General features: G+C 56.1%; 9 protein-coding genes across 16 annotated transcripts; 5 read left to right on the top strand and 4 right to left on the bottom strand.

Moving 5' to 3' along the window:
* Positions 1–25,362: 25,362 nt before the first annotated feature.
* Positions 25,363–29,196, bottom strand: RING1 (ring finger protein 1). Its single transcript, XM_081094931.1, has 7 exons — positions 29,077–29,196; positions 28,858–28,978; positions 27,864–28,024; positions 27,548–27,763; positions 26,458–26,847; positions 26,012–26,285; positions 25,363–25,751 (listed from the first exon to the last, which is right to left on the bottom strand). The coding sequence occupies exons 2-7, from the start codon at positions 28,933–28,935 to the stop codon at positions 25,650–25,652; spliced, it is 1,221 nt and encodes a 406-aa protein (XP_080951057.1). The 5' UTR covers positions 28,936–28,978; positions 29,077–29,196; the 3' UTR covers positions 25,363–25,649.
* Positions 29,197–30,771: 1,575 nt separating this feature from the next.
* HSD17B8 (hydroxysteroid 17-beta dehydrogenase 8) lies at positions 30,772–32,870 on the bottom strand. 4 transcript variants are annotated; one of them, XM_081094073.1, is made up of 9 exons: positions 32,806–32,870; positions 32,446–32,663; positions 32,238–32,354; positions 32,026–32,097; positions 31,849–31,934; positions 31,652–31,736; positions 31,397–31,439; positions 31,133–31,207; positions 30,772–30,961 (listed from the first exon to the last, which is right to left on the bottom strand). In XM_081094073.1, the coding sequence occupies exons 1-9, from the start codon at positions 32,849–32,851 to the stop codon at positions 30,945–30,947; spliced, it is 759 nt and encodes a 252-aa protein (XP_080950199.1). In that variant the 5' UTR covers positions 32,852–32,870; the 3' UTR covers positions 30,772–30,944. The 4 variants fall into 4 exon arrangements, 3 of the variants coding, with proteins under 3 accessions (XP_080950199.1, XP_080950198.1, XP_080950200.1); XM_081094072.1 differs by having other exon boundaries at positions 32,026–32,118; positions 32,806–32,859; XM_081094074.1 differs by lacking the exon at positions 32,026–32,097 and having other exon boundaries at positions 32,806–32,859.
* A 201-nt stretch (positions 32,871–33,071) lies between these two features.
* On the bottom strand, positions 33,072–37,754 carry SLC39A7 (solute carrier family 39 member 7). Its single transcript, XM_081094071.1, has 8 exons — positions 37,273–37,754; positions 36,578–36,980; positions 36,321–36,489; positions 35,751–35,804; positions 35,470–35,622; positions 35,212–35,352; positions 34,806–35,002; positions 33,072–33,957 (listed from the first exon to the last, which is right to left on the bottom strand). The coding sequence occupies exons 1-8, from the start codon at positions 37,419–37,421 to the stop codon at positions 33,685–33,687; spliced, it is 1,539 nt and encodes a 512-aa protein (XP_080950197.1). The 5' UTR covers positions 37,422–37,754; the 3' UTR covers positions 33,072–33,684.
* Positions 37,524–44,221, top strand: RXRB (retinoid X receptor beta). Of its 5 annotated transcripts, none has more exons than XM_081094067.1 (10): positions 37,524–37,947; positions 38,586–38,833; positions 39,326–39,482; positions 39,793–39,972; positions 41,307–41,479; positions 41,851–41,980; positions 42,175–42,307; positions 42,423–42,514; positions 42,845–42,950; positions 43,081–44,221. In XM_081094067.1, exons 1-10 carry the CDS (start codon positions 37,722–37,724, stop codon positions 43,226–43,228), a joined length of 1,593 nt encoding a protein of 530 aa, XP_080950193.1. In that variant the 5' UTR covers positions 37,524–37,721; the 3' UTR covers positions 43,229–44,221. The 5 variants fall into 5 exon arrangements, with proteins under 5 accessions (XP_080950193.1, XP_080950192.1, XP_080950195.1 ...); XM_081094066.1 differs by having other exon boundaries at positions 42,411–42,514; XM_081094069.1 differs by lacking the exons at positions 41,307–41,479; positions 41,851–41,980.
* Positions 44,222–45,300: 1,079 nt separating this feature from the next.
* On the top strand, positions 45,301–51,104 carry LOC308521157 (collagen alpha-2(XI) chain-like). Its single transcript, XM_081094008.1, has 5 exons — positions 45,301–45,599; positions 48,177–48,326; positions 48,458–48,668; positions 49,159–49,321; positions 50,677–51,104. The coding sequence occupies exons 1-5, from the start codon at positions 45,518–45,520 to the stop codon at positions 50,941–50,943; spliced, it is 873 nt and encodes a 290-aa protein (XP_080950134.1). The 5' UTR covers positions 45,301–45,517; the 3' UTR covers positions 50,944–51,104.
* A 6,996-nt stretch (positions 51,105–58,100) lies between these two features.
* On the top strand, positions 58,101–61,495 carry LOC308521158 (uncharacterized protein). Its single transcript, XM_081094009.1, has 15 exons — positions 58,101–58,148; positions 58,244–58,297; positions 58,479–58,532; positions 58,679–58,732; positions 58,811–58,855; positions 59,006–59,059; positions 59,457–59,501; positions 59,680–59,733; positions 59,926–59,970; positions 60,104–60,157; positions 60,397–60,441; positions 60,644–60,697; positions 60,820–60,864; positions 61,071–61,124; positions 61,437–61,495. The coding sequence occupies exons 3-13, from the start codon at positions 58,495–58,497 to the stop codon at positions 60,842–60,844; spliced, it is 513 nt and encodes a 170-aa protein (XP_080950135.1). The 5' UTR covers positions 58,101–58,148; positions 58,244–58,297; positions 58,479–58,494; the 3' UTR covers positions 60,845–60,864; positions 61,071–61,124; positions 61,437–61,495.
* Positions 61,496–64,489: 2,994 nt separating this feature from the next.
* LOC308521156 (uncharacterized protein) lies at positions 64,490–74,383 on the top strand. The gene is given in 29 exon segments (XM_081094007.1): positions 64,490–64,522; positions 64,884–64,973; positions 65,150–65,203; positions 65,461–65,568; positions 65,646–65,753; positions 65,965–66,018; positions 66,115–66,168; positions 66,326–66,411; positions 66,414–66,433; positions 66,596–66,649; positions 66,858–66,911; positions 67,133–67,186; positions 67,317–67,370; positions 67,686–67,793; positions 68,098–68,151; positions 68,307–68,360; positions 68,488–68,541; positions 69,479–69,532; positions 69,781–69,888; positions 69,972–70,025; positions 70,191–70,244; positions 70,459–70,566; positions 70,673–70,726; positions 70,980–71,015; positions 71,176–71,229; positions 71,322–71,589; positions 72,301–72,413; positions 72,781–72,987; positions 73,332–74,383. Coding segments are annotated over 27 exon segments (2,199 nt in total). The 5' UTR covers positions 64,490–64,522; positions 64,884–64,973; positions 65,150–65,171; the 3' UTR covers positions 73,473–74,383.
* Positions 74,384–79,984: 5,601 nt separating this feature from the next.
* LOC308521659 (HLA class II histocompatibility antigen, DP beta 1 chain-like) lies at positions 79,985–86,772 on the bottom strand (the record flags this gene model as incomplete). The annotated part of the gene is made up of 5 exons (XM_081094729.1): positions 79,985–80,353; positions 81,093–81,203; positions 81,716–81,997; positions 82,693–82,956; positions 86,673–86,772. 5 exons carry the CDS (start codon positions 86,770–86,772, stop codon positions 80,340–80,342), a joined length of 771 nt encoding a protein of 256 aa, XP_080950855.1. The 3' UTR covers positions 79,985–80,339.
* A 2,966-nt stretch (positions 86,773–89,738) lies between these two features.
* On the top strand, positions 89,739–105,108 carry LOC308521529 (RLA class II histocompatibility antigen, DP alpha-1 chain-like; the record flags this gene model as incomplete). Its single annotated transcript, XM_081094605.1, is given in 7 exon segments — positions 89,739–89,835; positions 97,900–98,145; positions 98,452–98,700; positions 98,703–98,732; positions 99,192–99,324; positions 100,849–100,981; positions 104,983–105,108. Coding segments are annotated over 7 exon segments (1,014 nt in total).
* Positions 105,109–122,197: the final 17,089 nt, after the last annotated feature.

Below are 122,197 nucleotides of genomic sequence, written 5' to 3'. Positions count from 1 at the left end.
CAGGCACCGTCCCAAGGGCCACCAGGGTCGCCTTGAGCCGGTCGTGGGTTGCCAGCCCTGTCAGCTCACTCGCTGCTGGCCGCGGCCTCACGGCCCCTTGCGGAGGCTGCAGCACCCACACTGGGGACGGGGAAGCCAGGTTTGCAGGGTGTCCTCGGCCGTTTCTGGGTTTGACTTGGAGTCTCCTGCTGCCTCCGCCTAGACACCTCATCTGAACTTAGACTCTGGACTGGAGAGACGGGAGGCGCCTTTAAGCCCTAGGGGGAAGGTGCGGGCACCGGGAAAATGGTGATTTAGCCGTTTCCTTCATTCCTCTGCCCCTAAGGCCCAGTCGTTCCCTCCCAGGGCCCGGCGAGTGGCGGCTGCTACTCCCCGCTCACGCCCCCGGGCTGCGGGCCCAGCTTGCGGGGGGCGGGAGAGGCGGGCGGGGGTGAGGAGCCGTTCTCCGGACGCCGCGCGGTCAGAGCGCCGGGTGCGAGAGTTCGGCGCGGGCAGCGGAGGGAAGGCTGGCGCGTTCCGAGGCGGGGCTCGAGCGGTCGCGGCTGGCGGGCTTCCGATTGGCTACCGCGGCTGGCGGGCTCTCCTGATTGGCTGCCGCGGGGAGGGGCGTGGCGGGGAGCCGCCCTCCGCTCCCGCCGTTTCTGGGCTCCGCCCCACTCCGAGAGCCGCGCTCGGTCCGCGTGGAAACCGGGTCTCCGAGCGTCGGCCCGGCCGCTGGGAGCGTCTGAGCGGCGCCCGGGCTGAGGGCGGGGAGGGCGGGCGATGTCGGCCCAGGGCGGCTCCGGGTTGGCCGAGACGCCTCGGGGCGGCACCGGGGCAGCGTCCTTAACTGACCCCTCCGGGCGCCACCCCACCTTCCCTCTCGGCTCCGCCCAGGCCCGGCCCCGGCTCGGCGGGGTGTGCTGGGCTAGTGCTGCCGGCGGCCCCGCAGTCTCGGTCCCCCCACCTCGCCCTTCTCGTTCCTCGCCCCCCAACACGCCCCCACCTCGACGTTTCCCCTCGGGGGGTCCGGGTGGCCTCACATTTGCCCTGACTCCAGTCCCAGCGCCAGGAGCACAGAGGGCCCAGGGTCGGGCTCTGGCCAGGAGCGGGGTCCCAGCGGAAGGGCCACCGGAGCCCTGCGGGGGGACGGCGGCCTCGCCGGAAGTCAACGAGGAGGCCAGGCCGGTGCGGGCGGCACCTGGGCTTCCGCAGTTCCCGCCTCCCCGGACCCAAATGCCCGGCTTGACTGACAGGCCAGGTGTTCTGTAGCTCCCCGAGGGGCAGAGCTGGAGAGTGAGGGGCTGTGGCTCTGCAGCCAGGGGGCGTTCACGTTACGCTGCAGAGTTTGGGGGACACCGCAGTCCCCGGGGTCCGGGCGAACCCCGTCCGGAAACTCCCTCTGGTGAAGGGAGCCGCGACACCTGCCGACGCCCAGGGGGCAGCACCGACCAGGGCGCGGCGCTCCCGGCTCGCCGTTCTCGGCAAGGCTGCGAGGCTCCTCCCGAGGCCCCTTCCCGCAGCACCGGGGACTCTTCCCGCAGCACCGAGCCCCCTTCCCGCAGCACCGAGGCCCTCCCCGCACCACCGGGGACTCTTCCCGCAGCACCGAGGCCCCCTTCCCGCAGCACCGGGGACTCTTCCCGCAGCACCGAGGACTCTTCCCGCAGCACCGAGGCCCTTCCCGCAGCACCGGGGACTCTTCCCGCAGCACCGAGCCCCCTTCCCGCAGCACCGAGCCCCCTTCCCGCAGCACCGAGGCCCCTTCCCGCAGCACCGGGGACTCTTCCCGCAGCACCGAGGCCCCTTCCCGCAGCACCGGGGACTCTTCCCGCAGCACCGAGGCCCCATTCCCGCAGCACCGAGCCCCCTTCCCGCAGCGGAAAACCCCAGTCCGGGGCGGAGACGGGACCCTGGGGTCCCCAGGCTGAAGCTGGTGACTTCTGGCGAACATGGCTGCCCCTCGCTTTCTCGTCCACGCCTTTCCTGTTGCTCAGACAGACCACTGGCCTCAGACCAGTACCGCCCGGGACGCTCCCTCGGACAGGGCAGCGTCAGGGTCCTTCCCGCGCTGAACTCGGAGCGGTGTCTGCTGCAAGGTCCCCGCTCCCGCCTAGTGGCCTAGAGGAAGGACTTGGGGTGTCCTGATGGGTTGTAACAGCAACCCCACTGCCAGGGATCTCGGTCCTTTGACCAAGACTGCGCCCTGAGTTATTTTAACTGGGCTTCTGGGGAACGCTTGCTCGGGGTTCGACAGCTCCGTTTCTGCCCAATAGGAGGGTGCCCAGCTCAGCCTCGATTCCGTGGCTACTGAGTGTGGATGTGCGCTCCAGGGACACCCTTCTCCCGGCCTGTCCTCAGGGACCCACCCGCCCTCCACTCACAGGGTGTCTTTTCTGATTCCAGGAAAGTAGGCAATAGGAGAAGCAGGCAAATTGGCCGGATTGCAACACAGATTTAAGACAAAGAGTGGAGGAAAGAAGGAGAAAGCAAGACCAAGACAAAACTTGGAGGGGAAGAAGAGATCAGCTCTCATCTGGGAATGATGGATGCAGGATTCATGTTGCATTTGAGAGCTTACAGAGCGTTCTCAGACACAGTATTCATTAAACCGAGACATTTATTGACCCCCTCCTCTGAGTTCTGTGGCCTCTGACCTCCAGAGCAGGTATTCCATCTGAGCAGATTCACACACTTGCCCGGTAAGGGCCGTTCTTCCGTTTCCTAGGGAGCAGTGAGCCCCACACCCACAGCCACTCAGTGGCTGGACCTTCTGTGCCACACTCACCCATCTGCACGACTCCAGACGGAAGGAGAAGCTGACGGGCAAGCTTTGGAAAAGGACAGAAGCCAGGACACTTCCAAGATGTAGACAACAGGGACGAAGGGCCAGAGGCTCATGGGCAGGAAGCAACGTTCTCCACCTGGCTCCCCAGGACCCAAAGGATCTGGCATGCGGGTGGGGAAGGTACATTTTCTTTTCACTAACCTCAAGCCAAAATTCAGCATTTCCTCCCGTGATACACGTAGGCAACAAAGCACAGTAGTATTAGCAGTACCTGTGACTCGCCAATAGCAATCATAGACTTTGTCACCTGTCACTTGCAGAAAAGAGGCCATATGTGCTCATCATTGCTTTGTAGTGATGGTTATGGTTGGAACCACCACTAGATCTTGTCATCACACGCTGGTGTTTTATTTGGATAACTGCATTCAATATAATTGTTTTCCTTTGTAACCCTGTGTATTTTATTTCATGCAGTTGAAAACTTATTCTGAGTCTCACCAGACTGCCAAAGGGGTCCAGCGTGTAAAAGGTAAGAGCCCCTAGATCTCTGATGAAATGGTAGTTTCCTGTTTGTTGTTTTTAATCCTCACCCAAGGATATTTTTTTCCATTGATCTTAGGGAGAGAGTGGAAGGGGGGAGGAAGGGGAGAGATAGAGAGAAACATTGATGTGAGAGAGACACATTGGTTGCCTCCTGAAGCATGCGACCTGACCTGTGACCCTTTGATCTACTGGTGGATGCTCTAACCACTTAGCAAATCGGCCAGGGCAGTCATTTCCTGTTTTGCATTTTTTTTACAACCATGGTAATTGGGAAGGTTTTCTTAATGTTTGAACTAAATGCCTGCTTATGTAATTTCTGCCTGTATTTTCTTGCCTCCATTATTACTCAGTTATTCATTCGTTCATCACATATTCAGGAAACACCTTTCTTGTACAGAACATTGCTGCACAAAACTGCTACCAGGGTCAAAACAATCCTCAGTTGCCATGGGCTCCCCTGGGGCTCCCAGCTGGGAGAGGAGTGGGGTTGTGCTCTTATGGCCCTGCTCGAGGCTGCAGCTTGGGGCGGGGGGGAGGAGGAATGTAGGGGAGGGGGTAGGGAGGGGGCCCTGAGACAGGCAACAAGAGAGTGTGTTGTCTGTAGGGAATTTTATATTAATACTAAACCCGACTTTTTATTGTTGCCATGTACCAGCAATTCTACAATAATGTTAAACACAGTATTCCTCCCCCACCCCACCCAGCTTGTTATGCCACTGCACACGGGAGTTAGCCATGTCCAGTTCACACATGACACACAGGAAGCCTAGAGACTTCCCTTCCCTTCCCCTACTCCCCCAGGCCAGTCAGCTCTGGGCCCTCAGGGCGGGGCCTGCTCCGGGTGAGTGAGGCCCTCTGTGAGCCCTGTGCCACCTGCTGGAGTGACAGCAATGTAACCGCCAGTATGGGCTGCTTTCCCCATTCCGGGAACTGCCTTTTGTCACTTAGCTGAATTTCTTCGCCGAACATTTCTTTTTCTATTTTATTGGTGTCACCTCTTTTTTTTCTCTCTCCTATTCTCTGTATATGAGTTTCATGTGCTAACTTTTTTCTAGTGTCTCAAGATGACTCTCAAATCACTGGGTTTTAGCCCTGTTTTCTTTTCTAACATAAGGATTTCATTATATAAATTTCCCTCTGAACACTGGTTAGTTATATCTAACAAGTTTTTATATGTTTTATCTCTATCATTACTGTATTCAGTTCAAAGAATTTTCTAATGTCTACTGTATTTTCCTTTATCCAAGGAATATTTAGAAATATATTATTTGATACCTAAGCAGTTTAATACTTTCTTATAGTTTTATTATTGATTTATACCAGTGATGGCGAACCTGTGACACGCGAACTCATTTTTTTGGTTGATTTTTCTTTGTTAAATGGCATTTAAATATATAAAATAAATATCAAAAATATAAATCTTTGTTTTACTATGGTTGCAAATATCAAAAAATTTCTATATGTGACACGGCACCAGAGTTAAGTTAAAGTTTTCAAAATGCTGGCACGCTGAGCTCAAAAGGTTTGCCATCACTGATTTATACCTTTCCAAGGACATATACTGAATGGCTTGAAGCCTTTGAGGTGTTCTGAAGCTTGCTCTGTGACATGGCATGGGTGATCTGGGTAAATAAAGTTTGATATACAGAACGCGTGGCTTCTTGTGCTGTTGGGGGAAGGGCTCTGCCTTTGCTGCAGGCCGCGCTGTAGCCGTTCCTCAGGTGCTCTGTGGCCTTAGTGGTCTTTCCTTGTGTGTGTGTGTGTTTTCTATCGGTTGTTGAAAAGGGTGTGTAAAAATCTCCCACTATGAGTGTGGATTGTTAAATTATTTTCATTGAATTTTGTCAAATTGCTTTGTGTATTTTAACGTATGTTCCTGGCTGTATATTACCTTGGGTTTGGGGAAGGGAAGGGGTCACGATGGGACTGCGATATCCTGTTGTCTCCCAAGTGGAGCTGGGATCAGCGTTCACCGTACCTTTAAGTTCAAGATCTGGATCAGAGTCAGAGGAGGTCAGCACCCCTCGGGGGAGGGGGGGAGGGGCTCTGGTGGGAGAAGCCCAGGACACAGCTATGGAGATGACGGAGCGCTCAGGGCCCAGGGCTCCTCCCGCCTTCCTGCGGATCCTCAGTGTAGACACATGTAGGAGAGGAGGGCAGCAGGTCCTTGATGGGAACAGGGAGGGGCCAGGCCTAGAGCTAATGGGAGGTGCGGTCGCCCAGTCTGCACAGGGAAGCCTGAAAGACAGTCTCCTCCCACTTACATCCCAGGATCCCGGGTGGGGCTTCCCTGTAAGGACAGGCCCGGGCTTGCTCCTTGACCTCTGGTTGGCCTCATTCCTCGTCCTGAGAAGTCCCACCAACAGCCTCTGCGGGCATGGCCGCCAGCTCTTCCTCACGCCTGGGGCGTGGGCCCTGGGCATCGGCTTTGCTTTTGACAGCTGTGCTTCCAGTTCCTCATCTCCAGCTGTACCCCCTTCTTCAAGAAAACGCTGAGTTTCTGGGTCTCTCCGTGATTAATTAGCTGGCCTCAAGTTTCCCCTGGTCCCGCTGCTGCTGCTTTATCCTCTGCTTTCTGGAGACTTCCAATCGTTTTCCCTGGAAGTGTCGCTGTCTCCATTTTTATTCCTGGGTGTGGTCTGCAGCCACCAGGCCCAACCCAGGGCCTGCAGGGAGCTGACCGCTGGCTGAGCTGCAGGACTGAGGTGAGTCAGGCAGCCCCAGCGTGTGGAGCTATGCTTTCTCACTTCCAGCCACTATTGAAAGCTTGGATGGGATCGCGTCGGACCCACCCACAAAGCTTCCCTTTTGATTGACTCAAGATAAACTGATTTGAGGCTTCAGTTGCATCTGCGACATCCCTTCCTGGCAGCACCCAGACTAACATTTGACTGAATAACTGGAGAGGATATGTAGTGACCAACTAGGGCAGTGACTGCAAGGGCCCCACGTTCCCAGCGACAGGATGTGAGGCTGTTAGTGTCTACAAACGAGCCCTTCCCAACCCACACTCCCCTTCCCTGCCTGAGTTAGTGCAAATGAATCCGGCGATGTCTTCTGGACTCGGCCTGGAGGAGTGTCTGTGACTTGGGGAGAGTGGTCTGAAGGAGGGCTGGGAAGACGCCGGCTTTCAGCTGCTCCAGGTGGAAGGGCAGTGAGGTCTGCTCTTTCGGAGGCACAGGAGGGTTTCGGTGCCAGAAGCCGCTTACCCTCCCAGGGTAAGCCGCTTTCCTGCTCACCCCTACCCCCAGCGCTCCCCAACCTGATGGCCGTAATCCCATCCCTGCTTGGCCAGTGATTTGATGGCCACCCAACCACCTTAGTGGAGGATTTGAATACAAAACTCAGCTCCCTCTGCACTCCTCAAGGACAGAGCCACACCAGCTGCGAGCTCTCAGAGAAGGAGCTGCCGGTGTGTCAAACGCGGGACATTCCGCCCAGAGGGCCCCCCCCACCCCCTGCCGGCTCAGCACCAGTGGCTCCGCCAACGCACCCACAGGACAGGACGGAGCCCAGTTTTGCTGGTGACCCCTCACTCGGGTGCGTCGGTGGCCCAGCTCCCCTCTCGGGCCTCCGGGCCTACTGCTTTTGGTGCAGACAACTTCTTGCAGTGTTTGCACTTTTTTTTTTTATAGCGAAGGTGGGAATTTATTGAAGAACAAGTACAGACTCCCACGCGGGGAAGGGGAAGACTCTCACAGCACAGACTCCCACGCAGGGCGGGGGAAAGAGTCCCGCACGTCCTTTTGGAGGCATGTATTTCTCCTTCCGTGCAAACTTTGCCGCCTTGACATGTAATTTGTAGTTTCTAACTTCATTTTAATCCAAAAACGTTAGTGCATATAAATAAGCAAATAAATAATAAAGACGCTAGTGCAATACAAAATTAATAAAGAAAAATAAAAAATAAATAATAAATAAAAACGTTAGTGCAAGATCCACAGACTCCCTCTTCAAATAACAACAAAGCCCACCTCCTTTCAGATTTCTTTTTTTTTTTTTTTTTTTAAATATATTTTATTGACTTTTTACAGAGAGGAAGGGAGAGGGATAGAGAGTTAGAAACATGATGAGAGAGAAACATCCATCAGCTGCCTCCTGCACATCTCCCACTGGGGATGTGCCCGCAACCAAGGTACATGCCCTTGACCGGAATCGAACCTGGGACCCTTCAGTCCGCAGGCCGACGCTCTATCCACTGAGCCAAACCAGCCAGGGCTCCTTTCAGATTTCTTTGTAAAGCTTGGCTTAAATTCTTCTGAGGATCTCTCAAGATAATGCAAAATTGGAATAAAAGGTGTATAAATTGTCCACTGAAATGTCTGGAGGCGAATCAGAAGTATGACACATTTGCATTCCTATCTTCCCCAACATGAAACCATCTCGATTCCTCCTTTATTTTATCTCCCCCCCTTTCGGGGTGGTGGGTTTGGGTTGTTCTCTGCATGCCCAGCATTGACGTGTACGTTGCTGGAGAGCTAGACATGCCAGCATTAGCGAAGCCATACGTGGTCTCATGTGTAGCAACGAAACCGTCCATGTTGGGGGACCACACCTTCTCCAGATCCCACATATAGGGGTGTCAGCTGCCTGCTGCCTGAAAGTACCCATTTTCCACCGGGATCTTCTTTGCTATCCTTGGTGTTTCCATGTAATTCTTGCATTTGCAACTCCTCATCAAACTCGTCTTTGCCATTCAAGTGGTTGCCACTTTGTCTCCTACCTGGCACAGGGCCAGGGGCCAGGCAAGCAAAGAGGCTGCTCCTGGGGCCTGGGAGCCACCACCGAGCGAGCATATCTGAGTGACTGCCAGATTCTGTTTTAAACATTAACACACGGAGTCACTGAATCATCAGAGCAACGCTGTGAGGTAGGCACTATTATTATCTCTCTTACAGAGGAGAACAGTGAGACCCACAGGCCTTGCCCAAGGTCACAGGCGGCTGGCAGGCGGCAGGGCTTGGATATGAAGGCAGGCAGGACTGCTCTGGAGGCCACATGGTAACCACCACTTTTTACAGCTTCCAGGAGACGACTGCAGCACTCGGTGGTGGAAAGGCAGCGCAGTCCCCACTCCTGGCCTGTCTCCACTCCGAGCTCTCTGGCCTGGCCGTGACCAGCCCTCCGCGGGCCCCTCCCAAGCAACCCCCATGCCCTCTAGTAAAAGGCAAATCTCCCCACATCCTGAAGCCTCCTCGGAGCCTCCCTCCACTTCCCGCCTCAACTGAAATTTAAGTCTCCCTCGAGGGCACGACCTCCTCTGCAGGCCTCTGAAGTGAGAGCCGTTTATTTTCTTAGAGGTGAGGGTGCGTCCCTGGCTCCAGATGGCTGCCTCCAGACTGCCCTCCTCAGCCCCACTGTCTGGTTTAAATAACCCTCTGCTCCGAGGCCCAGCCACAGGGCTCAGTTGCCCTGGTCCTTCCCCTTTGGAACTGTCTGCCACCTGCCCCAGCTCTCCGCCTCCCTCAGGGGGACACAGCGGGCGACTGTCTGCTCTTCCCATCTCATGTCCACTGGAGGGCCCACCCCACCTGGCCCTCAACAACTTGGTGACGGCATCCCCTGGACCTTTTCCACTCCAAACCAGCCCCCCAACCCCGTTCTCTCCGCCAGCGTGTCATCTGAGGCAGCCCTCCGCGAGGCTCTCATTCAAGCAGCCTGCGCAGCCCCTCTCCTAACCTTCCCTCCGTCCGTCTGTCTGTCCACTCCTCTCGCAAACATTTCAGTCTCCTGTGGCTTCCAGATCAAAGCTATCTCCCTTCGTCCAACCCGGCGGCAGCCCCTTCTTATCCAGCTTCAACTGTGCGGCCCTTCATCTCAACAACTCTCCTGACAATATGCAACTCCCGCCCCCGCCCCCCCCCCCCCCCCCCCCCCGTGCACCTGTCCGCCTAACCCTCAGCCCTGGGGTCCAGGGGCTTGTTTTCTTCAGGATTTCACTCTGAGAGCCGACAAGTGTTGGAGGAAGTCACACAAGCAGGACCACTCTTCATTCAGGGTCATCAACCCGCATTGCTTCGCGACCCAACCACATCACGTGGTCATTGGCTACTCTAAACCCCCTGACCCTGGGACCTGTGCGGTCCTGGCTGTCTCTCACCTCACCCTCAGGTGATGGTCTCCCCCTTACGTCACAGAGAAACTGAGGCCCTCAGCGGTGAGCTCCCTCCGCCACCTGTTACCAGACCCACCTGTGCCCCCGTCCTTGCCCTCAGGGCAGGGTGGAGCGATTGTTCTCCAACTCTGTGTGCCTCAGAGCCGCCTGGAGGGCGTGTAAAACGCGCTTGTGAGCCCTGGCCGGTTTGGCTCAGTGGATAGAGCATCGGCCTGCAGACTGAAGGGTCCCAGGTTCCATTCAGGTCAAGGGCACATGCCTGGGCTGTGGGCTGGATCCCCAGTAGGGGGCTTGCAGGAGGCAGCCGATCAATGATTCTCTCTCATTGATGTTTCTGTCTTTCCCTTTCTCTTCCTGTCTGACATCAACAAACAAACACCCATTCTTGTGATTCAGTAGGCTGAGGTGGGGAGAGGTGAGATGCTGCTGGCCTGGGGTCCCACTTGGAGAACCCCTGGAATAGAGGAGGTGCCCTCCTCCTGCCCAAGGCTGGTTCCTCTAGCTGTGTTCTGCACCCATTTCCTCAGTTACTCATTTTCCCTCCAGAATCTGTAACTGCTCCCTTTTAAAACAAAACCAAACCTCCCTTCCTCCGCCTCATTTCTCCCTCTGACTGCTCCTGTACCTGTCAGACGCCTCATCCAGCCTCTCTCTCACATACACATACATGAACCTGGGTTAGGGTCCTTAGAAAAGACATATAACACATTTGGGGGCCAATAGGGGAGAATCAGAGTATGTTCTGCATGTGGATAATATTCGGGACTAGTTATTTTCCTGCGGTCACGTAGGAGGAAGCCCTTACTTTTAGGAGATGTATGTTGAAACATTAAAATGTGAAGCAGCACGATTTCCAAATTTCCACCTAGTTCAAGAACTCTAGCCCTGGCCCATGTGGCATCCTCCCACGCACTGAGAGGTCGCTGGTTAGATTCCCAGTCAGGGCACCCCCTCACCCCCCAGTGGCTGGCTCAATCCCCAGTAGGGGACGTGCAGGAAATAGATCAATGTTTCTCTCTCCTTCTCCCTCCCTCTCTCTCTCAAATCAATTAAAAATATTTTTTTTAAAAAAGAGCTCTGCATAAATATGTAACTTTTTGTTTCATATATAATAAAAGCCTAAGATGCTAAGTGCCCGGTCGTCCAGTCAGCCATTCAACCAATCAAAGTGTAATATGCTAATGATATGCTAAGGCCACTCAACCACTCGCTATGATGTGCACTGACCACCAGGGGGCAGACGATCCAACCGGTAGGTTAGCTTGCTGCTGGAGTCTGGCCCAGGACTGAGTGAGATGGGCTTGACACACCCTGGAGCCCTCCCTCTGTCCCTCCCCCACTGGCCAACTTCCCGAGTCCCTCCCCGGCCTCGATTGTGCACTGGTGGGGTCCCTCGGCCTGGCCTGTGCCCTCTGGCAATATGGGACCTCTTGGGGGATGTCAGAGAGACGGTTTCAGCCTGATCCGCAGGCCAGGCAGAGCACGAATTTGTGCACTGGGCCTCTAGTGTATATATAAATAATCATTGTTAAATCTAAGCAAAGTGGTGGATATACAAATGATAATTGGACTATAGTTTCAACTTTTCTGTACCTTTGAAACTTTTTATAATAAAAAGTTGGGAAGATTGGATACAGGGAGATGGAGAATTGAGCTCAGACCAGGGGAAGCTGTCCTAGGAGGCCCAGGAGAAGAGTTGGAACCTGCTTTAGCGTGAGCGCCGCTGGGGATCCAACGCTGCTGGAAGAGTATGCTTCCTGCCCGTGAAGGGCTTTGGCCAGTGAGATCCGAGTGGAAGAGATGTGTCATTTTGGAACAGAATCTTTGAGAGCCATTGTGTGTTTCCACCAACTCCCCATTTCTCCACTGCCATGCAGCCAGTGTGCCTCAGCTCACCCTCCGTGGACAGGAAAACAGCCGCCGGAGGCTGCCCCAGCCCCAACCATTGCCCAGGGCATTGCTGAGCGGCTCGGGTGCAGTCACAGGCCAATAATCTTGTAGAAGGGCAGTGAGAACTCTCCATGTAGGATTGGATTTCAGGCATCTCTCCAGTCCTTTAAACACTGGTGCCTTAATGTCCAAGATAGAATCCTGTCAACAGAAGACATTTTGGGGGGGGGGAGGGGGAAGCTAAATCAATAGAAAAAGAAAAAAAGTTGGGGAAAAATTCTCTATTCCCTTACTTCCACTCACTCCTCAACTCCTTCTCCTCAACTCCTTTAGGCTGGTGTCAGCCTCCTACCTCGTGTGTGTGTGTGTGTGTGTGTGTGTGTGTGTGTGTGTTTAATATATATTTTTATTGATTTCAGAGAGGAAGGGAGCGGGAGGGAGAGATAGAAACATCAAAGATGAGAGAGAATCATTGATTGGCTGCCTCCTGCATGTCCCCTACGGGGTTCGAGCCCGAAACCCGGGCATGTGCCCTGACCGGGAATCCCACCTCGACTCTGGTTCAGCCACTGAGCCACGCCGGCCGGGCTCCATGCTTTTGCAACGACCTTCCTGTCGTTAAATCCATCTTCTTTAGGTTTCCCCTCCTTGAACTCCCACCAGTTTTTCACGTTGTTGACCAACTCTTTTCCTCGCCTCCAGGACTGAGCACTTCCTGGTTTTCTTCCGCTGGCTCCCTCCCCCTCCAGCTGCTCCTTGCTCCTCTGCTGGCTCCTCCTGCCCTGCCCAGCCGAACAGGGAATTCCTCTCCTCCTTCTCCTGCCTCCCTGTCCCTGGGGGATTGCACCTCACCCACGGCTTCAGGGCTACCAGCTGGTCTCTGAAATGTCTGTCTTTCCTCTGATCCCTCAGCCTGTGTATCTGACTGCCCAGCTGGCATCCCTACTTGAATGTCTCAAATGTACCACAAACTAGGCCTATTGGAAACTGAATCATGATCTTCCCCCACAAACAGTGTCATCCTCAGGCCTGGCCCACAGGGCCCTGCCCTGCCACAGCCTGGAGGGGGCCTCACCTAGCACAGGCCACCTTTCTTAAAGGACACCTGGGCACCCTGTCACCTGGGACCCGCTGCACAACACAGCCTGAAACCCAAGCATCTGCTCTGGCATTACCACTGCTCCCGCCCCTGAGAAATTCTTCTGCAACCTCTTGCGGTATCCTGGAAACAGGAAGGCTGCAGCCAGGTCCTGGGAAAGCGGGGCCCTGTGTCTGCAGGTTCTGAGGCACACGCTGCTTTGGAGAGTGTGGTGGTTTAAGCAGTGAAGCACTTAGGTAAGAGGAAATGCAACGTAACTAATGCCTTTTGTCTCAGGTAGCATGAGAAAGCCCCGTTTCCCATAGTGCTGCGGGTCCATTTTTCTTGTTTTTCTTTGTGCTCTAGGGGTATCAGTTTATGTTGTGCTACAGCCACAGAGTTGCACATGACAGCTATTTTGTAATATGAAATCATTCTAACTACTGTTCAATTTGTATGCATGTAGGTCTAGACATCAATTTTGTGAAGTATGATGTTGATTGTTCTATATTGGTGAGTGGATGGACATTGAATGTTAGATTATGAATAGCTTTATTTCCATAAAGCTATTTTGTAAAACTTCTTTTAAGGTTAACAAAATACCCAGCTTTATTAACTTCATTTGATTTTAAACATAAATATTTATCTATTATAATTTGTATTTTGCATTTTTCAACAGATAGCTTTGAATATTTTAGAGAAAAATAACCTTAGTCAACATATTTAAATAATTTTGTGTTTTTACATTTACATGTACATATTTTGGTGGAAATACGTTTAAATTTTATAAACTTTGAATATTCTATTGAGATCCTCTTCTAAACTCCCAGCCTTTAAAACCCCTCAAAACAAAACAAAACAAAACAAAATAAATTTTATAAACTTTGGCTACAATTATATTTTATTTTTTAATCCTTGATTGTTGAGAATGCGTAACATGGAGATCAGGATAGAAACAGAACCTATGGCCCTAGCCAGTTCCGCTCAGTGGGTAGGGCATCGGCCTGCAGACTGAAGGGTCTTGGGGTTGATTCCGGTCAAGGGCACATGCCCAGGCTGCAGGCTCGATCCCCAGAAGGAGGCAGCTGATCAATGGTTCTCTCTCATCACTGATGTTTCTATCTCTCCCTCCCTCTTCCTCTCTGAAATCAATAAAAATATATTTTTAAAAAAGAAACAGAAACGATGAATGTGGAATTCAAAGAAATGAAGCTGAAAAAGAGAAATAGAATATCTCCAAGGAAGAAACTTACTTAAAGTTTACAAAACTTGGAAAAGAGTACAGATGGGAGCCACATTGTCTGATCAGCAATTGAGTCTGTTAAAGAATATGAATTGTATGGATTTTATGTGACCTGTTCAAGTTGTAGAAAATGATAAGTTTCCGTCTTGTTTTAGCAAATCTACAACCCGAGCAGGCAGAGCAAATCCCTGTCACTTCGTAATCTTTCTCTGTGCTCGTGTCTGGGCCCCTCCAATGGCAGGGCTCTGTCTTCCGCTCCAGAGGCTGGCCCGCCAGGACCCAGGTGGCAGCCACAGCCTCAGCCAGTGCCCAGCTCCCGTCACCGAGTCACGTCCAGCTCAGATCCCAACACTGTGGAGCGGAGACAAGAGGTCCCAGCGGTGCCCCCCAAACACTAACACAGCGGTGCCCCCCAAACACTAACACAGCGGTGCCCCCCAAACACTATCACAGTGGTGCCCCCAAACACTGACACAGCGGTGCCCCCCAAACACTAACACAGCGGTGCCCCCAAACACTAACATAGCGGTGCCCCCCAAACACTGACACAGCGGTGCCCCCCAAACACTAACACAGCGGTGCCCCCCAAACACTAACACAGCGGTGCCCCCCGAACACTATCACAGCGGTGCCCCCCAAACACTAACACAGCGGTGCCCCCCAAACACTAACACAGTGGTGCCCCCCAAACACTAACACAGTGGTGCCCCCCAAACACTAACACAGCGGTGCCCCCAAACACTAACACAGCGGTGCCCCCCAAACACTGACACAGCGGAGCCCCCCAAACACTAACACAGCGGTGCCCCCAAACACTAACACAGCGGTGCCCCCAAACACTAACACAGCGGAGCCCCCCAAACACTAACACAGTGGTGCCCCCCAAACACTAACATAGCGGTGCCCCCCAAACACTAACATAGCGGTGCCCCCAAACACTAACACAGTGGTGCCCCCGAAACACTAACATAGCGGTGCCCCCAAACACTAACACAGTGGAGCCCCCCAAACACTAACACAGTGGTGCCCCCCAAACACTAACATAGCGGTGCCCCCCCAAACACTAACACAGCGGTGCCCCCCAAACACTAACACAGCGGTGCCCCCCACACACTATCACAGCGGTGCCCCCCAAACACTAACATAGCGGTGCCCCCCAAACACTAACACAGCGGTGCCCCCCCAAACACTAACACAGCGGTGCCCCCCACACACTAACACAGCGGTGCCCCCCACACACTAACACAGCGGTGCCCCCCAAACACTAACACAGCGGTGCCCCCCAAACACTGACACAGCGGAGCCCCCCAAACACTAACACAGCGGTGCCCCCCAAACACTGACACAGCGGAGCCCCCCACACACTAACACAGCGGTGCCCCCCACACACTAACACAGCGGTGCCCCCCAAACACTATCACAGCGGTGCCCCCCAAACACTATCACAGCGGTGCCCCCCAAACACTGACACAGCGGTGCCCCCCACACACTGACACAGTGGTGCCCCCCACACACTATCACAGCGGTGCCCCCCAAACACTAACACAGTGGAGCCCCCCACACACTGACACAGCGGTGCCCCCCACACACTAACACAGCGGTGCCCCCCAAACACTATCACAGCGGTGCCCCCCAAACACTAACACAGTGGAGCCCCCCACACACTGACACAGCGGTGCCCCCCACACACTAACACAGCGGAGCCCCCCAAACACTATCACAGCGGTGCCCCCCAAACACTAACACAGCGGTGCCCCCCACACACTAACACAGCGGTGCCCCCCAAACACTATCACAGCGGTGCCCCCCAAACACTAACACAGCGGTGCCCCCCGAACACTATCACAGCGGTGCCCCCCAAACACTAACACAGCGGAGCCCCCCAAACACTATCACAGCGGTGCCCCCCAAACACTAACACAGCGGTGCCCCCCGAACACTATCACAGCGGTGCCCCCCAAACACTAACACAGTGGAGCCCCCCAAACACTAACACAGCGGTGCCCCCCACACACTAACACAGCGGTGCCCCCCAAACACTATCACAGCGGTGCCCCCCACACACTAACACAGCGGAGCCCCCCAAACACTATCACAGCGGTGCCCCCCAAACACTGACACAGCGGTGCCCCCCAAACACTAACACAGCGGTGCCCCCAAACACTAACACAGCGGTGCCCCCCAAACACTATCACAGCGGTGCCCCCCACACACTGACACAGCGGTGCCCCCCAAACACTAACACAGCGGTGCCCCCCACACACTAACACAGCGGAGCCCCCCAAACACTATCACAGCGGAGCCCCCCACACACTGACACAGCGGTGCCCCCCACACACTAACACAGCGGAGCCCCCCAAACACTATCACAGCGGTGCCCCCCAAACACTAACACAGCGGTGCCCCCCAAACACTAACACAGCGGTGCCCCCCAAACACTGACACAGCGGTGCCCCCCACACTAGCCCGTGGGAGCTGTGCGTGCCCATTGCTGCCTGAGCCTGAGGTGAGGGGTGTGCCACACGGCGGGTACGGAACGCACCGCTCAGCTCACGCCTGTCAGCGGCATCTGCCCTCACCAGGCGGCCTCAGCGACCGTCTCATAACCAAATCCACGGCTTTTCCATCTCCCTTCCGCTTTCTTCCGGGGGCATTCCACCCTACTGACGGCCGTTGGCGTTCTTTGCTGATTTTTGCGAAAACACTCTCTGTTTTCCTCTCGTTCCTCCTCCTGCCTCCCTGGCTGATCTTTCTCAGGCTACTTTCCGAGACTTCGCTGGCCGCGGGCAGTTTAATTCTCTCCTCATCTGCACACTTGCCCTGGCTGCTCTCGTCCCCTGCTGTGCTGGTGACGCCTGAAGGTCTGTTTCTAGCCCGGGTTTCCTGCTGGTCCTCCATGGCCCCCAGTGTCTCCCGTCTCAACGCTCACAGGGGCTTAAAAGGTCAATGTTCAATCTAAGCGTACCAAGCAAGCATCGGATGTTCCCAGATTTGAATTCATCTGTTCTCCCAAACCTGCTCCTTTCCCATTGTTCTTGGTTTCAGTAGAGTCACCAGCCACCCAGTTGCCCAAGCCTGGAAGGGACCCCAGGCCCCACCCTTGCTCTCCCCCAGGGCCTATGACCAGTGTTGCCATTCTACTTGCCAGCTCAGGCCGCCCCTGGCCTTTCCCCAGCGCCTGGCACCGCCTGCCGCCTGCCTCACAGATGAATCACAGCGCGCCCCGGAGTTCCAGCCCTTGCTCGGGACCTCCCCTGCTTCTTGGCCTACTCCCCCCATCTGGCCTCTTTCCAGCTCCTACCTCTCGGCCCTGTGACCCCAACCTCAGTCTCATCTCTGGACCTTCGGACTTAGGATTCGAACCCAGTGCCAGGTGGGGACACAGCTTCCAGTGCTCATTTGCCTCAGAAAGGACCTTTATGTTGGTTCTGCTCTGAAGCTGACTCCCAGTCTCAGCCCCGTGGCCGGCCACAGGTGGCCCGGGCCGGTCCCCGTGAAGGGGGAGTGCAGCGTGGCTCAGGCCCCCCACCCAGACCTTCGCAAACGTCTCCTTACTTGTCTTCAGCTTCTAGTTCTGGCAACTGCCGGAGAGACGCTTCCAAGTGAAAACGAACATCTCACTCCCCTGCTCTCAATTCCTTGGTGGCTGCCTCTCCCCTCAGGTCCAATGCCTGTCCCCCCCGCACACAGCCCTTCCGGACCTGACTCAGTAGAGCAGCTTCACATCTCAGCTCTGCCAGTTGTTGGCTGTGTGATCCTTGGCAGGTACCCGATCTCTCTGGACCACACCTTTCTCGTGTGCTATGAGAGCCATGTTGTGAGGACTGAGAATTTATGACTCTGTGAAGCATCTATCACAGTGCCTGGCACACAGTGCGTGCTCAAGACAGCTTAGAAATTACTATCTCCCATCCTTCCATTTGGTGCTTTCAGCCCCAACTGGCAAAACTGATGTACTTGGGGATCCGGGACCGCACGCTTTGCATTATCCATGCTGTGTGCGTGCTTCCCCTCCATTTGGAAAGTTAACTACTCACCTCCACTCCCTCCTCCATAAAACATTTAAAGCCAATATATGCCTTTGCCCTGGCCGGTGTGGCTCAGTTGGTTGGGCGTGGGCCCCTGCACTGAAGGTTTGACTCCTGGTTAGGGCACAGGCCCCGGTTGTGGCTGGATCCCTGGAAGGGGGCGTGCAGGAGGCAGCCGATCCATGTCACGCTCTCACATTAATATTTCTCTCTCCCTCTCTGCATCTCCCTTCCTCTCTCTGTAAAAAAATCAATAAAAAAACCCCACACAGCCAATATATGCCTTTTAAAAGAATTAGTTGAAATCTCAGCCGAAACCGGTTTGGCTCAGTGGATAGAGCGTCGGCCTGCGGACTGAAGGGTCCCAGGTTTGATTCCGGTCAAGGGCACATCTCCAGTGGAGGATGTGCAGGAGGCAGCTGATCAATGTTTCTAACTTTGTATCTCTCTCCCTTCCTCTCTAAAAAATCAATAAAATATATTTAAAAAAAGAAATCTCAAATCTTCTAGGTAGAGTAAGGCCTCTTTTTTTCTCATGCTGCTTGTTCTGATTATCTATTGCTGCTCAATAAGCCACCCTAGTATCTGGTATCTTAAAACAGAAGTTATTGCTCAATGGTTGGGTGTTGACCTATGAACTGGGACAACGGTTCTCAACCTGTGGGTCGTGACCCCTTTGGGGGTCGAATGACCCTTTCACAGGGGTCGCCTAAGACCATTGGAAAACGCATATATAATTACACATTGTTTTTGTGATTAATCACTATGCTTTAATTATGTTCAATTTGTAGCAATGAAAATACATCCTGCATATCAGATATTTACATTACGATTCATAACAGTAGCAAAATTACAGTTATGAAGTAGCAACTAAAATAATTTTATGGTTGGGGGTCACCACAACATGAGGAACTGTATTGAAGGGTCGTGGCACTAGGAAGGTTGAGAACCACTGAACTAGGAGGTCATGGTTTGATTCCAGGTCAGGGCACACGACCAGGGTGTGGGCTTGATCCCCAGGAGGCAGCTGATCCATGATTCTCTCTCATCATTGATGTTTCTACCTCTCTCCCTCTCCCTTCCTCTCTGAAATCAATAAAAAATATATATAAAAAAACACACAGAAGTGATTGTTCCTTACAGTTCTGCAGGTTGACCCGGCAGGTCTTCACTTACTGTTGGCTGGGGCTCTGCGGGGGTTGGGTATTCCCAGATGGCCTCACTCACTTGACAAGCAGTTGATATCGGCTGCCAGCTGGAGCCAGGCACTGCTGTCTTCCATGGGCCTCAGTTCTGCTTCGTGTAGGTCTCTCCCTGTAGCTGCTTGAGCTTCCTCACAGCATGGCCGCTGGTGTTCAAAGAGGCATGTTCCAAGTGGCAAATGTGGAAGCTGCAGTCTCATACGACCCAACCTCAGCAGTTACACAATCACGCATGCCAAATTCTGTTCCAAACAGGTCAGGGCCAGCCCAGAACAAGGGGAGGGGAGACCGTGTGCATCTTGGTGGGAGAAGTGGCAGAGAACTGGCTGTCATCTTCGATCCTCCACACCCCCTGCTGTTACTCACCCTGTTATAGCTCTAATGACGTCCCTTGTCAAGATCTGCTCTTGCATCCGCCTCTGGGCCAGCCTCCATCTTAGGGCTCGACAGCTGGCACCCACTCAAGTTGTATTTCATTTGGTTCACAATGTGCTTTCATTATTCTTTTTAATTAATTGCAACACTTAAAAACGGAAAGATTTTACAGAAAATTGGGATTTATAGTTTCTGCCTGACCAGGAGCTGTGCCCTCCAGTTAGGGAGGTGCCCTGCCTGTTACCACCTTCTGTGAAACCCCTGACTCAGGTCTTTGAAGGCGGTCAGGTCTTCTCAGGTCCCGGGCACTTTGGATTGAGATTGGAGAGAAGGTACACGCAGCTGGAAGTGATACCTGGCGACCATAACAATAGCACCATCACCGTCAACAGCAGCAGTCCCCCAGGGTAGCTGCTCCATGCAGGACTGCTCTGAGCGCCTTCACTTATTTAGCTCTCACAGCGGCGATGCTGTGAGGTAAGGCACTTCTCAGGTGAGGATATGTTTTCCATTGATTTTTTTAGAGAGAGCGGAGGAGAGGGAGGAGGCAGGAGAGAGAGAGAAACATCAATGTGGGAGAGACACTTCGATTGGTTGCCTCCCTGACTAGGGCTGGGATTGGCCCTCGACCAGGAATTGAACCTACGACCCTTCGGTCCCAGATGCTGATGCTCTAACCACTGAGGAAACTGGCCAGGGCCAGGCACGTTTAATATACTGTAAGCATTTTACCGGTGAGGAAAGTGAGGTGAATGGGTCCTCACAGGAGAGTGCGGTTTCAGAGAGAGGAGACAGTAGTAGGGACGTCAGATCTCTCCACCCAAGAAGCCGCCATCACTGCGCTCTTCTAAGAGATTAACAAGAACCTCCGCTGAGCGCCTCTGCGTTTACTGGCTCCTTAGTCATCACAGCCACCCAGCTGGGCAAGCCCTCACTTTTTTTTTTAAATACATTTTATTGATTTTTTTACAGAGAGAAAGGGAGAGAGATAGAGAGAGTTAGAAACATCGATGAGAGAGAAACATCGATCAGCTGCCTCCTGCACACCCCCCACCGGGGATGTGCCCGCAACCCAGGTACATGCCCTTGACCGGAATCGAACCCGGGACCCCTCAGTCCACAGGCCGACGCTCTATCCACTGAGCCAAACCAGTTTCGGCTTTTTTTTTTTTTTTTTAAATACATTTTATTGACAGCCCTCACTTTTGTGTCACCTCCTTTGCTTTGTATCTTTTTCTTTAAAATAAAACAAAGCAGTACGTGCGTGGCTAAAGCCCAGCCACCGCTCCTTCCTGGTGGCAGCTATCACTCTGAAGTGTTGGGGATTGTCCTGCGCAAATTTTGTACTTTTAACAAATGTTCGTTTTCCTAAACAGGTATCAGTGTTTTGTGCATTTTAAAACATAAATGATGCCTGGCCAGTATGGGTAGTGATTAGAGCGTTGGCCCATGCACCAAAGGGTTGTGGGTTCAGTTCCTGGTCAGGACACATACATTGGTTGCAGGTTTGGTTTGGGAGGCAACCAATCCATGTGTCTCTCTCCCACAGCCCCCATTTCCCTTCCCCTTCCACTCTCTATAAAATCAATAGAAAAATATCCTCGGGTGAGGATTAACCGCCCTCCCCCCCAAAAAACTTACATAAATTATATCATTCAACATCCATTTTTGCAAACTCTTTTTACTCATGATACTGATAAATACGGCTATAATCCGTTTAACTACGGTGCAGCAGGCCATTGTAAGAAAGAAGACACCATACTTTACCCATTCCTCCATCTAAAGACAGATTAGCTCGTATCCACTCTCCTTGCCAATCTCCGGTCCTGCGCTGCCCTCGTGCACATGTGGGACGCTCTCTGAGGAACACCGTAGAAGCCAGGTCTCTGGGTGTTAGGGTTGGGCATCTTCACCACTGAGCGTTGCTAAACGACTCTGATTTGTTAGCGCTGTTCATATCTCCACACAAACTGTAAGTTCCTATTGGTGTTATCAGAGTGATTTTATTTTGCTGATTCAATTTGTATAAAGCAATATATCATAGTTTTTATATGCATTTCTACATTCCCAGTGACGCTGAGAATCTTTCAATGTTTATTGGCCATTTGGTGGCTAGAAATAGTAAAAACTCATAACCTTGTATTGACGTCAGAAGCTATTTACTATTCCTAGCCATCTTTGGTGTCTTGCCTGGCATAGCTTTTGCTAATTTTATCCTGCTTTATCTTTTTTTTTCTTTCTTTCTTTCTTTCTTTCTTTCATTTTGTAAAATTGATTTCAGAGAGGAAGGGAGAGGGAGAGAGAGAGAGAAACATCAACGATGAGAGAGAATCATTGATAGGCTGCCTCCTGCAGGCCCCCCACTGGGGATTGAGCCTGAACCCGGGCATGTGCCCTGACAGGGAATCCAACTGTGACCTCCTGGTTTACAGGTCTACACTCAACCACTGAGCCACAGCCAGTGGGCTCATTAATGGAGTTTTTAAAGTAGCCTGTCCTTGCATTTCTGGAATAAACCCTTTTTTGTCGCACATACACATATATACACATACACATATAGACACGGTTTGTAATGTTTTATTTAGGATTATTAGTCTTATAAGCGTGATTGGCCCTCTTTTTCCAGGGTCTGGGACAGTTTATATAAATAATCATTTTCTTGAAGAGTTGGCAGAACACATCTATAAAACCATCTAGGCACTGTGTGTGCGCACTTTTTGGCTCCTAGTTCACTTTATTAGAATTCACAGATTTGTTTAGGTTTTCTATTTCTTCTTGAGTCCCCTTAGACTACCTTCCATCTAATTTCCCCGCCTCCTCGCCTGCCCTCAGGCGGCTAAAACTCAGGCCCCTAGTAACAGCACCGATCGCCTCCACCCCCTTCTGGTAACCAGAGCCGTCAGCTCGTCCTCTGCCTTCAGTTTCCTCTTTGTTCCTAGCGCCTGTGATTTTACTTTCCCTTTGAGAACTCAGCCACATGTTTAATTTTCCTTATATTTTACCCATATTTCTAAGTGTTGGTGCTTTTTCTAATTCTTCTATCTGGCTTGATTCTGAGGGTGATCCCATTTTATAGGTGAGAAAGCGAGGGTCAGAGTGGTCTCACAGCCTGCGGAAAGTCACACCTCGTCCTTTCCACCTCGTCGTTGATCCCAGATCTCCCAGTCCGCAATCCTGTGCCGTTGCCACATTATACCACGCTGTCTTCTAAGGCCTGAAAAACCTAGCGCCCTGCCCAGATCCTGGCGCACGGCGTCCATTCAACCAATATTTCAACTCACTATTTATGGTGCGTTCAGTTCTAGGCCCAGGGAATGCAAGTGAGCACGTGCGGCCATGGCCCTGCCCTGGGCAGCTGACCCGTGGCTCACCAGGAAACGCACGCTCACAGCTGTGCCATATGCGCAGTAGGTGTGCCCTGAGCTGACCGGGGCTACAGATACTGGGAACGGTACACTTTGGTGTGGGAGCTCAGAAAAGGGGAATTTGACCCTGAAAGGAAGGTTAGGGTACCTCCGGGGGAGGGGGGGGGGTAAGGAGCTGAGATCTGAAGAATGAAGAGGCGCTAACAGAGGAGTGGAAGAGCCTTTCGGCGGGGGTCCAGCTGGCACAAAGGCTCTGCCAGGGAGCAGTGTGGACAGGAAGCGAAGTGGCGGGCTGGGGGGAGGGGGAGGGGGGGAGGAGTCTGGAGAGGCTGGCGGACCACACCTCGGAGGGCCTGAGCGGCGGGGGCAGGGACTCGGGGGACTTTAACCTAAGATCACTGGGACACCGTGGAAGGAGTTTCAATAGGTGCCCGGAACAATCCGATTTGCATTTCAAAAGGTCTCTCTTCCTCCACAGTGCAGCCATTCCCAGCCTCTCCCGCTCTCGCAAAGGTTCAGAGAGCCCGATGGTCCAGGGGGAGGAGTGGACAGAGAGATATTACAGGGGATGCACCGGATCGATTCTGGATTCAGTATTGGGGTGCTCACTGTGAACACGTCTAGATCCAGCCCTTGGGAGGCAGGGGCCGCGTCACATGTCTGTGTGACATCCAGGCCCCAGAGCAGCCCGCGCATCGGGCTCCAGCATTTTCTGAAAGCGTGGAACTGCCCCGCGGCCTCCGGGCGATTCCTTCCGCGGGCGGTTCTTCCTTCCCGCGGGCCAGGTCTGCCGCATCAGTACCAGCGCCCGCCCCGCGCTGCCCCTTTGCATTACTTCTCCCACCCGCTTCCAGCGCCGCGTCAACATCGTCAGGTTCTCTGTATACTTTGTGTCTCCCTTTGCCTGACCAGGACGCGCCTAACCGAGAGGCTGAAGGACTTGGGGGCCTGACCCCGGGAAGCCGAGTGGAAGGGAGTCTGTGCGCCCCCCCCCCTTCCTGTGCCAGCACCGGGCACAGGTGGTGGGTAGAGGAGACTCACCTAGGTCAGCACCTCTGTGCGCCCCCCCCCCTTCCTGTGCCAGCACCGGGCACAGGTGGTGGGTAGAGGAGACTCACCTAGGTCAGCACCTCTGTGCGCCCCCCCGCCCCCCCCAGGTGTCACCTGAAAGCACAGGCGCTGTCCTGGGCCCAGGCGGGGAGAGGACACGGTGGCCGACAGGGGCTGGAGGAGGCACGGAGGGTTGAGAGGAGACGGGTGGGCAAAGGCATCCACTGGGCACTAAGGCGGGAGGGGGCTGTGAGAGGGCAAGACGGGGGCCGCTGGGCCGCAGGCTGCGCCCGCGGGAAGCGGAGGCCGGGAGGGAGACCGAAGACGCCCCTGGAACCAGAAATGGAGGCCAGTGCATTTCGTATTCGTGGGCGTCCTCTCCGGACCGCGGCAAGTTTCTCTTTGAAATTCCCGGAGCGACGCCTACCTCCTCCAGCCCCAACCTTCTGGGAGCGCCACCCTGGAAACTGGGGTGGGGGTCGGGTCTGGTTCCAGGGGGCGGTGCACCGAGGGCTCCTTAGAGGGCGGGGTGCGTGTCTATCTGCAGGGCAGGCGGGCGCAGAGGCTGGAGGACACCCCGTGTCCTGGGACTGAGGGGACAAACCGGGGATCCCGAGCGTGCTGGGGGCCCTGGGCCGGTCGCCCCGGGCTGGCTCCTCCGCCAGCGCCAGCGGGGCAGAGAGCGGGCACGCAGCAGGAATTTGGGGCGCACCGGGTGGGGGCGTGAAGGGCGCGACGGAAGCAGGAAGTGAGGGGCAGGACCGGTGAAGCCGGGGAGGGGCTCCGCCAGCCCCTCGCGGCCAGGCGATGGCTGCGCCCACCCACCGCCGGCCGGGACCCGCCGGCAGCCCCGCCCTGCTCGCCCTCCCGCGGAGGGAGGCTTCACTTCCACGCCCCCCGCTCCCCCAGCCGCAGCCCCGGCACCGAGGGACCTCAGCGGCGGCCCTCTCGCACTCGGCCAAGGCTGGGGAGGTGGGGCAGATGGGTTCTCGCAGCCCTCCCCCTCCCCCTCCGTCCCAGCTATAGAACCAGCTTCAGTTTCCCCTGCAAACCCTCTACAAACAAGCCTTACCCTAGAGCAGTGGTTCTCAACCTTCCTAATGCCGCGACCCTTTAATACAGTTCCTCATATTGTGTTGACCCCCAACCATAAAATTATTTTCGTTGCTACTTCATAACTGTAATTTTGCTACTGTTATAAACCGTAATGTAAATATCTGATATGCAGAATGTATTTTCATTGTTACAAATTGAACATAATTAAAGCATAGTGATTAATCACAAAAACAATATGTAATTATATATGTTTCCGATGGTCTTAGGCGACCCCTGTGAAAGGGTCTTTCGATCCCCAAAGGGGTCGCGACCCACAGGTTGAGAACCGCTGCTCTAGAGCCACTTCCTTTTGGAATTGAAACTGATTTCAGCCTGGGCTTCTTAGGATTTAGGGGGCAAATTCAGGACCTGACCTCACAGGGCCCTGAGCTCTTCATCCTGTCTCTATCAGCTTCAGGGATGGTCCCTTCCCATTTTTGTACTTATTTGCTATTTGGAGTTTCAGAATAAGGGAAGGACAGGCCCTTAATAACCTTTGACGTTTTCCCATCACCAAGGCTGATTCTACATGATGTCCCGGCTTCCCATCTCACACCCCCCCCCCCCCCCCCCGCTTCTAGTGCACCCCCATAGAGACACAGAACTCTAGGTTTCAAAGAGGAAAAAAGCACGTTTGTTGTTGCTGGTAGGAGGGTTCTTCACCTGACCCAACACCTGGTGTAGATGGGAAGTTTGGGGCAATAGAAAAGGCAGTAGATGTGGGTGCGTCTGTACAATATAGAAGAATCTGATATACTTTGTATAAAAGCCACATGTCCTCATTTGTGTCCTCTTGCTGGCTGGCTGGGCTGGGGGCACTGGGGGACAGAAGCTGGGGTGGGGGGCCAGGACACAGGGATGCCCGTGGTCCCCATCTGCTGGCTGTCCCCTTGTGGGGTCACTTTGGATCCTTGGTGGGGGCATAGCAGAGCTCCAGTGGTCGGGACACTTTCCAGAATTTCTCATTCACCAGCTCCAGGGTCAGAGAGCCATTTAGTGTCTGCAGAGGGGGTGGAGGAAGAGGCAGGGAAGAGAAAATGAAGACAGTAAAGGAAATGAATGAGAGGTGACCACGGGAGGCGGCAAGGAAAGGAGTGATAAAGAGATGGGGCAAAGCAGGGGCACGTGGAGTAACGGAGAAGGGAGAGGGAGAGGAGGAGGGGGAGCGAGAGGTGGTCAGTCAGAAATCGGGATCCTGGTTGTGGGGCCCCAGGCCGCCCTCCCTGCTCCCCCCACACCAGGGCCCTCAAAGGCTCTCACCGTGAAAGCTCCACCCCCAGGGGCGATGTAGATGGTGTACTGCTTTTCGCTGACACCCTCCAGGCTGGGCAAGGCAGGCTCTTCAGGGCTGTCACCTCCGCCAGCGCCCCCACCCTCCCCACCACCCCCATCAGGTCCCCCAGCATCAGAGGCACCCCCTCCAGGTCCCCCTGGCTCCCCCGCCTCTTGCTGCTGCCTCCGCTCGAGGGCTATGCGCAGGGCCAAGTACTTGGAGAGATGGTCCACGGTGGCGTTCCCCGTTGTCTTCACATACCTGGGTGGGAAAGGGGCACATTTAGGGCAGAGGACGCCTCGAATGCAGAGGGAAGTAGGGACTTCCAAAAGGGCCTCTGGGTGAGTTTTTCTGGGTTGGGCAAAGCCCACTCCGAGGGAAGGCTGTATGATCTTTGGGTTCTCAGTGGGCTGGGGGAAGACAGGGCTCTCACCTCGTCTGGCAGTATTCTCCCTTCTCCACGAGCAGTGGGTGGGGCCGGAACACGAGCTCAATTTCTCCACCTGGCTCGGGGGGACTAGGGGCCCCAGGAGGGCTTGGGGGGCCCAGGGTGCCCCCTCCCAGAGTCCCTCCCCGGTCACCAGAGTCTTCAGAACCAGCGCCCCCACCCACCCCACCAGTGCCTCCTACCCCTGTCCCTATACTGCTCCCCCCTGCTCCCCCTCCACGGGGTCGCTTGGGGGCAGGGCCTGGGGCAGAGTCAGGAGCAGAGTCTGAGCTCACATCCTCCCCATCGCCCTCTCCCTCCCCCGGTTCTCCTTCCCCTCCACTCATCGTGGTGGTCTGATCTGACCCAGGCATCGGCCGCCTCACACGCTGGGCCCTGTAGAAGCAAGCGGTTGAGGTTAGAAAGCATCAAGGATAAGAAGATTTAGATTTTAAACTTCAGAGATTGAAAAGATCAGGGAAATCTTAACGATGACACCTAATATTTGTTAAATACTAACTACCCGCCAAGCACACTGCTAACTATTTTGCATTGATCATCTCCCGTAATACAAGTCTTACGAGGCAGGTAATCACATTATCTCTATTTTTTGGCTGAGGAAACTGAGGCTTAGAGAGGTTAAATAACTTGTTTGAAATCATATAGTCCCGTCCTTTCAAAGTGTGCTCCAAGAACCTGTAGCATAGGCTTGTAGAAATGCAGAACTTCAGGCCAACTCCAGGCCGACTGAATCAAGTTTTGCATTTCTAAGGAGACTCTTAGGTAACCTGGATACACATTAAAGGCCGAGCAGTGCTGGCCTGGGGCGGGGGGAGGGTGTTAATTCCCAGAATGTGAGCCCAGAGCTTACACTCCAGGTCACTCTCCTATTCTGCCGTATAGAAAGTTAGAAGGTGAGCTATTTTCCTTTTAAGATAGTACTGCCCGTTGCTAAGAAGCTGCAATTTACATCCACGACTTCCAGGCCTGACAATCGGGCCACAGTTAGCTCTCAGGGCGCTACGTTTAGAAGATGGCGGGCAGCAAGTGGATCTGTCCCACCAGCCCTGCGGCGGCTTCGCTCCTGGCCCCGCACCTGTGCATGGCCTGCATGCGCAGCCCCTCCTCGATGCTGGAGCTCAGCGCCTGCTGGTTGTGCAGGCGGCTGAGGCGGATGAGCACCCGGTCTTGGTGGGCCTCGTATTCCTCCCGGCTGGGGTAGATCTTCGAGATCAGGGCATCAAAATTGGGGTCTGGTCGCAAAGACCGCTTGGATACCAGCTTCTTGCGGCAGGTAGGGCACTCCTTGTTCCTGGGGCGGGAGAGAGGAGGCCCTGAGCGGTGAGTCGCCAGGGCACTGAGGCCTCAGCTCTGCGCCTGGAACCCCATCTCCAATGCGTCCCTCCCATTACCCGCTCCGCAGGGCCGTGACAATGCAGTCGGAGCAGAACCGGTGGAGGCACTCCTTGGTGGTCATCGTGTTCTTCAGCATGTCCAGGCAGATGGGGCACATGAGTTCCGAATGCAGCGACCGAGGGGACACTGCGATCTCCGTACCGTCCATGATGGCTTCCTGGAGGCACCAGTGAGGGGAAAGGTGGCGGTGGGTTGGGGGTAAAGAGCTTTAGAAGCAAGTGGTCTGCCCTGGCCGGGTAGCTCAGTTGGTCAGAGCATTGTCCTGATACACCAAGGTTGCAGGTTCAATCCCCGGTCAGGGCACAGACAAGAATTAACCAATGGATATATAAATAAGTGGAACAAATTGTTTTTTCCCCTCTCTCCTCTCTCTCTAAAACAAATAAACAGACAGACAGACAAGTGGTCCATGAAATGGGAGTTTTGAGAAATACATTGAGATGGCAGAATCTGGATACCCCATTATGGCCACTTGAGAAAGATGGGAATTCTGAGAGAGAAGGAGCTACTGACTTGGAGGGAATGGAGAACAGAATTAATGTCCCTTAATTAAGTGTAGGAGCTTTGAGGAGGATCTGAGGATGGAGAGACACCTGAGGGTGAGGGTGGCACAGATCTGTGGTTTGCGGAAGCCTGAGTCAACAGCATTTCTTAAAGTGTGGCCGTGGTGCTGCCTATATCAGGGTCTGGGCTCCATCCCATCCTGCATCAGAAGCTCCATTTTCAATAAACTCCCAAGGAGAGGCTCACAGCGCCGCTCTACCACGCAGAACTGTTTACACCTTTCAGAAGAAGGCAGTGATATTTGCTCTACCTCTCTGGCTGCTTTGAGAATTAAATAAAATAAATGTGGAAGTGGTTTGAAAAGGTTAAGGTGAGTCAAAGGTAGGACCAGGGTCATTAGAAGGGGGCGGAAAACGGGGAAGAGGCTGGGCGCGGGGGTCCGGGGTGGCGGGGCTTGGGCACGGGCGTGCTGAGGGACCCTGTCACCTGCGGGGTGCGGTGCAGCTCGTACAGACTCAGTTCCCACGTCTTGCTGGCGTTCTGGGCATTCGCGGGCGTCGTCATGGTGACGGAGCGCGGACCCCCGCCGCGGCGGAGGCGAGGTGGGCTGGGAGAGGGGGAGGGGAGGGAAGGGACCGGGTTAGGGGCCTCGCGCAGACCCCGCCCCTCCGGGGCCTCGCCGCTCCGGCCCCCGCCGGCCCTCACCCGGCTCCGCCGTCCGCGCAGCCGCCGCAGCGCCGCGCCCGGGTCCGACTCCCGGGCCGAGTTTGCTGGGTCCGCAGCCGCTGCTCCGACAGCAGCTCCCGCCGCCGCCGCCGCCGCCAAGGCCCGGGCACTGGGGCCCGACGTCACTTCCGCCGGCCCCTCCGCTCCGCTCCCCCCGCGGCGGAGACGTCACCGCACTCGCGGCCCGGGTGGGACGCGACGTGGGCGCCCTGGCCCCCGCCCTCAGGAGGCGCCGCTCCCCGCCGGCGGCCCGCGTCCCCGGAGTCTCACCACGTGGGGCCGCGCCCCCGCCCCCGGCCCGCCCCGCCGCGCGCCAGCTCGGCCGCCGGTCCCTGCCCGCCGCCCCGCGGGCCTCCGCGCCGGAGGGCGGGGCCTGGGCTCGCCTAGACCCCGGGAGGGACGGAGGGGGTGGCAGAAGGGCCGCCTCCCCCACGCCGCGGCCCCGGCGGCTCTCGGCCCGGCCCCATCCCGCACAACTTCCCGGAGCCCCGCCCGGTTCCGGGAACAAAGCTGCGAGGACGCCTCCGCTCGGCCCTCCGGTCCCGGGAAGGCACTAGGTCCCGAAGGGCCCGGGACCCCCGCCACCGGGGCCTCGCTCCGCCCTCCGCGGGGGCTCCCCCAGGCCCTCCGACCTGCTCGCCCCTCGAGGTTTGGGGGCGGCGGCTCGGGACGTCCAGACTCAACTCTCGGCCGAGCCGGAGACTCGAGAATTGCGTTTGGACAATCAGGAGCCGCGGCCCGTGCGGGGAGGAGGCGCACGGGAGCGCCACGCGGAAGCGGGACACACCGGCGGGGCCCTGTCGGGGCGGGGTGCGCGCGTGTGCGGGGGCCCGAGTGTCTGGAGTGGGACGCGGGCAGGGGCCCCCGCCAGGACTTGGCAGTAAAGGAAGGGGCCCGGGAGGAAAGCGGAGAGGAAGGGGCCGAGCGATCCCCGCTGAGGGCAGGGGGTGAGGGACACAGGGGAAAAGAGTCCGTGATGGGCGTCCCGTCCCCTCCGGCCTGAGCTCCCGGGCTTGGGCTGCAGCTGCCAGGGGCGGCCTGTTCCTGGGACAAGGCAGCGGTGGGTCCCCTCGCCCCTTCCCCCAGTTACCCTACTTCCCTGTCCTCTCTCCTCCAGTCCGTGGCCAGTCCTCATGTGGCTCCAGAGCCGATCAGCGCAGACCCCCTCCCTTTCCTCCTCCTCCTCCCGCCCCCTCCCTTCTACTCTCCTCCAGCTCCTTTCATCGCTGGTCCATTCCCCTAATCCTGGCCCCCTCCTGTAATCCCCCCCATCCGACCCCAGGCCGGCTGCAGCTATTGTAAGGTGGAGAGAAAGGAGAGGGGGGACTCGAGAAAGGAGGGGGTGGGGGAGGGCCACCTGTTCCAAGACCCCCTCCTAAGGCCAGACTGGACACTGGGATGGGGCCACGAACAAATCGCCGCTGGGGACCACAACGACCAGGGTATTGGGGGGAGGAAACTGGGGCTGCAGGACTGGTGCTGGGGGGTGGGGCAAAGACCCTCTCCCTCCAAAAAGACCCAGAGAGTCACGAATACACAGTGACACACACTCTCTCCGCACACCCGGCGGCAGGGGTTGCCCTGGGAGACCAGGCAGTGAAAGGGAACAATCCTTTGGGGAAAGGGGGAGGTGGGGAAGGGTCTGAGGGCTTGGACACAAGAAGAACCGGAGGTGGCAGGGAAGAGGATTTGGAATTTATTAAGGTCACAAGCACCCCTGCCTCCCATATTCAGCATTCCTGAGCCAGACACTGCCACCTCTTTTGTAGCCTGGGAACTCAGAGTCCTTGTCAGCAGGAGGCCGCAGAGTGGTGGGGGGCGCGCAGAGTCCAGGGTCCTTGAGGCAGTTACATGAAGAGTCCTCCTGGGAGGGGCAGGAACATTTGGGCAGATGCACAGGTGGAGACAGGTGGGTGGGGGCGCCCACCCTGCTCTGTCCCTGGCCATCGGGAACTTCTGCCCTTCCTCCAGTGGCTCCAGGCTCCCCTCACTGGCTCTCAGATCAGCCCTCTCCCTCCCCAGGGCGGCCTCATACCAGTGACTTCCACTGAGGCCCCGGTGATGTATCCACTGTCGTCAGATGCCAAGAATGCGACCACATCTGCCACATCTACGGGAACAGTGAGGAGAGGGCAGCTCCTACGTACTCCCGTGGACCCAAAGGAGCCATCACCTCTCACCAGAAACCCTCCCCCGGAAACAACCAACCATCAACCCTGTGCGACCCTCTCTGATACCACAGGCTGTGGGGCCTGTTCACTCAGGGCCTCCCAGAGCCTCCCCTTCACTCAGCGCTCACCCTCAGGGCTCCCCAGATGTCCCATCGGGATCATTCCAGTCACCTGTAAGGAAACACTCATGTGTGGCTCAAAGTTTCTTTTATGGATTTTTTTTGGAGATTGAGTCTGCGACCCTTTTTTCTTCTGTCTTCATTCCTGTCACATACTGATGTCCTACTTCTAGCCAGGTACTGTGTCCAGCATTCCCTCGCTCTCTCAAACCCAGAGAGGCTAGGCTCTGCACGGCTCTGCTCTCTGCCCTCCCCCATGCCTACCTTGTCCAGCACTTTCTGTGGCACTTTCTGTGTCATGGGTGTTGCAATGAACCCTGGAAGGACAGAGTTACAGCGGATCCCATGTCTGTGGAAGGGAGAGCAGCCGCTGACTGTGGAGAGGACTGGACAATGACCCTTCCCCCGGAGCTCCCACCTGCCTCAGCACAGTCCTCTGTACCCCCAGGTGTCTGACCGACCTTCCAAGTTCCCGGGCCACAGTGTGGGTCAGCCCAATGACGCCAGCCTTGGATGCTGAGTAGTTTGTCTGTCCCAGGTTCCCCACCTACAGGTGAGCCAGAGATGTGGGATGAATCAGGAGGCCCAAGGAGCAGCTCTCCTCTCTATGCCCTGACCTCATCCCAACTCAACCTGACCTTCCCTACGATGCTACTGATGTTGATGATGGAGCCATGACAACCACTGGACACCAGGGCTTGGGCTGCAGCCTGAGTGACGAGAAAGATACCCTAGTTGGGGGGAGGGGGAGGGGAAGAGGAACAAGGTAGAAGGATCAGCTGGGGCGAGAGTCCTCCTCCAACTCCCTTCCCAAGATAAAGGGGCCAGAAATCAGATTCAGAGTCACCACCTTGAGGTTGACAGCTATGACTTTGTCCCAGTCATCCTCAGACATGTGGAGCAGAAACTCATCCCTAGTAATGCCCGCGCAGGACACGACGACAGACGGCGGGCGAGAAAAGCAGGCCTATGGAAGAGGGAGGTCACACACCAAAACCCATGGCGAGCCGGGGCGGCGGGGGCAGGGAGCGCTGTGAGGGGAGGTCGCCCGCGTTCACCTGCACTTGCTCCAGCAGGCGCCTGGCGGCCCCGGCCTCCGACACGTCAGCCTGGAAGGCAGCGTGGGCCCCACGGGGCGCCCCCTTCTCGCTCCCCGGCCCGCCCAGCAGCCGCACAGTCTCCCGTGCCGCTGCCCCGTCCAGGTCGCAAGCGGCCACGGCGGCCCCCTCTCGGGCCAGGCGCACACTGACGGCTCGGCCAATGCCGCTTCCCGCACCTGCGGGTGGGAGAACACGCGGGCGTGGGTGCGGGAGGCACGGGCAGGGGTCAGAGGTTAGCAGGGCGGTTAGTAAAATTCGGGCCAGCGGCTGCAGAGGCCGCGGGCACCCCAACCCGCCCTGAAAGAGCACCCCCTCAACCTGTGACCAGGGCCAGCGCCGAGCCGAGCCGGAGCGGAGCCGCCATGGCTGGCCGTGGGCGGGGACAGCCCGGAGCCAACCGGGCGCAGCGGGGGCGTGGCGAGGCCAAAGCCTGGCCAATCGCAGCCGCGGCAGCTTCAGGCCGCCGGCGGCCACCGACCGGAGCCGACCTCCCACCGCGGGGGCGTGGCCAGGCACTGCCACTTGGGGCCAAGAGGAGTGGGAAGACGAGGGGCCCCCATTTCCCCCCAAAAGACAAAGAATGCATTTGGGGCGGAAGATCCGAGGACTTTATTTCCGGTCACCACCCCACCCCCTCGATTCAAACAGCGATATAAAAAATATTAGAAACAAAAATCAGGCAATGAGATTAGCAACTAAAGGCCCTCCCCTCCAAATCAAGACACACGATTGAAGTTTAGTAGATGTTTATCGCGACGCCTGCTGCTCCCACTCCCAGGGCTCTAGCCCTCCCTGCAGCCCCCACCCACAGGTGGGAGGGAGGGAGGAGGAGGGCCTTGGGGAAATCTGAGTGGCAGCTTGGTTCTCTGAGAACAGGTGGGGCAGGAGACTCCGTAGGCCGCCATCAGTGGTCTCTTCCAGCCTTCTCCATGGCCCCATTGAGTGTCCCACACCCAACAACATGGTCAGCACATGCCCAACACTATGGTCCCTCTGGCCTCTCACACTCATCCCTACAGCTCCTATAAGACTGTCAAATCTTGCTGCTTTCATGCCAAAATCAGTTACTTCCCTAGGAAACAACTCCTTCCTTTGGCAGATGAGTCTGGCCAGGCCCCCAACCTCCACAGACCCCAGACCCAGAGGACTGAGCGGCTAAAGGCTTGGGGCTGGGGTGGGGGCAGTTTATCCCACCTCTCACTCGAGGTGGGCAATCAGCACCATCATGACAACTCCCCCCAGCAGCCCCAGCACCTCCAGAAGTGACTGCAATGGTGAAGCCTCCTTCAACAGCTCAGGCAACACAGACACCGTCGCTACGTAGATAAAGCCACCTGCAGTGAATGGCAGAATCCAGCCAGGGCCTGTACCACCTGCAACTTCACTGCCCACTGCCCCTCCTTCAGTTAGGAGGGCACAGGCTGTGCCTGCCAGCGCCCCTATTGCCGTCAGTAGTTGCAGACACATTGCCTGGTGGGCAGAAAAGAGAGAGAGGCACTCAGCATCACCTAAAGATTATCGGTAGGTTAGACTTGGCTGGTGGGATATAGGTATATATGGGTAGGGTGTATATCTTTGGAAACAAAAGAGTATGATAAAGTCCTAGCTGGTTTGGCTCAGTGGTGCAGTGCTGCACTGCAGACTGAAGGGTTCTGGGTTCCAGTCAAGGGCATGTGCCCAGTAGGGGGAATGCAGGAGGCAGCCAATCAATGACTCTCATCACTGATGTCTCTATCTCTCTCTCTCCCTTCCTCTGAAATAAATAAAAATGTATTTTAAAAAAAAGAGTATGATAAGAAGAGGGGATCTAGAATAAACATTTTCTGAAAAATCTTAGATATCAAAAAGGTCCTTTTCACAGACCTTTTGATTCAGTAATCCAGGGTGGGGAGTGTGGTCTGAAAGACCCCAATAAACCATTCAGATGGTTTATGGACCACAGTTCAATAAATATTAAGCGCCCTGGCTTACGTGGCTCAGTTGGTTGGAGTGCTGTCCTATGCATGGAAAGGTTCTGGGTTCTATTCCTGGTCAGGACACATACCTAAGGTGCAGGTTTGGTCCCGGTTGGGACACGTGCAAAAGGCAACCAATCAGTGTTTCTCTCTCTTTCCCTTTCTCTCTCTAAAAACAAAGAACGTGTGCTCAGGTTAGGGTTTAAAAAAAATACTAAGCTATAGAAAAAAGAAACCGAACTTCCCCTCATCTCTAGACTTACTGTCAGTAACAGTATGACTTGTTTGAAAGTAAGGAGAGGCAGACTTGGGTTTGGGGTGGATGAGCAGGGAGTAGAGGGTAGGAGGCACATCATCACCCACCTGCTTTTTGCTGCAGCCAGACTGGACCAAGATGGCAAAGTCCCCAACTTCGTGGGGCACTTCATGTAGCAGGACAGTCGTTGTGGTCAGGACCCCCAATCCCAAACCCCCTCGAAATGAAGCACCAATGGCCAGACCATCTGTGAAGTTGTGTGCCAGGTCAGCAGCCAGATTGAGGTACCCTGATACTCGGAGATCTTATACAGGAGAAAAGGAAGACAAAACAATTAGATGCTCCATCACCCCATCCCAGTCCTGGTCAGTCATTATCACATATTCCCCCAGAGAGCACTTCACAACCAGCCCCTCCGTGTTTTCCAGACATCTACCATTACCCACTGCACATGTTCCACGTGATTCATGATGATGTCCCTTGCCCAGGCTTATTACCAACCCTGGACCTCACCTGAACCTGCTTTTTCCTCTTCAGAATTCTGAGGTCTCACTGACCCATCTTTGGGCCCTGTGCCCCCTCCTCTCCGCTTCCTCAACCCCTCTGCTTTCTTTTCTTCTTCCTCTGAGTTCTGTTTCTCCTTTGCAGAACGCTCTGAGAGAAGGAAGGAGTTGATAAGAGTGGGGAACTCCCCTCCCACCTAAGGGCCATAAGATGAAGGGATTCTGAGGCAAGCGAGGTGGCTTGGAGTAAAGGTGTTCCTGGGCTTACCCTGTGTTCCATGTCCATGACTTCCGTGTGTGTGACCATGTCCATGAGTGTGTCCGTGTCCTCCTTTCACGTGTCTCACAAATTTCTCCACCACAAGAAAGGCGACAATTCCACTGAGGACCCACAGTCCCACTGACAAAATAGGGCCCTGGCCTGGGGATGGATGCATTGAGACATTAAGGGAGATGTGGGTTCCAGACTCCTCCTCAAGTATAGAAAAATTGGGAGGGATAGACCTTCCCCAGCTCCCCAATCCCTGTCTCCATCTTCCCCTTCCTCACCACTGTGGGAGTGTCCATGTCCCGGCTGCTCCTGAAGGTGGTGAGAATGAGGTTCTGAAAGAAGGGAGAAAAGGGCAGATGAGAAAATACCTGCCCCAAGCGGGGTATATTTGCAGAAATATTGGAAGGCCAGAGATCACAAAGGGGAAAGGACCCTTGCCCAAAGAACAAAATATATTAAGACTAGAGGCCCGGCACACAAAATTCGCACGGGGGGGGGGGGGGGGGGGAGGGGGGGGAGGGGAGAAGGTCTCTCAGCCCAGCCTGCATCCTATCGCAGTCGGTGAGCCCTTGGGGATGTCCAACTGACGGCTTAGGCTGTGGGGAGCAGGCCTAAGCTAGCAGTTGGACATTCACCGCTGCTGCTGCGCTAGCCAGCCGTGAGCCGGGTACCTGACTGAGTGGTGCGCCCCCTATGGGAGCGCAGACCATCAGGGGGCAGCTCCTGCATTGAGTGTCTCCCCTGGTGGCCAGTGCACGTCATAGAGACTGGTCGTTCTGCTGTTCGGTTGATTTGCATATTAGCCTTTTATTATGTAGGATTTGAGGTAGTGACTTGAAGTTACTTACCCAGGGCATGAGGGATGAGGTGCAGGAAAGCATCTCCCAGGAGCCCACCAGAAGCAAAACTGAGCAAGATCTGGAGCAGAGAGCGGTGCCGGGGGGAGTTTGACTCCACAGGGATAAGGAAGAGGACGAAAAATGGAGCTGCAGAGATCAGCACTGTGGCCCCCAGTGCCTGGTGAGGGAGAGTCAGGGGTCAAGTGTGCAGGATTTCCCAACAATCCAGAACCAGTCCCTCTCTCCCCCATCCCCTAGGGACTTACATAGGCCCAGAGAGTGACAGTATCCAGGTCCCGCTTGCTGCCTGGAACCTCCCCATAGCCTCCATGGCTGTGCTCATGGTCATGTCCATGTCCTCTGTGGTAGAGGCTCTCATGGGAGTGGCCATTGCTATGGTCACGATGCAAATCCTCAGGCAAATGTTCGTGGTCGTGACCATGGGTATGCCCATGCCAGATGCTCTCGTGAGTGTGGCCATGGCCGTGGGCGTGGCTGTGTCCATGATGGAAATCCTCATGTGAGTGGCTGTGGCCATGGAAGTCTTCGTGCCGGTCCTCGTGCAGGTCGCCATGACCCCCGTGTCCGGCCACTAGCAGCCCCAGGGCCGCCCAGGTCAGCAGTCCCACGGCCACCCAGAGGGGGGCCCCCAGGCTTCTGGCCATCACGCTGACCAGAGGGACAGAAACAGTGACTGCGCTTGATCACCTCTATACCTGCGCGGGGTCCGCTTACTCCGCTCGCGCCCTCCGCGCCCGTCTACCAGCCGCTCCCCCATTCCATGTTGCCCCCAACCGCGCGCTTCCCAACTCGTTCTTTTCCTTCCGAACCTCCTCCCGACTAGGGCCCGGGACACCGCTCTAAGCTCCGCGCCTCCACTTCACAGACTCTCTGGGCCCTCGTCTCTATGATGAGGTGGGGAATCCTGGAAAGGACGTGGGGAAAAGCGGGGAATGCTCACCAGCTCCGGGATCCGCTCCGCGCCAGGTCTACTCGGACGTGGCAGTCCCGCCTCCAGCTCCCGCGGGAACAGGAAGTCTCGTCTCTCGGTTCCAGTCCCTTTACCAAGATGGCGGCGCCCGGCGGCGGCGGCCCTGCCCCGGCGCGCATGCGCGGGTGAGGAGGTTATTTGAGGGGAGGGTGGGCGAGGCCGGCTCCAGGGCCGGAGACCGCCTCCTCCGTTTTCAACGAGGCGAGGGGGCGGGAACTAGCACGGCGACTTCCCTTCTGTACCAAGATGGCTGCCACATCGGTGCTGTCATTTTGGTGCAGAGCAGCGCGAAGCGCTTAATTCGACCCGGTTCAGACCAGAGTCTTTTTCTCTAGGGCTGCTTCGTGCTCAGCCGGCCCCTCAATCAACCCTTGGGGACCTCGGGTGCCTCTTCGGCATCCGACACTCAGCCCGGAGTCATGTCTTGGGCCGCTCGCCCGCCCTTCCTCCCCCAGCGGCATGCCGCAGGGCAGTGTGGGCCGGTGGGGGTGCGAAAAGAAATGCATTGTGGGGTCGCGTCCCGGTGGCGGCGGCGACGGCCCTGGCTGGATCCTGCGGCGGCGGCGGCGGCGGCCGGAGAACAGCAAACCCCGGAGCCGGAGCCGGGGGAGACTGGACGGGACGGGATGGGCGACAGCGGGCGGGGTGAGTGTCCAGCGAGCGGACCTGCGAACCGGGGACCGCGCGCTCTGCACCCCTCCCCCTCCCTGGGTGCTCTTCCCCCGGCGCTCCCGCCCCCTTGTTTGTAAACACGCGTCCCCTCCCTCCCCAGGGCCTCAGCGCCCTCCCTCCGGGGCGGGGCGGGGAGGGGGCAGCTTCCGCCCTCCGGCCCCTGCGGTCCGAGGCCCCGCACACCGCCCTCCCCGGCAGGGGCCAGGCGTCCTCGTTTGAGGATCCTGACTTGGGAGGGCGGGTCCTGCGTCCCGGGAGGGGTCTCTCCCGCTCAGGCCACGAGCTGGGAGTGGAGGGCTTAGCCCACGTGTTGCCCCACCCACCGGAGACCGGCTGGGGCGCCTGGCCTTGGGTGACCGAATACATTGCTTGGAGTTTTCCTCGCCTGAATCACCCTTCTCTCCTTTGTGAATCCCCTCCTGTCGCCACAGTTAGGAGTTGAGCTGTTGTGTGATAACCGGGTGTCTCTGGGCTTGGGAACGGGGTAGGTGTGTGGGGGGCAGGGAGCAGTGGGGGACTTGCAAGTCTTCAGTTGAGTGATCGAAGACTCATTTTCTCTTTTTGTCTCTCCTGTCTGTGTGTCTTTGTGCCTCTGTGTACCCCTCCCTCAGACTCCCGAAGCCCAGACAGTTCCTCCCCAAATCCTCTTTCCCAGGGGGCCCCTCCCCATTCTCCTCCTGGGCCACCTCTACCCCCTTCAGCAGCCCCTTCCCTTGGAGGCTCTGGGGCCCCACCCCCACCCCCGATGCCACCCCCTCCCCTGGGCTCCCCCTTCCCTGTCATCAGCTCTTCCATGGGCTCCCCTGGCCTGCCCCCTCCAGCTCCCCCAGGATTCTCCGGGCCTGTCAGCAGTCCCCAGGTGAGAGGTTGTGACCCACATTCTGCCTCTCCACTTGCATTTCCTTGTTTTCCTTGTGACCCTAGAAGATCCTTGTGTGAACTTCCCCATGACCCACTGACCTCCAGACCTCTGATTCTGGCAGGCCTCTTGTCCCTGTGAGACCCCCTGAGGTGACTGATCTTGCAGTGCATGTGTCCACCCCAACCCCAAAAGGAACCCCAATATTCCTGATGTCCCTTTCACCCGTCAGTGACTTTCTGCCCTTTTGGTCCCACCTGCCCTTCTGAGATAATACCTTTCAGGGCCACTGTGTTGCACTATCTCAAGGGACGCTGTGTGCCAGTCTCTGGGTTGTGCTCCAGGCTGGCCCTCCCCGCAGACCGCAGTGTAACAGTGCTCTCCGGGATGTGCAATGCAGGGCCCTGCCAGGTGTTAGGGCATGATTTCCATTGCCTCTGATTCTCTTTCCCAGTGAGTCTCCCCATGACCTCCCTATTTCCCCTATCCCAGATTAACTCAACAGTGTCGCTCCCTGGGGGTGGGTCTGGCACCCCTGAAGATGTGAAGCCACCAGTCTTAGGGGTCCGGGGCCTGCACTGTCCACCCCCTCCAGGTGGCCCTGGGGCTGGCAAACGGCTATGTGCAATCTGCGGGGACCGAAGCTCAGGTATGGGGTTCAGAGGACCAGCAGACAGGAAGAGAGAGAGAGATATTATGTCTGCCACTGACCATCCCCTGTGGGATTCCCAGGGCCTCATGGGGTTTCTTTGGAGCAAGTAGCTGGGGGAGGCCCAGTGAGAGCTAAAGAACCTGAAGCTCAGACGGGATGGGGGGTGGTAGAGGGAAGGGTGGACTGGACCACCTCACGTCCTCGTTTCCCAGCTCTGTGTGTGGCAGACACAGAGCAGACTTGGCAAGAGACTTAATGGTGAGCGGTCTGCGTGCAGCCTTGCTATTGCCGTCCCCTCCCCCTGTAGGCAAACACTATGGCGTTTACAGCTGCGAGGGCTGCAAAGGCTTCTTCAAGCGCACCATTCGCAAGGACCTGACCTACTCGTGCCGGGACAACAAGGACTGCACAGTGGACAAGCGCCAGCGGAACCGCTGTCAGTACTGCCGCTATCAGAAGTGCTTGGCCACTGGCATGAAGAGGGAAGGTAAGGGCCTGCCCACCCAGGCTTCCCAGTCTACCCTCTGGGAGAGGAGGGAGGAGGGAGGGGGAAGAGGGAAGGTTTAGGGAAGATGGGACTGTTTTCTCTCTCCTCCAGAGGGCGATATTTGATCTCTCTCTCCCTCATCAGCTCTTCTCCCCGAAACCCTCATCTGATCCCTTGAGTTTCCTTCCTAATGGTTCTGCCTCTGGCCTGTCCCTGTGACCCCTGCCTAGTCTGGTGTGAGGGCAGGCTCACTCTCCTTACCCGTGACGGGCTCTCTGTGTCCCTCTCTAACCTGAATAGCCCTTCCTCTCTTTGACCCAGCGCTCCCTCTCTGGTCTCCTCCGAACTCTGGGATTCCACTCTCTTAAGCTACAGAGTTTACTGAAGACCTCAGGGCACCTTCCCTTTTTCAATCTTACCTTCTTCAGTCTGACTCTGGAATTCCGAGAGACACCCTGTAGAGAGTATCTTGATCAAATCTCATTTTCGAGAAGAGCCTGAGGCCTGTCTTCTCCAAGGCCATGCAGTAAGTGAGTGGTAGAGCTGTGACCAGAACGCACGTCTCTGAAGACCGAAGCCGGTGCTCCTCATACTGCCTCTGTTTGAGTTAGAAGAGCACAGAATTTGCAGGCAGGCACTCTTGGATTCAGTTGTATGACTTACCATGTACTGTGTGAACTTGGGCATGCTGTTTAACTTCTCTAGGCCAAAATTCTTCATCTTTAAAAATGGAGACAAGAGCCCTGGCCAGTGTTTCTCGGTGGTTAGAACATTGGCCTGCACTCCGAAGGGTCCACTGGTTCCATTCCCGGTCAAGGGCATGTACCTGTGTTGCAGGTTGGATCCCCACCCTAGATGGGGCGGGGCACCTGTGATCTAAGGAGTTAGGGAGGCAACTGATCAGTGTTTCTCCCTTCTCTCCCTCCCCCTCTCTCCCTCCCTCTCTCAAAATCAATGGAAAAAATACCCTTGGGTGAAGATTAACAAAACAAAAAAAAAAAAAAAAGGAAAAAGAGAAAAGGGAAAAAAATGGAGACAAAAACTCACAGGGTTGTTATAATAGAGTGAATGTTAAAATGTGCTTGGCCCTCATTTAAATGTTAGCCTTCTCCCTAATTCCTTTATCCTCTCCTTCCCTTCTCCTTCTTGGCTTCTGTGCCCTTTTACAATCCCTGCTTCCAGGCTGTCCCTAGTCTGTTATTTGTAATGACTTCCCCAGTTCCTATAAATATCTTCTAAGGGCCATCAGATGCTGATAAGGCCCTACGGACATTTCAGAACCTCCTCATGGCAGGCTGCTGACTTTCCACTTTTTGTCCTCCCTCCCCCACCAGCGGTACAGGAGGAGCGTCAACGGGGGAAGGACAAGGACGGGGATGGGGAGGGGGCTGGGGGAGCCCCCGAGGAGATGCCTGTGGACAGGATCCTGGAGGCAGAGCTTGCTGTGGAGCAGAAGAGTGACCAGGGCGTTGAGGGTCCCGGGGGAACCGGGGGTAGCGGCAGCAGCGTGAGTGATGGGGTCAATCCATTCTCCCTGATGGGGGTTGGGGAAGTGGGAGCCTAGGTCCGTCCTGCCTCCACCTCCCCTCCGTTCCCCTCACAACCCTCCTAACACTGTCTGGGACTGGAAGTGCTGCCGAACAAGGTCTCTTAAATATCTGAGGTGGGTGTGATAGTGTCCTCTGTCCCACCCCCAGAACAACCCACTGGTTGGCAGAACCACAGCAAGTCCCAAAAGCCTGACTTACAGGGGTCAGTTCAGATGGGGCTTGAAGAGGTATACCACGTTGTAGGAGGGGGTATCAAAGTCTCTTCTTACAAGGGGGCTCCCAGTGTACTTCTAAACCTCCCATAACTCTTACCCCACACCCCCTGCAGCCAAACGACCCTGTGACTAACATCTGTCAGGCAGCTGACAAACAGCTATTCACGCTTGTTGAGTGGGCGAAGAGGATCCCACACTTTTCCTCCTTGCCTCTGGATGACCAGGTCATATTGCTACGGGCAGGTCAGTGACCTTGGATCCCTTTGACCTCTTGACATTTGACCCCTTTTGACATGACCTTTAGTGACCCCAGTGCACACTTGCATACTCAGGGAGCCAAGCTCATTGACCTCGCCACCTTTCCTTCTCTTCCCCTGGTGTGCTTTGAATCCCATGGCCTGATCTCTGGCTCTTGGCCCTTGTTGCTCTCCGCCCAGGCTGGAATGAGCTGCTCATTGCCTCCTTCTCCCATCGATCCATTGATGTCCGAGATGGCATCCTCCTCGCCACAGGTCTTCACGTGCACCGCAACTCAGCCCATTCTGCAGGCGTGGGAGCCATCTTTGATCGGTCAGTGGCCCTCCGCTGGGCTGGCCTATAGGTGGAGGGGGTGGGGCTATAGGCTGGTCCGTGTCCAAGGCTGGCTGAGCTGTGACCTTTGAGTGACCTGCAGGTCCCTCTCCAGGGTGCTGACAGAGCTAGTGTCCAAAATGCGTGACATGAGGATGGACAAGACAGAGCTTGGCTGCCTGAGGGCAATCATTCTGTTCAATCCAGGTAAGAGGAGGTCATCCCATCTCTCAAGACCAAAGCAACCTTGGAGCCTCCTCTTCTCCGGAGACTCCTAAGTTACCCAGCTATCCCCTCAGTAAGACCCTCTGCCCGGAAATCTCCCAGATAGCTAAGAACATCCCATACCCATGATGCATTCCCCTTCTGACCCCCTCCCACAAACCCAGTGTGCCCTGCTCCCTGACCAGGCATCTGGAGAAGGGCAAGTAGATGGGGCCCGGAAGGGGACAGCTATTCACGTGGGCCACATCTCCCCGTTTGTGCTGATGTGACTGGCCTGCCTCCTCCTCCCTCCTCTCTTCCCTGCTGTTCCAGACGCCAAGGGCCTCTCCAACCCCAGTGAGGTGGAGGTCCTGCGGGAGAAAGTGTACGCATCACTGGAGACCTATTGCAAACAGAAGTACCCTGAGCAGCAGGGACGGTGAGGAGGAGTTGTGGGGGCGAGGGATTGTGGGGACTGAGGATCCCATGGGGTGGAGGTGGGGGGGCCACGGGTGTGTTCAGGGCCCATGCGATTGCAGCTCTCACTCCCTTTCTCTCGCCCCCCTCAGGTTTGCCAAGCTGCTGCTACGTCTTCCTGCTCTCAGATCCATTGGCCTTAAGTGTCTAGAGCACCTGTTTTTCTTCAAGCTCATTGGCGACACCCCCATCGACACCTTCCTCATGGAGATGCTCGAGGCGCCCCACCAGCTGGCCTGAGCCCAGACACAGACGTGGTGCTTCCTGCACTTGAGGAGTGCACACCTGAGGGGGACGCAAGCCTTGGGGCAGGGTGGGAGGGCCGTGTGCCTGGAGTCTTGGTGGGGTGAGGACTAGGGAGCAGGACTGAGACCTCCAGGGGATCCATCAACCCTCCAAGGGGTTTGCTTGATACCCCAAGTCAGAGGGGACCCCAGGCCCTATGAGAGCTGGACCTCTTCCTTCAGTGGCCTCGAGCCTCTGAGTTGGTCTGGGTCTGCCATGACTTGGGGTGAGTTCCCGCCCCGCCTGGAATGATCTTCCCCAGCAGAAAGCACTGGCCTTCTCCCAGGGCCTGGCTCCCTCTCATCTTGCCTCACGTAGCTCCCTGTCTGGAGAGTGGATATGGGAACTCTCCCAGAGATGGATATTGGGGGGCAGGCCCCCCAAAGTGATGGACATGGGAGTAGGGCTCTGACAGGCCTTCCTCTAGCCAAGCCTGGCGGGTCGGGGCCACTCTGTCCCTGCCTCCTGTCCGGAGTCACCTCTCGCACGCCACCTCCTGCAGTCAGACTGAGAAATGAGGTGGTGGTGAAGGGGTGGGTAGAGATGTAGGAACCCATCTGCTATTTTTAATTTCCTCTGAGGATAGAGATTTACAGTTAGACTCAAAGAAGTACTGTACTTCCCCAGGCTGACTGAGATGCCAGTGGTGGAGGTGGACTGTGGGAAAGGCAGGGCCCCAAGGCGGTGGCCCTGAGGCTCTTGAAGCCCTGGCCTTCTCACCCCTCGCCCGCCTCTCCCTGCCTGACTGACGGGACGGTCCTGGGCTGCGATGGCCGGGCTTCCCCAGCCCTGGGCCAGGCCTGCGTGAGGGGAGGTGGCGGCCGTAGAGATAGGGTGACGGCCGGTAGAGATGGGGTGCCGGGGCTGCATGACTTTTGCCCTGCATTTCTTCTCTCTGGGGTTTCTTTCCCTCTTTCACTCACGTATAAAATCGCTTTCAAATTAAAATCGCTGTTTTCTGGACTGAGGTGACTGTTGGCGTGGACAGCGCTGCATCTCGCTGGGTGTGGGGGATCCGGTCGGTTGGGACCTCCAGACACGCTCCCTTGACACTAACGGTGCTGAGGTTCCCTGGGGCCGGAGAGGCGGCGCAAGGGGGGGGACACAAGGCGCCCTTTGTCGGGGAGGGGGGAAGAGGGTGTGCCAGGCGGGGGGCGGAGCGGCCGAGGAGGAAGGGGGGCGGCGGTTCTCAAAGGCGCCTTGTTCGCCTGCGCCCTCCCAGCGCCAGCGGGCGGCGGCGCCTCGCCTCGCTCCCGTCTCACCGCTGCCGCGGGCTCCGGGCAGACCCGGCGCCGTGCCCGTCCGAGGGCCTCGCCGGGCGCCGCGGCCCGTGGCCTCCGGGAGGCGGCCTCCTGTCCCCGAGTGACCCTGTTTCCCAGGCTTCCCGCTCGGCAGACTGTGCCCTCGCCCTCCACGGGGTCCCTTTCCACCTGGGCTCCGGGCCTCCCCCCCCCCCCCCCCCGCTTCATCTCCTGGGACCTGGTTAGCCCGTTTGTGCAGTCTGCCCCCCGGGGCTCCCAACACCACCCCCCCCCCATGTGGCCGTGGAGCTGCAGGTCGCCAGCCGCTATCTATAGCCGCGTCTATAAATACCAGCCCCCGCCGCTCTGTAATTACGGGGCGCGCCCGGGAGTAATTACGGAGACCCGATGGGGGGGCGACCCCCAGGCCCGCCTCTCTCCTCCCACTGTCCCCTAAACCCCACCCAGGGCGCTGCTGAAGGAGGGTTCTGGGCCCCCAGGCAGAGGGAACCGGAGTGGGGGGCTGTGACGACGTCGGGGTGCTAGAAAAGGAGGGGGCTGGGGAGAAGATATTGGGGTCCCCGAGAAGCATCGTAGGGTAGAGCCACCGAGTCCTTGCGAGGAGCTGGGTCTGCGAGGAAGCGCTCCGTCCCGCCCCCGCCCCAGGTGGAGTCGAGGGTGGGGTTTGTGCCGGGCGCTGGGGGCGGGGGCCGGGCCGGGGGCCGGGCCGGGGGCGGGGGCGGAGTGGGGGCTCTGGGCCGCCGGGGTGGCCGGGGACACACAGGAGCGGCGGCCGCCGAGGAGGGAGCAGCGCCGGAGCCCCGACGGCGCCTCGCTGCATGGAGCCGGGCCGCTGAGCGCTGTCGCCCCCCGACAGCCTCTGACCTCCCGGGACCTCGGGACCCCGTGCCCGGGCTCGCCGTCGGCTCGCTCCCTGTCAGCCTCGGGACGTCCCGTGCCTCCGGCGCCCCTGGGTCCCTGGAGCCCGGCGTTCCGCCCGGCCATGGAGCGGTGCAGCCGCTGCCGCCGCCTCCTGCTGCTCGTGCCGCTGGTGCTGGGGCTGAGCGGGGCCCCCGCCGGGGCAGGTAAGCGGAGCCCCGACGCCCGGGTCCCTGGAGTCAGGCTGGAGCTGAGTGCCCCGGGACAGCGAGTGCGGGGGGGGGGGGGGCAGCTTTTGAGTCCCGCAGGGGGCTTTGGGGACCAAAGGTCCAGGGCGGAGGGCAGGACACCTGGATCCCTTGGAGCCAGCGCGGGGTCCTTTTCACTGAGGTGACGGGAGGGCAGCGAAGGCTGAAGGCCGTGAGTGGGGCTGGGTGTTGGGTCCTGGGAGAGCAAAGCGACCGGCCCGTGTGGTCCAGCCGGTGGGGAGAGGGAGATGCCGGTGGGCGCTGAGGGGTGCATGCCTGTCTTCTGGGCTTTCTCTCTGTATCTTGGGGCTGCGGGGCGCATCTGTGTGGGTCAGAGCAGAGCCGGTAAGTAGAGAACGAAGGGGGGCCTGGGCTGCTTTTTCCATTGGCCTCTCGGACAGGATCCCCTTCCCCCTCCCTGTGCCCTCGATGCTGCCACGCGGCTGGCTCTGGGGAGCACTGGGGCTGGCTGCCAACAGGACGGCCGCTGGACGGAGGGGGATCAGGTGTCTGAGGTGGGAGCCAACTCTTTGCATTCCTGCCCCGCCCCTCCCCCTCTGGCCAGCCGGGCTCTCCTGGGACCCTGGTGTCCACAACCCCAATCTTTTCCTTCTTTTTCCCAGGATCCGGAACTCCTGGCTCCTAGGAAAGGGGATTTGATGGGGGTGGGGGGTGGGGGGTGGGAGGGGAGGGCAGGGAAGGGGACTGAGAGCACCGGGTGCTAGGCAGGCTGGAGCCAGCCGCCCCCCACTCCTGAAAACACTGGAGACTGATTTGCATATAACTTGACTATTCATTTCCTCGGCTTTGGAAAGAAAGTGGTCGGAATGACAGCAGAAAGGATTTAGATTAGATTACAGAAGGAAGAACTTCCCAGCTGTGAGCAGTGTGAGCTCAGGGACAAGGAGTGAGGGTGCAGGGTCTCTAAGAGTCTTTCTTGGGGGAAAGGGACCCTGGGGCATGGAGGTGGGGAGATGCTGAGATGACGCTCTTATTTGGGAGATGAGTTGTAGAGATGGGACTCCGCAAGGCGGAATTCAGAGTCAGGAAGGGGGCACTTGGCCCAGAGGTGGAGGGCGGGGGTGATGGGGCTGCAGGGGGAGCCTGTGGGTAGGTTGAGGCCTGAGATATGGGGCACGTGTGTGCCTGAGGTGCGGAGACAGGTGGGCAGCCTGTGGGAGTCATCTCTAGGATGGAACTGCACTTTCCAGGGGGTTGGTGGGCGCGGGGCCTCTGAGGTCTCCTTGGCCTGGGGTCTCTGTGAGTCTCTGTGTCTCTGTCTCACTCACCCGCTGTCTCTCAAAGCAGCCCTTGTGTGTTGGTGTTTGTGGAGCTGCCACACGCAGGGGCCAGGCTAGGTTGGGGGGGAGGTGGGGGGGGGGGGCCAAAGCCGTGGTTTCCCGGCTCCTGGACTCAAAGGGCCTTTTCTCTGCCTGCCGGCACCACCTCACCCACCCCACCCAGCTCCCTCTCCAGACCGCTCTGCCCTGCCCTGCCTCATGCTTCTATGAAAGTTTTGCAGGAACTTTCTTTGGGGCTTTTCCAATCTGGAGCTGATGGTGTGAGGAGTGTGAATGGCAGGAGCAAGGAATGGAGAGGTGACCTTTGTCTCCGGAGTGTGAGCCGAGGAAGCCCAGTGCTAGGGGACAGGGCTGGTGGCCCGGGTCTTGGGTGCTGAGGGGTGGGGGTGGGGGGGAGGGTCAGAGTTCCAGGTGTGGGGAGCCTGCCTGGTTTTGGGCAAGGGCTCTGATGGGATCCACAGATGTGTGGCTCAGGGCCCTGGACTGGCTCTGGGTCCGCGTGGCAGCTGCAGGCTCCCCTCCACCCCCACCCCCCCAGCCCATCTCTCACGCTAGGGACACTGGCCCTGGGTGGCTCTTCCTGGCGTCTCCTGCCTCCGTGTGGGCAGAACGACCCACCTCCCCGTCAGGGCAGCGGCAGCAGCTTGAAGCCCGCTCCCCGCGGAGTGCCTCTCTGCTCCCTCCCGGAGCCCTGCGCCTCCCGTGCCCAGGATGATCGATTGCCCAGATGTTGTTTGTGCTGGAGACATGGGCCAGAGGCCAGAGACCCAGAGACCCAGAGATACAGAGAGGGAGTGAGAGAGGGAGAACGACCAGGGAAGGAAAAGGTGGACAGAGTGTGAGGGTTATGGAGGAAGACAGAAAAGACAGGGAGACAGAAGACCAGCAGATACAGAGGCAAAGCCTGGAAGAGACATAGTGAGAGAAGGAAGAGGCGGTTGCGGTGGAGAGTTGAGAGAGAGATTAAGAGAGAATAGAGAGGGATTCTCAGGCAGAGACTGGGAGAGAGTGAGCCCCACAGGCTGCTGGGAGGGAGGCGGCAGGAGTGAGCATGAACACAGGGTCTCCGCTGTGCTCCTGTGGCGGTTCTGCCCACCGAGGAGCAGGTAAGGGAAAGGTGGCCTTTGCTCTCAGGGGGTGCGAGCCCAGGAGTAGAGTTCTGCACCACAAATGTCCCCTCTGCAGGCCCTCCTGAGGGTGTGTCCCTTCCCCTGACCCTCATGGACTCTCCCAGGTGCACCCCCTGTGGATGTGCTCCGGGCACTGAGGTTCCCCTCCCTCCCTGATGGTGTCCGGAGGGCAAGAGGCATGTGTCCAGCTGATGTGGCCTACCGAGTGTCCCGACCTGCTCAGCTCAGCGCACCCACCCGCCAGCTCTTCCCAGGTACGGGCGACAGGGAGAGCTGGGCTAGGTCACGGGTCACGGGTGGGGCCTGAGAGCAGAAACCTGAAGGGAATGGGTTTATGCTCTTTTCGCCTTTCACTCCACCTGTCTGTGTCTCTCTTGGGTCCTAGGAGGTTTTCCCAAAGATTTCTCTCTGTTGACTGTGGTCCGGACCCGCCCTGGTCTCCAAGCTCCCCTCCTGACTCTCTATAGTGCCCAGGGCATCCGACAGCTGGGCCTGGAGCTTGGCCGACCTGTCCGCTTCCTGTATGAGGACCAGACTGGCCGGCCTCGACCTCCAGCTCAGCCAGTCTTCAGAGGCCTCAACCTAGCAGATGGCAAGTAAGTTAGCTTGTTCCTCTGCTCTGCCTGGCCTGCGCTTTCAGGAACTCCCCTGTGGCCACTGCCCCAGAACCCCTACTCCCTAAACTAGAAAATCCTGCCCAGCCTTTGGCCACACCTCACCTACCCACTGCCCAAACTTCAGTCACTTGTAGCTCAGAGTTTGGGCTTTAGAGTTTAAATCCTTGTGTGTAGCACTAGCCTGTACCTTGGACAAGTTACTTAACTTTTTGAGCCTCCATTCTGTGTTTGTAAAGGAGGGATAATACAATCAAGAGAATCAAATGAGAAATGTATTTCTTGGTGCTGGGTGCATTGTAAGCACTCAATAAATAATGGCTACTGTGATTACTACTACTACTACTACTACTATTATTATTATTATTATTATTATTAATATTATTAGCCGTAACCCTTCCATCAACTGCTCCCCAGCTCTGTTGACTTCCCCTTTTCAGTCAGTCACTTAAGCCTCTCCCACCATGACCAGGTGGCACCGTGTGGGTGTGGCTGTGAAGGGCCAATCTGTCACCCTCATTGTTGACTGCAAGAAGCGAGTCACCCGGCCGCTCCCCCGAAGTGCTCGTCCAGTGCTGGACACCCATGGAGTGATCATCTTTGGTGCCCGTATCCTGGATGAAGAAGTTTTTGAGGTAACCAGGGCAGCCAGAGGGCAGCGTGACTTCGGGTCCCATATCTTGTGCCCATTGTCCTCCTGGCCCCAGCATGCCATCTTCCTATGCCCTAGCTCGTCATTTTTCCTCTCTTGAGTTTATATTCTCATTTCCTATCCTCAGGGCTAATCTTCTCTATAGGAGAACTAGTGTCCACTTATATTGCCGGAATGTCCACAGCCACTTATTTTGTCACTCAGTCTTCATCACTCTGCCCATCCATCCATTCAACCAATCTCTCTTTCCATTCATCCATTCACCCACTCACCCATCTGTCCAGTTACCCAGTCACCCACCTACTCAAGCATCCAGGTTTGTATCCTTCCGTGTGCCCATCCTTCCCCTGCTCAGCCACTCGCTCCTTCAAACCACTTATCTATCAATCTATCCTTTCATCCATCTATCCTCTTTAACCCACCCGCCCATCTACTCACTCATCCACCCACCCATAAGGATGCATGCAACCATTGATCCACCATTTACACAACCCTCTCCTCACCTTCACACCCTCCATCCAACCATTCATTTATCCACATAGTTACTTCTATACATCTACCCACCAATCTGATTCTATCTATTCACCAACTTCATTCATTCATTCATTTCACCATCCATCAACCTTCCCATTCAGTCATGCATTTGAATCCCCATTTACTCACCTACCCGCCCACCCAGCCAGTCAGTTAACATTTTCTGAAGACCTGCTTACCCAATGCTAAGGGGAAAACAGAAGAAGAATATAAGGTCTCTGTCATTCCAAGGCGCTCCCCCGTTCTCCTCTGGAGATGAGACAGTATCTCCAAACGACAATACAAGGCAGGTTGTGTTAAGCACCACATATGAGCACAAATAAAGGCCATTGGAATCCCCCTCCCTCATTCTAGAGGTCCTGAGAATTCCCATCATTACTGCCAGTGGAAGGTCAAAGCAGCTAAGGCTGGGCAACTGTCTCCAGAAGCCCCTGTGAAAAGGCTCAGGCAAAACCACCAGGGCAGGCGGATAGGCAGAGTACTGAATGCAGAGTTGGACGGAATTCTAGTTCTGACTCTACCACTGTGAGTGACCTTGGGCCAGCCTTTGCCTCTGAGCCTTTCTGAATGGAATGTATATGAAAAGTGGGCATAAAGGTCCTGTGCTACTGACTTTCCCAGTGGTTGTGAAGGTCCCATGGGAACTGGAAAGGGCTGTGCCCATGGAGGGCTGGTAATGACCTTCCATTATATAGTTTTACCTAGGATTGGCCGCCTGCCTTTTGTCCCAGACTATACCCTTTGTCTCTCTCTGAAGCCCTTTCTGTCTCCTTCCATTGGTGTTCCTTCCTCGTATCTCTACAGGGTGATGTCCAAGAGCTTGTCATTGTTCCGGGGGTCCAAGCTGCCTACGGATCCTGTGAACAGAAGGAGCTGGAGTGTGAGGGGGATTGGAGGGAGAGACCTCAGAAACAGCAGTCTCACAGAGCCCAGAGGTCTCCAAAGCAGCAACCAGCAAGACTTCATCGGCCCCAAAACCAGGAACCCCAGAGACAGGTGAGGGAGTTGGGTGGACCCCAAACTGCAGCACCCCCCAGGGAGGGAAGATTCCCAGATATCTCCCCAGGGTGATTCCCCAATGTCCAGAGCTCCCCATTTTTTTGGGCTCCTTTTATCCCCTCCCTCATGCCCATCCCCAACCATACCTCCCTATTCCCATCACTGACCCCCAGTCCTCATTCATCAACCTTTTTATTTTCACTTAAAAATAAAAAGAGTCGTTATGAAGAGTTTGTGGCTGGGAGCTGTGTCCCCTCCTTGTGTCTCCGCTGCCAGTCTTCCTGGACTATGTCCTTGGGTTCCCCATCCCTTCCTTGAATTAAGAGATTGGGAGAGAGGGTGTGGGTGAGACTTGAGGACAGAGGATGGGAGAGCAGATTAGGGGAGAGACCAAAACAGGGAGAAAGAAGTTGTAATGGTAAGGCCTAGGAGGAGAAATGGGGGAGGAGTAGTAGAGGGAATCCTAAAAGAGTGGTGAGTCTGTGGAAGGTGGGGTGGGGCCATCTCTGGCCCCTGCACATGGAGGGGTAGGATAAGGGGCTGCGTGGGAGAAGGACAAGAAGACTCTGGGTTGGGTGGAGCTCTGAAGGTTCGGGTAACAGATATGATCTGGGGTCTGTAGTCTAAAGTTGAAGAATCAATCTCTTAATTATGTCTGCTTCTGTCTCACATGCGGGACCCATCCCTCCTTCCTGCCTCTCCCCATCTCTCTCCTGTACCCCAACCTCTCTTTGTTTTCCAATTCCTCTCCTACCTCATTTCCCAATCCCATACCATCTCACCTCCCTCACCCCCCCCCCCCCACCTATCCCACTGCCCCTTCCCTAACCCCAGCCCACTGAGTCTCTCCACTATGACTACGAGCCCCTCTATTACGATGAGATGACTGCGGGGACAACCCCTGACTACCAGGTAAACTTGAGGGACCCCTTCCTTTCTCCTGTTCCGCCCACCACATCTATGACACCCAGTTCAAGGAGAGAAGCCGTGTAGTTAGATTATGGGAGTTTCCTCACTGTCGCCTCCCATGTCTCTGCTGCAGCGGCCTCGGAGCCCCAGCCAAAGGGCTCCCTCTTCCCCCAGGGGGCGTCGCACCCCACCCCGAAAGCCTGCCCCACCTGCCAAGAGGTCCGCAGCCCCCTCATCAGGCTGGAGATCCTCTCGAATTGGAGGTTCTGGGCCAGCGCGGGGCCAGCCTTCCCCCTCCCGGCGCCCAGCCCGACGGGCAGCTCCCCCCACTGCCCGGGGCCCCCCCAGGACCAGAGGCAGCAGTTACCGGCAGGTAGAGCCGGGGCATCCAGATCTCTGCCCCCAAATCTTTAGGACCTGGGAGAATCATTCTCCCTCAGCTGTCCTCCCTCCAAAGGGGCTGCAAGATCTGCGATTTCCCCCACCCCCCACACAGACACTGCCCTCCGCCAGGGACGCGGTGCTGCTTTGCCTTCCTTCTTGCTAACCGCTCTTCTTCCTCCCACCCCATCCCCACGGTCCTCTTCCCCCCTCCCCTTGGGATTAGTACCCCACCCCCGGAGAAGAGGAAGGAATCCTGGAGTCCAGCCCCCTGCCACCCCCTGAGGAGGTAACTCCATCCCCCCCACCAAGCGGGGGGCAGTGGGTGGCTGTGACCCACCCCTCAGGCCCCCTGTCACCTGGATGAGTCAGCTCCCCTCTGGCCGGAGGGCTCTTTGTCATATCCACTTGTGGCCTTCTGTCTCCTGGTCCTCCCAGACCAGTGGGTCTGCTCTCTCTCGGTACAGCCGTTTTCCTTTAGTGTCCTTGTCTCCTGTCATATTCCTGGATTCTGGAGTAGCCTCCTCTCCATGTTGGTGTCAGATGTCTTACTTCCTGTGTCATGTTCTGTTCCTAGGAGCCGCTTTCTGTCCAGTGCTATCATTTCTTCTCTTCTACCTTTCTTTCCATCCATTTCTTTGGTCATTTCCTGGACTCTGTTGTCTATCATTATGTCCATGGACTGTCCACTCTGTGTCCAGCCCTCCGGCCACCCTTCTTGTTGTGCACCACGTCTTCTACCAAGCCCATATTCTGGACATCTCTCCCGATTTCGGGTCTTGGATGGCCATCACCTATCTACACAACTGCTTCCCTTGCTCTTCTTGGGAGAGAAACTCCAGTCCCAATTACCCTCAGCATCCTTTGGGCTAGGAGTTGTCACACCTGGGGTCCAGGGAAAAACTCCTCTCAGCCCTAATGCCCCCGTCTACCCCTCTCCCTCCCCATCCCCATCCCCGGGAAGGAGCAGACAGATCTCCAGGTCCCCTCCACAGCTGACAGGTTCCTGACAGAGGAATATGGGGAGGGTGGCACAGACCCCCCAGCAGGGCCCTACGATTACACCTATGGCTATGGGGACGATTACCGTGAGGAGACGGAACTTGGCCCTGCCCTCTCTGCGGAGACAGCCCACTCAGGAGCCGTAAGTGCAAGGGGCTCCTCTTCTCTTGACCTCCAGTGGGAGCTACAGAATTGCTTCTTGTTGTTTTTGATCCTTGTCTGTTGGCTCTGAACTGCTTCCCACTGGTGGTTTGCCATTTTCTGTCCACATAAGATGTATATGTTGCTTGAACATACTCCTTCCTTCCTTCCCTTGTGATATATCTTACCCTGTGACTCCTTATGAATCCTTCTGCCCAGGGCAATGGGATTTAAAATATATATTATGGCCACTTCTTGTCTTTTTGGCCACTTCCTGTCTTTTTGGTCACTTCCTGTCTCAATCAAGCTGGATTTCATAAAGCTTTTGGTCAATAAGCCCCTACCTTGTGTCCATTTTGAGTCTGTCTCCATCCTTTCTTCTTGATCAAAACAATTTTTTTATCCATGTTGCTGCCAAATGATCTGATTTCCTATGTCTCACTTTCTAACCCGTCTGTCCCTTCCTCTCTTCTCTAGCCATGCCATCTGTCTTGGTGACTGTGCCATTGGACAGAAAGGGACTTATTATTTGTGTTTCGACTCTAGTTGTCATGCTTTCCGTGACAGTTTCCTTTGACAATGAGCTACTTCCAGTGTGTCTCAGGTCATCCAAATCATAAAGTGTCCATTGTGGGCCTAGATATTTGTCATGATCACGTCCTGTGTGTACTCACTTTGATGCTTGTGTTTTCTGGAAGAATTCTCTTGCATTGTCATCAGCTCCTATCCAGGAATCACTTTCTGTCTGTTTTCTGAATTTCTTCCACTGGTCATGGTAGCCAGGGTGCTGTTGAAGGTCCACTTCCTGAAGTCTCTTTTCTTGGCTGCTTCCTGTCTATCCAACCACTTCCTGTTTGTTCAGTCCACTTTCTAGCCATTTTGGCCATGTTTAATTTTTCTTGGCCCTGGCATCATTCTTGCTTCCAAGTGTTTGTCCCTTCATTCTGTCTCCCTTAATTGTCCCCATGGCTTCAACCACTCCCTCTTAGATGGGATATTTCCTGTCCACTCCACTTCACCTTTTGCCTGTCTTGCAGTTAGAGCTGCCTTCTCTTCCCTGCCGCATCGTCCCATACCTCCTTTCTCTAACATTGCCACCCTTTACCCTCTGCTGTCTTTCTTTTATGCTGCTTTCTGGAAATTTGAGGTTGATCTGTAATATGGGAGAGTTTGGAAATTGATCATTACTGTTCGGTCAGGATGGAGGTGGGGGCATTCTGATGGTGTTTGTTGGGAGAGTTGCGGGTGGTGGTGGTGAATGTCCTCTGTTCTCCCTGTCCTTGTCTTGGTTCTGGCCCTAGAGTTGGGGCGGGGGGATCTGAATAGAAGTGTGGAAGAGAGGCAACTGCTATGCTTGGAGTACAAATGAGCACCAGAGTGAGAGTATAGTGTCCTTGCTGAGAGAGGAACTGTGGGGACCTGAGGGGGACCTGCTCTGAGGCTTGAGTAACTTGGCCCAAGAGCTGTATTTTTTGTTGTTAATCCTCACCTGAGGATATTTTTCCACTGATTTTTAGGGAGAGTGGAAGAGAGAGGGAAAGACAAAGAGAAGCATCGATGTGAGAGAAACACATCGATTGGTTGCCTCCTGCATGCGCCTGACCAGGGCCCGGGCTGGGGAGGAGCCTGCAACCGAGGTATATGCTCTTGACCAGAATCGAGCCTGGTTCCCTTTGGTCCACAGGCTGACGCTCTATCCACCGAACCAAGCCAGCTAGGACAAGAGCTGTATTTTTTTAAAAAACCTATTATGGGGTGGAAGTTTCAGATATCAGTGGGGATTGCCCTCCAAATCTACTTAGAGTATGTATGTTTTACCTCCAAGGAGTTCTTAGCTTATGAACTCCTTGAAATTCTAGGGAAAATTCTGTGCATAAGGGCATACATTTTTTCTGAAGACTGTAGATTACATCAGATTCTCATATGGATCCATACTCTCCCCTCAGACTCCAATAAAAATCTATCCATAATCTTGGAGAGCTTCTTATCTGGTGGATTGGAGTAAGGGTGAGGAAGTTGATGGTTTCCTAAAGTTCTCAGGATGCCTGGGGTCAGAGAAAGTTTGGGGGATAGGGTGGGGTCCTCCAGAAGAGGCTTTGGGAAGGTTGGGGGGTTCAGATACCCAGGAAACATGTGGGGACCTTCCTGAAAGAAGTTCTCATCTCAGGGAGGTGAGGAGGTTGCCTTGCTGAGGTGGGGCTGAGAATCGGGGGGTGGGGAGCCCTGAGGTCTCCTTGGCAGGCCTGGAGGTCTGTGAAGAGAGTCTTGGGGGAGGGGTGGGGTGGGAGGTAGGTCAAGGAGGCCTCCAGAAGACCTGAGAGTAAAGGTGAGAGTTGGGATGGAAGGAGTCCCCGTGTCCTGGCTGCTCACAGGCCCCACTGGGGGTTACATGTGTGTCTCCCTCAGGCTGCCCATGGACCCCGGGGGCTGAAGGGAGAGAAGGGGGAGCCTGCAGTTCTGGAACCTGTAAGTCACTCTGGTCATTGAGCTGAGGGCAGTGGGAAGAAGGGAAGAAGGCAGGCGCGCTAGTCCTGTAGCCTCTGACTTTTAACGTTTGACTCTGCAGGGTATGCTAGTGGAGGGGCCGCCTGGCCCAGAAGGCCCTGCGGTGAGTCTGTACACTCTCATCCGTGTCTTCCCCATGTGTGCCCAGGCCTCCTTCTCAGAACCCCAGAGCATTCTTCCATCCGAGCTCCCTCTTCTGTAGAGACCACCCCTCAGCTACATACCCCTTTTCTCTCTGAATGCCCACGCCTGACCCCTTCCTCTTTTGTTCCTCAGGGATTGACTGGTCCCCCTGGCATCCAGGGCAACCCAGGCCCAGTTGGAGACCCTGGCGAGAGGGTAAGGGAGTGCCTTCTGTATGGGGGGGGGCACTGCAGAGGAGCCACTAGTTCCTAATGGGGCCACATGCTTAGTAATTTCTCATTAGCTGGCTGATCAATGAACAAGGGACTGGTGTGCTCCCCAGCACTTGCAAAGTAGGGCAGACTGGTTGGGGAGGAGGACAGTAGTCTGGTGTCTTACCCTGATTTTTCTCCAGGGGGTTGGGATGGGGCTCAGGAAAGATCTAGGGAAGTCTGCATTTGTCCTGTTGAGGGGGGTTCCCAAAGGACTCTAGGCCTAATATTTCCCTATCTGTCACCTCTCCTCCTCCTTCTCTCCCCACTCCAGGGCCCTCCTGGCCGAGCAGGGCTCCCTGGATCAGATGGGGCCCCTGGCCCTCCCGGCACATCCCTCATGCTCCCAGTGAGTGTCTTCTGGGCTTTGGAATGGGCTGCTGGGGAGGGCAGGGGAATTGTGTTGTGTCACCAAGAACCAGAAGGCCAGGAAAGCTGAGGAGTCTCTAAAAACCATCAATGCAAAGAGATGGATCTCTTGGTGGAGGTGACGAGGGCCTCATTAGATGACCTAGAGCCAAACATGATCTAGAATCAACTTGGATCTTCTAGAATGGAGCAGAAAATTCTATATTTCAGTGGGTCTAGAACCCAAAGGAGAGTCTTTGGAGGAAGAGTCTAGACATCGGGGGAGGAGGATAGAAGTTGAGTTTCTGAAAACCTCTAAGGCAGTGGTTCTCAACCTTCCTAATGCCGCGACCCTTTAATACAGTTCCTCATGTTGTGGTGACCCCCAACCATAAAATTCTTTTCGTTGCTACTTCATAACTGTAATTTTGCTACTGTTATGAATCGTCATGTAAACATCTGATATGCAGGGTGTATTTTCATTGTTACAAATTGAACATAATTAAAGCATAGTGATTAATCACAAAAACATTATGTAATTATATATGTGTTTTCCGATGATCTTAGGCGACCCCTGTTGAAAGGGTCGTTCGACCCCCAAAGGGGTCACGACCCACAGGTTGAGAACCACTGCTCTAAATGATTATCTGAAAACCTCCACTGAAAGATGCTGGAAGAGGGCATGGGGCGTGTGTGTGTGTGTATGTGTGTGTGTGTGTGTGTGTGTGTGTCTGGGCCTGGGAGATGGGGCAGAAATGCTGGAGGACACCTCTGGCTGGGAAGGTCCCAGGGATTTCCTGGAAGAGAACCTGGACCTTCTCTCCTTGCCAACCAGTTCCGGTTTGGCAGTGGTGGGGGAGACAAGGGCCCTGTGGTGGCTGCCCAGGAGGCTCAGGCCCAGGCGATTCTGCAGCAGGCTCGGGTGAGTAGGGCTGGAGAGCATCTTGGTGGAGGGAGGGGTGGGGTGGGAAAGGGAAGACTCTAGCAGGGGTTGGAAGGGTAGGCTGGAGGGATACAGGGAAGGGAAGGTCTGGGTTGGTTTGAGGCTGAGAGGGAGGTCGGGGGGCACATAAGGCAGTGATACAAGGATCAGGAGTGGAAGGGGGAATGAGGAGGGTGCTCTGGGGATGGGAGTTTTCCAGCTGCCTCTTCTCAGCTCTGCTGTGTCCGCTGTCTCCTAGCTGGCGCTCCGTGGACCCCCTGGACCCATGGGATACACAGGTCGCCCTGGACCCTTGGTGAGCGAACGGGGTGTGGGGTAGGAGGTTCTTTATTTGTGTGTGGGGGTATGGGTAGTTCTGGAAAGGGCCCAAATCCAAAAGTCATTTTGCTTCTTTGGGGGAGGTTTTGAGGTCACTGTTGGATATGTCCTTCAATATAGCCAACCCCTCTTCTCTCACAGGGACAACCTGGGAGTCCTGGTCTGAAGGGAGAATCTGGAGACCTAGGACCTCAGGTGACATCCCCACCCATTTGATTCCCAACCCAGTGCCTCCTCCTCTGTCTATGGCCATAGCCCTGACCTCAACTTTCCCTCATCAGGGCCCCAGAGGACCTCAGGGCCTCACAGGCCCTCCCGGCAAGGCTGGGCGGAGGGTGAGTGCCGGAGCGTGGGGTGGGTGTGGCGGGAGATGGGCACACAGTGTGAGGACTGTCCCCTGCTTGCTCTGACATTGCCCGTGCCTCTGCAGGGCCGAGCGGGTGCGGATGGAGCCCGAGGGATGCCTGGAGAACCTGGAGTAAAGGTGACAGGCTGGGCCTCTCTCTGATGCTCAGCTCCAGCCCCATCTGAGCTCATTTGTTTTCAGGGTGACTGAGTTCCCGGGGTTCCCTCATGAGGTGGCACCTCCCCACTCAGGACACAGAGGGAGGGGTGGGGAGGGAAAGGGACTGGGGCTTCACATGGGCTGCCCCTCTTTCCCCTAGGGCGACCGAGGCTTTGATGGGCTCCCAGGGCTTCCTGGGGAGAAGGGACACAGGGTGAGTATATTGGGGGTAGGGCTCTCAAGGCAAGGGGAGGGGGCTGAGGGTCTCCGCAGGAGCTCAATGGATGAAACTGGTTGGTTAGTTGAAGGGGGTCGGCGTCTGTGTGGGGAGCTCTGAAGCCCCTCTTACCTATTCTCCAGGGAGATACTGGTGTCCACGGCCTTCCTGGCCCCCCTGGCGAGGATGGAGAGCGGGTGAGTGTGGCCAGGGCCGGGGCTGGTATGGGGGAGGCCTAGAAGGTGAGGCCACTTCACCATGTCCTCCTCCTCCAGGGAGACGATGGGGAGATTGGGCCTCGGGGGCTGCCTGGAGAGTCGGTGAGTGTCCAGGGGGTCAGGTTGCAGGGGTGGGGGGAAGGAGGGTGGGGGCGAGGAGGGCTCTGGGAATGCCAGAGGAGGGACACACATATGAAAGAGACACCTTTCCTCTCACTCATGCATCCTTATCCTCTCCTCACCTGAGTGTAGGGACCTCGAGGTCTCCTTGGCCCTAAAGGCCCACCTGGCATCCCTGGACCCCCGGTAAGTGACGGCCCCTGACTTCTGACCCTGATCTGACCCCTGACTTCTCCTAATCCCATCTTCCTAACTGCCCCACCTCCCCTCCAGTCCCCCCTGCTGCACCCCAGTCCCGCTTCAGCCTCTGCCCCCATGGGCCCTTTTTAGGGCTTATGGTGTGGGGCACCAAAGGCTCTGAGAACAGTAAAAAAAAAAAAAAAAATCCTCAAGAGAAACAAAACAAAAACCCACAAACCCACAGACCCACGCCCTGCGGGTCTGGGCCGGCTGTGTTTGCTTAGGTCTGGGATGAACGGGAGGAGTGACCCGTGTTCCTCTGCCCTGTCCCACCCTCACCCTCGGGATCCACAGGGCCTCCCGTGTGGGCTGCCTTCCTGCTCACACCCCTCTCATGTTTCAGGGCGTCCGAGGCATGGATGGTCCCCATGGTCCCAAAGGGAGCTTGGTGAGTGATGGGCACGGAGACTCCACCCGACCCTTGGCCTGCCAACGTCCTGCTCCCTTGCCCCACTCTGAGCCCTGCCCCTCTGGTTCTCGCCCTCTGGGTACTCCTGCTGGGACTCAGCTCTTCACCATATGTTTTGCCACCATCTCCTCTGACCCTCCTGGTCGCTTGTTTCTAGGGACCCCAAGGGGAGCCGGGACCTCCCGGACAGCAGGGAACTCCTGGGACCCAGGTGAGTGGTCTGTCCACCCCCCTCCAACGTTAGCCACTTCCCCTGGGCTTCCACGTGGGTCAGACCCGAATGGGGACAGGAAATTAAGGGTCTCCAGTCTTCACTGCTCATGCTCTGAAGGGGGGTGCTGGCTGGAAGAGAGAGCGCCCCCCCGCTTCGGGGCCCCTGTGACTTCTTTCTCCCTGCGTATAGGGCCTCCCTGGGCCTCAGGGTGCCATCGGCCCTCACGGAGAGAAGGTGAGAGACTGAATGATCTGGGAGCAGGGATGTGCCGGGGCGGGTGCCGGGGCGGCCTCAATGTCTGGCTGGGACTTGGCCGTGTTCAGACCTGACCCCTTAGGTGACCCTGAACCCCCTCGCCTTCCTGCAGGGTCCTCTGGGGAAGCCAGGGCTCCCCGGCATGCCTGGCTCAGACGGACTCCCGGTGAGTGGACCCACTTCTTCTTCCAAATACCCCTTGACCTTCCACCCCCCCTGGTGGCCTCCAAGGGCCCTCAGTGACTATCTGTCCCCTGTGTCCCTTGCACTGGGAGGTCACCGGTGGCACCTGCCCGTGGTCAGCGGCTTCATCAGGTCACAGGGGAGTTTAGGGTGAGGAAGTGTGGAGAGGGGTGCAGGAGGGTGACAGGGGCCAGTGGTCACATTCTTCTTCCATCCCCCCAGGGTCACCCCGGGAAGGAAGGTCCCCCAGGAACCAAAGGAAACCAGGTGAGGTCTTCCACGCCTCCTCTCACCTTCCGAAGGGCTCTCCCCCCAGACCCTGGCCTGCGAAGTCCTTGGGATGTCCTTGTCTCGTCATTAACGAGGCTCTGACTGTTTTCTTCGAGGTCACTTCCAATTTCCCAAGCCCTGAGGCCACTGCGACGACACCCCACGAACCCTTTATAGATACCTCTCTTTCTTGTTCTAGGGTCCATCTGGACCTCAGGGCCCTCTTGGGTACCCCGGACCCCGAGGTGTCAAGGTAAAGACCCCCAGGCAGGGAGATAAAGGACTGCTTTCGGGGGAACCAGTTGGGGTCTCGGGAGCTCGGTCCGTCCAACCCAAGCCCCGCCCTGACCTCTGTCTCTGCCCTGTCGACTCCAGGGTGTGGACGGAATTCGGGGTCTGAAGGGTCATAAGGGTGAAAAGGTGAGCAATGTGCCCCGACTTCCCAACACCCCCATTCTGCCTCCACCAGCCTCTCTGTCACCTCTTCCTCACTCCCTCCTCCCCTCCTGCTGCCCCTGCTGCCCTCCAGCTCCTGACACCCACCCTTCCACTCATGTTCTCCAGAACCCTCCATATTAACCTCCTGACCCTCTACCATCTGGGGTGTCCTCTCCCAATTTTTTTAGGGCGACGATGGCTTTCCTGGGTTCAAAGGTGACATGGGTGTGAAAGGTGACAGGGTGAGTAGAAACCCCCACACTGCTCCCCAAGTCTGCGTCCTAATGATCCTTCACTTTGGAGCCCCCAGCCGATTCCTTTGACACCCCGGAGTCCTGTCTGAGTGCTCTGCACCCTTTAGGCCTGATCCCAGCAGGTTAACAGCCCCACAGCCTGTGTCCCTCCAACCACAACAGTCTCCCTGACCTGTGGCCCCTGTCGTGCAATAGCGTCTGGGACCCCCGCCAACCCTCACAGCCTCACCGGGCCTGCCTCTCCCCTGGGGCCTAGCCCCACCCCAGACCCTGACACACCTCTTCAACCCTCTCACTCAGGGCGAGGTCGGAGTCCCTGGTTCCAGAGGAGAGGATGGTCCCGAGGGGCCGAAGGGCCGCACTGGACCCACTGGAGACCCTGGGCCCACTGGGCTCATGGGCGAGAAGGTGACGGGAATGAGGGACCTGTGTGTTCTCCAGGGATATGGAGGGGCTGCGGGCCTGGGCCCGGGGATCAGGTGGGCATGGGTTGCCAACAGCTGGAGCAGTGAGTCAATCGAAGACGACCGTGCATTAATTATGCTCCTCCTGTATGTGGCACCTCCTGGACACTGGCGGGTTGAGGGGTGATGGATAAGAAGTCAAGGAAAAGTCCCCGTCCTAGGAGTTTACAACAGATTGATGGGGACAAGGCTTAGAGGCCGCCATAGGGTGGCCGTAGGTGCAGGGCAGAGTGCAAATGTGTCCAGATTCGCGCATGGGAGTTCTGAGAGGAGAGGCAGGAGCGGGTGAGCGGGTGAGCGGGCTCGTCAGAGACGCCCCAGTGAAGGCTGCACAGTCTGGCCTCACAGAGGCCCCAGGAGGTTAAGATGCTCCCGAGTTGCGCAGCCAGCGAGTCAGAGCAGGGTGTGAGCCCATGCAGCCAGGTTGCAGAATCCCTGCTCCCAGCGCAGCCCACAGCTGCCTCCTGACAGCCCTGCAGCGTGGGGAGGCAGGGGTGCACAGAAGTGAGTGGGGGTGCAGAGCAGGAGCAGAGGGCAGAGCTGTCCCCCGCCGTGTGGAGGCCAGCACGGGGCAGGGGCAGGCGTGTGTGCTGGGGAAGGTGGAGCCGAGGGTGACAGGCAGGGACTAGGTCACAGCCCCTCAGGACCCGAGGGAGCTGGAGCGGCAGACTTTAGTCCCCAGACACCGGCAGGCAAGACCCCAGCCCGCTGGGGAGGAGAGCTTACCAGGGCGCAGCCCTGGGCGGAGATGAGGGGCTGGGGCCTGATGGGCGTGTTGCTGGGTGGGGGTGGCTCCGGCCCCTGAGGGTTGGGGTCTCCAGGGATGGAGGGGAGTCTGTGGCTCCTCCAGCTCCTGATTGCTCCCCGTGCCTCCGCAGGGCAAGCTGGGTGTTCCTGGTCTGCCTGGCTATCCCGGACGCCAGGGCCCCAAGGTGACGTGATGCCCCCCTCGTACCCCTCCTCTGTCCCTCCCAGGACACAGGCTGACAGAGCAGTGGGGTCCCACGGGGGAGGGAGCAGGCCCGAGAGCAGCAGGGTTTGCCGCAGAGCCAGGCCTCACACCACGCCCCCCCCACCTCTCTGGCCCCTCTGGCCCTTCCTGGGCCTCCCTTTCCTGACTTTTATGTTTTTCCTTCTCCATCTTCACCAGGGGTCCCTAGGATTTCCTGGTTTTCCTGGAGCCGGCGGAGAGAAGGGAGCCCGGGTAGGCGGGGAAGGGGGAGCGGAGGGAAGGCTGCTCTGGGGGGAGCCAGGCCCTGCGTGATGTGCTGTCTGCTTCCTTCCGCCAGGGCCTGTCCGGGAAGTCAGGGCCTCGGGGCGAGCGGGGCCCCACGGTGAGTGCAGGGGAGACCTGTGGCTCAGGGTCCAGAGCGGTGCCTTGGTTTTCTGACAACGCCTCTCCCTCTTCCAGGGTCCACGGGGTCAGCGGGGGCCCCGAGGCGCCACTGGGAAGTCTGGAGCTAAGGTGAGTGGCCCGCAGGGCTCCGTCGGTAGCCTGCCCCTTGGCCCAGCCCCGCAGCCCCTCTAACTCCGTCTCCCCCCAGGGAACATCGGGTGGCGACGGCCCCCACGGGCCCCCCGGAGAAAGGGTGAGTGTGGCTGGCGCGTCCGGCCCGTGCTCCCCGGGGAGCCTGCGCGAGCAGCTCCCTGTCCGCCCAGCGTCCCACCCCACCCTCCGGACTCAACCCAGCTCTGTCTCTAGGGTCTCCCTGGGCCTCAGGGCCCCAACGGATTTCCTGGCCCCAAAGGCCCTCCGGTAAGCTGACCTCTGACCTCTGGCCGACCTTGGTTCTCGGAATCCTTCTTCCCCATTCCCTTCCCTGCCTAGCATTCACCGGCATCTGCACCCCTTCCAGGGCCCCTCTGGGAAGGACGGGCTGCCGGGACACCCGGGCCAGAGAGGAGAAGTGGTAAGTGATGGCCGGGCCTGCGGGCCCTCAGACTCCAGAGCCGTGGGGAAGGTCCGCCTGGGGGGGAAGGGGGGTTCTCCTGGCAGCGGAGAGCATCCGGGTGCACGTGGGGGGCTGGGGGCTGGGCACGTGGGGGACTCCGACTGCCGGCAAGGACGACGGTGACCCTGCCTTCCTCTGGGGAGGGGCCGCCTGTGTTCTGACTGCTCTCTCGTCTCCTCTTCTCTCAGGGTTTCCAAGGGAAGACCGGCCCGCCTGGTCCCCCAGGGGTGGTGGGGCCTCAGGTACGTCTGCCTCTGGAGAGAGGGACCCCGACCTGGAGCCAGTGCCCCGTCCTTCTCCCTTTCCCGGGCTGGGGGCTGGGCACGTGGGGGGCTGGGGGCTGGGCACGTGGGGGGCTGGGCACGTGGGGGGCTGGTCACGTGGGGGGTTGGGCACGTGGGGGGCTGGGCACATGGGGGGCTGGGGATGGGCACGTGGGGGGTTGGGCACGTGGGGGGCTGGGGGCTGGGCACGGGGGCTGGGCACTTGGGGGGCTGGGGGCTGGGCACGGGGGGGGGCTGGGGGCTGGGCACGGGGGCTGGGCACTTGGGGGGCTGGGGGCTGGGCACGTGGGGGCTGGGCACGTGGGGGCTGGGGCTGGAGCTTTGGTGCTGAACTTCGTGTGTTTCCTGGGCCGGTTCTCATCTTCTTGGCTCAGAGGAGAGGCGGGTCCCCAACCTGAGGCAAGGTGGTGCAGGTGCTCCTCACGGGGCCTGCACGGGGCAGGCTGGGGAGACCCCGGCAGCTTTGGGCAGGCGTGCAGGGGTCCGGGGGGTAGTTTAGGGTGGCCAGGGGGGCTGCTTTGGGCCCAGTGGAATGAAAGGCTATCCCTGAGGTTGGAGTCTCTCGGCCCCTTTCCCAGGGAGCAGCAGGAGAAAGCGGGCCCATGGGGGAGAGAGGTCACCCAGGCCCCCCAGGGCCCCCTGGAGAGCAAGGACTGACGGGAACAGCTGGAAAAGAAGGCACGAAGGTCAGTACGGGTGCTCCCTCCGGCAGCGCACCAGCTAGAGTGGGACCCACGGAGCCCCGCATGGCCCCTGCGCGAGGACAACACGCAAATTCGTGAAGCGCCCCCTAACTGTGGGCAAAGCAGGGGAAATGGGGCGAGAGGCACACGATGCGTGTGCAGACGCTGTTTTATTGAGTTTACACTTAAAACCTGTATGGTTTTTCGAGCCAATGCCACCCCAATAAATTCAATTTAAAAAAGGTTTAGTAGAGGCTGGGCAGAGGGGAAGTTGGGGACCAGGTTGGGGATGTGAGGGGGTCAGAGATCGCTCTGCATGATTTGGGGGCATGGCTGTGGCTCACCACCTCTCCTTTCCTCCTAGGGAGACCCGGGCCCTCCTGGGGCCCCAGGGAAGGATGGCCCCGCTGGGCTGAGGGGCTTCCCAGGAGAGAGAGGCCTCCCCGGCACTGCTGTGAGTGTGACCCCAGCGACCGCCTGTAACGAGTCCCCGTGAGCCCTGGCGCCCCAGAACCCCCGCTCCCTTCCCTCGGAGCCCGACCCACCCCTAACCCTGCGTGTCTCCTGGGCCCGCCCCGTGATGTCCCACTTCCTGTCTCTCATCTGTTGCTCCGAATCTCTGGTTCATAGGGCGGAGCCGGTTTGAAGGGAAATGAGGGTCCGGCCGGCCCCCCTGGTCCTGCGGTGAGTCTGGGGCCCCTGGGGGCAGCGGGAGGACCAGGAAGGGGTGGGCGAGGAAGAGTGACGAGCGGCATCTGCACCTCGGTGGCCGGGGCGGTGGCCGGGGCGGGCACAGCACGGATGGCAGGGCCAGACATAATGCATCGATTCGGGGCGCTTCTCCTGGGAACTGTGGTGGTGGTGGTGGGGGTGGGGGGCCTGTCCTCTGGTGTGTAGGCTGTGGTCTCCTCCTTGGGGTCTGACTGCATTTCCTCTCTTAGGGCTCCCCTGGGGAACGCGGTGCAGCGGGATCCGGGGGACCCATTGGCCCCCCTGGGCGCCCAGGACCTCAGGGTCCCCCGGGAGCAGCAGGAGAGAAAGGTGTCCCGGTGAGTGTGGGCTGGGGGTCTGTGCAGCGCCGCACAAGGGGCCGTCCAGGCCCTGACTCCTCTCTCCACTTCCACAGGGTGAGAAGGGCCCCATTGGCCCCACTGGCCGTGATGGGGTGCAGGGCCCCGTGGGGCTTCCTGGGCCTGCTGGGCCCCCAGGCGGGGCAGGAGAAGACGGGGACAAGGTGAGGGAACCACAGCCCCTGGACCCAGGCTCTTTCCAGATGACACTGCAGATCTGGACACATCCCCCACCCTGCCTCCCACTGCCCCCCGTCCCCGCCTCCCACTGTCCCCCCTCCCCGCCTCCCACTGTCCCCCCTCCCCGCCTCCCACTGTCTCCGCCCCCCCCCCCCCCCCCCCGCTTCGCTAACGTCTCACCTGCCTCTCCTCCAGGGTGAGGTGGGCGACCCTGGACAGAAGGGCACTAAAGGGAACAAAGGTGAACATGTGAGTGTCCGTGAGCTTTGAGTTCTGGCCTCTGGCCCTCGGCCTCATTCCCGCCGGGCCTGCCCTGTCTGGGTGTCTGACTCCCCTCTTTCCCAGGGCCCTCCTGGACCCCCTGGACCCATCGGGCCTGTGGGGCAGCCTGGAGCCGCGGTGAGTGGTGACGCCCGCCTGCTCCCTGCAGCCCTGCCTTTGGGGTGGGGGTGGGAGGAGGGACTCTGGGCCTGCTGCCACCTTGGGGTGCGTTTGTGGATGGAGAACACCTGACCGTGGTCATCGGTGTCTTTGTCCCCCCCACCCCCCACTTCAGGGAGCAGATGGGGAGCCCGGGGCCCGGGGACCTCAGGGACACTTTGGAGCCAAAGGTGATGAAGGAACGAGAGGATTCAATGGGCCCCCCGGACCCATCGGCCTGCAGGTGAGCTGGGGGTGGAGACGGGCTGAGAGTTGGGGTCAGGAGCCCATTCTGAGAGGAAAGGGAGGTGGGGCGAGGACTGGGGCCAGGCCTGTGGGGTCTGAGGGAGGGAACTGGGCCTGGGGCGGTTGCTCACCCGGGTCTGTGCCCTGTACACCTGCTCAGGGCTTGCCAGGCCCCTCGGGGGAGAAGGGAGAAACAGGAGACGTGGGCCCCATGGTGAGTGTGACCCCAACTGGCCCCAGCCCCACCTCTGGTCACCCCCCCATCCAGCCTACCCCGGCACCCTGCTCCCTGGCCTGCCCCTCCTCCTCTTCTCTGCCGAGATTTCTGCCCTGCCCAACCCCCCACATTCCTGGGCACCCCCCCCACCCCCCGCTGTGTCCCCTGCTCCCCTGCTAGCTCTGGTGCATCTGTTTCTCCCCAGGGACCACCTGGCCCCCCAGGACCTCGAGGCCCCGCTGGACCCAATGGAGCCGATGTGAGTCCTCTCAGCCTCTGGTCCCTTCAGACCAGTGTGGCCGGCCCTCTACCTCCCTTTCCCCATAAACTCTGGTCTCATCTCAGGCGCCACCTCTGGGAAGGCCTCCCACTGTCTCCCTGCTGAGACCTCGGGTGCGGGGAGGGCCCTCATCCTGGCCCCGCCCCGGGAATGGCACCTCCTTCCCCTGAGCTCTGACCCCTATTTCTGTTCTCTTCCAGGGTCCTCAAGGTCCCCCAGGAGGTGTTGGGAACCTGGGTCCCCCTGGAGAGAAGGTAACTCGGCAGGGGGAATGGCCTGGGCCTGCAGTCGGCCAACTTTGGTTGGGGGTCAGAAGCGAGGGAGGTGTGGGGACTATCAGGGGTTTTGGGGGGAAGGAGGATTCTGACCCCAGTCTCCTTGCAGGGGGAGCCAGGAGATTCAGGATCTCCCGGGGTCCAGGGAGAGCCAGGCGCCAAGGTGAGTGATGGCTTGGAGGTATCGCTCCCCGTCCCCTTTCACCCCCTCCGCCCACCCCACTTTTCCCATGACCTGCTCTGCTGCCCAGCAGTCCGTGCCCCAGCCTTCTCGATGGGGCCCTGTCCCTGTGTCTTTGGGAGCCCTGCCCCCTTTCCTGGAAGGGCAGGGCCGGGGACCACCGTGGGCTTGCCTTTCTGTGCACATCCTTCCGTCACGAGGGCCTGGGGGAGGCTGAAGGGGTCTTGGAAGCAGGGGCTGCATCCTTGACCTTCAAGATCCCCTTGGGACCATCTGTACCTGCCCCTCATCCTCCAGGGCCCACGTGGGGAGCGTGGGGAGAAAGGCGAGTCCGGGCAGCCGGGAGAGGCGGGACCACCAGGGCCCAAAGGCCCCACCGGGGACGACGGCCCCAAAGGGAACCCTGTGAGTTGGGGGAGGGGCTGAGAGGAGGGGTCCTGCGGCCGGGCGGCCTGGGAATGTGTGTGAGGGTCGGAGTGTGGGCGGCCCAAGTGTGGGGGCACCTGGGAGGAAGGCTCTGGGAGTAAGGTCTCCTGGGGAGGCTGTGGGGTCTAGAGCGAGAGGACATGCGAGCCGGCCTCTAGTTAATCCTGGGAAGGGGGCGGTGCGGTGGGCACTGCCTGCAGAGGGAGTGGCTGTGCCCGGGTCTGCTTTGGCTCTGGGTGGGCTCGGCGGTGCGAGCCTGCCTTTTGTCCTCCCTCTGCGTTAGGGCCCCGTTGGCTTTCCTGGCGACCCTGGCCCTCCTGGAGAAGGCGGCCCTCGCGTGAGTCTTGGCCAGTGTGGGGACGGACGGGCAAAGGCCTCTGTGGCTGCTGGGCTGGGCTTGGGTGTGGCCGGGCGGCGGGAAGGAGGGGAGGGTCACAGCGCTCAGGTGATCCCAGCCAGGCAGGCCCCTCTGACCTTGCTCCATCCCTGCAGGGCCAGGACGGTGCGAAGGGTGACCGTGGAGAGGACGGCGAGCCCGGGCAGCCTGTGAGTGAGCGGTGCCCCCCCCCCTCTGCGCCCGAGCCTTCAGACCACTGCTCCCTTCTGTGCCCCACTCCTGGGGGTTCCCTGGCTCGAAGCTAAACCCTTACCCACCCTATTCCTCCCTCCTTAGGGATCCCCTGGTCCCACTGGGGAGAATGGACCCCCTGGGCCACTTGGAAAGCGGGTAAGTGAGGTGGACACCTGGGGCCTTCCGGGGCACCCCTGGGTGGTGGGCAGAGGATGGGGTGATGGCAGGGGCCTGGCAGGGAGATGCCTGTGACTGGGCTATCCTGGGGGGGGGGGGTGTGTATGTGCTTGAGCATGTGTGTTTGTAAGTGCTGTGTGTATCTGGGTATGTTTGTTTCTGGGGTTTTGTATGAAAGTTCTTGCCAAGGGTGTGGTGTGTACCCACCAATCAGAATAGACGGGGGAGGGCTGGCTTCCTGGCCCCTGCTGGGCCGGGCTCACCTTCAGTTGCTGGGGCAGGAGGTGGGCATACGTGGCTCTTCACCCGATGCTCAGGGCCACTCGGTACTTTCACACCCGGCTCAGCTGCTCCCGCCTCTCCCGTGATGGGCCTCTCCCGTGATGGGCCTCCTCCCCGTGATGGGCCTCTCCCGTGATGGGCCTCCTCCCCGTGATGGGCCTCTCCCGTGATGGGCCTCTCCCGTGATGGGCCTCCTCCCCGTGATGGGCCTCTCCCGTGATGGGCCTCTCCCGTGATGGGCCTCTCCCGTGATGGGCCTCCTCCCCGTGATGGGCCTCTCCCGTGATGGGCCTCTCCCGTGATGGGCCTCCTCCCCGTGATGGGCCTCTCCCGTGATGGGCCTCTCCCGTGATGGGCCTCCTCCCCGTGATGGGCCTCTCCCGTGATGGGCCTCTCCCGTGATGGGCCTCCTCCCCGTGATGGGCCTCTCCCCCGTGATGGGCCTCCTCCCGTGATGGGCCTCTCCCGTGATGGGCCTCCTCCCCGTGATGGGCCTCTCCCGTGAATGGGCCTCTCTCGTGATGGGCCTCCCCGTGATGGGCGTCCTCCCCGTGATGGGCCTCCTCCCCGTGATGGGCCTCTCCCGTGATGGGCCTCTGTGCCCTCATCTGCGCCTTCCTGCCTCCACCTGCAGGGTCCTGCCGGCACGTCTGGTCCTGAGGGGCGACAAGGAGAGAAGGGAGCCAAGGTGGGGAGGCCGCCCTGGATGCCGGAACGTTCCCTCCATCTTCCCGCCTCCTTGGCTCCTCAGAGTCCTCTGTCCTTCTCCACAACCACCCCCCACCCCCAGCTGAGCCCCTTGTGGGAAGGGGGTTCCCTCTACCTGCTCCTGTCCCTGGGCTCCTGGGCTCAGACCTATTTCCTGCATCGCCCTACCTATCTTGGACTCCCTGCCCCCTTCCTCCCCTTAGAACCCGTTCCTTGTGTGCGTTTCAGGGGGATCCCGGTGCTGTGGGTGCCCCAGGAAAGACAGGCCCAGTGGGTCCCGCAGGCCCAGCAGGAAAACCTGGTCCCGATGGTCTGAGGGGGCTCCCGGGCTCAGTGGTGAGTCTGGAGGGAGAGGCTGGGCTGGGGGTGCCATGGGAGGGGTCACTCTGCCTGACCTCTGGGGTCTCCTCAATCTGCAGGGCCAGCAAGGTCGTCCTGGGGCCACAGGTCAGGCCGGGCCCCCAGGTCCTGTGGTGAGTGACTGGCCGGGTGGCGGGGTTGGGGGTGGGGTGGGGGGGGTGAGTGGGGGCGGGGCACCCAGGGCAGTGGGCAGGAGCTGAAACCCTGGAGGCAGCGGGAAGTGGTGGGGGCTTGGCTTCACCTCTTCCTGGAAAGCGTGACTTTCTCTCTCCCCACAGGGACCCCCAGGGCTCCCTGGCCTCCGTGGTGATGCTGGGGCTAAGGGAGAGAAGGTGAGTGACAGACACGTGGCCAGGTGTCTCCCCCCACCCCCACACCGGCCCTCACCCCAGATGGCGGGACCTGCGCTCCGTGCTCTGCTCTGGCCTCCAGCACCGGGCCTTTGGGCCTTTGCGAGGGCTCCTCACAGCCCTGGCTTCTGGGCTCTGAGCGTGGTCCCCAGCACCCGTCTCCTCTGCTTCTCCTGACACCCGTCCTCTTCTCCAGGGCCACCCAGGTCTCATCGGGCTGATCGGGCCCCCGGGGGAGCAGGGAGAGAAGGGAGACCGGGGGCTTCCCGGCCCTCAGGGCTCCGCTGGACAGAAGGGGGAGACGGTGAGGAGAGGCGCGGTCCTGGTGGGAGGAGGTGGAGATTCCTGTGGGGGTGGGCTGGGGGCGGGGGGGGACGGGACCCAGTTGAACGAGGCCCTCCCTTTCCTAGGGCATCCCCGGAGCCTCGGGCCCCATTGGTCCTGGAGGGCCCCCTGGCCTCACTGTGAGTACCATCTGTTCCCCCACGAAACCCTCACCCCGGCTTCCATGGCAACGCCAGCCTAACAGGCACAGGCCTCAGTTTCCCCCGTGTGTCCTCACACCGCAGCGTCTCCTCCCCCTCCCAGGCCTCCTGCCCCCACGTCCCCTCACGCCCCCTGTAATCCCGCTGCCCGGTGGACGCCTGGCCTTGCCCCTCCATTCCTGCGTCCTGACCTTCCTGTGCGACCGTCTCTTTCTTGTTTCTCATTTCACAGGGACCTGCTGGCCCCAAGGGAGCCAAGGGAGCCACAGTGAGTGACCCCGGCCCTGGCCTGCCCGCCCCACGCTGGACTGGGCACTGTCTCTCCAGAGCAGTGCTCCCCCCAGGGTGCCCCTCACTCCCAGCCTGGGTACTGAGTTGACCCCACTGTGACCTTGACCGCCCCATGACCTCGTTTGCTCCTTTGGCAGGGCCCAGCAGGACCCAAGGGAGAGAAGGGCGTCCAGGGCCCTCCGGGACACCCGGTGAGTTAGGAGGCCTGCCCGCTTCCCTGGCGTCCCTCCCTGTCCTGCACCTTCTTGGCTTCACCCCCACCCTCCATCTGTCCCTCCGCCAGGGCCCCCCAGGCGAGGTGATCCAGCCCCTGCCCATCCAGATGCCCAAGAAGACTCGGCGCTCAGTGGACGGAAGCCGCCTGATGCAGGAAGATGAGGCCGTGCCAACCGGGGGCGCCCCGGGCAGTGCTGGGGGGCTGGAGGAGATCTTTGGCTCGCTGGACTCCCTGCGGGAGGAGATCGAGCAGATGAGGCGGCCGACAGGGACCCAGGACAGCCCTGGGCGCACCTGCCAGGACCTGAAGCTCTGCCACCCAGAGCTGCCCGATGGTCAGTGCCAGCCTCAGGGCACACAGCAAGACCCACAGCCTCCTGGGCGGGATGAGCAGAGTGGTGTTGCCGGAGTCGGGACGGTGTTGGGTGGGGTGAGGGGACTGGAACAGTGGCTCCTACCAGTACTAGAAACCGACATGGTCCTACCAGTGTGCAGCAGCCGCTGCCAGCCCGCCCACCGTCTGCAGGAATAGATAGCATACATGTGTGCACAGGGCCTGCGTTCACACAGACGGACACGTGTGCAAACCTACAGCTACACGTGTGCAAACCTATAGCTACATATGTGTGCAAACCTATAGCCATGCACGTGTGCAAACCTATAGCCATACACGTGTGCAAACTTACAGCCACACATATGTGCAAACCTATAGCCACACACGTGTGCAAACCTACAGCCACACGTGTGTGCAGACCTACAGCCACACATGTGCAAACCTATAGCCACACGTGTGCAAACCTGTAGCCACGCACGTGTGCAAACCTATAGCCATACACATGTGCAAACCTACAGCCACACACTCATCGTGATCAGGGCCTGGGGATGCTGCTGGCAGGTGTCAGGGAAGGGGGTGGGTGTGAGGGAAACGGAAGTGCAGGACTTCGCTAGGGGCTCTGGTGGGAGGGCCAGGGCTGGAGGCTGGCAGCTTTGTAGGCAGGGCTGGGGTGTGGGGATCTTGGGTCTGAGCTCCCCGCCCGCCCCCACAGGAGAGTACTGGGTGGACCCCAACCAGGGCTGCGCCCGCGACGCCTTCCGCGTGTTCTGCAACTTCACGGCGGGCGGGGAGACCTGCGTGCTGCCCCGGGACGACGTCACACAGGTGCTGCCCGGCGCCCAGCCTGTGTGTGTGTGTGTGTGGGGGGGGGGGGAGGGGGTGGTTCTGGGTTTACGTGACAGTCACGTTCCCCGGCAGCATCGCCCCTGCAGAGGCGTTACCCCTGCAGACAACTGGCCCTTCTCCATTCCTGTGCCCTCTTCCTTCCTCCTCACCAGCCCCCGTGCTCAGCACCCCTGCAACCCAAGGCAGACATTCGCCTGTCCTGTACCCCAGTCTCCTGGCTCCCACTCAGGCATTTCTCCCAGCCCCCCCCCCTGCTCCCCCGCTCCCCCCCGCCCCCACCTATTCCCTGCCCATGCTGCGGCCCACCCACCCTCTTCTGGCCTTGACCGCAGCCCCTCTCCCCCAGTTCTCCTACGTGGACTCAGAGGGCTCCCCGGTGGGCGTGGTCCAGCTCACCTTCCTGCGGCTGCTCAGCGTCTCCGCCCACCAGGACGTCTCCTACCCGTGCTCTGGGCTGGCCCGGGACGGCCCCCTGAAGCTCAGGGGGGCCAATGAGGATGAGCTGAGCCCTGACACCAGCCCCTACGTCAAGGAATTCAGAGCCGGCTGTCAGGTGGGAAGGGAGGCGGGAAGAGCTCAGGTGGGGGTGCGGGGGTGGGGAGGATGGAAATGGGTTCACCTGCGTGCCCACAGCAGCATCACCAAGTACACACGTTTACACAGGTGGCCCAGCAGAGGCACAGGGTCACACAGGTACATGCACATGCGAATCACGCCAGCTAATATCACACAGCCCGCTCCCACCCCTGCCCAACACACACATACACACAGGCACATATACCTCCCTGCCTTTCCCATCATGGGACGTGTTGGGGGATCACCTCTCACGGTGCTCAGAGGAGAGACCAGCCTGGGCTGTGCCCTCCGCCCAGCTCACCCCTCCTGTCCCCCCTCCAGACACAGCAAGGCCGGACGGTGCTGGAGGTGCGGACCCCTGTGCTGGAGCAGCTGCCAGTGCTGGACGCCTCCTTCTCAGACCTGGGGGCCCCCCCGAGGCGGGGCGGGGTGCTGCTGGGGCCTGTCTGCTTCATGGGCTAGGATTCTTCTCTGTCCGACCCTGTCAGTGGAAACCAGGCCCCTGCAGCCCACCGCATCGGCTCGGGCCACCTCCCAGGAGGGCCCCTCACCAGCCGGGGCCCTGCGTCAGGGCACGGAGAGCCCCCATCAGGGGCCGACCAGGGAGGGGGGAACGGTGCCAGGCCACCCGGGGAGGGGTGGCACCTGGGGCTCCGGGCCCCCCACCTGGAGCCTGTGACCTGTTAGCCAGCTGACACACTTATTTAAAACTCACCTCCCAATCACCCCAAACAAGAAGAAGAGAAGAGAAAGGACACTGTGTATTTTGTATTTAAAAGTAATTATATTAATTATTTAAAGAGTGGAAAACTGAATAACAACAAAGAGAGAAATGCCAACCAGATCAGCGGACCTGGGACAGGGCTCTGCAGGGATGACCCTGGTCCCGTCCTTGCCTCAGGGCTTCCCCAGGGACCGAACCCCAGCTCCTGCCCGCCCCCCGGAGCTAGCACCCACTGTGAACATTGGAATACACGGCTCTTGCCTCAGGGCTCTCTCATCTCCACTTGCTGGGTGTTTGGCTCCGACCCACAACTTGCTCTCCTTCACCTGCCTGGGCCTGGGGGGCTGGGCTGAGCTTGGGGACCAGGCCCCTGCCCTGGGCGGAACGGGATAGTGAGGGGGTGTGCAGGGCCTGGATGCACGGACTGCTGAAGATCAAATCGATATCAGCTGGGCGGTCACCAGGCCCCGAGCCCCGAGGACCCCCATGGCCATCCTGGCCCGTCCAGTCCCTCCCCTGGGCACCCTCCCTCCCTGACCCTGCAGTTGAAGGGCTAACGTGCGGCCATGGATGGAAGGGCCCCCAGGGCCTTGTCTGGCCCTAGACCCAGCGTCCGCTCTGACTGATGGTTAAACAATGTGATTGTTCCTCCGAGGGTGTGTGTGTGATGCTGTTACTTCCATCCCCACAAACCCCTGTCCACGCCCCATCCCTCCGGGCGGAGCTGTAGCCAGAAATGGACGGCTTACTCCCTGTCCCCTGGGGGCCTGCCCGGCTGGCGTCACAGTGGCTCCCGGTCCCATCTGACCCCCGCACTGGCCTCCAACTCCCCGGCCCCGTCTTCAGGGACTTCAGGCCCGGAAGGAGCCTTCGGTGCCCAAGCGAGACCGAGGCTCGTCTCCATGACAACGTTCCCGCACCTGTAGCTCGGGGCCTCCCCTCCCCCGCCCCCGCCCCCCAGGCTCGCACCTCCGGTGGTGCCGCAGCCCTAGTTGCTCCGCCCGGTGTCAGGACGCGCAGTCCCCGCCTCCCGCGACCCCTCCTCGGGCTCACCCTGCAGGCAGCTCGGCGCGGTCCGGTCCAGGACCCGGTCGGTCCCTAGCGGGCCTCCCGCCTCCCACGGGGCTTCCCACCGAGCCCGCGCTTCCTGGCTCCGCCCACCTGGCGGGGGATCCCAGCTATTCCAGGACCTCGGCCCAGCCCGCCTTCCGCGCCGGAGCCTGGCCGCGGGGCTGGAGGGAAGGGGGCGCGGGTGGGTTCTGGGTTCGTGTCTGCACCCGGCCCCTAGGGGCCCCCCTCGCCCACGCACACACCCCTACTTCCTCCTCCCGCGGACCTCCGACGGCACCGCCCGGATCGTCCTGATCCCAGGGACAAAACCGCAAACCCCGGAGTGTAGGAGCAAACTCCTCCGAGCAAAGCTCTCCCGGGGGCGGGGGGCGGGGGGGCGGGGGGCGGGGTGTGTGTGTCTAGAAACCTGCGCAGAAAACCCCTCCGCGCCCGCCCCTCAGGCGCCGCGTCTCTCCGCCTCTGCTGCCCCCTGGCGCCCAGACCTTCGCCCGCTAACGGGCCCGGGAAAGGTCCCGGCCCCCAAGAGGTGCAGAAACCCTACCCCTCCTTCGCCACCCACGGGTCCCTCACCCCACTCCGCCCAACCTAGGAGGGGACGGACGGGAGGGAAGCCCCGACCTCAGCGACGGACGGGGTTTCTGGGACCCCCACGCCCTCCATCTCAATCTCCAATCCCGAGGACCTCAGACACCCACCTTCCTTCCCTCCTTCCTTCCCCGGCTTCCGTGAATCAATGATCCGACCTAAGTAGACGCTCCCCACCTCCTCGCCTGCCCCCCTCGCCCCCCCCCGCAGAGCGGAGGCTTCTCAGCTTCTCCCTGCGATCGGAGCCAAACCCACGGAGCAAACCCACGGAGGTCGCCCCTGGAGCGCAAAGGGGCGAGTCCCCAAGGCCACCGTCGTCTGGCGCTCTGAGCTCAGAGGGCTTTTCTCCGCCGACACGGTGCCACACAGCCGCTCACATAACCGTTATCCACGGCGTCAGGTCCCCTGGCCCATCCACAAACGCCTAGTTTAGGAGCGACTCCGTGCCAGGAGCCGTGGAGGGTGCCAGGACCGCAGCCCTCTCCTCCTCCCAGGGGCAAGCTGGGGCGCCCCAGGCAAAGATGAGGAGGGTGAGGGGCTTGGCCACGTGGGACCGGCAGTGGCTCTAGTCACTAGTCTAGTGGCTTCTGGGGCCATAAAGGAGAGAGAGGCCGGGACCTTGAGGATTTGGGGTTTGATTGGGTCAGAACAGAAACTCCTGTAGGAGGGCCTGGGTTCTTGACTGCCCCTTAAAGGAGTTTAACTTGAACGCGACAAGGAAGAGGGAGTCCTCGATGGTGTTGGAAAAGGTGAGCGAACTGACGGAGCTGGGTGCTGCCGAGGCCCCACTCAGGGTGGCGGAGGCCGGAGGACCTGGAGGACGCCACAGAGCCAGCGGCCGGGTGGGTCCTCTGCCTGTGACGCCCTTGGAGCTACTTCTCAGACTTGGGCTGATCCTTTGTGCCTCTGTGACTTACGGCCAAAAACAACTTGTAAAATTTAGGCCACTTAGGTCTCGGTACCTGGGAACACTGCATATCCCAGAAGGCCCTGGGCTCCCTATCCCTCCTCCCCTTTGGCCACGCGCTTTGCTGGATTTGCAGTTTATGAATGGTCAGGTCAGGTGTGGGGTGGAGATGAGATGGGGAAGGGAGGGGGTCAAAGCAGGGCTCTAGCTGCCTCAGAAAGAAGTTCCTGTGTGGAAGGGGTGGCAACCCAGTTTGGGGGTTTGCTGCCCCCTTCCTGCCCGTTCGGTGTGGCCAGCAGGGGGTGTCGGGCCCAGCCGAGCTGCTCCCTGGCCAGCGTGCAGTTCACCGCGTGAGCGTGTCCCCCATTCAAACCCGCTGGAGTGGGCAGCCGCCCTGGGTGCATGTGCTCGTCTTCTTATCGTTTCCTCATCTCCGGGTAGTTTCGTGGGAGCTGGCATTGCCAGCAGAGTGCCAGGGCAATGGTGAGACCTGTCCCCCAGCCCTTGAATGAAGACCAGGGACACCTATGGGCACCTCCTTTAGGGCTACCTACCCCCGAACAGCCAGGCTGCGTCAGCCCCGGGAGCGCAGCCACCGCACCACTTCCCGCAGTTGGCTGGGCCACAGCGTTCCATTTGTTCACTGCTCTGGCCTGGCTTTCTGTTAGCAACATCTTGCTTCTGCGCTGAAGTATTTTGATTCCGAGGAAAATGGGCGGTTTTCCAAAGCATAAAGGGAAAAGCCACGCTGGACACGGTGGCAGCCGGAGCAAATGTTCCGTTCCCCGTCTCACCCTGCGTCTGGAAGGGCTGGGATTCCACAGAGACCCGGGTCAAAGTACGTGGCTCGTGGCTCTGTATCCCTGTGTGTGCGTCTCCGCAGGGCCCGGGCTAGGTTGCTGGAGCGGGTTAATCCTTCTCACTGAATGAGGTAGGCAGACCTCTATTACTAGTGCTGCTAGAGAGCGCTTATAACTGCAACTTTCCGCTTGCGGTTATTTTTATCAATACCTCAAGATTTTCCTTACTTTTCAAAATTAAAAATCTGTAGAAACAATTACAAACTAAAAACTAAGAAACATGTTTCGGAGATATTAGGGTTCGGGAGAAGATGGGAGGTGTGCCATGTTTAATTGGAGCCCTGGCAGTCAGACAGCAAAGCCTGCAGCGGCAGACAGCCTGGCTGAGCAGCCACGGGGCTGACGGTGGCCCTGGCGGTGGCGGTGGCGCTGACAGTGGCTGGCAGGAGACCTGTCTGTATTCCTCGTGAGGGCTTCTCCTTCATTTAGCTTCCAGTGGTGCTCTGCTTCTGACTGGGCTGCTGAATCTGAGCATCGGTTTTCTCATCTGTAGAATATAAGGGACTAATTCCCGCTGATGACACCTTTGCCCTGGAAAGACAAGGGAGGGAGCCGCCAGGCTGCCCTGGTCACTGCGACACTGGTGCCTGGCCCAGAGCTCCCCTTACCTCCTGATCGCTGTGCTGCCAAAACCCCATGCTTTTTGAGTTTTTGTTACAGACAGCTGTTTGTAATCCATTTTGTTACAGATTTTTCTTACAAAAATCTGATTCAGAACAGTTTAAGTTCCAAGGGAATGTGTTATGAAATATTGGGGTACTCAGGATTTGGAGGAAGGATTGGCTCTACTGGGAAAAGCAAAGGCAGTTCTGGGACCTCACGGCTTCTTCATAGATGTTTCCCTGGAGCAGGGCCACGACCACCCGGCTGATCTGCTCTCAATCTCTGCGGCTTGGGTGCCAAGGCTCAGATTGCTGGAGGCCCAATCTGGTTGGTTTAGCTTTTGGGTCAGCTGTCTCCCTGAGAACCCACGAGCCCTCTTTCCATGGTTGGGGGCCCAGTGAGATATGTGTACGTATACAGGATGTACGAAGCATGGGGGAGGGTGGAGAAGTGTTGGGGGCATAAGGTGGGATTGCTGAGGTTCACCAAGAGGCGTCTGCGTCTGTCCCCTCTGTGCATTTGACCAGCAGCCTCTTCATGGCCACACGTGCACTCCCCCACCCCTCTCCCCAGGGGGCGGCCCGAAGTCATGTTCAGCTGTTGTAGCCACGATGTCATGAGCTCTCTGTCCCTGAAGTCCAGCACCTCTACTAGCTTGTCGCTTGCTGCTTTGCTCTTCAGCACGGAAATGTTCATGACCCTCATATCCAGGGTGCATTCTGACTTCTGTGGACCCTAAGCATTTTGTCTTTTCTGGACACTTTCCTAAAATATTCAAAAGTATATTTTATGGCTATGTTGGTTATAGATAGTATATTAATATTATAAATTAATTTTTTTCAACCTAAAAGTTTATTTAAAAAACAAAGTAAACATTTTTATGAACCCCAAAAATATTGTGGGTCCTATGTGCGGTGTCTACTATGCCTAATAGATAAGTGGACCCTGATTGTGTCTTTGTGGAAAGTTTTGTACTTTATTAATAAAAACCCCTTTTCCTGTTTACTGGATTTGTCTTGATCAGCGATTTTCAACTGGTGTGCCCCAAGAATTTTTAAAACATGCGGCACCTGACTATACAGGGGCACTGACCTCTTTTCCCTTAGGTTGTCAAGTAAAAAAAATGACAGCAGCCAACACAACAATAGCCGTCCAATGGGAATGAACCAAAATGATATCGGTGGCGTGGTGCTGCCACAGCCGCCACATCTGGCCACATCTGCTTTGACCATGTCCTTGTGTATGCCTACCTGTTACTCTAACCCCTTCACTAAGAATGTTGGAGTATTCCCAGTGTTGACAAGTTCCCTTCTGGTTTGTTCCAAGTCCAGATCCCACTGTCGGCCTCTAGGTGGAGATAGGACCTATTTAATACTCCCCGTTTTAAAGAGCGTTTTAGCCGCGGTGCCGTGGTTGAGCACCGACCTATGAACCAGGATGTCGCAGTTCGATGAAATGACAGAAGCAAATATGACTTTTGTCTTGGTCTTAAATATGCATTAAAATGATTAACAAAAACCCTAATGACTGTATTCTAAACCAGGCCTTTGTCTGAAAAACTGATATACACGTATCTTTGACCGTTTGAAGCCGGAGATGTACTCCCCCTGACTGACTCAGAAGGAGTGTAAGGTGATCCGATGAACACAGAGTTATGGGACGTCTGCTCCCATAAGCTGATGCAAATGACAATATAAAAGATAACTATAATACGTTATTCTCTTATGCCTGTTATTTATAATCCTGATCTATGGTGATTGTTAAACTTGGGAAACATTCTTAGTGACTGACATGCTTTGTCCCGTATGAATTTCAGTAGCAGATCCAGGCTCAGCCCTGGCTGGCGTGGCTCAGTTTGTTGAGCGTCCCTTGTGCACCAAAAGGTCGCCAGTTTGATTCCCTGTCAGGGCACGTGCCCGGGTTGCGGTTTCTATCCTTGGTGGGGTGTATAGGGAGGCAACTGATCAATGTATCTCTCTCACGTCGACATTTCTCTCTCTCTCTCTTTCTCTCTCTCTCTCTCTTCCTTTCCCTCTCTCTAAAAATATCAATAAAAGATATTTTTAAAAAATTCAGTCTCAGTTCCACCAGGGATTACTAGGAGTAATGGTTCCATGCCTCCCTGGTAAGAGTACAACATGAACTTGGGTACAACAATGAAATAAAGCAAATTTCAGGAGGTCTGCTATCAGTTGCCCTCCTATTCAATAAGAAGAATTGATTACCACCAAGAAACTTATTTCTCCATGCCTGGGTAAAACGACAATGACATCCCAGGCTCTTCGCTGGGCGCAATGGTCACCAAGCCCTTGAGGCATAAACATGGCCACATGACCATGCCTTCCTGTCAAGAAGAAAGCAGGACCATGATGTTGGATTTAGGTGTTTTATGTTCCTCAGGAAAGGGCACTCGATAGACTGGGGAACTTGAGAAAGAGGCAGCACATTGAAGTAAAGTGCAGGGACTCAGAGGCTGGCGTCAGGGGCACGATTCCGTCGTGATGTCCTTTTGGAGGGGGGAGGTTTCTGGGCGTCAGAAGCATCAGAAATCCTGTCCCAAGGCTACAGGATGCTTGAGATCAGCTCCGCAGCCCTGGGAAGAAGGAGAGGAATTACAGACAACCGAGCTCAGGGCTATACCCCTTTCCCTCTAGAGTCCCAGGTCAGAAAAAATCCAGAGAGAGGCTGAGTGTTGGTCTGGTGAGCGATGGAAGCTCACCTTCAGCTCAGTGCTCACACCCGCCCAAAGGTGGACATGGACCAAGAGTTGGGGGCAACTGGCTCAACTTGAGAAGCAGGGACAGCCTCAGAGAGTTTCTCCCAGGCCAAGGGCACTTCCTAGGACACACCCTGAACACAGATGCTCATTAAATGCTCCCAAACTCATGTGCAATGAAATGGATTGCACCCCAAGAAGGAGGAAGGGAGCAGAAATACCACCTATTGGCTGAGGTCTTTGTCGTCCTTAAATGAATGAAAAGGAAGTTGAACGTAGTAATTGAGAAAGTAAAGAGCAACACCATCTTAGAAAGGTATACAAACATTTGCATCCTACGCCCACATCACTGAAAGCAGGGCCCAATTTGTAGACTGAAGCTGACCCCAGGCTTAAAGGAACAGCCTGCAGGATAGGGCAACAGTCAGCAGCCTCAGGCGTGCTGCTGGGCCAAGATCTCAATCAAGGCATCTTCCTGTCCGCAGGGCGGTCGTGGCCTGACCAGAATCTGATTTCAGTGGCCTCATTCGCTCTGTCATTTTGCTGTTCTGCCTCAACGTCATCACCGAATGAGACAGTGGAAGGGCAAAATCAACCACTTTCCAGAGGCGCTTACCTTGCTGGCCTCTGAAATGGAGAGTGACGCTCACCACGAGTGCGAGGAGCCCCAGCACAAAGCCCCCGACTCCAGTCAGCATCTTGGTCCGGGCAGAATCTGACTGAGCCTCTGGGAAGAACAGACCCAGGGTCAGTCTCCCCTCCACCTGCTGCAACGCCCCCCGACACCTGGAGCCTGACCTAGTGCGCCATGGAGGGAAGCGGGAGGACAGGCGGAGCTTGGGGCCACTGTGGGGAAGGAGTAGATGTGGAAAGCACCCCAAAGTTCTGGGTCTCATACTGGTGACGTCCACAGGAGGCAAATGCTGGTTTCAGGTCAACTGTGAAGGCCAAGCAAAGGGACTGAAGGGAGACAGAGGGAGAGGCCAGGTCCCAGGCTGAGGGCCAGACCTGAAGGTGACTGCTTTCCTGACAAGGACAGGTTCTTTAGGACCGCCCTCCCCCGCCCCCACCCACCCACCCCCCGCCCCCGGGCAGGGATAAATGCAGCCAAATCCCTGATGCTCCCAGCCTAGACTACAGTTAGGGGGTTGGTGAGGACACATGGGGTGACGTGACCCCGGTGGGTAGTGAGTGGATCCCAGAGCCTGGAGCCCAGAGGGCCATCAGGAAGTAACTCACTCCACTCTACAGTAACAGCACTGTCCAGGCTGGGGTGCTCCACGTGGCAGGTGTAGACATCCCCCTGCTGAGGGGTCATTTCCAGCATCACCAGGATCTGGAAGGTCCAGTCCCCGTTATGGATCAGGTTGGTGGACACCACCCCCGCGGTCTCCTCCTGTCCATTCAGGAACCAGCGGACTTGAACGTGGCCAGGGTAGAAATCGGTCACGTGGCAGACAAGCAGGTCGGGGTGCTGCAGGGGCCCCTTCTTGGAGGGGGACACGTTCACTTTAGGCTGGACTGGGAGTGGGAAAAAGAATCTTGTTGTGACAACAGAGACAGTTAACGCAGTGCACTTAGCAAATTTCTTGCAAACTGACTTCTAGAGGTTAAAGTAAATACGTCATCTGTTAAGCTATTGGAGGCAGAAGACGGGGAACTGTGCAGGAAAAACAATAAAACATTGCAATGTTCCAAGGACGACTTTGTCATCCACGGTAAAGAAAGAGCAGCGAGCAGGAGAGGGTCACATTTGGCACTTTCTCCAGAAACGGAGGACGTTGTAACTAATGTTTTCAACAGAAATGTTGAACCAGCTATGAAACTACCTAAATTTACATTTTCCCACCTTGTTCAGGAGGATGGACACTCCTTCCAGATATTACCTTGGAATCGGATCTATCAGTCTGATGTCCTCATTACAAAGAGGTGAGGAATTGAAGAACCTTGGTTCGTCTTTCATTTAACCTCGACGTCTCCTGGCCATCTCAGCCAAGGGAAGTTCCCAGCAAGACCCACAAACCCATGTTCTCAGCTCTCTCATGCTGCCTTAACAGGGAGCGTGCCCTCTCCCACGTGGTCTGGCCCCTGCGCCTGGTTAAGCCCCCTGGGATCCGGCCCCCCGCCTGGGTTGGCTGGGCTTGGAGATGGGAAAGAGAGCACGCCTTCCTCTGCCCCAAGCCCACCCTGCCGGCCTCCCCTTCCCCGCCGCCCACCTCTGCGCTCCAGGGTGAAGGCCCGGTCCAGCTCGTAGTTGTGTCTGCACACCGCGTCCACGGCGCCCCGCCGCAGCTCCAGGAACTCCCCCTGGATGTTCCAGTTCCTGGCGGTCGTGCGCCCGAGCTCGGTCACGGCCACAAACACGCCCACGGTGCTGTCGAACTGCACGAACACGTCTCTGTTGTACACGTATCGCTCCAGGAAGCGGTGCGTCCCGTTGGACTCGTAGCAGTCGCTCCTCCTCTGATACACATGGACCGCTGAGAGCGAGAAGGACCGGGCGGGCTGAGCGGGCTGCCCGGTGCCCCCAGACATGCTGCCCACCTGGCTGCCCCCCTCGCTGCTGAGGCTCAGTCCCCAGTAGGGAGTGTGCAGAAGGCTGCTAATCAATGATTCTCTCCCATCATTGTTTCTATCTCCCTTTATAAAAAAGTAAAATAAATAAATAAATCCTACATAATCACAAAATTTACCAATAGTGATCTGAAACCGAATAGAGGCTCAGAGTTTATGAGCATATGGGATTTAATACACAACAAAGGGAGTCCCACAGCAGATGGGGTTGAGGAAACCGGCTTAGATAAGAAGAGAAAAAATCTAGATCTGCATTTAACATAAAAACTTGGGCCCCAGAAGGATTAAAAACCTAAACATAAATAGTAAACTCTATGGTAAATATAAGAAGGTACAGGAAAATACAATTATGAACATGGGGTGAGGAAGCATTTCTTAAGCAAATATAAGAACACTAGAGGCCCAGTGCATGAAATTCATGCACTGGGGGGGTGGGGGAGTGTCCCTCAGCCCCACCTGTGCCCTCTCACAGTGCGGGAGCCCTCGGGAATGTCAGCCATCCGTAGTGCTGCCACGGAGGCAGGAGAGGCTCCCACCACCACTGCTGCACCCTCCAGCCATGAGCCCGGCTTCCGGCTGAGCAGAGCTCCCCTGTGGGGGCACACTGACCAGCCATTCCACCGTTCAGTCAATTTGCATATTAGCCTTTTATTATATAGGATAAGGGGGAAATATAATAAAATGCATTACATTAAAATTTAATACTTCTGTGAAGCAGAGGGTATCACTAATAAGTTAGTAGACAGGGAATAGAAATAGACTCACAGTATCTAAAATGGAGGTAGTGTCACATCCAAAAATCATTGCCCAGACCAATGTCAAGAAGCTTTAACTCTATGTTTTCGTCTAGGAGTTTTATGGTTTCAGATCTGACATTTAGGTCTTTAGCCCATTATGAGTTGATGTTTGCATGTGGTGAGAGGTAAGGGATCATTTCATGTTTTTCTGCGGGTGGATACAGAGACTGTCATTTCCCCACTGTGTGTTCTTGGCTCTTGTTGATATCAGCTGACTGTAGATGTGTAGATTATTTCTGGGTTCTCCATTTCTTTCTATGGGTCTATTTGTCTGTTTTTGTGCTGGTACCATACTGTTTTGGTTATTGTAGCTTTGTGATATATTTTGAAATCAGAAGTGTGATACCTCCATCTTTGCTCTTCTTGCTCATGCCTTGGCCAGACAACTGATTATAAATGGCTGGCTGCCTGCAATCCAATTGGGGGATGTCTACTGAAGGAGTCGTAGGGTGCAGCTTCTCTATGTGACTTAAAATGTATCATAAGTGGAAACTGCAGGTGGAATTTATCACAGAACTTCCCAGGCCACAGAAATGAGGGTGATGCTGCCCAGAGGCGGAAGGAAAGACTCAGAAGAGTATGTCAACCCGAGGCTCACCACGTCAGGTCAGGGCAGAGCTCAGGGGGCCCAGGCTCCAGGTGGCGCTCCTCTGCTTGCTCTTCCCATGGCTCAGGAGCCTCCCCAAGTGGCTGTCAAGGAACCTTGAGGTTCCAGGAGCAGCAGGAGGAGGGTGTGAGGGGCCCTCCATTGTCTCTGTCACTGCAGAGCTGGCCAGGGTTGATCTGGGTGATCTGGTCAGCGTCCCTGTCTTTCCCAGTGTTCCCCGCGCCCCAACTTGAAGCTGGGGTCTGGAGCCGCCACACCATCCTCGGGGACACCTCGACTTTTAGCTCACGGGGTGCCAGCTGCGCTCATTCCTCTCCGACCGCCTGAGCCTGCCTCCTTGCCCAGTGCCTGCCCTCAGCCTCTGAGCTCCGGGCCCATCCAGCTGGGGCCCCTGTGGCATGTCTTCACCTGCCTCCTGCTCCACTCCCCGCCTCTAACTCCGTTTCCTGTCCCACCGATAGGGCTCCCCACCTGGTTTCCAATCAGGGCACATTCCTGTTGGTCCTGGGTAGTGGTTTGAATTTTTTTCTTTTTCAAAGCAATTGACTTTTCTCTCCCTCATGAAATCTAATTTGCAAAACAGAGAACTGCCACACAAGGGTCTCTCAAAACTGCTTTTTTTGTGTGTATGTGAAACATAGAGCTTGTGAAACTCTTGGAAACATCCGAACTTTCTAGAGCAAAGCCTGACAACTTCTGTAAGGTAAGCCGTCTTTTCGGAACGGGCCATGTTAAGAGCCTGTGATGACGCCGGGGTCTGAGGAAGGCAGCACAGCGAGGGGGCCGCGCCCAGCTGTGTGCCCGGGACAATGGAGTCCCACCCTGTTCACCCCAAAAGGAATGTTCTAGCTATTGGTTTATCTGGAAGGACCACAACTAAAATGACGTCAGTTGATGTAAGGGAAGGCTAGAGCGCAGTGATGTCCGCTCACTGGAGGCGAGAGCCCTTCCCCCTTCAGGCTGTGATGTCTGTGGAGACGAGGAGAAACCTGCTGGTTCAGAATGACTCAAAGGGCTGCCCTCGGGGCCCAGCCTGAACGCTCACAAAGGAGCGTCATTAACCCATGCTGACGTCTCTCTGTTTCACCTCCTCTTTCCTTGCTCTGGGGGAAGGTGCAGACACCCCGCAGGGTCCGAGGAAGAAGGAAACGGAGGGCTCTGTCCAGCCCACTGGCGCCCGGACCCCACATTTCACCCGCAGCGAGTTCCTCAGCATGATTGGTGCGGAGAGCTCTGGACCCCGACGCCTCCCCCAGCGACTCTCACACGGGGAACACATCTCATGCCCCTCACTGACCGGAACCCCTTGGCCTTCCACCTCCACCCCCCACACTGCTCACTGCTCACCCCAAAGGAGCCCCGCCCTGACTGCAGTGCACTCATCGATGCCCCGCTGTCCCCGCTCCCAGAGGCCTTCTGTGCCTCCTGCACCGCCTCCCGTCTCACCCCCTGCCGGACAGTCCCATCTCCCAGCCGCTCCCAGGGCCCCCTGCTCTCTGACTCACGCTCCTCCACTCTCCTCTCACCTGCAGGCACAGCCCCACAGCTGAGCTGCCCCGTCCAGTTCTCTGCCCCCTTGAGTGGAGAGTGTCAGAAATCTCCTTCCTTCTGTCTGAGACATGGGTGCAACGGGATGGGGTTTGAGCAGATGACTGGGAGTTTTAAATGCTATTAACCCTAGAAGCTGGGAAAGACGCTGGAGGGAACCTGAGTCTCAGAGAGAAGTGGGACTGGCTTTCTGGGTGGAGATGGAGAGGTTGGGTAATTCTAACATAAACGACTTCATGGTCTGTTCCCTGTTCTGCATGCCTGGGCTTGGGGGGAAATGGGAACGAAAGGGGCCATTTCCTGCTTCCCACTTCCTCTCTGGCCTGGGGTCGCCTGGTTCTGTGGAAGGGCCTCTGCCTGGGGCACGGTTGGCTGTGGGACCCTGGATCCCGGACACTGCAGAGTAGCGTGGTTCTGGTCTCTGATGCTGGAATGTCACCCTGACCCCTCCGTCAGAGCCTTGTCCCCCCAAAGCCATTCCTGGCCGCCAGGCGCGTTGTGTCCCGCAGGCACACACCCTGCTCTCTTCTCTCTCTGGTGGGAATTGTGGCCCCTGGGTGATGTCGGGCCTCAGAGCCTCTCTGTGGGTTGGGCCCACATGGGATACGCTCCCCGCCCCCCCGTCATTCCCCTGAACCAGGCCCCCCAAGAGCAGTGGCTCTGCACTTACCTGGGGTGTCTCTGCCCTGAGCCCAAGGGGAGCTCAACATCACCAAGGGCATCAGCAGAGCGGCCATGCAGGGGGCCCCAGCGGCTTGCGGGGACACCATCCTGGATCCCGGGGGAAAGACCTGGCCGAGAGATTCGCAGAAGGAGCAGGGCACTCAGTGGGCTGCCCTCCTAAATATTAGAGCCGATGAGCCAGGACAGCCCCTGCATCCCTGGGTGTGGCCGGTTCCAAAAAGGGAACCAATGGGTAGGACTTGTCCCTCCAAGCAGAGGGCGGGGAGAAGCACATGAGCCTTCAAGGGGTAAGAGCCACTGAGGACAGTGAGGAAAGGGGTCCTCGTGTGAGGAACTGGGTGAGTCACGGGCTTGTTTCTGTGCTTCCCTTGCTCGTGTGCAGACACCAGCATGCCGGTCCCGCTCTGCTCTGGGGTGAGCGCCACCCCCCCATGACGAGTTCCGGGAGTGGGCAGCCCTGAGCAGTCACAGTCCGGGGGCTGGACTGTCCCGCAGAGCTCGGGCACAGCCATGGGAGTGTGGTCTCCTCCCGGCAGAGGCCTGCCTGACCTCCCTGCACAGAGCAGAGGAGGGGCCCCTGACCTAGCACCACGGCAGGCGTGCAGGAAGCGTGCAGCTCTGGGCAGCACTTCTTGTCCTTCCTGGGCCAGTTTCTTCACATTTGAAGTGGGGATGGTAGCGCCGCCTCCTCCTCCGTAACTCTGTGCGGGTGAGTGAGAGCAGACATGTAAACTGCCTGAGACACTTGAAGATCTGAGAGGGTTTGAATAGACCAATGATGTTACAAGGACCGTCCTTTTCTTGCAATTCAGTATATTTTTTGGGATAACGTTTTAATCCAATTAATCCCCAACAAACCAACTTACATATAGTTCTTATACTGAGGTGACTACATCCCCCTGCACACAAACGTCAGAGAGAAAGTGACAAAAGAATCTAATTCCCCACCAGCTTATTAAGGACCTAAATAAAATGCCAACAATGAGTGAAAGCACATCTGGGAATTGGGGGTAGGTTTGCTGCTGGGACCAGGATGTTCTGGTGAAGTGGTCAGACTCAGGGCTGTGGGAGACCGCCCAGCTGGGAAGCCCTCCCTGCTGCTGCCCGCCTCTGGCCGAAGCCAGGGCCAAGCTGTTGAGCCACCTGTGACTCAGTTCCTCTCATGTAGGATGGAGATCACTGTGGCGCCTATGCCGCTGGTTTATTTGGAGAAGTAATTGGGATCCTCTCTAAACAGAGCCTTGTGCGGGGAAGGTATCAAGCTATGCTAATTATTACAATGCTAGGCTAGTTCAGAGCACCACAAACTCTTTATTCAATACATTATTTAATCCAATAATAGAAACTCTATTATCTATATACGTATATAAAAAGCCAGCGACTGTAACACCATAACAACCCGTCGCTATGATGCCCTCTGTGGCCAGCGAACCCACCTGATGGGGGATGGGGCCGGCCAGCCAACCTCCCTCGGCCCCTCCCCCTGAGCTGGCCCTGATCAGCCTTTCCCACCCCAATCAAGGGCGGGGTGCTGGCCACCCCCTCCTCTACTCCTCCCCTGGTCAGCTGTGCCCCTGATTGCCCCCCCTACCCCAATAGGGGGTGGGCCGGCTGGCCAATGGCATGCAGCGCCTTTCCCCAGCTGGCCCCCACCATACCAATCGGACCACGGCCCCTTCCCCCAGCCAGTTCTGCCCCTGATTGCCCCCTCTCTCACACCAATTGAGGGTGGGGCTGGCCGGCCAACCTCCCACGGCCGCCCCCCCCCCCGGCTGCTGACCCCATATCGGCGCCCCCACCCCATTTGGGGCAGGGCCTGTTGGCCCACTGCCCCTTCTCAAGGCCGGCCCCGCCCCTAATCAGCCACCCACCCCCATCGGCAGTGGGGCCCCCCCAGCCAATCACCCTTGACCCCTCCCTCCAGCTGGCCTGGCCCTGATCCACCTGGGGCGGGCCAGCTGGTCAACCTCCTGCCCCAATTCGTCCCAATTGGGGCCGGGCTGGCCAGACCCCACCGGTGCACAAATTTGTGCACTGGGCCTCTAGGTTTACAATAAATACCAGAGAAACCACTCCCCTTTATTATAGTTTCAAATTTCTCTGTAATAAAACAGAGGATATAAAGGAAAGATATACCATTAGACTTAGTGTGAAATGATTAGAGAAACTATTCTTAAAAATAAGATTTTAAAAAGGTGACTTATACCATCACAGTATTGTATGAAGAAGAAATAAAAGATAATAATTAGAAATTAAACAATAAAAGACTGGCTTTCTCTTTATATGTCTGGAATAATCAAAGAATTCTAGAATTATCAAGGGTAAAAAATGATAAAAATAATATCATTTGATAATAATCAAATTAATTTCTACATGATATTAATTGCAATGTGAAATTCTGAAGAAAAATTATCCATGCATAAAAATCATAAAATCACTACAGATAAAAAATACTCATGGTAAACTTCAATGACATATTTTCAGGCATCCCCATCAAAAGGAAGGTGATCACACCCTGGCTGGTTTGCTAAGTGGTTAGAGCATCGGCCTACACACTGAAGGGTCAAGGGTTGGATTCCCCATCAAGGGCACGTACCTGGTGCGGGAGGCAACCAATCAAAGTGTCTCTCTCATATCTTTCTCTCTCTCTCTCTCTCTCTCTCTCTCTCTCTCTCTCTCTCTTTCCCTCTTCTTCCCCTCCTCTCTCTCTCCCATTCTCTCTTAAAAATTCAATGGGGAAAATATCCTCAGGTGAGGATTAACAACAACAAACCAATTACAAAAATAAAAGGAAGGTGAGCATGTCCCCTTTTAGCAGTCCTCCTCTTAGCCCCAACCCCACATGCTGGTCCTGACAGCTCTCCCACCTCCTCCCCCAGTAGGGCCTACGTCTCCCTTCCCCTTCCCATGTGGTCTGGTTGGCTGAGCCCCTTCAAGCTGCCGCCCCGCCCGCTTCTCCCTCGCAGGGGGCGGGGAGTAAGTGCAGGAGCCAGCCACTCCCGGCCTGCCCTGCCTCCTTCTCCCCGCTGTCTGGCCCAGGTGGCCACTGCAGATGCACCTGGACACAGAGGAGCTGACCAGAGCCATGCTCCTGCCGGCTGTCGCCCTGGCTGTCCTGCTGAGCCCCTGTGGGACGGGGGCCATCAGGGGTGAGTGCTCAGGGGGCCAGAGCGGGTGGGGCTCCTGGAAGCTTTGCAGCTGCATCCGAGCCTCTTCTCTCTTCTTTCTCCTCTTCTGTGAGGTCATCTTTCTTGCTCTTGTTCTAACAACAGTAATAACCACCGTCTGTGAGCACCTACCAAGTGCCAAATCTCACTTCATTTTCACAGCAGCCCTTCCAGGAAGGCGCTTATTATTCTCATTTTGGAAAGACAGAGGCTCAAAGAGATTAATAAATGTCTCATGAGCCCATGTCACAGCACTGATGACTGAGGAGCCACAGTTCTGCATCCTCCTCAGGACAGTCTGTCTGTCTCTCTGACATTTCCAAGGCAAACCTCTTAAAACAGGAGTCTGCATGGTCTGCCCACTGCCTACCCCTTTGCCTGCCCATCTCCGGTGGCCTCCCAACAACAAACCGGCACCACTCCGTGCATCTTACCTGTGTGATTAGTCATATCTGCAGTGCGACCACTTCCGCCTTCCTGGCACCTTTCTCTTGTTCCCTGTCTCTTATGAGCACACTTCTCCTTGTTCTCTTCCTACTCCTTAGGCCTGTCCTTTTCAGCCTTTAAAAATGTCCATGTTGCCAGGACACGGGACCGCACACTCAGACCCTGCTGCTAGGACTTCCCATACTTTTCTTGGGTGACCCCACCCAACCGAATAACCTCACCTGCCAGACGACTCCTAGCCCATGTCTAGCGCAGTCTAGCCCAAGGTCCATCCACTTATCTCAACCTCCCTCAAATCCACTCCACGTTGTCCCCTGGGATCCAAACCGAGCCCGTCCCAAACAGAACGTTTTCTCTTCTCTCAGTCACGTCCTTACCCCTCATTACCGTTTCAGATGCCACAGTTCTCCACTGCCTGCCTCTTCCTATCCCTCCTCTCATCCCATCAGTTACTGATCCCCGTGGCTTCTCACCTCCTACTGCCCTTCAGCCCTCTGCTCTTCCAGCCCTGTGTTCCTGCCCCACCACGCCTGTCACTTCTCACCTGATTGTCCGAGAGTCCTACTGGTCTTGCTTTCACACGGCCTCCCCCGTCCATCCCCACTGTGGCCACCTCCTAGTACAAATCCTGACCATGTCACTCTCTTGATTGAGAGCCTTCCATCACTTCCCAGGGGCTGTGGGATCAAGTCCAAACACCTGCTCAGCACACAGGCCAGGTCACCATGCGCCCCCACCCTCACACCGACCATTGCACTCTCCAGGCGCGGTCTCCTGCTGGCGATGCCCTTCCCTCTTCTGTTTCCCTGAGCCCCGGTGAGCCCCCCCCCCCCCCCCCCCCGCCTGGCAGCCCCGCTCAGATCTCATTTGACGCAGATGCTCTCCGTTGGCTCCCGGCAGCACCTGTGTCCCGGTGTGTCTCAGCACTGATCAGTGTACCCAGCGTTCATCTTTCTTTGTCTTTCTCATCCTTTGGATTCCAAGCAGCAGAGGACAAGGACCATGTCTTCCGGGTTATCTCCTTCGTCCCTGGAGAGTGAAGCTTCACAATGTTATGGGGCTTTGCTCTTTTTTTTACTGAATGAAAATTGACATGTTTGCTTTAAAATGCACAGACCCTCAGCTTTAAGAATTGGTGAAAATGATAAAGATGAAACATCCTAAGGTGGACAGACTCATCCATTCAGCAAGTCTGTACTGTTTTTCTCTCTTCTCCTCCAGCTTCTTCTCCGTAGGTGAGCAATTCTCTAGCCATGAAATTCAGTGAACTCATTCATTGACAATGAATCCTGCCACTAGAAGCATCTAAAGAGAGAATTGTTTCCCACATATTGGCGCTGTGAGTGGGAATCTTTAATCAGGGAGTTAGACCATTGAACCCTGCAGTGTCATTTCCCCTGAGTTCCTCTGTCTTTCTCAACCCCAAACTCTGTCACTTTTATTGTTTTACTATAAGACTAATAGATTTTTCTGTTGCCAGCCTTTTGTTGCTTCTTACACATCCGTTAAAATTAATATACTATCCCATAGATATTTTAAATGCAACGATTTTTATTTCCAATGGAAACTATACTTAAAAACATAAATTCAACAAGAAAATTTGTGAATGTTGTATGAATATTAATACTTTTAATTTTAATATGCCTAAAATAAAAGTGTTTTTGTTACTGAATAAGGCCCGGGCCCAAAGAGGGTCTGCCCCAGATGGGGGTGTAGTGTGTGGGTTCTTTTTTTATTTAAAATATATTTTTATTGATTTCAGAGAGGAAGGGAGAGGGAGAGATAGAAACATCAATGACGAGAGAGAATCATTAATTGGCTGCCTCTTACATGCCCACCCTGGGGATTGATCCCACAACCCGGGCATGTGCCCCGATTGGGAATTGAACCGTGACCTCCTAGTTCATAGGTTGATGCTGAACCACTGAGCTATGCCAGCTGGGTGTGTGTGGGTTCTTGACTTCGAGCAGGAAAGATTTCACAACACAAGTCCAGGTGCTATAGAGAGTATGTTCATTAATGCTGGGAACGAAGGGAGGACTTAGGGTAGAAGAAGCCACGGGAGAGAGCCGAGGCGGGGCTGTTTTGGTTCTCTAGAAATGTTACAGGAAGGAAGCGAGCCGAGGAGCGGCTGCTGCCAGCTCACTGGAAAGTGACAGTCACAGTGAAAGAGCCAGGTCAAGGCGGGGCTGCTGTTAGCTCCCTGGAAAATCAGAGAGGAGAACCAAGACGGTGTCATAAGTAAACGCCTGTACTCACCACCTCCCACAAGTACGTCAAAATTGTAACGAAAATACGGAACAACCGTCATTCAGAACCGCCTGAAAGCTGCAAGTCCCGCAACGACAGAACTAAGGCCGAGAGCACGCGGACGCTGGCAGGAGGGGCGGAGTTGCGGAACGGGCTTGTCCCACACTCACTTGCAGCGTTGTTGTTTGTTTTACTCGGGAGGGATATCTCCAAGGCCTCCCAGGAGAAGCAGGAGGTCCCAGCCCCACACCAGCCCACCAGCCCAAGGTTCCAGAGCTTGGAAGAGAAGTTCCCATACCTCTAGACTGTAAAAACCGGTGGGGTTTATGACTGAGTAACAAAGAGGCTGCTGAAGTCCCAGGTGTTCCTCTTAAGGGGCCCACACACAAACTTACGCAGTCTCGCTTCCTCTGAGCCCCAGAGCCTGGTGGCACCTTTGGGGGAATGTAGGAGCATACGGGGAGGAACTGGACTGTCTGGCATTGGGGCAGAAACTTGGGGGTGGCTTTCTCCCAGACAGGAGTGCTCACAGGAGTCATTGTTCCTGTGCTGGGACCTCCCCCGTCACAGAGCTGACTGGCAGCCATATCTGAGTTTCCATCAGCTTGGCCCACACTGTTTTCTCTGCCCTGGTGACTCCCTGAGACCCCACCCCATCCAATTTGAAGCTCCACCCAAGCTGTTTGCAGCAGCTTTTAGATGAATGGCCTGTTCTGGCTCAGGCTTCAGACTTTCCTAAAATCTCTTAAACAAACAGCAGCTGGAGTCAGCATGCCCCAAACCTATCAATAAAAGGCCCAAGACCTGATTCCAGCCTTGCTTCATAGCTGGGTCTCCCTTGGGCACTTCCTAGCCCAATGCAAGTAGCAGCCATCTGCAGATCTCTCTGTAGCTCCTGCCAGGTGCCCCAGGCATTGGCTGACTTTGCACCTACCTGGAGACCCAAGAGCCAGTGCACCCAGTGAACAGCTTCAGATCATACCAGGTTACAACTCTACACATTTACAAGCAACACACACAAGAGGCAGACTCAGTGAGCTCCAAAGACCCATTGAAGCAAGTCCTTCTCCATAGGGTGTCTCCTGTACAGTAGCTCTTCCACTGTAGCAACAGCTGGTCCTCACAGCCAATTGGCCAGGAGGTCAACTCCTCCCAGTGATACCAATAGCAATCAAGACTCAACTACGCCCTAGTTGGTTTGGCTCAGTGGATAGAGCATCAGCCTGTGAACTGAAGGATCTCAGGCTTGATTCCAGTCAAGGGCACATGCCTGGGTTGCGGGTTTGATTCCTAGTAGGGGGTGGGCAGAAGGCAGCCAATCAATGATTCTCTCTCTCATCATTGATGTTTCTAGCTCTCTCTCCCTCTCCCTTCCTTTCTGAAATCAATAAAAATACATTTAAAAAAGAAGACTCAACTACAAGACTGTGCACATAGTCCACACCTAGAGTGCCAGCTCAGGTGACTAGGAAGGCTGAGCCACTGGGCTCTACAGGACACCTACTGCACAAGGCCATTCTACTAACTCCAGGAGAAATAACAGTTCTACATGTAATACATAGAAATAAATACAGGGAAGCAGTCAGAATGCAGAGACAAAGAAACATGTCACAAATTAAAGAAATGGAAGACATCTCCAGAAAAAGAACTAAATGAAATGGAAGCAAGAAAACTACAGATACAGAGTTCATAACAATGTTTAAAAGGTTACTCAAGGATCTTAATGAAAGTTTCAAGGAACTTAATGAGAGCTTCAAGAGAATTAATGAGAGTAGGACTTAGTGAGACTTTCATAATCTTATTGAGAATGTCAAAGACATGGAAAAGGACCAGTCAGAAATTAAGCACAAACTAACTGAAATAAAGAATAATTTACAGGGATTCAACATTAGGGTAGAGGATTCTGAGGATCAAATCAACAATTTGAAATATGAGAAAGCAAAAAACACCCAATCAGAAGAGCAAAAAGAATCCCCAAAAGAATCCAAAAACATGAAGATAGTGTAAAGAGCCTCTGGGACAACTTCAAGCGTACCAACATTTGCATTTGCATTATGACGGTGCCAGAAAGAGAAGAGAGAGAGCAAGATATTGAAACTTATTTGAAGAAATAATGACAGAAAACTTCCCCTACCTGGTGAAAGAAATAGACTTACAAGTCCAGGAAGCACAGAGAGTCCTAAACAAGAGGAACCTAAAGAGGACCACACCAAGACACATCATAATTAAAATACTAAGGGTTAAAGACAAAGAATCTTAAAAGCAGCAAGAGGGAAGGCGTTAGTTACTTCAAGAGAGCACCCATAGGACAGTCTGCTGATTTAGCAATAGAAACTTGGGAATGGCAAAAAATAGTCAAAGTGATGAATAGCAAGGACCTACAACCAAGATTACTCTACCCAGCAAAGCTATCATTTAGAATTGAAGGTCAGATAAAGAGCTTCCACAGACAAGAAAAAGCTAAAGGATTTCACCACCACCAAACCAGTATTATAAGAAATGTTGAAGGGTGTTCTTTAAGAAGAGGAAGAGCCCTAGTTGCGTTGGCTCAGTGGATAGAGCGTCAGCATGTGGACTAAAGGGTCCTGGGTTCAATTCCGGTCAAGGGCACATGCCTGTGTTGCAGGCTCCTTCACAGCCTGGGCCCTGGTCAGGGCGAGTGCAGGAGGCAACCAATCGATGTGTTTCTCTCACATTGATGTTTCTCTCTGTCTTTCCCTCTCTCTTCCACCCTCCCTAAAAGTCAATGGGAAAATATCCTCGGGTGAGAATTAACAACAACAACAAAATAAACAAATGAAAATACTCCCACTGGATTCTTTGCCTTAGAATGTGCGGCTGTGATTCAAATTCTCTTTAAAAAAAAAAAAAAGGAGGAAGAGAAGAAGAAGAAAAATATGAACAATAAAATGGCAATAAATACATATCTATGAATTGAATCTAAGAATCAAAATAACGAACAAGAAATCTAGTAAACAAAATAAATGATGAATAAAATAGAATGAGAGGCTTGGAAACATGGAACAGACTGATGAATCTCAGAGAGAAGAGGGGTTGGGGTGGGTGGGAAGAGATTAACCAAAGGTCTTATATGCATATATGCATTACCTATGGGCACAGAGAATAGGGTCATGAAGGTCTGGGGTGGGGTGGGAACCAGGTGGAGGGGCGCAATGGGATGAAAAAAGGGGGACATCTGTAATACTCTCAACAATAAAGATTTAAAAATAATTAATTAATTAAAAAGAAAATCAGAGAAAAGGGGCCTTGGAGAGAGGATCAGCCCAGGACAAGCTGTTGCTGCCCATTGCTCCCTGGTTACAAGTCTCCTGGGACCCTTAGATTTTAGGAGAAAGAAAGTAAAAAGTTCATGCCCAAGAGGGGGCATGGGCATGCTCTGGGCATCCTTTGTCTTGACGGTTTTCTCTCTCTTCTGCTTTCCAGAATATATTCATCAGCTTTCCACATGCGTTTTTAATACGCTGATGCATTAAAATGAGCTGCTAGGGAGTCTGGGATTATTCTTTGGTTTGCTTTACTGTTTTACTTTTATCTTGGGTCTGTCTGGCTCTAATCAGGCTTTTGTTATTTGTTCCCCTGACTTCATCTGTCCTTGGGTTTGGCTGGCACAAATGGCATTAGTCAGGTCTCCCTCCTCTCTCTCCATGACCAGGGTGATGGAAGCTATGTATTCTCTGGTTAGGGAGGAGAGGTATACACCATTTTCTCTCAAGTGTCCTTGGTTGGGGAAGATAAGGTCTTGCGATTCACTAGCTGCTATAAGTTGTTCAAATTGTCTGATCTCATTTAATTATCTTGTCTCAGTTTCCCCATTCCATTTGCCTGGGAATTTTTCTAGCTTCTTACTATCCTGGCTTATTATGAACAAAATTACATAACCTACCTTTTAAAATTTTATTTTAAAAAATCTTTATTGTTGAGAGCATTACAGATGTCCCTCCCCCGCCCGCCCCCCCCCCCCCCCATTGCCTCCCTCCACCTAGTTCCTGCCTTGCCCCAGGTCTTCGAAACCCTATTGTCTGTGTCCATAGCTAATGCACATACGCATATAAGATCTTTGTTTACTCTCTTCCCGCCCCCCCCCTCCTGCACTCTGAGAATTGTCAGTCTGTTCCATTTCCATGCCTCTGATTCTATTTTATTCACCAATGTATTCTGTTCATTAGATTTCTTATTATTAATTTTTTAAATTTTAGATTAAATTGTTGATAGATATGTATTTATTGCCATTTTATTATTCATTTTCTTCTTCTTCTTCTTCTTCTTCTTCTTCTTCTTCTTCTTCTTCTTTTTTCTCTTATTAAAGAATACCCTTTGACAGTTCATGTACTACTGGTTTGGTGGTGATGAACTCCTTTAGCTTTTTCTTGTCTGTGAAGCTCTTTATCTGACCTTCAATTCTAGATAATAGCTTTGCTCGGTAGAGTAATCTTGGTTATAGATCCTTGCTATTCATCACTTTGAATATTTCCTGCCACTTCCCCCATAATGTAAATGTTGGTACCCTTGAAGTTGTCCCAGAGGCTCCTTACACTATCTCCATATTTTTGGATTCTTTTTTTTCTTTTTGTTCTTTTGATTGGGTGTTTTTTTGCTTCCTCATATTTCAAATTGTTGATTTGATTCTCAGAAGCCTCTACTGTTGAATCCCTGTAAATTATTCTTTGTTTCAGTTAGTGTATGCTTGATTTCTGACTGGTCCTTTTCCATGTCTTTGACATTCTCAGTAAGATCCTGAAAGTCTCACCAAGTCCCTTGATGCTCTCATTAATTTTCTTGAAGCTCACATTAAGTCCCTTAAAGCTCTCATGAAGATCCTTGAGTAACCTTATAACCATTGTTTTGAGCTCTGTATCCAGTAGTTGGCTTGTTTCCATTTCTTTCATTTGTGACATGTTTCTTTGTCTCCGCATTTTGGCCGCCTCCCTGTGTTTGTTTCTATGTATTGGGTAGAGTTGCTATGTCCTCTTGGGTTGATAGAGTGGCTTGTGTATTGGGTGTTCTGTATAGAGAGAGAAAAACATCGATCAGCTGCCTCCTACACGTCCACTACCAGGGATCAACTCCATACCTGGGGCATGCGCCCTGACTGGGAATCGAACTGGCAACCAGGAATGACAGATGCTTGTCTTCAGGAACAAGAGAAACAACCTGAATTTTAAACAGTCATTTCTCTCATTGTTTTCCCCAGTTCTTTTCTTTCATTTTGCATTTCTCATGTTCTGTGTTATTCCTTCATGTTCCCAATAACCTTCCTTTATCTACTGGCTCTGTGTTCTGTTTATTTTTCCTACTTACTCACCTGTTCTCCAACCTCCCTCCTTGCAGCCGACCACGTGTCGACGTATGCGGAGTTTGTGCAGACGCACAGCCCCTCTGGGGAGTACATGTTCCAGTTTGACGGGGACGAGCAGTTCTACGTGGACCTGGATAAGAGGGAGACTGTCTGGCGGCTGCCGGAGTTTATTCACAGCTTTGACTATGATGCTCGGAGGGGGATTGCGGACATCGTCATGGCAAGAAAGAACTTGGACACCCTGACCCAGCGGTCCAACCACACCAGGGCCACGAATGGTACTGCTTACCCTCGCTCGTCCCTCCGCCCAGCGGCAGGGTGGGGGAGCCCAGGGCCCACTCGTGGTGGCCCCGTGAGGGGGCAGTATCCACAGGGTCAGAGGAGGCATTGCCTTCTTATTTGAGGAAGAGGTTGGGCTGAGGGAGGCCAGGTCAGGGGCACAAGAAGCCGTGACTCTGACCTGGGAGCCCTGGGGGCAAAGGGTGGGCCTGAGACAGTTAGTCTATAACTGGAGAATATTGGGCCCGCGGTGGACCCTTGAGAGGCAGCCGGAGGCCTAGACTCACCAGGTGCTGTTCCTTCAGAGCCCCCAGAGGTGACTGTGTTTCCCAAGGAGCCCGTGGAGCTGGGTCAGCCCAACACCCTCATCTGCCACGTGGACAAGTTCTTCCCACCCGTGCTCAACGTCACCTGGCTGCGCAACGGGCGGGCGGTGACGGAAGGCGTGGCTGAGACCATCTTCCTGCCCAGCACAGAGTTCAGGTTCCACAAGTTCCACTACCTGACCTTCGTGCCCTCGGCCGAGGACGTCTACGACTGCCGGGTGGAGCACTGGGCCTGGCCGGGCCGCTGCTCGGGCACTGGGGTACGGAGCCGCGCCCTCGCAACACCATCCTGACACTGGCTCTAGTCCAGGACCCTCTCTCCTCGGCGCCTGCTCTCTTGCTTTCCTTAATTCTGTGGCATATTGTCCCTCTACCCAACGTCACCATCTCCTGGTTTCTAACTCTTTTTTTTTTTAAATTTTCACATGAGGATATTTTTTCCATTGCTTTTCAGAGAGCGTGGAAGGGAGGGGGAGAGAGAAACATCGATGTGAGATAGACACAGAGACGGGTGGCCTCCTGCACGCACCCGACTGGGGGTGGCGGTGATGAAGCCGCCACCCAGGTATGTGCCAGTGACCAGGAACCGAACCTGAGACGCTTGGGTGCCCTGGACGGCACTCTCACCACTGAGCCCCCCAGCCAGGGCCCCTGAAAGCCCACAGCCAAGGCCAGCTCCTGCTCCTACACTTCTGACTTCATCTTTCCTTTGTGCCCAGAGGCCCAGGAGCTGATCCAGGTGCCCGAGACAACGGAGACTGTGGTCTGTGCCCTGGGCCTGCTGGTGGGCCTGGCGGGGGTCACTGCTGGCACCATCGTCCTGAAGAACAGGCGACCCGACAGCGTCCCTGGGTGCAGGGCCCCTGTGAGTCCTCGGGGGTGGGTAGGAGGGGCACAGTGGCAAGGAGTGGCCAGCGCTATGGGTGGGGATGTGTTACTGCACGAGGGCCTGCTGCCCAGGCACGTCGGAGCCAACACCGTGGCGCCGGCTTTGGGGAGGAGACAAGGCCTGTACCTGCGGGGTGCTGGCCGGGAGCTGCAGGCAGAGGCTCCAGCCTGTCTCCCGGGCTGGCCGGTGTGAGGGGCAGCAGTGAAGGGCTCACAGGTGGTGCTTGTGAGTGGAGTTTCGCAAGGCTTCCTGGTAGGTGATGGATCCAGTTTGGTTCTGGGTGTCGTTAGACATGTAAGAAACACACACGACGTTAATGTGCACCGTGAATATCAGCAGGAAGCAGAAGCTCCTTTTACCCAGAATGCACAGTTCCTGGCACACAGTGGGTCCTCAGCACATGTAATATGTACTCATTGAATACTTTCTACCTCCAAAGACTGCAACTCATTTGGAGCTCGATGCAGCCACGCGGTTTCTTGGAACGATGAAATGTAGGAAGTGATGTGATTTCCAGGGGGGACCACTCAGAGGCGGTGTGCGATTTGCTAGGTCCCGTCCACCCCCCTGGGGTGCTGGGCACAGGCGCTGAGAAAAGGTCTGTCAGTGGCGCCCAGCGGCCCTGATCAGCAGCTGCCCGCTGGCAGCTGGACACGCGGCGGGAGCAAACGCTGGGCGCCGGGCATGTGCTGCTCAGCGGGCTCACCTCACTGCGCAAGGGTGGAGGCTCAGGGAGCAGGGGGGCAGGAGGTTAGAAAGGTTTGATCGCAGAAGCCAAGGGAGCGGGGATTTCGGAAGGAGGCAGCGGTTACTCGCGTCAGCTGTCAGCAGCCAAGTACTCAAGTGCTCAGCGTCGTAGGAGATGGTGCTTGGAGGCCCTTAGAGAGCGGCCTCTCACAGTGTCCAGCCCTCTCCGCCCCGCGCCCCCCCAACTCCGTCCACTTGTCTCGCTGCTGGGCCTCGCTGTCTTGGAGCTCAGAGCAGCTGCGCTGGGGAGAGCTGGGGAAAGTGAAGGGACATCTCCCTGGGCGCCCTGGCTTCTCACCCACCTGCTGTGCGGCAGCAACACCTGCTGGGACGCCCCCCCCCCCAACCCCCAGGCCTGGGAGGAGGCAGGGGAGGGAGGCGGGAGAGGGACGAGGGTTAGTGCCCCACTGGGTGTCCTAACCCTGCTGTTTGTCCTTCTGCAGGCGACAAGCTGTCCGTGACAGGAGAGGACGGAGGGGAGACACCAGGGTCAGGCCTACTTTGAAGCTCGAGGTCCTTGAGCCTCTGTAGTCAGCCTCAGCGACTGAGGTCCCCACGGACCCCTCACCTCCGCCTGTCTGTGCCCTTTCTCCCACTTAGCAACCTGCAAAGCCTCGCCTGCAGAAGGCAATAAATGATGAGATTTGAAATGTGGTGACGCCGCATGGTCTCTGAGCCCTGGTCTCCCCTGGGACTTCTCCCCGCCAGGCTCCGGCCTGAGACCCCCCCCCCACCCCCAGACCAACACACCTGCGTGTCAGGGCTGGTTGCACCTCCAGGGCCTTCTCTGGGCTCTACACCTGCAGCTCCCCCGGGGCACACATCCTGGGCCTGGGACGTGGTGCCATGCGGCACTTTGTGGCCCTGCCGGGGGTAGGTCTGGGGCACGTCGGACCCGCCCCGGGCACTTCCCCAGCCTCAGCGCAGGGCACAGGAGCAAGCAGGTCGGTGCTCACAATTCCTCACATCCTCTCTGTGCCACTGCTCACCTCCTTGGCCGCTCTCTCTTATTTCACCCGGAACCAGACCCCTTTGGCCTCTGACCTCTGGGCCCCCTCCTCTCTGGGCAGCAGAAAAGACCCGTCTCCACCAGACCCACTGTTTCTCCGCAGGAGGCCGCTAAGCCCTCAGCGCGCCCGTGTCTTCTCTCAGGGCACAGCCCCTCCCAGAGCGCAGACCGTCAGTGGGCGCTGGGGCTGGGCCAGGAGGACAGGCACGGTATTGGTGTCGGTGTCGTCTGTACTGTGCCCCCTGCTGCCCCCACCCCACACTTCCAGCCTCATTTCTCCCCCCATTTTCTTTCAAGGGCATCCGCACCCACCTGTGGAGGTCCCCAGAGTGCTAGCTGGTTTATTCATGTCTGAGCCCCAATGTGGTAAAGGTCCTAGCTCTCCCCCACGCTCTTCCCCCTCCCCCTCCCCCAGCAAAGCATGGGAATGAGTAGAGTTTCAATGGGGGAATTCGAACATAAACTACTTCACCGTCCTATGCTGCATGATCTTGGGGTGAACTGGAACTAGAAGTAAGGGATGCGATGAGGAGTTGATACAGGAACCTAGTTTGGCAGAAGGGGCAGGTTGGGGAGGAGGCATCTCCCGTTCCTCACTCCCTCTCTGGCCGGGCCCTCAGGTGCTGGGCGTGGGGATGCAGCAGGTGCTCATGGGCCTGACCTCAGCTCGTCCTCGCTGCCCATCACTGGCCTCGGGGTGGGGTCGCCCTGGTTCTGGGGCAGGGCCTGCGCCTGGAGCACGGTTGTACTGCGTGACCCTGGGACCCAGGCTGTGCAGGGTCCCCATGGTTTCCCCTTTCGGATCTTTGATGTTGAAATGGTGGTGGGTTTGTGTGTGTGTGTGTGTGTGTGTGTGTGTGTGTGTGTATTTTTTTGCATTTGTTTGTTCTTGTTCTTTTTTTTCTTTTGAGGTTTAATTGACATACAACATTACATTAATTTCAGGTATTGCTAAGAGAATAAGTCTCAAAAGTTCTCATTACGAGAAAAATGTTTGTAACTGTGTATGGTGAAGGCTGTTAACTACTTATGATGGTGATCATTTTACAATATATGCAAATATCGAATCCTTATGCTGTACGCCTGGACGTCACCCTGACCCCTCCGTGAGAGCCTTGTCCCCCAAAGCCACTCCTGGCCGCCAGGCGCGTGGTGTCCCGCAGGCACACACCCTGCTCTCTTCTCTCTCTGGTGGGAATTGTGGCCCCTGGGTGATGTCGGCCCTCAGAGCCTTTCTATGGGTTGGGCCCACATGGGATGCTCCCCCCACCTCATTCCCCTGAGCCAGGCCCCCCAAGAGCAGTGGCTCTGCACTTACCTGGTGTATCTCTGCCCTGAGCCCAAGGGGAGCTCAGCATCACCAAGGGCATCAGCAGAGCAGCCATGCAGGGGGCCCCAGCAGCCTGCGGGGCCACCATCCTGGATGGGGGGGAGGGAGTGGGGGAAGGCCTGGTCGAGAGAGATTCGCAGAAGGAGCAGGGCACTCTGGGCCTCCCTCCTCAACTATTAGAGTCATGAGCCAGGACAGCCCCTGCATCCCTGGGCGTGGCCAGATTCCAAAAAGGGAACCAATGGGTAGGACTTGTCCCTCCAGGCAGAGGGCGGGGACCCCGCTGCCCGCTGCCCAGATCACCCGGCGCCAGCAGTAGGCGGCTGAGGCAGCGGAGTTGCACAGGGACCACCGGGAGGGCGGTGCGCGGGTGGCTCCTCTTCACCCGGAGAAGGGGAAGGAGACGCTGCAGCGCAGGTACCTGCAGCCGCGGGGCCTCCTCGCCTCCCCTCGGGCTGGGGCTCGCACACACCAGGAGGCAGGAAAGGCGACCAGGGTCAGAGCACCCCCTTCTTGGGGTCAGGAAACTGAGTCCACCTGGATTTTCAGATCCGGAACCAGAGAGTGAGCTGCCCAGAGGGCCCACCCTTCTCTCCGGACGGTTAGGGTGCAGTCTCTCGCTCTGATGTTTCTATCTCCCTATCCCTCTCCTTTCTCCCTCTAAAAAACCCCAAAACATACATACATATTTAAAAAATACTAGCACAGCCCTGGAGTCCCACTCAGTCATTAGCAATGAGTCCAGCCCATCATCCTAGTGAGGACGTTTACATGGCCCATAAATTTATGAAAATTGCTCAACATTTTTAGTCAGGAAATTCACATTTAGCCAGAAGGTGATGTCACTGCACCCCTCCCAGAATGGGGGGCGAAATGAAAAACTCAGACAAAACCAATTGCTGGCAAGACTTTGGACTAATTCTATGTCATGTATTGTTAGTGGGAGAGTAAGTTGATGCAAATACTTTGACAAACGCTTAGACAGTGCTCGCTACACCCAAACATTTGCTCTCAGCAATTCCCCTCAGTTATATACCCAGCAGCCATGCATGCATCTGTGTGCCAACATATGTGAAGGGATTATTCACAGAAGTGTGACTTGTAAAATCCGGGTACAGCACACATGCCCGTGAGCAGTAGAGGGCCAGGAGTGTGGTCGTCCGCTTGTGGGACCCCCTGCAGCCATGGGAGGGAATAAGCTACAGCCACAGGAATGAGGCCGGACAACAGTGAGTGAGAGCCAGGCACAGAGGGGCGCCCCTGGAATATCGCACCTCAGGATCTTACAGAACTCACCTCTGGAGTTAGACACGAAGGGAGTGGTTACTGGGGTGGGGCAGTGTGTGACCAAATAAGATCTGAGGGCCCTGGGGTGCTGGGAGCGCCGTGGGCGGTGTCCATCCTGACATTCGCTCTGTGGAAGCCACTGGACACCACGCTTTGTCCACCCTCTCTGGGGTGTGGTCCTTCATGAAAGTAGACGTTTCTGGATTTTTGAAATAATTCCCTTAAAGCCAACCTGCGCTTTTGGGAATGCATCTGGGGTGTGGACGGTGGCAGGTGGCCACGCGCCTTCCCGGTCCTGCGCCCCCGGCCGCTGAGGCCGCTCCCTCCCGACCCGCACTCACCTTCCAGGTCTCGGTCAGGGCCAGGGCCCGAGAGCAGCAGGAGGAGGGTGTGGGACCTGGGGGCTCGCATCCTGGGGGTCTGGGGAGACTGAGTCCCCCGCGGAGACCTTAAAACCGGGAACCGCGGTGACGCGTATTGGCTTCTTTAGAAACCGGACACGGGCTGGGCCGTGAGTATCCAGGAGGAGGACCCCACAGAGGTTGTGAGAGGGAGAAGTGAAACCCCAGGGAGACGGGGACTCCCCGACGCTGAGCTTCCCCCCTTCAGACTGCGCCCTCGGGCTGAGCCCCTGAGAGCCAGGCCTGGGCTGCCCATACTACATTACCAGACCTGGTCCCGCATCGCACCGGTTTCCAGAGCTTAGGCCGCCCAGGGGGATGCTGGGGAGGTGGTGGCAGAGCCTGGGAGCGGAAATGCGGGCGGTGGAGGGGCGGGCTGTTGGCAATGACCAGGGCGAGGGGCCGGCAAGGGAGTGGGGCCGGGAGAGCCGAGCGGAAGGTCAGGGAGGAGCGGAGCTCAGGGCCAGGAGCCGCAGGCTGAGAGCACCCTTTCCGCTGGGCGTGCCCTGTCCCTGTTGTAAAATCACCGCCACCCGAGTGGCTTTACACGCGGCCATTCATTATCTCGCGGCTGCAGGCTACACAGCCCCGGCCCTCACGGACCAGAACCAGGCGCGGCAGGTCCCCGCTCCTCACGGGGCTCTGGAGGCACCACTGCCCAGCCCGTCGCTTGGTTGTCTGAATGCAGATTCCTGCGGAGCTGGACTGAGGTCCCCTTTCCTTGCTGGCTGTCAGCTGCAGCCCCCCGAGCTCCTCGAGGACGGCTTGGGCCCTGGAGCGTGGCCCGGCGGCACCGATCCTTCCTCCGTGGACCCCCCTGACCTCCTGCCCCCCATCTCTCCTGCAGCGTCTCCCACTGCAGCCGGAGGAACTGCTCTGCTTTCCGGGTTCCGGTGGTGCCTGCGGCGCACTCGCCCGGCGCTCCCTGTCCAAGGTCCTGAACCGCCATGCACCGCCCAGTCTCTGCCTGTGAGGACCCTGCCCGCCGGCTCCAAGGACTGGGCTGGACGTCTGTCCGGCCTCCCGCGTCTGCTTGTGCTGAAAGCACCGAGGATCGGACCGAGGAGGGAGCACCCTGGGGAGAGTGACAGCGGCGGGAGCTAAAAGGAATGGGGTCCCTGCAATGAGGGGGTGGGGCTCCAATCTGACGATGGATTAGGGGGTGTTAGGGAAGAGGGAGGGTCAAAGCAGCTGAGGAGCAAGCACCCCACCCACCACAGGCCCCGCGGCACAAGGTCAGAGGGAGAGGAGACCCCATGGGAGCGTGGACTCAGGGCATCTCCTTTATGTTTTGGCTTATAATCCAGCCCGTTGTTGCTCGCACTGTCCCAGCTGCGGTCACAGCCAGCGGTGCTCGGGCTCGGGGGGAGGGGGGGGCAGCCTCGCACTCCACCTTGGGGAGGTACAGTCCCCTCCCACATTCCAAGGTGTTCCTGGCTCACCTTGTATTTGTTTATGTCTTACCCAGGAATCAGCTATTTTTCTGAAGAGCTCTGGGTCCTTTTATTGGAGGATGATATTTTGAGACCTGCCGCGACCTGCAGGGTGGGTTTCAGGATGACCTGTAGGAGGGCTGATGCACAATGAAGATACTACATATGAAATATGAATTTTTAAGGCATGGGAGGCCAGGTGGAGCCTCTTGCAAGAAGAGGAACCCACAGGTCTGGGTCCCGAGTGCTTTAATTCAGTTTGGTTACACATTTGCCCTTTAGCAATGCATGCAGGCAGAGCAGATAGAATCAAAGGTCAGTAAAGCTCAGAAAAGTTTAGTAAACAACGTAAAGATTATCAATCAGGAAGTCCCCTCGAGCCATTGCCATCACTGCAGGGGCGATCTATCCTGATATCAGCCCAGCGGAGGTTGAGGTCCACCGGCCTTCCAGTGTCTCTCTTGCACTTTTGTGCTATTGCTGCTACGGGTGGTTTCGGTTCCGGCAGAGACCAGGTCTGTACTCATTTCACTTTCCAAAGAGGACACAGGTCCCCAGGGCTGCCCGTGCTCCGCTGCCCGGCAGGCGGCTCTCGGCACTTGCTGGGGCAGCCCTGTGTGGCCAGCACTCCGGGCCAGTCCTCCACGCGCACCTTTATTTCTTAAAGCTTCTCTTGTTCCACTCTGCAGGGCTCACACATTCATAACTATATTCCCAAATATTTGGAGATTTTCCTAAAAACACTAATTTTAAGTTTCAGTAACAAGTTTCACTTATAAAATTGACCAGAATAGGCAAGAGGGAGAGGGAGGAATCCCTCACGTTTTCTCTTCAGGTGGGATATTTCTCAGTTCCTGCTGCTCCTTCCGTGGGCCCGGGCCTGGGGGAAGGACGGCTCCCTTGGACCATGAGAGAATAATGATGATGTGGGAACACCTTCTCCATCACCTCCCCAACCCTCGGCTTTCCCTCTGGCTGGTCAGCCATGCCCATTTACCCCCGCCCAGGAGCCTTTCCCTCTCTCACCTCTGCTATTGCCCAGCCTCTGCTGAGAGAGAGAGTCCCTGCCCAGTGGGAGGTGAGCCGGTCTTTCCACTGAAGGGCAGAGAGGAGAGAGGTCAGAGCCAGGGAAGGAAGGACGTGAGAGCAGGAAGGACTTGGGAATGAGGGAGAGGTGTGAGGGATCAAACTCATTGGAAAGTGAAATGAGTTTACTCCTGCCTCTGTTTAGGAGGGAATGGAGGGGCCTTGGGTGCAGGGGCAGAGAGCGTGGGCAGAGCACGGATGAGCTCCACCCTCACCTTCACCCCTGGCTCTGACCTCACCCCAGGTCACACTGAGGGCCCTTTGGCCCAGGTGCCCCACAGGCAGGTGTGTCTCAGCTCCTCTCTGGGGAGGACCCCCACAGCTGTCTATCACTTACGTGTCTTATCCCCCAGGTCGGGTCCCCCTCGGTCCTGAGTCCACAGTCATCAACTTCCCTTCCCGCAGCCACGTCCGCCTGTTGCTGGCAGGTACAGAGATGAGTGGTCATCCCCTGATAGTGGGGCTGCCCTCACTGTCCTACTTCAGTCACCACAACCTGGGGGACTGGATCCAGAGGAGCCACAGCAGAGGGACACGTGCGCTTCCCACCTCCACTTCCCCCATCTCTACTTCTTCCCTCGCCTCCCAGTCTCCCTCCACACAGCAGCGCCCCCACCCCCCTCCCCCGCTTCAGGACTTCTAAAAGCCAGAGCAGGAAGGAGAGACTGCAGAGACCGCGGACCCCACCATTCCCTGCCGGAAGTCTGCCCTGTGTGCCCGTCTATTCCCGCGGCAGTTTTATCATCTGTCCGAGCAGAGGCATGTACCTGGGTTGCGGGCACATCCCCAGCAGGGAGTGTGCAGGAGACAGCTGATCGATGTTTCTCTCTCATCGATGTTTCTAACTCTCTATCCCTCTCCCTTCCTCTCTGTAAAAAATCAATAAAATATTTTTTAAAAAATTTCAAACTCTGCCGATACAAAGGAAGAGAGATTTTAACTTAAACATTTTTCTGCTTCTTTCCAGGAGCGAGGTTGAGCCTATTAATTTCGAGGTCAGGAGACGGGAAGGAAAATCTCTAGCGAGCAGCTTCTAGCTACTCCGCAAAGTCTGGGGCCTGAGAAGCGGCAACCAGGAAGAACCCCGCTAAGGCAGGAGCTTGTTGCAGGAGGAGGAGCAAGAGAGGATGCGGGCCGCCTGGCAAGTGCAAGCGCACACCTGCATCGCCTCTGTCCGGGGGATTCTGGGGAGAAAACTAGACCAGTGATTTCTGCAGTTTTGTGGGTTTGGCACTTGAAACTATTCCATTCATTACTAAGGAGAGGGTCCCCCCAGGAAGGTGAAGGCCAGGTGTAGTGACATTAGTATAATGGGTGTTCTTTCGCCCCATGTTAGTTCTGTGAACGCCCTCACGGCAGATGGGAAGATCCTTGACGGAAGGAGCCACACTGCGGTCCCAGAGCCTTGCCCAGGGCCAAGAGCCAGAGCAAAACAGACTCAAAGTGATCAAATACAAATACACATTCACAAAACAGATCCCACTCCAACACGGAAACGTTGCAAGGAAAGATCACCATCGGGTGGGCCTCCGAGGCAGTAACAGGCTGGTAAACGAAGAATCCAGGGAAAGGAGTGAGGGGGTCCTAGGATATGGGGGCAGGAGAAGGTCTGACTTCGGGTGGTGAGCGCATGGTGCAATGCACACATCCTGTAACAACACAGAATCCCCACCTGAAACCTACATGTGCATGCTGACCAATGGCACCACAATCCATCTTATTAGAAAAATAAAGAGAAAAACATAAAACAAGGAGTGACTGGCCAGCTGGGAGCTGCTGAGACAAGCGGAGTGGCACTGCCCAATAGAAATGTGAGGGAGTCATAGACTCAATAGCCAGCTTTCCACAGCCACACTAGAAAAGTAATAAGAAACAGGTGAAATTAATTTAATATAGTTTATACCAAATAAATCCGAAATATTGTTAATTAAGCACCAATCAAAAGTATTAACAAGATAATATGTGTAAATATGTAATGTACTTTAAAAACGTAGTGGTTCCAGGAATGCAGACTGGTGCAGCCACTGTGGAAAGCAGTATGGAGTTACTTCAGAAAATTAGAAGTGTGCCCTGGCCAGCATGGCTCAGTGGTTAGAGAGTGGGCCCCGAGAACTGAAAGGCTGCTGGTTTGATTCCAGTCACGAGCACATACCTGGGTTGCAGGTTCCCCGCACAGGTCTGGGCGCATGCAGGAGGCAACCAATCGATGTGGCACTCTCACACCAATGTTTTTCTCTCTCTCTTTCTATTTCCCCTCCCACGCTCTCTAAAATCAATGGAAAAAATATCCTCCAGTGAGGATTAACAACAACAAAAATTAAAAGTGGAATTGCCTTATGACCCAGTGATTCCTCTTCTGGAAATTAGCCCCTGGTGCTCCCCTGCTCTCCTCAGTCCCCTCTCCCTCTGTCCCCGCTCCTGCCCAGCGGCTACCTGCCCGCAGGCGGCTAACTAGGAGGAAATGTCCATTGCAGCCCTAGTGAGGCCCCTGCAGGTGAGCCTTTGGGATCAGGGCCTCCTTTCTCCTAGTGACCCAAGGGTGACGTACTCCCCAGGTCTCTCGTGGAGCTGGGCAGGCCCAGCGTCCTCATCTGCATGGTGGATAATACCCCCCCCCCATCACCTGGCTGCACAGTGGTCAGACAGTCACCGGGGGCGGGGTGGGGGGGCATCACTGGGCAGCACAGTGGTCAGACAGTCACTGAGGGGGGTGGGGGGGGGATCACCTGGCAGCGCAGTGGTCAGACAGTCACTGGGGGGAGGTGGTGGGGGGGGGGGATGGGAGGGCGGACCAGCTTCTGTTCCCAGCCAGACCACTTGTTCTGCAAGTTCCACTACCTGACCTCACGCCCTCAATAGAGGATGCCTGCCGGGCACCTTCGGGCACTGGGGCCTGGAGCCGCTTCCCTGCCCCCCTCCAGTCCCCGGTCCCCATTTCCTTTACTCCAGAATCCCTCACTGCACCGTGACCTTCCTTCCTCTCCCAGAGGCCCAGTGCCTCCCCCGCTGCCAGACACCGGGTAGACTGCGGTCTGTGCCCTGGGCTGCCACGGCCTTGGGCTTCCTCACAGCAGCGTCCTCACAGCACAGGCACCTGCTTGTCCAGCGCCCCCCAGCGGCAGGCCCGGGGCTGTAAGGGGAACGGCTGAGTCTGAGCAAGATGAGGCTGGAGAACCGGGCACTCCGTGGGGAGGAACGGCCGGGGAAGGGTGATATGGGCGGGTAGCGGGCAGGGCACAGAGCAGAGGTGGGCCGGGGGGAGTGAGGGGAGGTGGCCTCAGAGGAAGGACCCCAGAGTGGTGTGTCACGTGGTTTCTGTTAGGTTGGAGAGAGCCCAGGATCAGATACATGTGATGAGATAATGGACTTCCCCTGGAATTTCTCACAGATCAAGGTGCCAGACACAGATACCAGCTTCTCCCTGAATTCACAAACCCCCACACAGATAAGAACTTCGTCCTGAATATTCCGCCCATCCCCTGCAGCAGAGAATTCCTCAGCTCATGTCCCCGCCCCTCACCCAACCGCAGTATAAAAAAAGCGCCCCCCTCCCTGTTGGCGTGAATCCACGTGCCCTGTCCTTGGGGTACGTGGGTCTCCCGGGGACGCAGAATAAACCTTTTCCTTTCCTTTCTTTTCTGATTCACTGGACTCTATTTCTTGCGCCGCCTCCTGAGCCACCTAACCTAACATTTGGTGCCTCGAAACCCGGGTGGCGTGAGCACTCCCTTTGGCCGTCCCTCCACGGCTCTGGGTGCCCGCCTCTCCCTCCTCGTGGCTCTGGACCCATCAGGACCTCATCTCTTCAGCTCAGCAACTTTAACCAGTTTGGCAGCATCAGCGGTGAGTCCCACCCTACCCCCGTGCTGGTCCCAGGTGGCCGCGCCCTCCGGCATCTCTGTCCATAAAACGTGGCCACGTCAGAGATTGCCTCTCCGGACCCTTCCAGGAAGGCTCCTCTGGACCTGGGGGGGTAGCAGGGACGCCTCTACCCCGCCCACGGTCCCTCCGTCCCTCCGTAGCGTGGGTTAAACCGCTGGGACGCCAGCCTTTAGCCCCGCTACAGGCCACGGGGATCAAGCACAGGGGGAATCCAAATTCCAAACCTGACCTGAGCACACCTCTAGGGTGCCTGCTCGCTGATCTGGCTAAACGCTGGGCCTGCCCCGGACCTGTGTCCTCAGTATGAAAACGGGACACTGACTTTAAGGTCACACCGATCTCAGTAATTTCTGCCAGCGAACTGGGAAATTTGCCCAAGTCTCTCTCTCTCAGTCTCTCTAACAGTCTCTCTCTCTCCATCTCTCTGCGTTCCCCGTCCCTCCCCCAAAGTTCCTTCCGCCATCTCTCCTCGCTCCGCCCTTCCTCCTCCCTCCGGGCTGTCCCTGCGCCGTGCCGCTCCCCGCACCGCTGAGCCCGCGGTGTGTGTGGTGCATGTGGGGGTGGGTTCATGTGCTGTGTGTGGGACGCGGCGACGGCACCGCCATCGTCTCCGCGTCCCCTCACCCCCTCCACCGGAGAACTCCCCCGAATTCCCCCGGCGTAAGCCGCCGCTCTCCCACCGGCCTCGTGCCCCTGTCCGTCCACACTCTCCCCTCCTCCTCCCTGCTGGACTCTCCTCCTGCCACGCCTTCTGTCGACCCACTGGCCCCGCCTCCCCTCTTCCCCCTGCCCCACAGCGGCCGAAAACTCAAACCGCCTTTTACAAACCCACGTCCCTGCACACCTCCGCCGCTGCGCAGTCGGTTGCAGTCACGCAGTCGGTAGCCGTCCGTCCGTCCGCTGCGGGACCGGGACACTCAAGTCCCCTGCCGCCCCTGCCTGCTTTCCCAGTCGGTACACACACGCCTCCATAGGCTCTACCTACCTTCTGTCCTTCCTCCTCCGTTCTGCCCCTGGGAGGTTGCAGCTTTTAAACTGAACTGCCGATACCTCTCCCAGGCCCACCCAGGCCACCTCTCCCGCGCTCTCCCCTTCCCTTGCAGCCTGCCTTAGTAACCAGTACCCCACGCAGTGCCCTCTGTAAGGTCTAACCGCCCGCCTTCCTCTGTGCGCTCCGCTGTAACTCCGCCACCATGACTGCCAGCACTTTAATTCACCGGTGGCCGGCCAGTTCCCTTTGCGAGAGGTTGCAGCTGTGCTCTCTAAAGACCCTCTTAACGAGAAGCTTCCTTCTCCCCTAGAGCCCAAATCCTAAGAACGTCAGCTCCAAAACAGCCTCTTCCATTTCTGCGCCCATTCTACCCCTGCCATAGTCCCGTCAGGAACTGAGGGCATAGTCTGAATCTATGCCCCCCACTCTCTAACCCGACCTTTAAGGTCTTTATTAGTCCTCAAACCCAGGTCCGAGATCGAGTGAAAAATGGCCTTGAAGGTTCTTAATGCCCTGGAGGAGCAGGCACAGTCAGAATGGGAGGCCTGCCTTCCACAGGAGGTGGACCTGCAGTCACGCCTTAGTTGTGGCCCTGAGGTTGACGGCAGCCGCCATGGCCCTAAGGGGGCTGTGAGCGGTGGGGGTGCAACGAAAGGAACGCCACCGGAGAATGCTTCAAATGCGGAAATGAAGGCCACTGGGCAATGCAGTGCCCCCAGCCCCGAGCTCCGACCAAGCCCTGCCCAGCGTGCGGTCAAAAAGGTCACTGGAAGAGTGACTGTCCCTGGAAAAGTGGTGGGCCCTTTACGCGGAGGCGTGAGGGGACCACCCTTCCGGGCCATGATGCTCCGCCACTGGCCATGCTGGGACTGGCTGAAGACTGAAGACGCCCTGACTCGACCACCCCGATCACCCTTGCTGAGCCTCGGGTCACAATGAAGGTAGTAGGTCACCTTCCCGGTTGACACGGGGGCTGCCTTCTCTGTCCTGCCCTCCTTTTTAGGGCCCCTTTATCCTTCCAAGATCTCGGACATGGGTATTGACGGCAAATCCACCTGCCCTCTGGCCACCAGACCCCTTCCCTGCCTCCTTGATGATAGCATGCCCCGTGCCCCTGTTAGGACGAGACATCCTCACCATCCTAGTGGCCACTCTGCAGCTCACTCTGAGCCCTTCAGCTTCCCTGCTCCTCCCACTCCTGGCCCCCTCCCTTTACAGGGACACCGATCCTCCACTGCCATGCGTCCCGTTATGGGGCCCTGTTGTCCCAGACCACAGTCGCCTAGCTCAGTCTTCGCCTAGCTCAGTCTTCACCATGAATGCCTTTTCTCCTTCTCTCCGCCACAACTGTCCCCTCCTCTGAACTGAAAACTGCTCTGACCTCGCCCCATCCCCCTCCAGCCTCCCCAAAGGAAAAAATGCGGCAGTTTTAAAATCCAAGCGGCTAGAGGCCTGGGAACAGGCTGCGCGACCTGCTCCCTCCCTTTCTCCGCCTTTTCTCCAGCCTCCAGGTCCCTGGCTTCCACTGCTCCTTCCATTTTCCCTTGGATATCAGCGCATTCTAACATTTCTTCCCACTTTCACTGTGATACCTACCTCGCTCAGGCTCACCGAGTGCCTCCCACCATCCCCGAAGAAGATTCGGCGACACCATCCAGGACCGGATGACCCATCATTCCTCACGGGCTCTTACCTGGCAAGGGACCCTCCAATTTTGCTCAGGTTTTTCATATTTTCAGGTGAAACAGACACGGAATGATGAGGGAGTCATCAATTCTACTGTCTGGATGGGAAATCCTCTAGTGTCACTCTCTATTTACGAACCCTGGACCTACTCCTATGCCCACCCTCATCAACGCAACTTTCCATCTACTCTCTGACATCAGTCCCTCCTCCTCTACATCCTGCTGGATATCTGTTACTGGCTCGATCCCTCATCATAGCCACTCAATTCCAACCTATTGAACCATCTAACTAAACTCTCTCTAGAAATTCGCAGCTCCTGGCCGGACCTCCTGCCCATGGCCCTGGCCAAACTCCGGCTACACCAAGGAGCCCCACTTTCTTGAGCCCTTTTGGCTCTTCTTGCTCAACCACCGTCTTCTTACTGATCCCCCTCCCCTGGGTACGTATCTCCCATATCTGTCTTTAACCAGGCAATTGCTCCGAGAACACGAGAACAGGTTTCTGCCCAAGCCAGAGCCGACCGACCAGGACTCCCAAGACCAACCCTTCACACTGGTGACTCGGTCCTCCTTAAGAACCTACAACCACAAGCCTTGGAGTCTAGGTGGACGGGACTTCACACTGTAATCCTCACAGTCCCCACTGTGGCCAAGCTGCTTGGCGACCCCAGCTTGACGACCTGTCCTGGCACCGCCTCTCCAGACTCAAGAGGAACCCGGAGCAGCATGACATCTATAAATGTGAGGTGTTGGGCCCCACTAAGGTCTGCCTTAACCACCCTCCCCTCCTCCTTCCTTCTCCTCCCTGCCGTGAGCAACCTACACCCACCCCCACCCGCTTATGTGTGGAGGTTCAAGGTCCGTGAAACCCACCACCAGAACGGCAAACAAGTCACCCGGCAGCGGAACCCAGCCAGATGTAATCAAGATGTCAACACCTATGGGGTTGCCACGGGAGAGACTGTCATACCACACTGCAGCCAGTCTCACCAAGGCCAGCCCAGGTACCTTCTTTTGGTGCAACGGCACCTTAAGGAACTGCATGAACTCCTCTGACCCTGGGCCTTGCTTCATGGTCACAGTAGTTCCCCAACTAACCTTGTATGGAGAGTCGGAGCTCACTGGTTGCTCCCTCGATCCCATCCCTGGACCCGCTGGGCTGCCTTCCTCCCCGTCATGTTAGGGGTGAGTATTGCTGCCTCAGTAGGCCTCACTGGGGGGCCCTCGGGAACAGTCTGGTCACTGCTCAGTACTTTAATGACAAGCTCCAGTTAGCCCTGGAGTCTACTACCACCTCTTTTTAGCCTCCCTACAGTGACAAGTGACATCAGTAGCCCAAGTAGCCCTGCAGAACCAGCTCGCCTCAGACCTTCTGACTGCAGAAAAAGGAGGAACCTGCATATTCCTTCAGGAAGAATGCTGTTACTACATCGAGTCCGGAGTAGTGGAGCAAAACAAAACGTACAGACCCTGACTAAGCTGAGTGAAGAACTACATGCAGGACACTTCCAGGACAACTCTCCTTCCGGCTGCTTCCAAAGCCCCTTAGCCACCTGGGTCCTACCCATGATAGGGCCCCTGATTCTCATCTGTGTCTTTTTTCTCCTAGCCCCCTGCCTCCTCAAGCTCATCCACTCCAGGATCGCAGAGATGTCACGAGTGACTGTGAATCAGCTCCTGCTCCATCGGCTCCCCTCCGACCTGCCTCTGCCAAACCCTGGCCTTTAACTGCCCCCCCCCCCTCGCCGCCCATGGTCAGCTGGAAGCAGCCAGAAGGAGTCGCCGTCCCTTATCACCAAAAGGCCGGGATGTTAGGTTGGAGAGAGCCCAGGATCAGATACATGTGATGAGATAATGGACTTCCCCTGGAATTTCTCACAGATCAAGGTGCCAGACACAGATACCAGCTTCTCCCTGAATTCACAAACCCCCACACAGATAAGAACTTCGTCCTGAATATTCCGCCCATCCCCTGCAGCAGAGAATTCCTCAGCTCATGTCCCCGCCCCTCACCCAACCGCAGTATAAAAAAAGCGCCCCCCTCCCTGTTGGCGTGAATCCACGTGCCCTGTCCTTGGGGTACGTGGGTCTCCCGGGGACGCAGAATAAACCTTTTCCTTTCCTTTCTTTTCTGATTCACTGGACTCTATTTCTTGCGCCGCCTCCTGAGCCACCTAACCTAACAGTTTCCGCCCGTAGGCAATGGCCCTTCTGGAGAAATGGGTGTGGGGACATCCTGCGGGTCCCTCCAAGTCTCTGGCCGCCCCTGCCTGCTCCGCCGCAGCCCAGTGCAGCCCCTGTGCTGGCCTGTTGGGACCAGCCTCTGCCCCATAGGCCTCCTCCTGCTCGTCCCCAGGACTCATGGCAGGACTCGCGGGGCACCAGCTAGCAACGCTTCCCACCCCAACACACACACACACACACACACACACACACACACAGTACATGCACACACAGACACAGACACACAACACACACAGTACACAAACACACACAGACACAGTACACATACACACACAGACACACAACACACAGTACACAAACACATACACACAGACACACACAGTACCCATACACACATACACACAACACACACACACACAGTACACATACACATACACACAGTACACATACACACACACAGTACACACACACACACAGTACACACACACATACACACAGACACAGACACACACACAGTACACATACACACAGTACACAAACATACACAGACACACACAGTACACACACACATACACACAACACAGAGACACACACACAGTACACATACACATACACACAGGCACACAACACAGTACACAAACACATACAGAGACACACAGTACACATACACATACAGACACACAACACAGTACACAAACACATACACACACAGTACACATACACACAGACACACAACAGCACACACAAAAACCATGCACACACATGCATGCACACACAACACACACACTACACACAGTACACATGCACACAAAATACACACATACATGCACACACATGCACACACACACAACTCACACTGTACACATACACACAACACATAGGACACATACACACAGACACACAACAGACACAATACACATACACAAATAATACACAAATAATACACACACCACACACATACATAGACACACATACACGCACACACATGACACATACACATACACACAGAGACACAACACAGTACACATACACACTACACACACACCACACAGCACACACACATACACAGACACAACACACACAGTTCACATACACACTATACACACAGTACACACACATACACACACACAAAACAGTACACATACACACAACACAGTACACACACATACACAGACACGCAACACACATAGTACACATACACAGACAACACACAGGCACACACACATACACAGACACAACACACACAGTTCACATACACACTATACACACAGTACACACACATACACACACACAAAACAGTACACATACACACAACACAGTACACACACATACACAGACACGCAACACACATAGTACACATACACAGACAACACACAGGCACACACACACAGCACACACACAGAGACACAACACACACAGTACACATACACACTACGCACAGACATACACAGTACACACAGCGCGCACGCACACAACACAGTACACATACACATACACACAAAATACACACACCACACACATAAACATACAAGCTTGCACACACACTATACATGCACATCCACACACACAATACATACATGCATGCACACACAAAGTATGCATACACATGCACACAGACACAACACACAGTACACATACACACTACACAGACACACAGTACACACACACCACACACAAAGTACACACATACACACAACACACACTACACACACACTACACACATGTATGCACATACCATGTACACACTACACACACATGCACATGCAACACAGTACACAGACACAACACAGACACACACCATACACACATACACACATACACAACACACAGCACACACACACACCACACAGTACACATACTACACAGTACACACACATACACATACACACACACTACACAGTACACATACACACAGGCCCACAGAAACAACACACAGCACACATACACATACACAGTACACACACAACACAGTACACACACATACACATACACAGTACACACACAACACAGTACACACACATACACAGACACACGACACATAGTACACACACAGACACACAGTACACATATAGCACAATACACACTACAGACACATAACACACACATGTACACACCACATGCATGTACACACTTGTGCAGGCAATACACGTGTACATACATATACACATTAAACACTTGTGGACACACAAAACACATACATGCATGCCACACATATTACACACCTGCACACACTACACGTACACACAACACACATAGTACACACGTGCGTGCACACATGCACACATGCATACACATGCACAGGCACGCACACACCTGGCTCTGCCCAAAGCTCTGGCAGCAGCAGTAAGTTCATTAGCATGTTTGCACTGTCCCCGGTTCTCGGCTGGTCCTCCCAGGCCGAGGCCCCCGGGGACGGGACTTGGCAGTTACCTTCAGGCCGGTCCAGCCATGTCTTGCTTCAGTCACCTCATCGTGGGGGCCCACTGGGTGTCACTTGTGAGTGGGCTGTCCCATAAAGGCTTCGAGACGTTTGCCTCCCGCGTTCAGATTTGCCCGGAAAGGGGTGCAGATACTCTGTTCGTCCCCGGGCCCGCAGCCAACAGCCTTCTGAGGGCCTGGGGCGCAGCCAGGACCGACCGCGCCACCGACCGCGCCCCGTCTTTGTCTGCATTCCTGGTCCACCGCATGACGGGTCACGGTGGCCGCCAGGAGGGCAGCAGAGCGGAGGGCGGGCGCCTGGCGGGAGGGGCGGCCTAAGGGAGACCCACTTGAATGCTCTCCAGACTGTGGCCTGGAAGGTTCTGGTTTACTGCGAACGAAATGAAAAATGCACACAGGGAGACAAGCAGCCGTACAAACTAGCTGATGTCCAGGACCGAAAGAGGGGCCTAGGCGCGGGTTCCAAACCGGGTGAACCGAAGGCGGCCCGGGGAGCCCCCCACAAGTGCAGCCCCGCCCGCACCTGCCGAGCAGAGCAGACTCTGGGGAGGGAGGCGTGGGCACAGCGGCCGGTCCTGGGCAAGTTCTGGGTGACCTGAGGCAGCTCTGCTGCAGGCCCCCTTCCTGTCTCAGCCTCCGAGCCGGCGGGAGTGACCAGGCCTTTGCAGGAGCCGCCGCTTCTCGCCTCGCCCCTCCGCGCGCGCACGGCGCACTCAGCAACCCAGGCTCCCAGGGGAGGCCGCCAGCCCGTCTGGGCCCCGAGGCTCCGCCGCCTCCTCCCTGCAGCCTCCCAGGTGCCTCCCAGGTGCCCGCACCCCGCCCCTCGGGCTGGGACTCTGCTCCAAGTACAGGTTCTTCCCATAAGCCGAGCATGGCAGTAAACGCTGCAGCAAGAACTGACGGAGAGCAAAACGTGTCCATTCAGCTCTCAAGTTTCTTAGTAACGTGCCCAAGTAAAGACAGAAAAAGAATACAGTTTCTGCCGCTATTACTTTTATTGCTACTATCTTTCATTTACTGAGCACATCCAATGTGCCAAGCACTAGTCTAAACACCTCACATTTGTCAAATTTACACCTCAGGTTTCCGGAATTGTTTCATGAAACTCAAGTGTTTGGAAGAATGTTAATTAAAAACAAGTCAACATAAGCAATATTTTCCTTCTATGATATATTTTAATGTGGGTAAGGAAATGCCAGGCATATGTATGTAGCCATTTAAGACATGTATGTAACCATTATTAGTCACCTGCCATTTAAAATGGACCTGCCATTTTTGGTCATTGCAAAAGGTTGGAAACACATTCAGTGAGAGTGGGATGGCCGGGAGAGCCCAGCCACATAATGGGGTGACCAAGCTGACAGGAAGGATGAGGGAGATCTCTTCGAAATGACGTGGAGGGACCTCGAGGATGTAGTGGAACATGCGAGATACAAAGAAATGCATGTGCTGCCTTTGGGTGAGAAAGAGAGGAGATATACATTTGCAAAAAGCCACACTGGAAAGATAAACCAGAAATTGAGGGAAATCAGGGGAAAGGAGAATAGATCTGAAGGAATGGGTTTGAAGCAACAGTGTACATTGACTTCTGAAACACATAAATGCTTTATAAGAGAAAATATTAAAGTAATTAGTTAAAATATTAAAGTAATTAGAAAGCAATCCTATATAATAAAAGCATAGAATGCAAATTGTCCCCTCGACTGGGAGTCGTCCAGGAGTTCAACCAGGGGGCTGGGCCGGCCAGGGGAAGGGAGGGAGGCCCTGGAGGCGGCAGGTAGCTGGGGGAAGGGAGGGAGTACCCAGCTGGCAGCTAGGGACCCTACCAGTGCATGAATTTCGTGCACTGGGCCTCTAGTACTGTATATTTCCAATGGAAACTATTTTAAGGACAAAAAGAAATATCAAAACTGTTAAATGTCACTTAGTAGTTTTAATAGTCATTGTTAATAGTAATATTGTATATTATTTTGAAACTTGTGTATATTACAGGATAAAGTAAATCAGTAATTACTGATGTAATTAGGAACCAAGATCTTCAGTGTATAAAAAAGGAAGGAAAAGGAGCTGAATTATAACAAATGTCAAGTTTAACTAATGATTTATTATATATAGGGTTGCCCAAAAAATGTATACACACTTTGAATGATTATAAAGTCAGTGTTTATTAATGTACAGTTCATTTTCAAAATTTAAAAGAATCTACAGAAATGAATAATTTTTTTGTGTCAATGCCTGTTTTCAAACTGATGACTGTTCTGGTCCAGGCACTGCTGATAATGTGAAACAATGGAATCGCAAACATCAAGAATCATTTCGTTCACTTTTGTGTGCCCTCAATTCGTCAACTGTTGCCGGTTTTTGTGTTTTTAAAAATATATATATATTTGTTGACTTCAGAGAGGAAGGGAGAGGGGAGAGAAATAGAAACATCAGTGATGAGAGAGAGAATCATTGATTGGCAACCTCCTGCACACCCTCTACTGGGGATCGAGCCTGCAACCTGGGCATGTGCCCTTGACCGGAATCAAACCCAAGACCCTTCAGTCCGCAGGCCAATGCTCTATCTAGGGCCATGGTTGGCAAACCATGGCTCGAGAGCCACATGCGACTCTTTGGCCCCTTGAGTGTGGCTCTTCCACAAAATACCATGTGCGGGCGCGTGTGTACAGTGCAATTGAAACTTCGTGGCCCATGCGCAGAAGTCGGTATTTTGTGGAAGAGCCGGTATTTTGTGGAAGAGCCACACTCAAGGGGCCGAAGAGCCGCATGTGGCTCGAAAGCTGTGGTTTGCCGAGCCGCAGTTTGCCGACCACTGATCTAGGGCAACTGTGGCTGGTTTTGTACCATAAACTTTATATTGTATGCATCCTCGTAATAAAGTCTAGTGGATGAATTTCCTTTGTTCAAAGCTTAGTCTGACTGAAAAGAAAGAAACAACATTGAGGCATCAGCTGTTAAAGTGTGTGTACATGTCTCAGGGACACCTGTGTCCGTAGGTCCCAGCCCCAGCAATGAAGAACCTGGCACTGGTGAGCCCCAGGAGCCATAGGCATCCCTAGTGCAGAGGCTGTGGTTTCCAAATACCACCGCCCATAAAAGGGGCGGAGCTTCTTGGAGAAGTGACTGATTTCAGGGCTGGGGTAGGGAGAACAAGGCAAGCGTGCTTTAGAAACCAAGAAGTGTTCAAAGACTAATGGAGTCATGTCAAAAAAAGGAGCAGCCAGCTGGAGGGAGTTCTCATTGGCCAAATTAGGGACAATCTGAGCACCAGAAAAACAGCCATAATCGACTGAAATCATTGACTACATAAAAATCCACAAACCCCTAATAATGATCAAATAAATATAAAATGAACAAGCAACACCAACACTTTACTGTCACTGGGATGTGATGTTTGAACTTCTAACACAGAAAGCTGGTCCTTAGAGAAAACAAGCTTTGTAGCCTGCCCTTGCAGGAGGAACTACATCTGGTAGTTCCCTGAGTGAGAAAAGCTCTCCTTTTAGATGCCAGCAGCTGGTCAGTGCCGACGGAGTAATGGAATCAGAAAGTCAGCATTGTGCACTCCAATGTGGCCACTGGCTCCGGGAAGGCATTGTAATTAGAGTCGTTAGAACAGATGACGGGGAGCCAGAGTCACTTCGAACCAAAGTCTCACGCCCATAGATTGTTTGCTATTGACAAAAGGGAGAAAATATCTTTACGGAGCAGAGAGACTGGCTGTCACCACCATCTCAGTGATCAGCACAGGCCAACCAATAAAGGACAAGACAGTAATCATTGCTTCCAGAGATAACAGTGAAGCACACAGCAACACCTGTTAGGTTATTGCTAAAACCTTTCACGGAATCTAATCAAGCCTTTGGTTCAAGGTTTGTTGGTAGAGGAATAAGTCAAATTAAACCACTAAGAAACATCATACACATTCAGAATGTGAGCTATTCTATGAGATGGTTGGCCTGGTCTCTTTAAAAAGGCAGTGCAAGAAATGGTGGGGTGGGGAGGGATTAAAAGGGACTTAAGAGACATTATAATAAAACTTAGTGGGTGATTCTTGACAACATCTTTGGGGGCAAACAGATATAAAGGCACTTTTTGAGACAAATTGGAACATTTAAATGTGGGTAATCAATGATATTAGGAAATTATTTTCAGTTTTGTTCAGTATGATTATGGTACTCTAGTTATGTAGCAAGTATCCTATATAATAAAAGGCTAGTATGCAAATAGACAGAATGGTGGAACAAGCGGAACAACCAAATAACTGGTTGCTATGACATGCGTGGACCACCAGGGGGCGTGTGGGGAACATGGTGGGTGTTGGCCACAGTGGGATGGTGGAGCAGGTGAGTGGGGGCG

The sequence above is a fragment of the Myotis nattereri genome (genome assembly GCF_964212035.1).
Source record: "Myotis nattereri genome assembly, chromosome: 6".
Lineage (NCBI taxonomy): Eukaryota > Metazoa > Chordata > Mammalia > Chiroptera > Vespertilionidae > Myotis > Myotis nattereri.
This window is presented reverse-complemented; position numbering and strand designations above follow the sequence as displayed.

Coding starts and splice junctions, on each gene's coding strand:
- LOC308521158 (XM_081094009.1), top strand. CDS start 58,495: ATGGGCTCCCAGGGCTTCCTGGGGAGAAGGGACACAGG. Junction 59,734..59,925: donor AGGGAACTCCTGGGACCCAG/GTGAGTGGTCTG, acceptor CCCTGCGTATAG/GGCCTCCCTGGGCCTCAGGG. Junction 60,698..60,819: donor CCGGACCCCGAGGTGTCAAG/GTAAAGACCCCC, acceptor TGTCGACTCCAG/GGTGTGGACGGAATTCGGGG.
- RING1 (XM_081094931.1), bottom strand. CDS start 28,935: ATGACGACGCCCGCGAATGCCCAGAACGCCAGCAAGACGTGGGAACTG. Junction 27,764..27,863: donor GTCACGGCCCTGCGGAGCGG/GTAATGGGAGGG, acceptor CTCCCGCCCCAG/GAACAAGGAGTGCCCTACCT. Junction 25,752..26,011: donor CTGGGGGTGGAGCTTTCACG/GTGAGAGCCTTT, acceptor CCCCCTCTGCAG/ACACTAAATGGCTCTCTGAC.
- RXRB (XM_081094066.1), top strand. CDS start 37,722: ATGTCTTGGGCCGCTCGCCCGCCCTTCCTCCCCCAGCGGCATGCCGCA. Junction 41,480..41,850: donor CCGGGGGTAGCGGCAGCAGC/GTGAGTGATGGG, acceptor CACCCCCTGCAG/CCAAACGACCCTGTGACTAA. Junction 42,515..42,844: donor AATCATTCTGTTCAATCCAG/GTAAGAGGAGGT, acceptor CTGCTGTTCCAG/ACGCCAAGGGCCTCTCCAAC.
- SLC39A7 (XM_081094071.1), bottom strand. CDS start 37,421: ATGCGCGCCGGGGCAGGGCCGCCGCCGCCGGGCGCCGCCATCTTGGTA. Junction 36,981..37,272: donor CGGAGCGGATCCCGGAGCTG/GTGAGCATTCCC, acceptor CCCTCTGGTCAG/CGTGATGGCCAGAAGCCTGG. Junction 33,958..34,805: donor CTGGCTGCAGCAAAAAGCAG/GTGGGTGATGAT, acceptor TCTGCCCACCAG/GCAATGTGTCTGCAACTACT.
- HSD17B8 (XM_081094072.1), bottom strand. CDS start 32,851: ATGGCGGCTCCGCTCCGGCTCGGCTCGGCGCTGGCCCTGGTCACAG. Junction 32,664..32,805: donor GGCGCTGGCCCTGGTCACAG/GTTGAGGGGGTG, acceptor TCCCACCCGCAG/GTGCGGGAAGCGGCATTGGC. Junction 31,935..32,025: donor TCAGTAGCATCGTAGGGAAG/GTCAGGTTGAGT, acceptor GCTCACCTGTAG/GTGGGGAACCTGGGACAGAC.
- LOC308521157 (XM_081094008.1), top strand. CDS start 45,518: ATGGAGCGGTGCAGCCGCTGCCGCCGCCTCCTGCTGCTCGTGCCGCTG. Junction 45,600..48,176: donor CGGGGCCCCCGCCGGGGCAG/GTAAGCGGAGCC, acceptor GGACTCTCCCAG/GTGCACCCCCTGTGGATGTG. Junction 48,327..48,457: donor CACCCGCCAGCTCTTCCCAG/GTACGGGCGACA, acceptor CTTGGGTCCTAG/GAGGTTTTCCCAAAGATTTC.